Source organism: Megascapheus bottae, chromosome 31 (genome assembly GCF_031878675.1).
Source record: "Megascapheus bottae isolate mThoBot1 chromosome 31, mThoBot2.hap1, whole genome shotgun sequence".
NCBI classification, from domain to species: domain Eukaryota; kingdom Metazoa; phylum Chordata; class Mammalia; order Rodentia; family Geomyidae; genus Megascapheus; species Megascapheus bottae.
In genome coordinates, this window is record NC_143539.1 from 5,152,965 (window position 1) to 5,284,523 (window position 131,559).

Below are 131,559 nucleotides of genomic sequence, written 5' to 3' on the forward strand. Positions count from 1 at the left end.
GGAGTGAGAACCGTTGAAATTGTTTGCAGGAGGGAGGGTGACAGTGTGGGTACATTGCGTGCATGTCACAGTGAAACTTCCCTTGTACAACCAATGTATGCTGATTTAAAAGAAGAAACAGAAATGATAGAGCCGGCCACCTTTTTTCTCTAGTGTACAGAAGCACACCAACAGTCATGTTTCTGAGGATACAGGAAACGGGCTCTGAGGACAGAAGAGACTGCTGGGATCCTAGGGTTGATGGGATCTGAAGCCCTAGGCCCTTGGTGGGCATATATATATATATATATTTTTTCAGGTGTGTTGGAGATAGTGAGCACTGTCAGAATGGACATAACTGGGCCTCAGTTTACCTGGCTGCCACTGGGCCCATGAGAGGTTGAAGTCTATTTCCCCCTCGCTTTCTCACTCTTCCTGCACTTTGTAGGTGATAATTGGCACCAGGTAGGTCTGCAGGTTCCTAGAAATGGGCTAGGTTGGGGGGAGGGTCCCCAGCTCCTGGGAGGGAGAAGAGACTGGGATGCGCAGCCGGCCTCAGTGACTGGGAGAGGGCAGACTGCGCTGGGAGGAGGGGGCCGGGGGAGGCGCTGGCATGCCGGGCCAGACAGGTGTCCCTAGGCGCCGGCCTCCCTCCCCGTCCCTCCCCTCTTCCCTCCCCTCCTCTCCTCTAGGGGTTGGTTTAGGTCAGGGGAGGGAAGGGGGAGGGAGGGGATGCCAGGTGCGCCCGCCCTAGCCTGCGAGATGGGGACCCTGTCCAGATGGGAGGCGCTGCCCCCTCACCTGTCCCCCGGCGCTCACCTTTCCCAGGCCACGCCTCCCTCGGGGCGCACGCCCCTCCCCCGCCGGCATGGCCCTCCCGCGCCTCTCCCCGTGGCACGCGCGGCGTCTCGGCGAGGCCAGCCCACGCTCCCGCAGCCGCCACCACGCGCACCTCGGCGCCTCCGCGCGCAGCACCAGCATCCGCGTCCCCCGGCCGGCGCCCACTCCACCTGTTCCCCGGACGCGGCCGCCCGCGCCGCCCCGCCCCTCCGGACCCCGCCCACCGCCCAAGTCACGCCCCCCGCGGAAGGCCCCGCCCCCGGGCGGGCTGGGGCGGGGCCTGCGGCGGGGCGGGGCCTGCGGCGGGGCGGGGCTGGCGGCGCGGGCGGTGCAGGTGCCGGGCCGGGAGCGAGCGGCGGCGGCGGCGGCGGCGGCGGCGGCGGCGGCGGCACCATGGGCCGGGCCCGGCGCTTCCAGTGGCCGCTGCTGCTGCTGTGGGCGGCCGCGGCGGGGCCAGGTAGGGTCGGGGGCTGGGGGTCGGCCGGCTGCACTGGGTTGCAGGGTGGCGGCGGCGGCGGCGGCGGCGGCGTTGCGGGAGGGGGGCTCGCGCCGCGGTGACAGCCCCGCCGGTGCGGGGCCGCAGAGGCCGAACAATGCGCGCTGGGGGCCCCGGCTCCGGTCCCCTCCCCGGGACAAAGCGCAGCGCGCGGGCCGGGAGCCGCGAGCCGGGGGGAGGGGAGGAGAGGGGGCGCGGGCCCGGCCGCCGTGCCGCAGCCCCCCCACTCCGCACAGGCCCGGATCCCCGCGGGGACAAAGGGCCTGAGGACCCCCCCCCCCGCACCCACACCTCCCCGCCCGCCTTCTCCCCGCCGGACCCCGCTGTCCTTCCGTCCGGGTCTCCGGATCCCTCTCTCTCCTTGTCCCTCCACCCTTGTCCTCTGCCTCTCCGTCTCCTAGCCCTTCGGTCTGCTCCCCTTTCTCCTTGCCTCCCTGTTCCCCATCTCTCCAGCCTGGCTTTGTCCCCCCTGGTCTCTGTCCCTTTTCCCCGGGTCACTCTGTAACCTCTTCCCCCCACCAATTCAGCATTCACCCTGCTGTGTTCCCTCTGTATTTTCTGCCCTCCCTCCATGCCCCTGTTCTCCACCTCTGTCCCTGTGTCGCTGTCACCCCAGTTCTCTTCCCTTTCTGTGCCCCTCTAGTCTCTCTTCTTAACCTCTGTCATCTCTTTCCTTCTCTCTGCCCCAATGTCTGTCTGTCCCTTCTCCATCTGCTTCCTCTACCCACACAATGTCCATCTTGGGATCCCTCATCCTTTCTTCCAACATGCCTGCACCCCCCTGTGCCCCTAGAGAAGGATTTGAGTCCAGCCAAGCAGCTGATGGACCCCCTCCTGGGAGGGGGGGAGAAGGGCCATGTGGATGTGTGTAGAAGTGGCACACACGTGGACGGAACATATGCTCCCCACAGCCCTCCCCACCCAGCCGCACATCCTGGCCCTGACTGACAGAGCAGCCCCCCCTTAGGGCATCCAGGGAGCCATCTGTGCACCCTTGTCACTCACTGTGGGAAGTTGGGGACACCCAAGACAGGGTGACCCTGAGGCTGGAGACAAGGTCAGGAGATGTCACCCAAACACACTCATGTGGTGTGTGTGTGTGTGTGTGTCAGAACTACCATGGGTCTCTCCTTTCCTAGTGGGTCAAACCCCTTTTGGAAGAAGCTGGGCAGGTTATGAGGGGTGTGTTACAGCAATTTGGGGAGGGAATTGTGACCAGGTGGCACAGGGCTGGGTGGACCGGGGCTTGAAACAGCCAGTGACAGAATACCCCCATCTTCCTTGGCTTCAGTTTTCCCCTTCTGTAAAGTGAACGTGGAGCTCAGTGACTTACAAGCAAACATCAGCCAAGCACCATGGCTCACGCCTGTTATTCTAGTTACTCAGGGAAACAGACATCTAAGGATCACAGTTCAAAGCTAGCCTCGGGCAGGAAAGTCTGTGAGACTCTTTATCTCCAGTTAGCCACCAGAAAGCCAGAAGTGGAGCTGTGGCTCAAGTGGTAGAGCCTTAGCTTTGAGAACAAAAGCTAAGGGACGGTGCTCAATCCCTGAGTTCAAGCCCCAGGACCAGCTCATATACCTTCACAAAGAGATGAAAATGATTCCAGCAATGGAGCGGGGTCACACCTACCCCATTCCAAGGTTTGAGGCAGAGCTCCATCATCTCAGGACCCCAGAGACGCTCTGCCCTTCCTCCCTGTAACCTTCTGTTCCATCCTCTCTTTACAACACACAAGCCCAGTTTTCCCAATGGGAGCTTTGTTACCTTAGCTACATTTCCACTCGTTTTCTTTCTTTTTTTCTTCCTTTTTTTTTTTGGCTCTAAAGCCAGGTTCATTGCATGTTGGAACCAATGCACCCAGTAAACAAGCTCTGAGGGGCTTCGAACACTGCCAGCTTTGGGACTCTAGAATCTGGAAGTCCTTAGCACCTTGACACCCTTGATGTTCTAGAACTTCGCCAAGGGGGAGGGGAGGGTTGCGTGCTGGCATCTCGACATCTTGACATCTTTAAAATTCTGCCATCTAGAGTTGTTGGAATTCTTGGATCTTGGCCTTTCTGGCCTGTGGAGGAAACTCCAGCCAGTGATCGTAGAATGGTTTCTCAGAATGAGAATGTGGTCTCAGTAGACCCACCTACACAGTCAGGAGTCCTCCTCCCAGGCTTCTTTTTAGAGAGCTTGCAGCTAGGCTGTGCCCCTGGTTTGTTTGTACCACTCTTGCTTGGTACCCAATTCTTCTCCTGTAAATGTCCTTCTCAATTATAGGCATGGGGCTTTATAGGTGGAGAGCAAGCTTGGTATCACAGGGATAATTCTGGGCTAGAAGCTGAGGACCTAGATTTCAGCCTCACTTTGCCTCTGGTATTTTGTGTCAGCCTCTCTCCTCCAACCCTCGATGTTTCTCCTTTCTGCAGAGTAGGAATAGGGTGCTGTGACACTTGGCCTCTGAGGGTCCTGCCTGATTTCCTGGTCATTCATTGGCTATTTCAGAGTGGTCTTGGCCACCAAATTAGAGGAGAGGGGGCAGGATGGACGAGGAATCCCCCTAGTTCCCTCTTCCTCTCATTGAGCCAGCCAGCAGGAGTGGGGATGGAAGATGGAAGCAATATTTGTGTCTTTTCAAAACCATATTCTTCCCTTTCCTGGCCCACTCAGTCTCCGGGGCTCTCAGAAGGCATGATGGGATTGCTGTCACTATGAAGAAGTGTTCAGGGTGGGCAGGTTGGAGGATGACGTGAGAGACGTGGGTGAGAGCTGAGGTGGATTAGAGACCCTCAGATCCTAAAACAGCCTAGAAAGCAGATATACACATAGCAAGAAAGAAGAAAGAAGCTGTTCAGTTATTGGGGAGCCTGGCAGAGGGGGAGCTTGTTGATTCCAAATAATGTTTTCCTCCCATGGTGAGTCAACTTTTCCCCCTGCTGCAGTCCTAACCGGCCACTCTGAAGAGGCAGGGGGAGGGGGACCCTCCCCTCATTGTATGCCCTTCTAAGGAATAGATTGTTGGGGATTTCTATCATTGAAACCCCCACCCTGTCCACCCATGAACTGGATGCCTGAGTCTCCAGCACCCCGGGGGTGGGGGGTCAGGTTCCATCATGGATTCCAAGGCCTTAACCCCAGCAGGGCTGGGCCCCAGGGGGTGGGTTCATGTCGTGCGAGCCTGGCCTGTCCCCGGTCTTGGGGAACACAAAGACAGCTTTCTCTCTCCCCCAACACCCATGGTTTCTGCCTGGGCCGACCTAGTCCACAGAGCTCAGGCCCCCAGCTCTTCTGTGGAACTTTCACTGTAGTAGGGGGTGGGACACCGATGGGGTTCCTCTGGAAAGGGGGTGAATAAGGGGCACTGGGGGTGAAGGATCAGAGTGGAGGATTCTGTGCGGGCTGTATGCTTCCAGGAGCTGGAATTTATTTGTCCCACCAACTTGCACCCTCCCAAGTCCACCCCTCCGTCCCCTGACAGCCTAGGCCTGGAATGCTGGGAGTCCCTAATATTCCAGGAACGTGTGGGCCACAGGGAAGACTTTGTGTATGAGGCTGCTGACTCACCCAGACGCCCCCACCTGATGCCTGGGTCCCCAAAGAGACAATGGACAGAGAAAGGCAGGTCTGAGGCTCTGGGGAATGATGACAGTAGACTTAGAGCCCAAACTTTCCAGGACAGGAAGTTGGCCCAGCAGCCATAGTGTGAGAGAGAGGAGGACTGGGGCTTGGAGTCCTGGATCTGAGAAAGGAGGCCTGGGGACTGGACCCCTGAGTCTGAGGGGGTGGGGGGCTGGGGTCTTGACTACTGGATCTGGAGGCTGAATCCTGGACCCCCAGGCCTGAAGGAGGAGGCTGGGTCCTGGACCCTGGGTGAAGGATGAGGAGTCTGTCACACTTCCAGGTTCTGGGGGGGAGAAAAAGGGGGTCGTAGACTGGGCCCTAAGAGAGGATGAAGCTGGGGTTTCAAGTTGAGGGGGGGGCTGGGACCCTGATGCCTAGGTCCTGCAAATACAGGCGCCTTCACAAGGCTGAGCTGGTGAAGAATTGATGCTTTGTGTGAGGATGTTCGGACTCCGCCATTGATGGGGGTGGAGGGGGGGTTCTATCGGGACTCGGGGATGTACCACCTCCCTGGGAGAGGAAGGGGGAAGAAGGACTGATGCCAGGAACCCCTGGGGAGCGGATATAAAGGGGGGTGACTGTGACCTTCCTGAAATAGTGACCTTGAGACTCCCTTGGGCATTCGCTGACTCAGGACCCAGGAAGTGCTCCCCCCCCATCCTGCTTAGTCTCCGTGGAAACATCCGCCAGCTGTGTGCTCTGGACCCCTCTCTTTTGGGTCCTGAAGGAGGAGGGGCTGGGGCCCTGGACTTCTAGGTCTGAGGGGGGGCAGGAGGCTGCGTCTCAGTCTGCTGTTTTGAAGGAGGAAAGATGCAGATTAGACCCCTGGATCTGAGGGGGGAGGCTGGGGTCTGGACCCCTGGATCTGAGGGAGGAGGGCTGGGCTCTGAAATCTTGGGTCTGAGGAAGGAGGACTTGGTTTGAATCCTGGGTCTGAGGAAAGAGAGCTGGGGCCTGAACTTCTAGAAGGCTAAGTCCTGGACCCTTGAGTCTGATGGGTGAGGGTTGGGATCTTGATCCTGGGTCTGATAAATGCCTGTGGACTGGACTCCTGACGGAGGAGGCCAGGGTCTGAGGGAGGATGCTGGAGCCTGGACTCCTGGGTCTGAGGGAAGAGGATGGGGTCTGGATCCCTGGTCTGAGGGAGGAGGCCTGGGCCCTGGGGCCCCTGGGTCTGAGGGAGGAGGCTGAATTCCTGGCTCTCTGCATATCACCTGCTCACCTATACTCCTCCAAACTCTGCCATGCCCCTTTAATCCAGGCACAGCCCCCCCCATCCCTATGACTACTAAAAATCTGTCAACACAGTTTAAAGGGCCAGTGCCACAGTCCCCAAAAGCTCAGCCCCTCTCCAACCACAAAGTCCCGCCCCCACCACCCCTGAACCCTGAAACAAAAGCTCTTGGAATATTAGTATTCCAGGCACAAGCCCTGTTGGTTACTGACTCCTCAGGAGGGGGAGGAAAGAAAACAAAAGCCCCCCACCCTCACCCCATATGCACCCTTAAGAGAACAGTGGAGATCTTGAGGTCCAAATGGCTCCCACAAAATGCTATCTTTTGTCATTGACTTACCTTGGATCCTCCCCCTTCTCAAGCCTCATTCTCCACATCTGTAAAATGGGGGGCTTAGCTTATACTAGTGTCCAGATCCAGGGTCCTCAGTAAGGTTGTTTGTTTGTTTTTTAAGGGCTAGGACACCTGAGTCTATTTCCCAGGGCATAGGCTGGTCCCCACAGGCTGTAAATAACCCGTGGCTTTCACACTGGGCTCCCTGAGCTGCAGGCACTGTGGTCACTGCCATAAGGCTGGCGCTGGCAGCATTCTCGTTTTATGGGCAGGGCGAGCTCAGAAAGGTGAGCGCATTTGCTCAAGGTTGTGCTGGTGGCGGGTGGTACAGCTGCAACCCACCGGTGCTTCCGGTGACAATAACAGTTCTTACTGGTGTGGCAGTGATGAAACCCTGCCAGGCGCCCCAGTTTGTTGAGCAGCTCCCCCCTCTTTCCCCCTTCCTCCCCCCCCCCACATTCCTGTTTATCAAGTACTATACACACTTCCAGGCACCAGGGGGCAGCAGTTAGCCCAACCCACTTACCACTACCACTTAGACACACCTCCAGCACAAATAATCATAAAGATAGCATCCCAAGCTCACAACAGTCATGTCCCACAATCCCTCACCAGCGCTGACCACCCAGAATGCTGAGAGTGGACATAGGTCCTGAACAGGAGATCTGAAGGATCCAGAGGCAGCTTCCTTGCTCTGCCAGTTGTCAGGTTCCTTGTAAAATTGGAACTGGGATGTCAGATCAATCTGAGTTCAATCCCCAGTACCAGCCTATCAAGAAAGAGGAAAATGGGGGGATGGTTCAAGTGGTAGAGAGCTTGCCTACAGGAGGAGGCCCTGAATTCCCATCTCAGTACCATCGAGAAAGGGAGGGAGGAGGAAAAGGGAGAGGGGAAGGAAGGAAGGAAGGAGAAAGGAGGAAGGGAGGGAGAGACACAATAGTGGCTACCTCAAGCAGGTGCGGTGAAGATGAACTGCAAGAGAAATCAGCAAGGCCCTCGTCCCAAGGCTGAGCCTGGCAGCTACCTAATAAACCACTGTGGTGATTTGGAGATGCTAGTGATGATGATGGTGAGGCGTGCTTATTAGTCTTGGTTTCAGTTTTTTCCGTTTTTCTCTCGTGTCTCTTCTTCCTTTTCCTTCTCAATTCTTTCAATCCTTCCTCCTCTTCTTTTCCTCTTTTTTTTGGGGGGGGGTTAGGAGGGGTGCTAAGGATAAGCATAGGAACTCTTGCTTAAGCTTGCTAAGCTTCCTCCCAGCTAACATTTCCTTTTTTCTTTTTTCTTTGCCAGTCCTGGGGCCTGAGCTTTCTCAAGGCTAGCACTCTACCACTTGAGCCGCAGTGCCACTGCCAGCTTTTTCTGATTATATGGTTATTAAGGAATCAAACCCAGGGCTTCATGCATGCTAGGCAAGCACTCTACCACTAGGCCAAACTCCGGGCCCCTCCTTGCGCCGTTTTGTGTTCAAGGCTAGTGCTACTTAAGCCCCAGTATCACTTCCAACTTTTTTTTTTTTTTGCCAGTCCTGGGCTTGAGCTCAGAACTTGAGCACTGTCCTTTGACTTTCTCAAGGCCAGAGCTCTACCACTTAAGCCTCAGCACCACTTCAGGCTTTTTTCTATGTATGTGGTACCGAGGAATCGAACCCTGATCTTCATGCATGATAGGCAATCACTTTAACCACTAGGCCAAACTCTCGGCCCCACTTCCAACTTTTTTTTTTTGAGTAGTTTATTGGAGATAAGAGTGTCATAGAGATCAAACTTAGATCCTCAGATCTCAGCCTCTTTAGTAGCTAGAATGACAGGTGTGAGTCACCGGTTCCTGGCTAGCCCTGAAATCTTTATGGCTTAAAAAAAACAAATGTGATGCTTGCTCTTGTTGAAGTCCTAAATGGGTGGACCATAGAGAATAGTCCCTTGGGGATCAGAGCTCCTGCCAGTTTGTGTTCCTACACTTCTGGAGAGTCCTTCACACCCACCCAGCCTAAAGGGTTTCATGGGTTAAGGGGTACAAGGGAAGAGGTATTTGTCTTTCGTGTGTATATCCAGATGGTCAGATGTCAGTCACATGGTCCTGTCCAGCTGAAAAGGATGATGGGAAAGTATCCTAGTGTGTGAGGTATCCATTAACTTTACAGTGGAACAGATCATCAAAGCTTAGTGGCCAGGGATGGGCTTGGTGGCATATGCACATAATCCTAGCTACTTGGAAGGAAGGATTAAGAACAAGGCAAACAGCTGGGAATGTGGCTTAGTGGTAGCATGCAGGAAGCCTTGGGTTCCATTTCCCCAGTATCACATAAAACAAAAAAAAGTAATAATAAAGTTATAGTAAAACAAAGGAGACTGGGGCAAAGGCTCAAGACACTTTTGAAATAAGAAAGGGCTGGGAGCGTGGCTCTCTAGTGGCTCTGTCTCTCCAGCACAAGCTGAGTTCAAAACCCATGAGACAATCAGGCACCTATGATCCTAGCTACTCAGCAGGCCACGATCTGAAGATCACGGTCCGAAGCCAGCCAGGGCAGCAAAGACTGGGAGAGTCTTACCTCCAATTAACCAGCAGAAAACCAGAACATACACTCTATTTGCTCACAATTTGGCCTAGGTTAATTGGGCAGTCTTCTTTTGGTCTCATCCGGGATTATTTATGTGACCCCACTTACCTGGGGATGTAGTGGTGGCCTGGGAATCTAGGCTGGGCATCCATTCCATGGCAGACATTGGAGCCAGCTGTTGCCTGGGCTTCTCTCTCCATGGGGCTCAATGCTAGTTGAACATGGCCACTAACCATTTATAGGTGGCAGAGGGCTCTGTGACTCTAGCAAATGTCACTGGTGGGTGCTATTGCAAGGCCTGCCTTGCTTAGGGAAGTCAGAGCCCCTCCTTTCTTTCTTTCTTTCTTTTTTTGCCAATCCTGGTGCTTGAACTCAGGGTCTGGGCACTGCCCCTGAGCTTCTTTTACTCAAGGCTGGCACTCTACCACTTGAGCCACAACTCTACTTCTGTTTTTTTTTTTTTTCTGTGTATGTGGTACTGAGGAATTGAACCCAGGGCTTTATGCATGCTAGGCAAGCACTCTACCACTAAGCCACATTCCCAACCCTGAACCCCTCCTTTCTCGGAGGAACAGCCAACCTTTTTGCTAAGGTCAGGTGTGAGGCTTAGAGACAAGCTAAGGGGAGTGTCCAGGTGCAGTAGGTGTGATTTGGTGAATATACTTCAGCCACTCACACTGGTGCACTCCAGTCCAGTGTCCCAGTAGGCCTTTCTTTTAGAGCCTTCTGTGACCTTGGTGTGTCCTTGGTTGTCCCACACAGCATAGGCCACAGGACCTTGGTCTCGACTCCTCTAGAGATGGCTATCTCCTGGCTTCAAGCCCCTGGGTGTAAATGAGCTGGGTGTAAATGAGCTGGCTGAGAGGGCAGGAGACAGACCAGAGAGTAGGATGGACCAAGAAGTGAGACAGAAAATAAAGACTGAACTATAACCCTCAGTGAGTCTCCTATCATCTTTGCCACTCCAGGGGTGGGACAAGAAGTACAGACGGAGAACGTGACAGTGGCCGAGGGTGGAGTGGCTGAGATCACCTGCCGGCTGCATCAGTACGATGGCTCCATCGTTGTTATCCAGAACCCAGCCCGGCAGACCCTCTTCTTCAATGGCACTCGAGGTGAGTGTTGGGGCTTGAACTCAGCATCCCGCAAGAGGACACAGCTGTGTCTGGAGGGAGGGAGGGGCCTGGGGCTTGGCTTTTGCTCAGGCAGAAGGTCCTGAATCATTAGGGGTCCCAGAGGGTGGAAGCAGCTGGACAGCTCAGGCTATTCGTAAATCTGGCCAGAGAAAAGCAGAGTGCTGCATGATAGCTCTTGTGGTCAGCTTGTCCCCAAGTTCACACCACCACCCCCCCCCCAGCCCTGAAGGATGAGCGTTTCCAACTTGAAGAGTTCTCCCCGAGACGGGTACGGATCAGGCTGTCAGATGCCCGCCTAGAAGATGAGGGCGGTTACTTCTGCCAGCTCTACACAGAGGACACGCACCACCAGATTGCCACACTCACTGTGCTCGGTACTGTCCCCACCCCAACCTGTGCCCTCCTCATCCCTCCACCTCTGTCTTCTCCTGAGACCCTCTGGGCCTGGTTGTGGTTAAGTTCCTGGACATCTGGCTCCACTCCCCATGGCTGTCTTCCGGATGTTCAATCTGTGCGGTTGACCCCTGACTTCCAGAGCATCTTTGTTCCTGGTTGCTGTTTTCTTTCTAAGGGAGGAGGGGGAAGGGGGGGAGATACTTAGGCTTGAGCGCAGGCTCTAGGAACTGTCCCTTTGCTTCTTTATGCAAGGCTGGTGCTCTACCACTTGAGCCATGACTGCACGTTGGCCTTCTGGTGGTTACACGAATATGAGTCTCATGGGCTTTCCTGCCCAGGCTGGTCTTGATGTCGCAGCCCTCACATATCACAGTCTTCTGGGCAGTTTCAACCACAAGCGCGAGCCCCCAGGTCACGGCTTTGTCTGGTTGCTTTGAGTCCACCTCAGTTCCTTCCTGAAGACTCCCTGCGCCTTCCCTTCGCAGTGGCCCCGGAGAATCCTGTGGTGGAGGTCCGAGAGCAGGCTGTGGAGGGCGGCGAGGTGGAGCTCAGCTGCCTGGTTCCTCGGTCGCGTCCCGCAGCGGTCCTGCGCTGGTACCGCGACCGGAAGGAGCTGAAAGGTGCCGGGCGGGGGCGGGGCTCCGGGGGCGGGGCTCCGGGGGCGGGGCCCCGGAGGGGGCGGGGCTCGGGGCGGGGCTCGCGGTAGACGTTGGTCTCCTTTTGTGGGCGTGGTTTGTGGGCGGGGCTTGGCTGGCAGCCTGCGTTGGGATTGGTGGGGAGTTGGAGCTGACGTTGTCTGGGGCGCGGGACGGGCTAGGAGTGAGCAGCGGCCAGGAGAACGGCAAGGTCTGGAGCGTGGCCAGTACCGTGCGGTTCCGCGTGGACCGGAAGGACGACGGCGGCATCGTCATCTGCGAGGCACAGAACCAGGCGCTGCCCTCGGGACACAGCAAGCAGACGCAGTACGTGCTGGACGTGCAGTGTAAGTGCTTGGAGGGCAGAGTCCACGCCGGGGGTCCCACCCCAGCCGCATACCCCTTGGAGGATGGTCCTGGCCCCACCCTGATCTTCCTTCTTCCCTCTGCCCCCAGACTCCCCGACGGCCCGGATCCACGCCTCCCAAGCCGTGGTGAGGGAGGGGGACACGCTGGTGCTGACGTGCGCGGTCACGGGGAACCCCAGGTGGGCGCTGGGCCCTGGGGTGGGGGCTTGGACACCTGAGTCTCGGAGAGGCGGAGTCTCTGGGTGCTGAGGAAGGACTTCTCTGGAGCCCAGGACCCCAAAATTCTAAGAGGAAGGCCCTGGGTGGGGGGAGGGAGGGCGAGGAAGCCTGAGATCCTGGACAGGGGAGGCTGGACCCAGGCCTAGTGGCTTTCCAGTAAGGAAGGGCTAGGAAGGAGCTTGGGTCCCTAATTCTCACAGCACTTTGCCTCCCCCACCTCGTCCCCCCCTCCCATCAGGCCGAACCAGATCCGCTGGAACCGGGGGAATGAGTCTCTGCCTGAGAGGGCGGAGGCCCTGGGGGAGACACTCACGCTTCCTGGCCTGGTGTCTGCGGATAACGGCACCTACACCTGCGAGGCGTCGAACAAGCACGGTCACGCGAGGGCGCTCTACGTGCTGGTGGTCTATGGTGAGGGCAGCTGGGCCGGGCAGACCTGGGCCTGGCAGACCTGGGCAGGGCGCAGTGCAGACTGATCTTGGGCCTCTGCTTGGAGCAGAGAGGGTGAAGGGGACAGTAGGGAGGATGCCTGTCATGCTTCTATCCAGGCAGGAAGCAGGCAAGGTATAGAGATAAGAAACCAAGTATTCTTCCAGGAAATAGAGCATCTAGAAAGAGGAGCCCTAGAAGGGCCTGAGAGGGAGCAATAATTTGGGGAAGGGCATGGCACAGAAGGGGGCTAGGTTTAGATGTGGTCTGCAGAAAGGTGTGGCAGTGGTGGGCAGGACAGGGACCATCTCTGAGGATGTGGTCTTATGCCCTATCTGTTCCTCTGGCAGACCCTGGTGCAGTGGTAGAAGCCCAGACGTCGGTTCCTTACGCCATTGTGGGTGGCATCCTGGCACTACTGGTGTTTCTGATTATATGTGTGCTAGTGGGCATGGTGTGGTGCTCCGTGCGACAGAAGGGTGAGTGAGGGCGAGGGGAGGGCCTGAGGGCCCGCCCTGGGGGTGGTTGGTTGCAGGATTGGAAAGGGGTGGGGTCTAGAACCAGAACAAGGGGGAGGGGAACCTTAGGCTGAGATTCCATGGGGAGCAGAGCCCTTGGAATCCTAATTCTAGTTTTACCTCTTTCTCTGTTTGGTTCTTCCCTCCACCTGACTCCTATGTTCCATCGTGTCTGTCTGTCTGGCCTGGTCTGCCATCCTCTTTCCGTATCTCTGCCCGTCATGTGGATCCACATGTGTGTCCCACTGCCTGGGGGACCGGTCATCGTTTAGGATCCTATCTGACCCATGAGGCCAGTGGCTTGGATGAGCAGGGAGAAGCAAGAGAAGCCTTTCTCAATGGCAGCGATGGGCACAAAAGGAAAGAAGAATTCTTCATCTGACCCCACCCCCACCCCAGGCCTGGGCCTGGGCTGGGTCCCCCCCACTGCCAGCTGCAAGGAACCAGCAAAGACATTACCAGAGTCTGGGATGGTGGGCTTCCCCTCACCACTAACACCTCAGATGCTTGGGCAGGGATGGGGGATCCGATACCTGAATCTGTGCCAGGGGCCAGAAGTGAGGGCCCAGAGGTCTGGGTCCACCAGGGGCAGGGGCCAAAGGTCCACCCCCAAGTCCAGGGAGGGCAGTAGAGACTGGGTTGTGGGATGAAAACTGGGGGAAGGCCAGGACCCCTAGGCTACAGAACCAGGTCTTGTGGGGAGGGGTCAGATTCTGGGAAGGGAGGGGTGGGTAGGGAAGGGGAATACAGATTTCTTTGGGGTCCCAGACCCCATGCCAGCCATTGTAAGAGTTCCACAGAGCTCTGGGCACCTCTTTGCAAAGCCATGTTTGCACGGTGGGGGGACGGGTGGGAGGGGGCGGGCCTGGAAACAGGATTCTGTGTCTTTGTGTCAAAACTTTGATGGGGGCAGTGAGGGAGGCAGCCCCAACTCTATCCCCAGTCCCCAGTCTCCTTCCCTAGGCTCTTGGGCTTCCTTTCCCTCCACCTCCCGATGTCTATCCCACCCATATTTGTCCACCCACTCCTGGGGGGGCCTTCCCCATCTCTCCTCCAGGCCCCCCCGGGAGGATAAAGGAGTTTGGGGGGGAGGGTGTGTGGTCTCTATGGTTTTATATATAATATATTAAAAATTCAAAAATCTGTATGAAAATACCAGATTGCACCCCCTCCCCCTATTCCTGGCTTTTGCCCCTTTTTCTTGTTTAAAAACACACATTTTTGTACGGGGAGGGGAAAGGGAGGGGGTTTGGCAATCCCACTAACCACCATTAAACTGAGGAGAGAATCAGTGTGGGTGGCTGTGTGTCTGTCCCTAAGCCCAGGGCTGCATCACTGGGTGGGGACCAAGGGTGGGGGGAGGGAGCCATGGAGAGCCCAGGTTGCTGGTGCCTAGACTGGGGAAAGGGTCCTGACTTCACTCTGGATACCTCTCCCACCATCCCAAGAAACATAGCGAGTCTGCAGCCTAATAAGTCACTGGTAGCTAATGAGCCACCCAGTCCCCTCCCACAAATCTGCATCCTCTATCCAGACATTAATCATATTGCTTTTCTTGTGTTTTTTTTTTTTGGTGGTTGTGGGGCTTGAACTCAGGGTCTGGGCACTGTCCCTGAGCTCTTCAGCCCAAGGCTAACACTCTACCAGTTGGAGCCACAGCAACACTTCCAGTTTTCTGGTAGTTAACTGGAGATAAGAGTCTCACACAATTTCGTGCCCGGGCTGTCTTTGAACCATGATCCTCAGGTCTCAGCCTCTGGATTAAGTAGGATTCCAGGTGTGACCCAACAGTGCCTGGCTTTTCATGTTTATTTTCTGTTTTTGAGACAGGGTCTTGCTATGTAACTCAAGCTGGCCTTAAACTCTCTCCATCCTCCTGCCTCAGTCCCTGAATGCTGAGATTGAGCCACAGGACCACTAATCTTGGCTTCCAGGGAAACCACCAGTTAATTGCTTACACTTTACTATGTCCCTGTTTGGTTCAAAGTCGTTGTCTTCCTTCCCAGGTCCTAGAGACCAAGTGCTTTCATTGTAGCCTGGCAGACTCTTCATTCATTTACCTAGATCTCAGATGTATTGTTCTAATTTTAAGTTAGGAAAGAAACCTTTATAACCTGGGCTGCTGCATGCTTGTGGCTACTCAAAGGCTCTGGAAGGAGAACTGCATAAGCAGGAGTTTGGGGTCAGCCTGGGTAACATGGTGACCCCATCTCTCTTCTTTGTGTTGAGAAAGGACTTTGCTGTGTGGAGTAGGCTAGCCTGAAACACTAGATTCTTGTGCCTCTACCTCCCAAATGCTGGTTTGAGACCGCTAAAAAAACCAGTCCAGTCAAGGCAAAGCCAGGAGCATCAAAAGTTCAAGGTCAGGCTGAGCTATGAATAACAAGCCTCATGTTCAAAAACAAGCATTACAGTGTGCCAGGTACTGCTTAAAGTTCTTCAAACAGCCAAGAAAAAAAAATGCCAGGTGATATAATTGAACACCAAGGTGAAATTAGTTACTGTTATAGGTGGGGCACGTTCGTTGACCCTCAGGGAGCTTCTATGGGGAAAACAGACTGGGAGAGAAAACAAAGAAACCTTTTCTGATTGGACTGAGGACTGTTAGGGTCAATAAAGGGAGGGGGTTTGGAAGGACTGTGCAAAGTTTCAAGCGTATCAGAGTCCCCTTCAGCCTGTTTTCTACAACCATCTACTAATGCTGGTCCTTCTCTTGTATAACCCTATTCAGATTGGAGTCATGGTTATTGCCTCTCAGATTGGCATGGTGCCAAAACAGAAATAGTGAGTCCAGAGCAGCTCTACAGAAATCAGAGAGAAAATTGGCTCTGGTGAAGGACAGCAAGACCTAAGACCAGAGGGTACAGCTGTTAGGGTGTGTGAGGTCAGAAAGATGAGAGCGTTTTTAATTGCCGCACGACTGGCCCTTCTTGGGAAGCCTGACTCGTCGGAGGGTCGTCCCACTGCAGAGTCAAAAGCCACCCGGAGGAGCTTTTCCTCTCCTCAATCAAGCCACGCACTTCTTTGCTCCTGGGCGTTTGCCCTTGCTGGTCCTTCTGCCAGAATGATTTCCATTCTAGTTGGCTCCTGTTCATACCTGGCTTACAAATCCCTTCTTGGAAGCCTTTGTAGGACCCGGGCTGGGGCAGACGCTTTTTCTCCCCCGTAGTCCAGGTCTAACAGTTCTAGCCAACAATCTAGTCCATGTGCCTCTCTTTTCCTGGGGACCAAACCTGGACTGCGCACTCTAAATTCATCTCCCAGCGCCTGGTCGCGCTCTTGGCCCTTTGCGCACTGTCTCGGGATGCGAGTGCTCCCCGAGGACGACCAGGGTACCCCCACTTCGCCCTGGTCTGCAGTGGCTAGGCGCATGCGCTTTGCTCGGGCGACCCTCCCTCCCCCCCTCCCAGCCCTGGCTCATTATGCAAATCACTGCGCTCCGGAATCCAGCCTCTCCCAGGAATATGCAAATCGCCCCGCGGCAGGAGGCCTTTCAGGGCCCCGCGTGTAGGATTATGCAAATGAGCGCCCGCTCCGGGCCCGGGCCCGGCCCCGCCGTCGACCTCCGCTTCCAGCTCGTCCCGTTCATTTCTTTGACGAGGCGCGTTCCCGCCCGGCACACGCACGCGCACTGCCCCCGGAGCGTCTCGGTCGTGCGGACCGCGGACTGTACCAAGTGCGCGCCGGCCGGGAACTGAGGGGCAAAGGCAGCGCCGTCTCTGCGTGGGTGGCGTCGACCGCCCGACTCCCACAGCCCCCTCTTCCCACCGTGCAACGGGAATGGTCCGACTGGCCGCGCAGGCGCCCTAGACGCCTCCCGCCCCTGGCGAGCCCCCTCCCGCCCTGCTTTTTTTTTTTTTGTCTTTTCTTTCTTTTCTTTCCTTTCTTTTCTTTTTTTTTTTCCTCTCTTTTGCAACGCAGGCGCAGAGCCCGGCCGTGCAGCCGCCCTCCGCCGAGCCGGGGCCGCCGGCGCCGGTGAGTTGTCCGGGGTCGGGGCGCGCGGGGCATGCCGGGAAGCGGGCGCTACGGCCCCGCTGCATGCTGGGAGCCGCGGCCGGCGTCACCCCGGAGCCCGCCGAGGACTCTCGGCCGCGGTGACCCGTGGGGCCACGGTGGCCGCCGCCGCCGAGGACCGAGCCCGCCGCCGACGTGGGGCCCGAGGGGCGACCCCCGAGGCTTCCCGTCCTCCCACCCTCAGGCGGCCCTGGGGAGGGCACGCGGAGACGACCGGGCTCGCGGCGCGGGGCGCTCTGGACCCCGGTCCCTTTTGTCGCCCGCCGCGTCCCTCCTCCGGCCGTCGTCGTCGTCGTCGTCGTGGAAACGCGGAGGGCTTCCAGCATGGCGTCCGGGAGCGTGGCCGTGGAGGGCGCTGCGGCCCGGTCATTGTTCTGTGGAGGCCTTTGGGCTGTTGGGGCTGGGGCCGAGGTGGCTCCGGGGTCTGTGTCACAGACACCTCCTGTGTGCCCCCTCTGTGATCGTGGGAGCCAGCGCCCTCGCCATAGATGGGGGTGGGATTGGAGGACCAAGAGAAGCCGCCCCTTGCTTACTGGACCACGCTGGTATTGGGTGTGTTGGCTAGACTGCTGGACGTTGTCTCCTGGAAACCTCCGATGTCCCAGTTGTCCCCATGCGTGACTGCCCTCTAGGATAGCAAATACCTGAAGTGGGTGTGGCGTAATCCCAGCTCCTTGGGAGATAAGAGGCCAAAGGATCTGGAGTTTGAGGCCAGCCAAGGCAAACGATGTTTTTACAGTGTCCAAAAACACGATACAGCCAGGCACTGGTGGCTTACACACTTGTAATCTTAGCGACACAGGGGACTGAGATCTAAAGATGGAAATTCTAATCCAGCCTGGAGAAGAAAAGTCCACAAGACTCCAAATAACCAGAAAAAAAAAAAATGTCAAAGGGAGGTGTGGCCTTAAGAGGCAGAGCAAGAAAACTGAATGAAAAGGGGTTACCTTGAGTCCAAAGGCAAGGGCAGTGCTGGTGGCTTGCACCTATAATCCCAGTTGCTCAAGAGGCTGAGACCTGAGGATTGTGGTTCAACAGCAGTTCAGGCCAGAAAGTATGTGAGACTCATCTCCAGTTAACAAAAAAGCCAGAAGTGGAGCTGTGGTTCAAAGTGGTAGAGTGCTAGCTGTTAGTGAAAAGTTCCCGGACAGACACACAAAAAGCCCCCAAAACAAAGTTGTTGGAAGCATGGCTTATGTGTGGAATATTTGCCTACTATTGCTAGCCCTGGATTCCAACACTCAGAGTAAAAATGGGTATGTATAGGTGCATATAGTTAATATACATAGTTAGCTTTGAATTTCAGATAATCCTTTAGAAAAGTCAAGTAGTGCAAGAAGCATTTGATGGAAATCTGTTTTGGTAACTCCATTTGCTCCCTTTTCAGCCCAATCTTTTGAATGTATCTAAAGATGCAATATGAAGGATGACTCCTGCCTTATTCCCACGGGTCAAGCATAACACCCCGTGTGTGTGTTCATGTGCTTGTCTTCAGGCAGGCTATTCTGACCTGGACTCAGCCAAAAGGCACCTCACCCCAGGTGGCCCATTCCACTATGGACCTGGGTGACACCACCCTTGGTCCCCAAGAAACCACAGCCCATTTTTAATTTTCTGCTTCCTTGTTAAGACCCAGCCCCAAATTCAGTCCCTTTGCTGGCAACAAACATTCCTCACCTGTTGGCCATGGAGTCCAGTCTATTATTTTTCCGTTCTCCATTTTCTTAACAATATTAAGTAATCATTTACGTGAACTTAAACTTTAAATCTTCTGTTTTTACTTTATTTTGTCAGGCTTGGCACTTTCCCTGAGCATTTTTCCTCAAGGCTACTGCTTTGAGCCATAGCACCACTTTCAGTTTTCTGATGATTGGAGATAAGTCTTACCGCCTTTTCTGCCCAGGCTGACTTTGAACTGCAGTCCTCAGATCTCAGCCTCCTGAGTAGCTAGGGTTACAAGCATGAGCAACTGGCGCCTGGCTCACTGTCCTGTTTTTACTGACTCAGTCTGCTGGTTTTTTGTTGTTGTTTTTGGTTTTGTTTTGTTGCCAGTCCTAGGCTTGAATCCAGGGCCTGTGCCCTGTCCTTGGATTTTCTCAAGGCTAGAGCTCTACCAGTTGAGCCTCAGCACCACTTCTGGCTTTTTTTTTTTTTTTTATGTATGTGGTACCGAGGAATCGAACCTGGGTCTTCGTGCATGCTAGGCAAGAACTCGACCACTAGGCCAAACTCCTGACCCTGCAATCTGCTGGTTTTTGAATTCTTTAGGCTGACTGGGGAGAAAGAGAACATTCCAATGGCAAGGTTGGGGTTAATAAGACTCCAGTGGTAGAGTGTAGAGTTCCTGCTATACCAGCAAGTTATACCAGTAGGCATACTTAGTCTTGAAAGCATCTGGAGGCATGGCTGTAAATCCTAGTTCAGCCACCTAGAAGACAGTAAGATACTGGACTACCTGTCTTCCTTCCCTGTGGCTCAGCTTCCTCATCTGCTCTCCAGAGATTCTGTCTCTACTTGGCTATGAGGAGTACTTACCAGACAGGCTGGAGGATGTAGAGTGACAGCTGTAGCATTCAAACCCAGGCACTTGTCAGTAGATGCAGAAGAAGGTCAACATTTTCTTACTAGTGCAGCCCCATGGGTTGCTTAAACACTGACATGCTTCCAGATGTCATATTACTGCTGTACCAAGTACTGTGTGTCCTCAACACACTGGATCCTCTCCCAGTCCTGACCACCCCCCTTTCCCCAGTGCAGCAACTAGGGGGAATACCTGCCCCAGTCTCCACTCCACTCTTAGAGATAACCCCATGCATAAGAACCAAAAAAGTCTTGGTCAGATGGTGAAATGAGAGGCCACAGGGGTGGGGGTGGTAGGGGGCAAGATGGATGCTCAAGGCCCGGTGGACAGACTGAGACAGCTGGAGCCATTAGTACCCCACCCTTACCTGCTAAGAAACATGCAGCTGGGTGGGGGATAAGTGCTATGTAAAAATTTATTGAGTTAGCACAGGCCTTTCTTTCTTCATGTCCAGCATCCCTCTCTACTTGCCAACATCCTGTGTTAGAAGAACTTGTGACTGGAGAGCCGGCCGGGGAGGGACGCTGCCCAGCTGCTGCTCTGCTCCTGTCTCCTGTCTGCTCCCCTGGCCATGACTGAGACCCGGGAGCCAGCTGAGATTGGAGGCTATGCCAGCTTGGAGGAAGACAATGAAGACCTTTCCCCAGGTACGATGGTCTTAGAGGTGGTGGTGTCAGCTTGACTGTCATCCTGGCTTTGGACTTGGGTTCCACTGGATTCCACTGGATTGTTCTGACCAAGACTCTCCGTATTAGATGACGATCTCTTAGGGACAGTGTGGTAGCTGCTGCCTCCAGTTTGGTGGGGATTTCCTTCTTTGTCCAAGATTCCATGTTGGTTGCAACCTTCCTCTTCGCTAGGGAGCCTAGACTGGCTATGGGATCTCTTTTTGCTAGAGCTGATGGGTTGGGTGTGGTCTCTGTCTGTGTTAGACATTTTAGATCTGTAGTGACCTTTCTCCTTGCTGGAGGTTCTAGATTGACTGGGATTTGTGTCTTTGCTGGATGTTCTGATTTGGCTATGCTGTCTTATTTTGGGGGTTCTAGGTCGGCTGTGGGCTCTCTTCTTATTAGAGGTTCTCGATTGGCTGCGTTTTCTCTCCGAGTTGGACGTTTTAGGTCGGCTGCGACTTTTTTCCTTGCTGGAGATACTGGACTGACTGCATTCTGTCTCCTTGCTGGATGCTCTGGATTGGTTCTGTTCTTTTGTTTGGGGGGTTTTAGATGGGCTGCCAGCTCTCTTCTTAGTAGAGGGTTTAGATCGGCTGCAGTCTTTTTTAGTGTTCAGTGGTCTAGGTTGGCTGCGGCCTTTCTCCCTGCTGGATGTTCCGGCTTGGCTGTAGTCTGTCTCCTTGCTGGACGATCTGGAACGGCTGTGGCCCTTTTCCATGCTGAAGGTTGTGGAGGGGCTGTGGTCTTTCTTGGCGCTGGTCACCCTAGGTTGGCTGTAGCCTCTTTCCTTGCTGGAGATTCTACACTGGATGTAAACTCTCTCCTTGCTGACACTTCTTTCCCTTTTGGGGGTCCTAGATTGACTTGGGCTTTTCCCCTTTTGGGGGGGTCTAGGCTGGCTGTATCTTGTCATCCGGGTGGGAGTTGCTTTCCGGGTGCGACTTTGTGCTCGACTACTATTTCTCTTCCAACTGTAACTTCTCAGCCTGTCATGGGTCCTCTTCCGACTGTAACTCCTTGACTTTCGAGGGGTTCTGGACCCACTGGAACTGTAGCTCCTGCCATGGGCCATCTTCCGACTGCAGCTTCTTGATTTTCTCGGGGTTCTGGACCTGCTGTAGCTGTGGCCCCTGTGAGGACTTGTCTTCCGGCTGCAGCTTCTTGATTTTCTCTGGGCACTCGATATGCCGGGACTGCCGGTCCCACTGGGAGCTCTAGCATGGTTGCAAGTCTTCACCTTTCCCGGCAGATCCATGGGGCTGTGACTCCGCCCCCTTTTGGAGGGCAGCATGTGGCTGGAGCTTTTCACCCTCCTCAGTGACAGTACAGTCTGTCTGTAAATGTGCTCAAAGCTAGTTCCACTTGGGCTGTGGCTCTTGGCCCTGCCCATGAGGGCAGCCAGCTTGAAGCAGGCAGTCTTGGTGGATACCCCAGGTGGGCTATAACTCTTTTTCCTGCTCACCTTTCTCAGTTGGCTGTCATTCCTTTCCTGGGCATTGGTCCTAGGCCGGGAGTAACTCTTGCCCTGACTCTGTTTTCTTGGGCAAGTAGGAGTTCTCGCCTTCTTGGCCCCACCCGGTCTGGTACCTTGACCTCTCATTCTGCTGTTGGTGCTGGTCCGGCTTGGGGACCTCTTGGAGCCACGGCTTCCCCTTCTGCCGGAAGTTCGACCCCGGCTGTGTGTGCCCCTCTGTGGGTGGTGGCCCATGCCGCTGGCCTTGCTGACCTTGCTGGCCTTGGTGTCTGTGCTTGCCCGGCTGGGTATCCTCGCCTTGCTGTGGACTTGGGACCTGCTGCTGCGCTGGGTGGAACTTGTTTTAGTGGACTTGGAGCTGCTCGGGATCATAACCACGTTGAGGGCTGTTGCTGGTCTCGAGGGCAGTGCGGAGCTGTTGGGTGTTGTTGATTTGGTCTTCAAGGTGGCAGGAGACTTGGGGTCCGTGGTGGGCATGGGAGACTCAGTGGAGGAGGCCGGGGCCATGTTGGACTTTGAAGAACTCCTTGATGGAGAAGACATGGTGGGCACAGAAGGGCTTGGGGTTCTGTCAGTCATGGTGGACAGGCAAGACCTGGTTGTTGCCATGGACAGCAGCCTGATTGCCTATCACAGGCCCACTTCGTGAAGTCATAGTGGACATCATAGTGGGCACTTAGCCCTGCAGGTGAGGGGAGAGGAGGGTAGGAGAATAACCCAAGGCCGGGGGGTGTTCCCGCCATGTCACAGCCATTCTGCACATACAACTCGTGTTCATTGTGGCATGGGATGGACCCAGGGACCCAGGACCTGTCCTGAGGAGTCTCCAGACTGGAGCAGTCATGGCCCAGTGCCATTGGGGTATGATGAGTACAGGTATGATGGGAGGAGCTTTGAGGAGGGGCTCCTGACCTCCTGATGGGCCACAGGGTGATGTGGAGGGAGCTGCTCCTGCTGAGAGAGGAGGGAGATCAGGCTGCGGGTCCCATCACAGCTGCCATGGAGACTTAGAGGGCCCCGAAGGTCACAGCCTGTTAGACAGTGTTGGGGATGCTAGAGATGGGGAGCGGAGAGAGAGACCCTGGCTGGGGTTCTGAGACATCAGAGTGGTGTCCTCGTAGATGACAGCCTGTGCTGGATCCTGCAGGGTGAATGGGAGGCTGCCAGAGAAGGGGGCAGTGTTCCACACAGAGGGATAGCACACACGGAGGCCTTAGAAAAGCGGTAGAACACTTGCCTTACACACTCTAGGCCCTGTGCTCCAGCCCTACCACCTCCACAGAAACGCCCAAACTCAGGAAATGTCTGGGAAACTGCACGATGGGGCAGGGGACAGGTAAGATTCCAGGGAGACCCTTTAGCAGACATTTGTTTTTATTTTTTTGATCTCACGGACTGGGCCCTGTCCCTTAGCTCTTTTGCTCCAAGCTGGCACTCTACTACTTTAAGCCACGGTACACTCCCCAGTTTTCTGGTGGTTAACTGGAGATAAGAATCTCGCAGACTTCCCTGCCTGGGCTGGCTTTGAACTGTGATCCTCAGATGTCAGCCTCCTGAGTAGCTAGGATGACAGACTTGAGCCACCAGTACCCAGCTCAGCAGACATTTAGAACCTGCTCTGGGCCTGGGAAACCCAGCCCCATGATGCCACAACAGACCTGTCCCTCTTGCCTGGTCTGCTGGATCAACAGAACAGTCATGGCAGCACACAAGGGCCCGGGCCCCAGGAAGGGCAAGTCCAGCCCTCAGGTGTCCACTGCAAGAATCGGCAGGCGGGCCTGAAGAGAGCTGTAGATGGTGGGCCACCATGGTGAGCTACGTCCATGCTCGGAAGGGAGGGAGCACACCACCAGAAATGGGAACCTAGGAGGAAAGTAAGCAGAGGAAGCTTGGGAGGGGGAGCTAGGGAGCGAGGTGTCCCTGATAAAGTGACACCTGAGTCACGGCTATGGGGGAGGGGAGAGGACCAGCTCCATCTGTCTATAGTCAGGAAGGTGCAAAGGCCCTGAGGTTTAAAAAAAAAGGGCAAATAAAATGTATGTTCCCTTTGGTCCAGTTTTTCCATATAGTACTTGTGTCACGTATGTGAAATCACACACAAGAATAGACATAACAACATTTCTCTTTTACTTACTTACTTACTTATTTATTTATTGTGGTTTGTGGGGCATGAACTCGGCCTGGGTGCTGTCCCTGAGCTCTCCAGCTCACGGCTACTGTCCTACCCCTGGAGCTACAGTGCCACTTGTGGTTTTCTAGTAGTCAACTGGAGATGAATTTCACAGACTTTAGTGCCTGGGCTAGCTTTAAACTGTGATCCTCTGATCTCAGCTAGGATTACAGGCGTGAGCCACCAGGCCCCACAACATTTCTCTTAAAAGCAAAAAATGGTCTGAGAGCATGGCCTAGTGGTAGAGTGCTTGTCTAACATGCATGAATCCCTGGGTTCAACTCCTTGGTGCCACATACACAGAAAAAGCCAGAAGTGATGCTGTGGCTCAAGTGGTAGAGTGCTAGCCTTGAGGAAAGCCCAAGACAGTGCTCAAGCCCCAAGTCCAAACCCTAGGATTGGCAAAAATAAAAAAGGAAAGAAGGAAATTTGGTGGGGGGGAGCATAACTATTTTGAGAGACAAGGCACTGTTCCAGGGGATGGGTTATGGTAAGCTTCCATTTATGCAATGCCTGCATATACACACACATTTCTTTTTTTTTTTTTTTTTTTTGCCAGTCCTGGGCTTGAGCTCAGGGCCTGAGCACTGTCCTTGGACTTTCTCAAGGCTAGGGCTCTACCACTTGAGCCTCAGCACCACTTCCGGCTTTTTTTTCTATGTATGTGGTACCAAGGAATCGAACCCGGGTCTTCATGCATGCTAGGCAAGCACTTTAACCACTAGGCCAAACTCCCGGCCCATACACACACATTTCTGTGAGGAAGCTTACATCTGTTTTATGATGACGCACGGCCGCGTTGTTGGGGCTAATGGTTCAGGAGAGTGAGGTGGCTGAGAATTAACTGATATCCATGTTGATTTTGCACTCTTGAGATAGGACCTTGCCAGGCACTGGTGACTCATGCCTGTAATCCTAACTTCTAGGGAGGCTAAGGAAGGGAGGATCTTGATTTGAGCTCAGCCCAGGCAGAGAAGTTCCCACGCTCCCTTTTCAACCCATAGGTGGGCTGACAGTGGTGCATGTCTGTGATCCCTGCCGCCTGGGAGTCTGCGATGGGGCGGGTCAGGTGCCAGGCCAGCCCAGGCAGAAGTCCTTGAGACTGTCTGCGTGGAAGGACCTGGTGATGTGCACCTGGGCTTCCCAGCAAAGAGAAGATGGAGGCCTAAAAGGAGATATCCAGCTAAGGCACATGCCAGGGTGGAAGGCAGATCCTGTCCTAAAAATAGCCCATGAAAAGCAGGGCTGGAGGCTGCCTCAGCTGTATCCTGCCAGGCTGGCAAGTGCAAGGCCTCAGCACCACCAGATACTCAGTACCACCCAGTACTACCAAGGACACATACACAAGGCCTAATTAATTTTTAATTTTGTGTGTATATGGTACTAAGGATTGAGTTTATTGGCCCTGTGCTTGCTAGGCTGGCACTCTGCCACTTGGGCCACACACTCCACTGTTTTTTGTTTGTTTTTGTCAGTGATGGGACTTGAACTCTGGGCCTGGGCATTGTCCCTGAACTCTTCAGCCTACCCCTGGAGCCACAGTACCACATCTGGTTTTCTAGTGGTTCATTGGAGATAAGAGTCTCGGGGACTTTAGTGCCCAGACTGGCTTTGTACCTCGATCTTCAGATTTCAGCCTTCTGAGTAGCTAGGATTACAGGTATGAGCCACCACGCCTGACATATACTCTGCAGTTTTTGCCTATTTATTTCTCAGATAAAATCCCATCATTTGCCCAGGGCTGACCTCAGACAAAGATCCTCTTACCTGTGCCTCTTGAAGAGCTGGGATTACACATATATTCTACCATGTAAACTACAATGTATCCATCTATTGGTTGAAATAGGATCTTGATAACCTAATTTTTTTGTTGTTGGTGGTCATGGGACTTCAACTCAGGGTTTGGGCACTGTCCCTGAGGTTTTCCACTCAAGGCTAGCACACTACCTACCACTTTGAGCCACAGCTCCACTTCCCCAAAATTGTCATAAACAGATCTGCTCCAGGCAACTGGTCTGGGACAGAACCTTATACTCTCATTCCAGTGCTGCCCAATGTATTTACACATTGAAGTCACCTTATCCCGATTTGATAACTGCGTGTGTGTTTGCACACGTGTGTGCCTGCATGTGTGTACCAGTCTATACAAGGGCCTGGATTAAGGGCCTCATACTATCATTTTGTTCTTTTTAGCTCATAGTTGCTATTCTAGAGCCTCAGCTCCAGTCCCTGATTTGATACGTTGATGGCTGTCAGAGGGATTTGATTCCCCCTTCCCTCTCCTCCCCTTCCCTCCCCGCCCCTGCTCAGAACTGTTCTGGAGGTCCAAGCCTGCCTTTAATCACTGCCTCTGGTCAATTTTCTCATCTGTCTAGATCCCTTTGCATCTATGTACCTATCTATCTACCTATCTACCTACCTATCGTTTTCCTCAAGGCTAGCTTTCTACCACTTCTGAATTTTTATTTTTATATTTTTTGCCAGTCCTGGGCTTGAGCTCAGGGCCTGAGCACTGTCCTTGGACTTTCTCAAGGCTAGAGCTCTACCACCGAGCCTTAGCACCACTTCCGGCTTTTTTCTATGTATGTGGTACCAAGGACTTGAACCCGGGTCTTCGTGCATGCTAGGCAAGCACTCTACCACTGGCCCAAACTCCCGGCCCCCACTTCTGAATTTTTGATAGCTTATTGGAGATAAGAGTTTCATTGACTTTCCTGCCTGGGCTGGATTCCAGCTGTGACCCTCAGGTCTCAGCCTCCTGCGTGGGTAGGATGACAGGCATGAGCTGCCCAGCATGAGCCAGGCGGGACCCACCTCACATCCTAAGAACAGTTCTTGATTAAAGTGGCTTTTAAGATAGCGATGTTGTTGATGTTGTCTGGGTGTGGCAGTATCCATCTGTAATCTCAGCACTCGCTAGGCGAGGCAGGAGGAGCCTATGTTCTAGGGTAGCCTGCTGTCAAACAGCAAAATCTTATGTCAAATAAGTAAAATAAAAGAGGAAGAGAAGGGAGGGAGGGAGGTAAGAGGAAGGCAAAGAGGAAAGGGCGGGAGGTAGTGGACAGAGCTACAGTAACAGATGCAGTCCTTGCATGCTGCTGCACAGAAACAGGGCGCATGCCAGGGCCAGGCCTGCCCTCCACCCTGGCTAGCCTGAACAGGGCTGCAAGAGGGCCAGCTGGCAGGGCCTTGTGTCCTCTGAGACCGCTGTCTGTCCCATGTGTCCCCACAGGCCCTGAGCACTCCTCCGACTCTGAATATACTCTCTCAGAGCCAGACTCTGAGGAGGAGGAAGATGAGGAGGAGGAGGAAGAGGAGACCACGGATGACCCTGAATATGACCCTGGCTACAAGGTGAAGCAGCGCCTTGGAGGGGGCCGGGGAGGCCCATCCCGCCGGGCCCCCCGGGCAGCCCAGCCTTCTGGCCCCCCAGCCCAGCCCTGCCAGCTGTGTGGCCGCTCACCGCTTGGGGAGGTCCCCCCAGGGGCCCCACCTTGCCGGCTCTGCTGCCCAGCCACAGCGCCCCAGGAAGCCCCAGCTCCTGAAGGCCAGGCCCTGGGAGAGGAAGAGGAGGAGCTGTCTCGGGCAGGGGAGGGCCAAGCCACAGGGCCAGGGGAGGAGGAGGAGGACGAGGAGGAGGGGGGCACCTACCACTGCACGGAGTGCGAGGATTCCTTTGACAACCTCGGGGAGCTGCACGGCCACTTCATGCTGCACGCTCGTGGAGAGGTGTAGGCCGAAGCTCTGCCAAGGGGCGGGTGAGAGGAGGGGCAGGAGAGACCCCAGGGATGGTGGGGCTGGGTTCCCCCATCTGTGTTGTCTTAGCAGTAGAGCCATGAAGGCTGGAATAAAAACCAGACTCTGTGTTAGGGTCCAGCGTGTGCTGTAGGGGAGTTGTGGGGGCCTCCTGTGGACACCAGCCTGGATGTGGGGCCCACTCGCTTCCTCAGACTCCAGACACTGCAGTCTGTGCTTCTCAGTCAGGAGATGGGTTCAGGTGTGTGGCTGGGGGCCCCATCCCTTTACGATGGACATCACTCCCTCCCAGCCAGGCTGGGGAGCCTGTGAACAGCCACCCAGACAAGCCCCCAAAAGCAGAAAACGTTTTATGGGACATGGGCACTCTGACACCTGTTACAGGACTTTTGTGTCTTTCAAAAGCCATACTTCTCCACCAGGTGTGGTCGTATACACTTGTAATCCCTACACCTGAAAGCATAAGTAGAAAGATCATGAGTTCCAGGCCAGCCTGAGCTATATAGCCAGATCCTGTGTACCCCAAGCCCCTCATGTCTCTCACCACAGAACCTGATCCCCACTCTTTGAAATGGAACCTCCAAGGAAGTAACGCTGTGGCTCAAGGCTATCGCCTTGAGCTGAAGAGCTCAGAGACAGAGAGCCCAGGCCCCGAGTTCAAACCCCATGACCCACACATAAAAGAAATGGAGCCTTCATAACCACTACCCCTGAGCACCAGAGCCTCACAACTGTCAAAGATAAGATGACACTTGAGTCTTTTTTTTTTTGCCAGTCCTGGGCTCGAGTTCAGGGTCTGAGCACTGCTCTTGGACTTTCTCAAGGCTAGAACTCTACCACTTGAGCCTCAGCACCACTTCTGGCTTTTTTTTTTTTTCTATATATGTGGTACCAAGGAATCGAACCCCGGTCTTCCTGCATGCTAGGCAAGCACTTTAATCACTAGGTCAAACTCCCAGCCCTACACTTTAGTCTTTTTATCACAAATACCCAAGGCTGGGTATGTTATAAAGAATGGAGGTTTCACACAGCCTGGAAACTGGGAAGGTCCAAATTCAAGGTGCCATCAGATATGGTATCTGGGGAAGGTTAAACTCTTGCTTCCAAGATGGTGCATCTTGTATAACTCACGTGGCCAAAGAGACAAGTCCCATTTGTGAGGGCAGAATCCTGGCTACCTCCTGCTTGTTTAGACTTAATGCATCCATGACAGAGACCTAAGAGAACAAGGCTAAGGAAAGGAAGATTGTCCTGGTTCATGTGTTCCGAGGTTTCAGTCCATAGAGCTGACTTGCAGTGTCCTGGACCATGGTAAGGCAGAGCCTGGCAGAAGGACATGGTGAAAAGCCTCAGGGTGGCCAGGAAGCAGCCTAGGCTAAAGGGCAGGGGTGTGCTTTACCAATCTAGGTGCCTATAGTTCATGCAAGTTGGCAAGATTAACATCACACCGTCCAATCGCCCGTCTATACCATCGTATCAGGCATAGGTTCCCAGCAGATAGAGAGTGTGTGCAGTGTGCCCATGCCCAGCCTTCATCCACAGCAGGAACGCCTAGGTGTGCAGACAGCCATGGAGGAGATGCCAAAGCATAATGGTCAGACCACTTAGTTCATCAGCGTCCAGTTGGACAGAATGTGGGCAGCAAGCAGGGCATTCCAGAGAGAGGAGCCTGAGCCTCTCAGGTGCCAGAGGGCCAGAAGCCCCAATGTGGAGAGGTGAGGCTACTCAGGGATCGGTGTGTGAGATTTCTTGTTCCAACACTGGTACAGAAAGGGAAGCGAGGTTGCCAAGGGCTTGGAGGACAAGCCATTGATAGTTAATGCAGGGACCAAGACATGCTGCCATGTGGCTGGGGCTAAATGTCAAGGGGGCCCAGCTGGAGCTCCAGGAACTACTGGAGAAGTGAGCTACTCTAGCCTCCATGACTGCTGTAATCCCTGTTTCCTCAGCCCCTCCGCCCCTCCTCCAGAAGTGGGCAAGTCCCCTGCCAGCCCCTTCCTATCTGTCTACATCCTTCAGTTGTGGAACTTAATCTGGGAAATGTTTGGAGAAAGCACCAACATGATAGCCACGTGGCTGGCCAGGCCTCTGCAGCAGAGACATCTGGTGAGCAAGCATGGTGAGGTTTGTGTGCCTCCTCCACCCTGAGCATCTCTGTCACCCAGCAAACGCTTGAAGGCGGGCCTTGCCCCAGAGCCTGCACACACACACACATGTGCGCACACCTCTGCTGGAGGTAATATACCTTAGGCTGGGAATCCTTGCTTCTAAACTCGCCTGAGGGGCAGGTGAGGCCAGTCTTCCTACTTTATTAAGGGGTCAATAAACTCATTTGTGCAGGCCTTGGGCTTCAGTCACAACTATTCAGATCTGCTGGCCACTGGCAATAAATGAATGAGTCTTATGTGTTCCAATAAAACTTTATTTGTAAAGCCAAGCATCAGGCTGGATTTGGCTATAGTATAGACCCCCTGCTTTAAGCTGCAAGTTCTGCTGCAGTCACATAGACCTAAAACAATGGTAGCTTAGATTGAGGTTTCTCTCTTACATAGTAGCTTGCAAGTGCTCTGTGAAGCTGGCCAGAGGTCCGGGCACCCACTGTCTTGTTGCTCTGTCATCTCTCAGGTTCCTTTTGTACTTGTGGCTCAAAGTGAGTGAGTACCACATCCATATTCCAGTTAGGAAGGGAGAGAAAAAGGCCTGTTCCCCCCCACCTCCCAGGATTCTTGATTGTTCTACCCAGGGATTTCCCATCATGTGACTATACACTGCTGCAAGGAGATCTTGGATATGTAGTGTTTGTAACTAAAAATTCAGATAGAGCTATCAGTCTCTACCATACCTACCTCACTTTCAGGCTTCAAAACTATTCCTCAATCCCTTGAAGACTATTTGGGGCATGAGTCATGGTCTCCAAGGACAGACTAGGCAATACCAGAACAGAATGGGCCTGGATGAGACTCACCTCCAGTCTGAAGGCAGCTTCCACTGCTCAACTTCAACTTGTAGCTTCTGCCCTGCCTCTGCTGATCCTGTAAAACCCTGGCGTTGGGCCTCAAGAAAGCTGAAAATAGGACTTCAGTGGGACTTCTCCCAGAGCTGGCCAAGTAAATCACGAAACAGAAGGTATTTCTGTTTGATTCCAAACTAGTTTTTCCTAAAGGACTAGGCCAGCACTGCCTGAGTGCCTACCCCCATCCGTATGTGCTCTGGCAATTCCCACTCATAAGCCAGAGCTCCCAATTTAGAGATTTTAATAGAGATGCTTTGTTTTTAGCTACTGTTAGCTTATTCATGCCACCACCTCTTTGCATATAAGACACATTCTAGTACAACTAGAAAGGTACGCAAAATTATTATCTGGGGGACTAGTGCCATCCAGTAGTATGGTTCCTCATAAAGTGGGGAACGCTAGCAGGAAGGGGGCAGATGAACCTAAACCCCTTCCTGACTCTGGGTCGAGCTCTGATTCCTGAGGCTCCTTTCCCAACAACCTAGAGGTGCTCCAGGTCTAAGATTGTGCCGGTATTATGTGGCCTTACCTCCCTGCCTCCACCATGCCTACCCACGAAGGCACAGGTCCAGAGCAATTTGCTCCTGCAATTCATAGCATCCATCGGGGAAACATTAAAGTTAATTATATAATCTGCAGCTAGTTATTGAGCTGGAAATGAGGGAGATAGATGTCATTTTCCCTTCTCATTTTCTTTAAAAGATCTTATTTCTCTGCTTCCCTCAAGGCCCTGTGTGTACCAAAGACGGAAGCTCTGAACGAGAACCTTGTCATTGCCATCCTGTGCATGGACAGAATCCCTCCCAGGGCCCCCAGGTCTGTGTTCCACTAGTTCCTCTGTAGAGAGGGCTTGGGGTACATTCAGAGCTCCCCCCGAGCATGCTGGATATAGTGTTCATGCAGCCCAGCTTCCTGGGCAAAGTCTTGACCACACTCAGTGCAGGCCAAGGGGCCAGCAGGGGCATGGGCCTCATGTACCTGGCGGTGTCGCCTCAGAGAAGCGGCCTGCCCAAAGGTCTTGCCACAGTCAGGACACCGGAAGGTGGCCTGGGCAGCAGTGAGCACAACTGGCAGGGAGGGCCTGGCAGCTGGACCATGGCTACGCTGGTGGGCGATCAGAGCCTTGGAGGAGGGGAAGGAGCGGGCACAGGTGAAGCAGACGAAGAGCGCCCCCTGCAGCTTCTTGGCCACGAAGTCCGCCGGGTGCTCCCGCTTCATGTGACGCTCCTGGAACTTGGAATCGGCGAAGGTGATGAGGCAGTGGGTGCACTGTGGGGCCCCTAGGCGGCCTGGGGGATGGGGGAGAGGTCGGGGGAGGCCAGCAGGAGCTTCCAGGGCCTCTCCTGAGCCCCAGAATCATACCAACAGTTACCATTGATGTTCTCGGGGCCCGGCTCTAGGCTAAGGCTGGACAGTGGTGCAGGACATCTGTTTGTGGACCTACTTTATGGACGAGCAAACTGAGCTGGGCCAGATATGAAAAGGCAAAGCCAGGATTAGAACCCACAGAGTCTGCCCACCAAACAGAGGGTGAAGTGATTACAGCCTTCCCTAAGACTGAAGCTCAGCTCCACTAACCTAGGCAAGGACAGCACTTTCTTCATCTGGAAACGGGATAATCACAGTTGCTACGCCATAGGATTGTGGAAAGGAACGAGGTGATTTATATCAGTGCTCAAAACAGTGCTATGCAATCTTTGCAGTAAATGCCACTGAGACAGGAAAAAAGCCTCTCAATGTCCAACCGCTGACCTGCTACAGATAGGCCTTGGTGTTACAATATATGTAAACAATTTTACAGAACCTATTCAAGGCAGACAAGGCCATTGAATGAATCAAGATGAATGAATCGATGAGCCAAGACCAGATCACGCCACAATTAGGTCAGAACGTAAACAAACCAAGGATGTCATTAACAAGTAGCAACTGCTTTGTACCAATTAGCTTGAATCTCACCTGTTTCTTCTCTCCTTCGAGATAAGACTAAGCAAGTCCCGGATACTGCTAGGGAGCAGGGGAGGTATCCTGTGCAAAAGGGGTTTTTGAAGTATTCCTACAAATTGCACACAAGCCCCAGGCCTATCCTTTCCTCACCCTCTCAGCTGTCCCTGTGCTGAGTGTTGCGATGTACAATAACTTGTTCAAGATAAGTGCCTTCCTGGTGGTGTTGGATGGATGGGTTCTTGGTATAGTTCCACTGACATGGAGTCCATTATTAGGAGAACTGCAATATTAAACTTACTGAGAAGGAACACATCTAGTGTGCAGTCAGCCCTCAGTCATAAGTCAAAGTCTTCATTAACATCGGCTTTCGCCCACCTTGGGGTGGGGGGAATACTGGAATTTGATCTCTGGGCTTCATGATTACTAGGCAGGGGCTCTACTAGTTAAGCCATGCAGCTCCCTCCACCCCAGCCCTTTTGCTTTAGAAGTTCTTTGTCTTAAGGTACTCCTGTAACAGTTCGGTCAGGCAAGCTTTCTTGACAAATAGGGAAACTGAGGCTCGATTCTGCAAAAAGTCTATATAGTAGGGAGTCTTTTTTTTTTTCAGTTTGTGTGGCCTGAGCGGGATGAACATATATGAGCACCAGGGTGAAGAGAAGGCAGTTCTGGGCAGGCAGCTGGACCATCCCAGCCCCTCCCAACAAGGCAAGTCCAGCAAGCAGCAGGGGGTACCTAAAGAGAGGTCCCTTTAAAGGCTCTGCTCCTGCACCCACCCTCCTCTAGATGGCCGTACTCACAGAGGTTGCCTCCTGAGCTGCAGGGAGTCTTCTCCTTGGGCGAATCCTGCGGCCCTGTGGTGCCTTCGGGATGCTGATCCCCCGTGGCAACTGGGATTCCTCTGATCAAGAAGAGAGGCGTGTGTGGGCAAGGCTGGCGGATCACCCGCCACCGGCCTTACACCGGCTACATACCCGACACATCATCTCATATACACCCTGATGACGTCCTGTCGAAAAGTCTCACCCCTCTCCAGCCAGGTTGTCAGGAGGGCTATGTCCTCCTTCACCAAATAGGGTGGGTTCCTTGATATATATATATATTTTGGGGGGGGGTGGGAGGGACGGCGGCTATAGGGTCTCGGACCTAGGGTCTGGAACGTGCCACACCAGATCACGACCCTGTCCTGGCCTTGACCCTCCATCTCTGGCCCCAGAGACCGGAAGTGTAGCGGCACCCACCCTTTAGCCCCTCTCTTCCCGGGTGACATCCTGTGACGCCTGCTGCGGCTCCCGCCCGCTTCCAAGGCCGGTCCCCGGGATCGCCGCGCCCGTCCGAGGCGTGCGGGGAGGTGACGGGGGTGGGGTGGGGTGGGGTGGGAGAGTGGTGGGGGCGGGGCCCCATCACGCGGTCCGGAGGCTCAGCCTTTCCTCCTAAAAAGTCTCTCCGAAGCCCGAGTCACCGGCGGCCGTCGTCCGGCCGCGGCGGGGTCCCGCCGGCCACGGACGCGCGTGGGAGTCCTTCTCTACGCCGGGGCGCGCGTGGATGACGTCAGGCCGCGCACACCCCGCGCTTACTGCGCAGGCGCCCTGGCTCCGGGCATTGTCCCCCCGGCGGGCGCCGAGGACGCTGCAGGGAGCGGGGCGCGCCTGGACCTCTCCTGAGAGGCGGGGGAAGCGGGGGGCGCCGACACCGTCCCCGAAGCTCCTGGGCCACCCTCCCGGACGCACCCCCTCGCCCAGGGAGTGCCTGACGTCAGGTTAGGCCCGCCAGAAGGCGCCCCCGAGCCTGTCTCCCGGCTCTGTTCTGGGGCGGGCGGGCGGGGCGCCCCCTGCAGCCGGCCGGCCGGTTCCCGGGGAGTCTGGTCTGTACTCGGTCCGGAGCCGGGGAGAGGAGCGCGGTCCCGGTGTATGGGGGGCGGGAATGAGAGATTGACTGGCCAGATTTCTAAATATTTGAACAGAATGAGAAATCAGACAAGTCAATCTCTTATTTGCGTCATTCGCAGGAAATTAAAGAAAAAGAAAAGGGTTGACAGGTGCTTGGGTGTCTAGGAAATATGGCCCCTGGGCGTTCGATTTCTAAGTCCCCAAAGGATGTGACACCCGAGAGTGGAAGTCAGGGACGGAGGAGGACTGAAGTCTGGGGTCCAGAGCGGGGCGGTGGCTGGGAAGAAGAAAATTTAAACAGAAGACAAAGAAGGTTGGCCTTGATCCGTGTCTTTTTTTCTTTTTTTTCCCTACCCTTTGCTTTCCAGCTATGCCTCCTCCGCAGGGTGACGTGACTGCCCTATTCCTGGGGCCTCCAGGCTCGGGGAAGTCTGCACTGATCTCTGCGTTGTGTGACAAGAACGTGGAGACTGTAGAGATCCCCGAAGGACGGTCGGAATCTGGGGTCCCCAGCCTGAGAGCTGCGGGCCCCGGCCTCTTCCTGGGCGAGCTGAGCTGCCCGCCCGCGGCGCCAGGGCCCTGGGCGGCCGAGGCCAATGTGCTGGTATTGGTGCTCCCCGGACCTGAAGGGAACGGGGAGCCCTTGGCGCCAGCCCTGGGAGAGGCAGCGCGGGCTGCCCTGGCTCGAGGAACGCCGTTGTTGGCTGTGCGGAATCTGCGTCCTGGCGATTCACAGAACGATGTCCAGACCCGGGACCAGACAGCAGCCTTGCTGGACAGCGCGGGCTTAGGAGCAGCTTCTCTTTTCGTGTTGCCGGTGGACTGCGGTAGCCGAGACCACTGCGAGGAGCTAGAACGCCTGCGGGCGGCGCTGCGGAGCCAGGCCGAGGCCCTGCAGAGGTGAGAGGCAGCCGCAGGCCTTGGGTAGCAGGGAGGGAAGAGGCCTGGTCCCCTAAGTCTAGACCCCATCCGAGTGGAGTGAGTTTGGAGCAAGGCACAGGTTCTCATTCTTCATCCAGACCCCACCCAGCTCTGCAGATTTTGAGAGGAGAGAGGCTCCACCCTAAGTCAGCTGTGCAGGTTTGACCCTTTACTGTCATTTAGGCCCCGCCCCAGCCACAGATCAATTGGACACCCGGACTTGTCTAGGATGTGCAGCTTCTTGCCAGCCTCCATCCCTAGCAAGAATTCTAGAAGCCTGGACTTACCACTAAAATACAACCTGCAGGCAAAATGTTGAAGAATTCCATATTCTGCCTCTCCACAAAAGTTAGGGTCTCACAAAGACTTTCCCAGATGATCTCCCCTCTTGTCCTCCCTATCGGCAGCCTGGTTCTCAAGTGTCCTCATTCCCTAAAACCGAAGCCTTGATGAGCATTACTATTTCAGTGCCCACTTGCTGGCTGCCTCTTCAGTTTTCCCCGATTGCTTGTATGAATGTGAATGACAGTACTGGGGCTTGAATTCAGGGCATAAGCCCTATCCCTATCCCTTAGCTTTTTCTGCTCAAGCCTGGGCTCAACCCACCTAAATCACATCTCCACTTCCTTTTTTTTTTTTTTTTTTTTTTCTTGCCAGTCCTGGGGCTTGAATTCAGGGCCTGACCACTTCTGCCTTTTTCTTTGTATGTGGTAAGGAGGAATCGAACCCAGTGCTTCGTGTATGCTAGGTGAGCACTCTACCACTAGGCTACACTCCCGACTCCTCTTTTTCTTTTGTCAGTTATGGGGCTTGAACTCAGGGTCTGGGTGCTGTCTCTGAGCCTCTTTGTGCTCAAGGCTAGGACCCTAACACTTGAGCCACAGCACCACTTCCAGTCTTTGAGGGGTTAATTGGAAATAAGAGTTTCACAAGGACTCTTCTGCCCACGCTGGTTTTTCAAACTGTGATCCTTAGATCTCAGCCTTCTGAATAGGATTAAAGGGGTGAGCCACTGGCACCCAGCCTATTTTTGTTTATTTATTTATTTTTGCTGTGTTGGCAAAAGGCACAGACTAGCCTTGAAAATCCTATTTTCCTGCTTCAATTCTACCTGCTGCTGCTGCTGCCTCTGCCGCCACCGCCTCCTCCTCCTCCTCCTCCTCCTCCTCCTCCTCCTCTTCTCCTCCTCCTCCTTCTCCTCCTTCTCCTCCTCTTCTCCTCCTCCTCCTTCTCCTCCTTCTCCTCCTCCTCCTCCTCCTCGTCCTCCTCCTCCTCCTCCTTCTCTTCCTTCTCCTTCTTCATGGGGCTTGAACTCTGGGCCTGGGTGCTGTCCCTAAGCTCTAGGGACAAGGTTACCACTTGAAACACCTCCACTTCCTCCCCCTTCTCCTCCTCCTCCTCCTCCTCCTCCTCCTGCTCCTCCTCCTGCTCCTCCTCCTCCTCCTCCTCCTCCTCCTCCTCCTCCTCCTCCTCCTCCTTCTTCTTCTTCTTCTTCTTCTTCTTCTTCTTCTTCTTGTCAGTCATGGGGCTTGAACTCAGCCTGGGCACTGTCCCTGAACTCTTCAGCTCAAGACTAGTGCTCTACCACTTGAGCCACAGCACCACTTCCAATATTCTGGTGGTTAATTGGAGATAAGAGTCTCACGAATTTTAGTGCCCGAGCTGGCCTTGGACCTTGATCCTCAGATCGCAGCCTCCTGAGCAGCTAGGCATGAGCCACCAGTGCCAGGCTCTTTTTTTTGTGTGTATGTGTGCTGGTCCTGGGCTTGAATTCAGGACCTGGGCGCTGTCCCTGAGCTCTTTTTTGATCAAGTGCTCTACCAGTTGAGGCACGGCTCCACTTCTTTTTTTTGGAGATGTTTATTAGAGATAAGCATCTCACAGACTTTCTACCTGGGCTGGCTTCAAACTGAAATCCTCACTCAGTTCTCAACCTCCTGAGTAGCTAGGATTTCAGGCAGAAGCCACTGGCACCCTGCTGAGCACTGCTCCATTTTACTGGCTTCCAATGGAGGCTTGGAGAGGGTCTAATGTTCTATTTTTCCTGTCTCTTAGCCTTGGTAAAAGGATGAGACTTATGCAGACAGAGGACCTCTAAAGCCCTAGGCGAGGTCCCCTTGGGGATCTCAACATGGTTCTTGTCAAATAGTGCTTGGCATTCCTGTAGGCTGCAATATAATCCACCCCTCCCATATCCATCCTGCCTAGCCGACTCTTGGGTCATCTCTGCTTCCCAAGGACTGTAACTCAGGGCAGCCTTTGCAGGCTTCCCATCTTGGGTGCTGTTGGAAATCTGAACTTCAGTCCACCCCCTCGGTCATCCTGTCTCCATCATTGCCTTAAGTTCCCTCCCTTAGTCAGGCCCCTGTGTTTCCTGCATTTCCCTCAAGATTGTTCAGCAAGCTCCTCCCCATCCACTATAGCCACGATCCCCTCCCACACCTTGGTGCCCTTTTGTCCTTGACCCCGCCTCCCTCGCTGCCCTCCGCAGGCTCGTGCCACCGGCCCAGGATGGTTTCGAGGTGCTGGGCGCTGCAGAGTTGGAGGCTGTGCGTGAGGCCTTCGAGACCGGTGGCTTGGAGGCGGCCTTGTCCTGGGTGCGCGCCGGCCTGGAGCGCCTAGGCAGTGCCCGGCTGGACCTGGCGGTGGCTGGCACCTCCAACTTAGCCCTTGTGCTGAACGAACTGCTTGGATTAGATCCTGGGGACCCAGGAGCTGCACCTGCCTCTATGCCCACGGTGCCCACTGCCTTCCCAGCCCCGGAGCGTCCCAATGTGGTGTTGTGGGCCGTTCCCTTGGACCCCACGGGGACGACCCCCGCCCCCACCCCTCACCCGACCCACTTTGACGCCTTAATCCTCATCACCCCGGGGGCTCCCACTGACAAGGACTGGGCCCAGGCCCGCGGGTTGGTTTCTCCGGAGGCGCCGCTGGTGTGCGTGCGGACGGATGGCCAGGGTGAGGATCCCCCCGAGGCTCGGGTGGACGAGGAAACTTTGGAGAAGCGCAGTGGCGGGGACGGCGGACACTTGGGGAGCCGGGGCGAGAAGGGGGTGAAGGAGAACCCTGGAGCCGGGTTGCCAGGTTTGGAGGCCGGTGGCGGCGATCGTGCACGGGCCTCGGATCTCCGGCCCGCGGGCCGCGCGGAGCCCGGGAGCCCGGAGGACGAGACGTGGGAGGTGCTGGAGGCGGCGCCGCCGCCCGTCTTCCCGCTGCGGCCCGGGCTCCCGGCGCTGGGCGCCTGGCTGCGGCGCGCGCTGCCCGCGGCGCAGGCCGGGGCGCTGCTGCTGGCACTGCCCCCCGCGTCCCCGGGCGCGGCGCGGAGCAAGGCGGCGGCGCTGCGGGCCGGGGCCTGGAGACCCGCGCTGCTGGCCAGCCTGGCGGCGGCGGCGGCCCCCGTGCCAGGGCTGGGCTGGGCGTGCGACGTGGCGCTGCTCCGGGGTCAGCTGGCGGAGTGGCGGCGGGCGCTGGGTCTGGAGCCCGGGGCGCTGGCGCGGCGCGAGCGGGCGCTGGGCCTGGCTCCCGGGGCGCTGGCGGCGCGCGCGCGCTTCCCGGGCCCGGTGACCCGCGCCGAGGTGGAGGCCCGGCTGGGAGCCTGGGCCGGCGAGGGCACGGCCGGGGGCGCGGCGCTGGGCGCCCTCTCCTTCCTGTGGCCCGCGGGGGGCGCCGCCGCCACCGGGGGCCTCGGCTACCGCGCGGCGCACGGGGTTCTGCTGCAGGCCCTGGAGGAGATGCGGGCGGATGCCGAGGCCGTGCTGGCGCCGTCCGAGCCCGCCTCGTGAGGGGTCCAGAAAGGCGTGGGGGGGGCTGGGAAGTCGGGGTCTCGGGTGGGGTATCGGGGAGGGGTGCTGGACCTGGCGTGTCGTCCTTGTGTGTGGTTTCTGCCTGCCTAGATGCTCAGGTGTGGGAGAGGGCGTTCGGGGTCAGGACTCCCCATTCCAGGGCGTGGGGCCTCCAGACCCCTTGTGTGCTGAAGGCTTTCGGGGCTCCCCCCAATCCGGGGTTACATCCTGGTCTCCGACTGCGGTTTCTGGCTTTCCAGGGGAGACAGAGGACTCCTGATTAGCGTGAGCTGTGACTGGATCCCCCCAACTCCACTGTTGGGGTGAGGGGTTCCGGGACCTTTGGATTGCTGAGTCTTGAGTACCAGTAGTCTTTGTCGGTTTCCTGGGGGGAAAGGTCTGCACGCAGGACCCCAAGAGGCGCTGAACCTTAACCGGGGAGCTGGCCCTGGAGTCCCAGAAGGGCTGGGCACCTGGGCGCCTAGCTGCAGCCTCCCCGACCCGGGGAGACGCCAGGGGGCTGACGAGGGGGGGATGGTCCCGCAACATTGAAGTTGGGGGGACGGGAGATGGGCATGGTGAGGGTACCAGAGGCCAGGAAGGTCCTGGGCTTGGCGGGGACAGGAGCCCACACTTCAGACGCCTCGCACGGACTCCTAGTGGCCTGGGTCCCGGCTGCTGCCGTCTGCGTGGGTTTGACTGGCTCGGGTGTGGCTGACGACCCGGTTCACAGGTGATCGGGTGTCTCGGAGGTGTGTGCTCCTGCCTTTCCTATCTGGGGGGAGGGAAGGGGTCCCTTTCTGGCCTGATGTTTCCTCCACCTGCCTTTTCAGAGAAGCCAGTGAGCTGTCGCCACTGCCTCAGGCGCTCACCCGAGGCCAGGCTAGGCCCAGCTTTGCCCCGGGCGTCTGGGGCCCCGGAGGCCTCTGCCAGCTGGGGCACACGGTGCCCTGTGCAAGGCGGAGTCCCGTGCTACCAGAAGAGGAGGCCATGGTAGATGGGGAGAAGTGGGGAGAGGGCATGCCGCAGAACTGTGGGTCCCACCCGGCCCCTCCCCGGGGAGCTGCAGGCCTGGGGACTCTCCCAGAATGCTCTGCCTCCACCTTTGTCTTCTCCTGACTTCTCATCCATCAAGTTTCCTCTTTATTGCCCCTTCCCGAGGTCCTCCTCGACCACACTGGGGAAGTACACACACCCATGTTGGCCAAGTTGCTTTTCCTGGTAGCAAAAACAACTTTATTGATTTACTTGTTTCATTGCCTGCTTATGGCCTTTGACCCCTTGCTGTCTCATCCACTAGTGTACCCCAGCACCTTGAATGTTGCCTGGAACATAGTAAGTGCTAATTCATTGAATAGGGGCAGGATGAGCTGCCATTTATTTTTATTTATTTTTATTTATTTTTTCAAGACTGGCACTCTGTCATGTTGAGCCACAGTGTCACTTCTAGTTTTCTGGTGGTTCGTTGGAGGTAAGAGCTCATGGACTTTTCTGTCTGGCTTTGAACCATGATCCTCAGATCTCAGCCTCCTGTAATGACAAGCATGAGTCACCTGGGCCTGGTGAGAACCACCATTTAGAGCTGGCCTCTTGCCTCAGGACAGCCGGAGGACTGGACGCAGAGAGCATCATGTGCAAAGCCACTCAGCCTTAGCTGAGAGAGATCTGGGTGTATGTGTGCCACCCAGCACGCCACTGCCCCACACCTCCCCAGCCAAGCCTGAAACTTCAGCCAAGCACAGTAGCTGGGTGTAATGGCACATGTCTGTAACACCAGCCACAGGGGACGTGTCGGGAGAATTTTGATCTGAGGTGAGGCCCAGGCAAAAGCACAAGAGTTTGTCTGAAAAATAATTAGACAAAAACAAGAAGGCTGGAGGAAGGTGGCTCAAGTGGTAGAAGGTTTGCCTAGTAAGTGCAAGGCCCTGAGTTCTAAGCCCTGAGGTCACCAAAAAGAAAAAAGAAACAGATGAAACTCTATGTATGATTTAATGCCATATCCCCCCAAATATTTTAACATGTAATATTTTTCTTTTGAGACAGGCTAAAGCCTGGAGTAGCCTGGAACTCACCATTTTCCTGCCTTAGCCTCCCAAATGCTGGGATTACAGGCATGCATCAGTATGGCCAGCGACCAGTGGTCACAGGGTGTCTTCCTCTTTTTCTCCCATTTACACTGCCTTTGTTTGTGAGACAGGGACCCAGGCTGGCCTGGAACTCATGATCCTGCTCTCTTCCACTTCCTGAGCACTGAGATTACAGGAATGCAGTGCTGTATCTGATTCTGACACTGCGGCCCTGTACTCTCTTGCCCTGGTGGCAGTGTGTGTGTGCCAGTGGGTGACACTGTGGGTTTCACAATGCTTTGTTGAGGGATGGGGTAGTTGCCTTTTATTAAGATGGGGTCTTGCTGTGTTAACTAAGATGGTCTGAGTTCAAGTAATCCTCAAAGTGCTGGGATTGCAGGCAGGCACCACCCCACTGCACCTCCTTTGGATAGGATTGAATTTCAGGCTGTGGGTGAGGCTTCTGTTTCTGGAAGCAGCCAAGAAGAAAAGAATAAACCCGGAGACAGGTCGCTGGCTGCCACCCGCGTGTCTGTGACATCTCAGGCCACTGAGCAAAAAGTTGTAGGAAATGTACCAATAATTTTGTTACAGCTATTGCCAGGGTTTCCTGAGCCACAAATGCATGGTGTTGTGGATCAGAGGCCCTTGACCCTTCCCACAGTGGGGTTCCACCCGTGTCTCAAACAGTGGGCAACCAGGGAGGACAAAGTGTGGGATAATTGGCCTGTGTGGTGTTTTAGAGAAATAAAAAAAAAATGAATGAGATCTTACTGTGTGTTCTTTGGGGCTTGAAGGGGGGAATCCATGCAGGGCATCTGTGTGTGTGTGTGTGTGTGTGTGTGTGTGTGTGTGTGTGTGTGTTCATCCGACCTGGGGCTTGAACTCAGGGCCTGGGTGCTGTCCCAGAGTTTTTTGTGCTCAAGATTTGTGCTCTACCACTTAAACCATAGCTCCAGTTCTGGCTTTTTGCAGATTCTTTGGAGATAAAGAGTTTTAGCAGTGAATCAGCAAAAAGTCAGAAGTGGAGCTGTGGCTTAAGTGACGGAGTGCCTGCTTAGCCAGCTCAAGGCTTGAGTCCAATCCCCAGTATTGCCAGGAAAAAGTTGAGGGTAACAATGAGACTTAAAATGCACTGAATTTTTGAGATCCTGTGATCTGATGTGAGAGTCTCTATCAGGAACCCAATCTGGAATATTGTGGAAGTCCACAAAACATACACTGTGTCCCTGAACTAACTCCAAACCAGTCAATCTGCAGCTAGAGGTAGAAACCACCCAGGCCAACCCACAAACCCCTAGAAACAAGAATAGCTGGGCTGGGAATGGTTGTTACACAGCATTATTGTGGCATTAGATGATTCATACAGCTTTGTTGTTTTCAGCTGCCGAGATTAGGACTTGTTATTGTAGCATGATCTGGACTCTCCCAGGTGGTGCCAGGGTTTGGCATCAGCCAACTAATGGACCCTGGTAAGTGGCAGCTGTCAGGATGATTACTGTTTATGCAAATGGTCTGCAGGATCGCCACTCTCATAAAGGCATCCACTAAGTGATAGAAAGTACGCGCAGTGGAAACTGAGGCAAAAAGGGGCGAGAGGTGAGTGAGGACGCTGAAGCAAACAGTTGCAGAACTAAATGAGAAGGGTCAGAACCAAGCACGGTGGTGCACACATGTAGTCCCAGCACCTGGGAAGCAGTGGTAGGAGGATTCAAGGCTAGCTTAAGATATGTGGTGAGACCTCATCTGAACCAACCCTCTCCCCTCCTCAAAAAAAAAAAATTCAGAGTTGAGATGGCAAACTGAGGTAGAATATGGGAAATACTTAGCACAGGGGCATGGCAAAGGGTTCCCCTTAACTAAAAGCCAGCTCCCCCAAGAGACAATCAGAAAGAAGGTCGAGGTCCTCACCCTCTCCCTCCCTCCTTTCAGAGATGCACTGTATCAGGACTTGTTCTGTGAGTCTGTTTTAATTTATAGGTGCTGGAGTGCCGGGGACACAGAAAGACTGAAGGCCACACATTCACTGGGCCCTGCTGGAGGGGTGGGAGGCAGGCAGGCAGTCTGCCCGGCGGAGGAAGTAGAGGTAGGAGGGGGAGGGCACTTCCGCCCCCACCTTGGTGTGGCAGGCACTCTGTGTGGCACAGCCTCGAGTGGCAAATTTGGCGTTGATGATTCCTGCAAAGGGGAAGGGAGCACTGTAGTGGGCTCCTTTCCTTTGACCCAGGAATTGCCCTCCTCCCACCTTGCCGCCTTCCAGCCTGCTGCTGTAGGGCTCCCTCCTTCCCCAGGCCAGAGAAGTTCCACCCTCCACCTCCCTGCCACTTCCTCACCAGCCTGGACGCTGCCAGCAAAGTAGATGCAGTGAGTTTCCTTGCCAACACAGCTGGCAGCCTCTGTTTTGGGGCAGGTCTCCTGGAAGGGCACGATGCAAGATGGGCACGTCAGGCCATTCTTTGTTCGGTTGTTCTGTGGAGCTTCAGATGAGAGAAGTGTAAGGTGACACCCCTTACCCTCACTTTCCCCAGACCCCCTAGGGTTGCTAATGGACACAGCCTTTTCATTCTTTCTCTTGGCCTCAACTAATGATCCTGCCTTATGCCTCCCACCAAATGCTGGGATTACAGGTATGTGCTGCTGTGCCTGGCTTGGCCACTGAATCCTGCTGAAACTGGGGCTCAGAAACCAGCAACAAAGTACTAGCAAGATGCCACCTATCCTGCTGGGGGAGCAGGGTTGGGGGCAGTGCATGCTGGCACTCACGGGGCACAGATCCACGGTTGCAGCCATCGCTCTGGCAGCAATGTGCATTGGACACCATGTAGTCATCGGGGCTCATGGTGGTGGATACGAAGCCTGAGTAGCAGTCGCTGAACTTCATGCAAGTCTTTAAGGTGTTCACGGACTTCTGACCCTCTACAAGGTGGAGACAGAAACACAGGGTGGCTAGGTGGCAGAGACCAAGCTCTGCCCTCCCCTAATCAGCCTGGTAGCCTGTCCGGGGTGATTTCATTAAGTGGCGAGTGGCCCCTGGTACCTCCATGACACTGTCTCTTCCATCCAGTCCGTCCCCCCCTCCAGCCTTCGCCAGTCCAGCCTGCCTGCAATTCTTTCCTAAGCTGCTTCTGGCCTCCCCCAGGCTGTGTACAAATGGTCTCGTCCAGCCCAACCACTATGCTCCTCCCACCCCCCCAAAGTCTCTCCTAACAACCCCCAGGATGCTTTGTCTCCCAACTCCAGTGGTCTTAGGTGCATTTACAGTCACCCCTTGTGCTATCCCTAGATCCCCAAGGTGGTTCAAAGCCAGCCTGGGCAGGAAAATTTGTGAGACTTTTTTTTTTTTTTTTTTTTTTTTGGTCATGGGGCTTGAACTTGGCCTGGGCGCTGTCCCTGAGCTCTTCAGCTCAAAGCTACCACCCTACCCTTGAGCCAAGCCCCACTTCCCATTTTCTAGAAGTTAATTGGAGATAAGAGTCTCAGGTCCTTTTGTGCCTGGGCTGGCTTTGAACCACCATCCTCAGATCTCAGCCTCCTGAATAGTTAGGATTACAGGTGTGAGCCACTGTGCTGACCTGTGAGACTTTTCATCTCCAAGTAACTACCAGAAATCCAGAAATGGTAGAGTGGTAGCCTTGAGCAAAGAGCTCAGGGAGGGGTTGGGAGTGTGACCTATTGGTACAGTGTTTGCCTAGCATGCATGAAGCCCACCAGAAATGGTGCTGTGGCTCAAGTGGCTCTAGCCTTGAGCAAGCTCAAGGACAGTGCCCAGGCCCTGAGTTCAAGCCCAAGGACTGGCAAAGAAGGACAGCACCCAGGTGGCAGACAGACATACACACACACACAAACAGACACACACACTAGGCTGGGTGTGTCTTCCTGGATCACATTCCCTTCACCCATCCAGACTGGTCTTCGGTACGACCCTCCCATTCTACTTTTTCTCTTAGGTTTTTTAGGGGGAATGCCGATCCTGAGAACTATTCCTGAGCTTTTTTTTTTTTTTCTCAAGGCTGGCACTTTACCACTTGAGCCACAGCTCTCCTTCTGGCTTTTTGGTGGTTCATTGGAAATAAGGGTCTTACAGACTTTCCTGTCCGGCTGGCTTCAAATGGTGATCCTCAGATCTCAGCCTCCTGATTATCTAGGATAACAGGCGGGAGCCACCAGTGCCTAGTGGGGTTATTTATTTATTTATTTTTCTTTCCATGTCTCCATCCCCTTCTCCCTTCTTTCTCTCTTTTGGAGGGTCTCATTCTCTGCATCCCTGAAGGCAAACGCCATCATTCAACCTCTTCCTCCCATCTCAGACAGTCATTTCCTCCTCTCTGCCTAAATCTTTCTCCCCACGCTTCAACCATCCCGAGAACAGAGATGAGGCACCCCAGCCCAGTATCTTCTATCCTGGATCACCCCAACCCTCCCAAGACCGAAGCCACGCCCCCGGCATAAGCCACGCCCCCTACTTGTGCTGGACTCCCCCACGAGAATCACGCATGCGTCCTTGCCGGCCTCACAGGTCTTCATTTTACCGCTGCACGTGTTTCCCGGACCCTTGCACACCTCGCAGTTTAGAGGGCTTCCTGCAGTGTAGGAGAGTCTGTGGTCATGGGCAGGGTGGTCTTAGGTGATTTCGACTTTGTACTTCCGAGAAGGGAGGGGAGATGATGGTTTGGGGATGCAGAAATGAGGGGGACCCCGCGCCTCCGGCTGTTTCATCTTGGGTGGGGCGTTGATTACTGGGCCACGGAACCATCCAGAGTCTGACAAGGAAGCGGTGGTAATGCCAGAAAGCGGCTTCTAGAAGGGCGGGAAGCGACTCCCCTGTAGAGTCTGCTTACTTAATTACAAGGCTGGGGCCTTGAGGACGCCAGGGTCCTCTCAGCAAGCTCGGGGGCAGGGGGGGGGGCCTGGCAAAGATTTCCTCGGGCTTCTGTGAAACTTCAGGTCCAGCTGGTTCTTGGGCGTGGAACTCTTGTGTACAGTAGGGATTCAGGCTGGGGTATGTGAGGCTGGGGTCTAGGGAGGAAGGGAGAACTTGGAGTATGAACTCCTTGGTCTGGGAAGAGGAAAAAAGGGACCTCAGGTCCGAAGAAACTTATGGCTAGGACTGGATTACTGTATCTAGGTAGAGAAAGAAGCCATGGGTTCAGGCTTGCCTACTAGCATAAAGCCCTGGGTTCCATACCCCAGTACCACAGAACCAGAAAAAGCCGGAAATGGTGCTGTGGCTCAGTGGGTAGAATGCTAGCCTTGAGCAAAAGAAGCTCAGGGACAGTGCCCAGGCCCTGAATTCAAGCCCCATGACTGGTAAAAATAAATAAATAAATAAATAAATAAATAAGAAGAAAAAAAATCTCCTTTTAAAATTAAATGTTAAAGGATTCCCTTTCGAGTCATTTGCTAGAATCCAGATATTTCCTTTTGAGACCTTGCCTCAGAGGCAGAGGATTCAACAGCCCATTAAACCCTCAGGCTTTCTTTCCTTACCCTTTGCCAGGCTCCAGGAGACCTCCCCTTCCCCCCTCCCCTCTGCTCAGTCAATCCTCTCTTTCCTGAGATCCCAGGTCGAAATTCAGGTCCGTTGTCACTCACCGATGCCCAAGAGGGTGCAGAGCAGCGTGAAGGCCAGCAGAAAGGTCCTCTGTCTCGTGGATGGTCTCATGGTGTGTGTGTCTGCAGTCCTGGGTCCTCTGCCCTTATAGGAAGCTGGGGAAGGGCGGGTCTGGACCCACCTTCACCCTGGGGTAAGAAATGGCTGAGGTCAGAACCCAGGGCAGTCCTTCACAGCCTACAGGTTGGGGAGGTGAAACCATCCTCCAAAAGGAACCTAAACACCTCAGACCTAGCCCCTTCCTCCATGAAAACTCAAAAATCAGCTCCAGGCCCCTGAAAGTCCCTTCCTCATCTTTCCACCACTCATTTTTTTTTGTTGTTGTTTGTTTGTTTTCCTCCAAGCCCAAGGTCGGAGCCAGGTCATTTGATTTCCTGTGGGTGTACAGTGTCTGCAAAGAAGGACTGGGATCCCCACTCTGCCGTCTTCTCAGGAAGGCGCCCGGCGTGGGCGGGGTGGGACCTGGGAGCACCCAGCTTGTCCAGGCTCGTCCTGCGGGGGCCGATCGCCTTTGTCTCCCTTTCCTTCTCCTTCCTGTTGGCCGGCACACACTTGCTCTTCTGTGTTTGGGCTGGCTCCAGCTCGGACCTCGCCCAGGTCTGGCAGCCTTGGGTCTCTGAACAGAGGGGTGCTTGTCAGCGGCCGGAGGCGGGCGAGGGAGGAGACCGGCGGCTGCAGGTCACAGACTGGGAAACTGAGGCACCTGTGGAAGTTTTAGAACTTCTCTGTGTGTGCGAGTGTGCAGCTCGGGAACATGCTCTGCGTTGAACTGAGGCCCCCCTCTTCTCCCCTGACTCTCTCTTGGCCTCAGGCACGAAGCTGAGAGTCCTGAGTGTGAGTGTGTGTGAGTGTGTGTGTGTGTGTGTGTGTGTGTGTGAGTGTGTGTGGCCGCCCGAACAGGTGCAGGAGATCCGGTTGCAAACCAGTCCCGCCTCTCCGCGAGGACGGCTCCGAAGCCCTCCGGCTGCCGTGTGATTGGCGACGGCATCACCCAATCAGGACGGCGACTTTCTCCCAGGCACCAATCCCTGCGGCCGCTCCTGTTGCTATGCGCCCAGCAAGCGACTTGACGTCACCGGGAAACCGGATAGAGATTGGTGGGATTCCAAAGGGAGGCGGGGTGTGTGTGTGTGTGTGGGGGGCCAAGGAACCTTGTTGCTAGGTAACGTGACGCGTCTCCCTGGAGAGACGCGACGGGGCATGCGCCTCGGTGACGTCAGCGCCGGCGCGCCGCTGTTTGAAAGGACCGTGGCCTCGCGCGCTTGCGCACTGAAGTCCGCGCGAGACGCCACACCACCCCTCCCCCGCCTTCTCTGCGCCCCCCCCCCAAAAAAAAATAAAACAAAAAAAGAAGAAGAAAAGAGAGAAACCACACAAAACGCCGACCGTCCCGGAGAAGCCCACGGTTGTTCTGACATGCCGGAGATCCGTCTCCGCCACGTCGTGTCCTGCAGCAGCCAGGACTCGGTGAGGCACGGGCCGGGGGCGGGGGGGGGTGGGACACGGGGGGGGGGACTCATGAAGGGGGTTTTGTGAGGTGCAAAAGGGGGACCTGGAGAAGTGTGAGGAGGGTGGTGAGTGGGGCGAACTCTGAGAGGCCCGGGAGGGACGTGTTTGGGAACTTCTGGGGGTCGTCGGTGGAACTTGGAGAGAGAACAGAGGACCAGGAGAACTAACTCCTAAAAGGAACCTGACGGGGAAACGCCGGGCAGACGTGTGCTTGTGGGGGAGATTGCCGAGGACCCGGAAAGCTCAGGAATTAGCTGAGAGCTGGGAGCCCAGAGGTCTCCTCTCCGCTTTAACTCTCCTGTCCTCGTGTCTGCAGACTCACTGTGCAGAAAACCTGCTAAAAGCAGACACTTACCGGAAATGGCGGGCTGCCAAGGCTGGCGAGAAGACCATCTCTGTGGTTCTGCAGGTGAGCCGCGCCCTCCTCTCCCCCCACTTACTTCTGCTTCCTCCCCCGCTTCCTCCCCTTCCTCTGCCTTCCACACGTAGGGCTGTATAGTCTCTGGTGCAGATTCTGCTCAGCCACCCGGCTCCAGGTCCAGTCATTTATTTTCTTCCGGTCCCAGCTTCTGTACCCCTCAGAGAGGAGAAAAGAGATCCATGGACTATGCCCAAGATGACCCCAGAAATCTTATCTCTGGGACCCTGAGTGTACGCTGAGTGAGTTGCTTCCGCCTTCTGGACCTCAGTTTCCTCAACTAAGACAGAATGAATCATGACCATGTACCTCACCTACTAAAGTCGATAGGAGCCAGGCTAGGAGGTGTCCAGGAAAAACAAGCAAATTGAGTTATTTTCACAATACCTGGAACTGAACTCAGGGCCTAATTTGGGGTTTACCTCTGGAGCCACACCTCCTCTTCTTTTGTTTCTTTTTTATATGGGCCTCCAACTAAGGTAGCTGGACCTGACCTATACATCAGCTGCTTTCTCTGTGTGTGTGTGTACTTGTGTGTACCAATTCTAGGGACCTTGTATTCCTGTGCTACTCTACTGCTTGAACTATACCTCCTTTTTGCCGTTTAAAACATCCAATAGACTTTTCTGCTTCAAACTTTGATCCCTAGATCTGATTAGATCTGAGTCTCCTAAGTAGCTATAGGATTGAGCCACCCTCACCTGGCTTCAACTTTCTTTTCTTTTTTCTTTTTTTTTTTTTTTGAGGAGGGGCGCTCAGCCGTGGGTCTTGAACTCTGGTACTGGGTGCTGTCCCTGAGCTCTTCAGCTCAAGGCTATCACCTTACCCCTAGAGCCACAGCCCCACTTCATTTTCCAGTGGTTAATTGGAGATAAGAGTCTCTCGTTCTTTAGTGCCCATGCTGGCTTGGCTTTGAACCTCGATTCTCACACACGTCGCCTCCTGAGTAGCTAAGATTACAGATGTGAACCGCTGCACCCGGCTTCCACTTTCTTTTATTTATTTTTTGGTCACTCATGGTGCTTGAACTCAGGGCCTGGTTACAGCTGTCCCTGAGCCCTTTCACTCAAGGAAGTGGCTCTACCACTTTGAGCTACTTCTAGTTTTCTGATTAGTTGGAGATAAGAGTCTAAGGAACTTTTTCTGTCCTGGCTGGCTTTGAACTGTGATCCTCAGATCTCAGCCTCCTGACAAGCTGGGATGACAGGGGTGAGCCTGGCTTCTAACTTCCCTTTAAAATGGGGAAGCTGAAGTCTATCGAGGGGAAATGAGTGGCCAGACCAAGCCATCATTTCTAGAATACTGACTAGGTTCTGAATGCTTTTTTTGGCCCGTCCGGGGACTTGAACTCAGGACCTGAGCACTTCTAGCTTTTTCTGTGTATGTGGTACTGAGGAATCTAACCCAAGTCTTCCTGCATGCTAGGCAAGCACTCTACCACTAGACCAAACTCCCAGTCCTCTGAATACATATTCCTCACTAAATCCACACCACAGTGCTGTGAATTGGAGTGGGGGAGGCAAAGGAGTAAAATGATTCCACCTGAGATGGCTTGACACTTAAGGAGGCTTTGCTGACAGGTCCAAGGCGCTGATAGGAGAAAGAGGGCTGAATGCATTTTAAGTATCCCCTTGTAGCCCGTCTTGCATGCCACCTGGCACTAATAAACGACAGTGCTGTGGCTTGAGTTCATTTGTACTTTAAACTACCTTTTCTCATTCTTCTTTGACTTTATACACTGGCTTCAGCTACCCAGCCACACACAGCCAGCCCACAGGCTGTCCTTCTCTCTGTCAGCTACATTCCTTAGTCCTGAATGGAGGAGTGTTGATGGGAGGGGGGAAGGCTTATGTGATTGTGTCTTGTCTTGGGTGTGTTCTTAGGAACAGAGATGTGGCTCAAGTGTCAGCGTACCAGCCTTGAGTGAAAAAGCCAAGAGACAGCTAGAAGCCCTGTGTTCTAGTACTGGTCACAGCATGAAAAAACAAAAAACAAAAGCTGGCAGTCTCCATTGTCTATACTTCATATGAGTTGATTCATTGAATCCTCATAAAACCCCTTGACCCAGGCTTGCTATTTGTATTTTACAGATGAAGAAACTGAGGCTCAGGTGAGTTATGCAACTTGCCTGAGAGCCAGCCTTTTAAATATAAATTGAGATCCAGGTTGCTGATGATTTTGATTATGTTTGGGGACCTAGATTCAAAATCCACATCTCCATCTTATTCACTCGGTGACCTTAGGTACTTTTTCTTTCTTTTCTCAGTTTGTCCATTGAGAATAATGATATCCAAACCCAGAGTGGTTGTGGGAATTTGGTGACATGCTGTCTGGAGAAGGGATCTGTCAACACGTGGGTGTTTGTACAAAGGGAAGAACTTGTGATTTTACTGTGGAGCTGTCAGGCTCTCTGATCATGATGAACCCAGGAGATCCCATGTGGTTCTGTGAACTCAGCCACAATAGGAGCAGAGACGCTGGTGATAGAAGAGACAGGAGGTGTGTGGGGGTGGGGGGAGTGGGCAAAGCAGTATTCTTTGGCCTGGGAGAAAGTGGTGGTATTGTGGCCAACACCAAAGTGAGCAAATGGAAACAGTTTCAGAAAGAGGTATTGGGATGTCCCGTTTTGGTGTTGTTTTCTGTTTTGTTGTTGTTTTCCAGTTTGGGGGCTTGAACTCAGTGCCTAGGTAGAACTGTCCCTGAGCTTTTTTCCTCATGAATAGCACTCTACCACTCTGAGCCACATTTCCACCTCCGGTTTTCTGGTGGTTCATTGGAGATAGTCTTATACCGGTAGCACACGCCTGTAATCCTACTCAGGAGGCTCAGATCTGAAGATCAAGGTTCAGAGCCAGCCTGGGCACAAAAGGATCTGAGACTCTTATCTCCAGTTAACCTCTAGAAAGTGGGAACTGGGGTGGTAGCCTTGAGGTGAAGAGCTCAGGGACAGCGCCCGGGCTGAGATCAAGCCCCATGATCCACCAAAAAAAACCCCAAAAAACAAAAAATGAGTCTTACTCACTTTCCTTGCCCAGGCTATCTTTGAACCAGAATCATTAGATCTCAGCCTGAGTAGCCAGGATGTCAGGTGGCGGCCACCAGCACCTGGCCTGGAAAGTGTTGGGACTCACGCTTTTACTCTGGTCTGGGAGGCTGGACACTGAAGGCTTTGAGCAGAGGAGGGACAGAAACTGCTCTGATAGCTACAGGATCCCCACATAAATTCTTCCTTTGGAAAATGCCAGACGTCCCCTAGGCAGGGAGTTGGGGCTCTCAGGAGCTGACGTGTGTTCTCTGGAGGTGATGCTAGGGGAGAGATCTGGCCTGCCCCTTGGCTGCTCTGGGCTCCCCTGCTACGCCGTGGTTCTCCAAACTGGTTGTGTTACACAACCACCTGGGCCTTGCCTGGGGTGTGGCCCTCTGCCCTGCTCGTGACAGCTTCATACAACGTTTTTTTGTTTGCTGTGGCCACAAGAGGTCTTGTGATGAGCTGGTCACCTGCTCCCGGGCAGGGTGTTCAACGTGGGTACCAACCATGCCTGGCCTAGAGGGGATGGCTCTGCCACATGTGTCACCATGGCACACTTGGTCATGTGAGGAGCAGCGTCCAGCAGCCCCATGGTACACGGCTTGCTTTGAGGACTTGCTGACTTTACAATCACTTCATTTGCCATGGTGCAGTTTGCAGCTGGTGACACGCGTGTGGCTAAGCATGTGGATCAGGTGTGGGTTCAGTGACCCCAGACTGGAGCCAGATACCCCCCAGCACAGACCGTTACCAGGCCTGCCCGGGCTCAGCTCCGTCACTGCCTTCACAGCCCCTGTCCTGGTTCTTGTCAGCACAGATTTCCCTTGGTCTCCCTTGGATTTTCTGCCAGTAGAGTCACAGCGTTTTCTGTTTCACCCCTTCTTTTGCTTTGATTTGTTTTTGTGCCCATCCTGGGCTTGAACTTACAGCCAGAATGCTGTCCCTGAGCTTTCTTTGCTCAAAGCTAGTGCTTTACCACTTGAGCCACAGTTCTACTTCTGGCTTTTTTGTGTGTGTGCTTAGATGGAGATAAGAGTTTTGTGGGGAGGGTTTGGCCTGGTGGTAGAGTTCTTGCCTAGCATGCATAAAGCCCTGAGTTCGAGTCCACGTAAACATAAACAGAAAAAGCCAGAAGTGGTTCTGTGGCTCAAGTGGTAGAGTGCTAGCCTTGAGCACTGAGAGGCTCAGGAACAGAGCCCAGGCCCTGAGTTCAAGCCCCGAGGCCTATTTTTTTTTTTTTATTTTTATCTTTTATTTTTTTGCCAGTGGTACCAAGGAATCAAACCCAGGTCTTCGTGCATGCTGGGCAGGCACTCTTACCAGTAGGCCACATTCCCAGCCCCACCAAGGCCTATTTAAAAAATAAAGTCTCACAAACTTTCCTGCCTCGGCTGACCTCTGGAACCTCAAGCCTCTGATTTCAGCCTCCTGAGTAGCTAAGATGACAGACGCAAGCCCCCTTCGCCGAGCTTGGTGTTTGCCTTTTGGGTTTCACAGTGTTCCGTGGTGTGGAAGCTGGTGTGATAAAGCATGCCTGGAGTCCCCACACTAAGGGGACTGAGGCAGGAGGATCCAAAGTTGGAGGCCAGCTTGGGCGACATAGGGAGGCTTGTCTCAATTTGAAAACCTGTCTGCCTTGATGTCTGCCTGCTCCCCTGCTCCCTCCTCTCAGCCCTGCTACTCTGTGCCTTATTCCTAGGGAGCAGCAAGGCCTGCAACTAGGGGACCCTGTCCTAGAAATCAGTGAGCATAGCTCGGCCCACCCTGCCCCGTCCCTTCCGGGCACCTGCCTTCCGCCAGGTCCCAGGTTGAGTGCAGCCTCAGGTCCAATCCCCTCTCAGCAGAGACCCCTGTGTGGGGAGACGATGTGAGGAGTCTGGAGTGGCCAGGAGGCTGTGGGGTGGGGTGCCCACTCAGTGGCTCCCACTCCATGCCAGGCCCTGGGCTGTGTGCCAAGGAGCACAGTGACACAGCCCAGCCCCGGTCCCCAAGGACCCAAGGCTGACACTGCACAGGCCTGGCAGGCCAGTGGGGGCCGTCCCTCTTCCCAGCCAGGCTGCTGCGGAGAGGTGCTCACTGCAGCTCTGTCCCCCTGCAGCTGGAGAAGGAGGAGCAGATCCACAGCTTGGACATCGGCAACGATGGCTCCGCCTTCGTGGAGGTGCTGGTGGGCAGCTCGGCAGCTGGGGCCAGCGAGCAAGACTATGAGGTGAGCAGGGTCGGGGGACACAGGCCCTATCCCCAGGACCCATGGCCTCCCTCCCAGTGCCATGCCCCCAGGACTTTTGCTTTAGCTTTTTGGCTAAGAGCCTTGTTCTCTTGGCCTAAACTACTGCCCTCCTACCTCTGCCTGTTCCCCAGGGCTGGGACTGCAGGCGTGTGCCGCCACACCTGGCTCGTTTTTGAGTCAGGGCCCTGCTAGCTTATGCCCAGGCAGATGTCAAACTGTGCTCCTCCTGTCTGTGCCTTCCAAGGGCTAGGATTCCAGGTGTGCACGCCCAGTTGGAGACTTCATTGTCTGGGATGCCTTTGTGAGCCATTTTATTTGTGACAAATATTTACAAGAAGGAATGTCTGCTACTTGTTATTTTGAATTTTTCTCCAGTCCTCTGGGACTTGAACTCAGGGCCTGAGCACTGTCCTTGGGCTTTCTCAAGACCTAAAGCTCTACCACTTGATACATAGCACCACTTCCGGCATTTTTTTTCCCTATGCATGTGGTACTGGGGAATCGAACCCAGGTCTTCGTGCATGCTAGGCAAGCACACTACCACTAGGCCAAACTCCCAGCCTTTATATTGGCTATTTTAAAAGTAGCACATTCTGGTGGTACTGGGTTTAAACTCAGGTGCTAGGCAAGTCCTCTTAACATTGAATCACGTCTGCAGCCCAGCACAGTCCTTTTTTTTTTGCCAATCCTGGGGCTTGAGTTCAGGGCCTTGCCTCTGTCCTTGAGCCTCTCTGTGCTCAAGGCTAGTACTCTACCATTTGAGCCACAGCACAGCTTCCAGTTTTTGTTCTTGTTGTTATTTTCTGCGTATGTGGTACTAAGGAATTGAACCCAGGGCTTCATGCATGCTAGGCAAGCACTCTAACACTAAGCCACATTCCCAGCTCCCTAACTTATACTGTTGAGGTGGCTGTCACAGCCCCAGAGCCCCAGGACAGAGAGACAGAGAGAGACAGAGACAGAGAGAGGCATAGTGACAGAGACAGAGAGACATAGAGAGAGACAGACATGCACAAACCAGGCATGGTGGTATATACACGTGGACCCAGTTCTCTGGAGGCTGGGACTGTGAACTGTTTCAGCCCAGAGGTCAAGACTGGCTTGAATAATACACTCTACCACTTGAGCCACAGCTCTACTTCTGTCTTTTTTTGTTGGTTTATTGGAGGTAAGAGTCTCACTGACTTTCTTGCCAGGATTGACTCTGAGCTAGGATCCTCAGATCTTGACCTCCTCAGTAGCTGGGTTTACAATCATGTGTCATCAGTACCTAGCTCCTCCTCCTCCACCTCCTCCTCCTCCTCCTCCTCCTCCTCATCCTCCTCCTCTTCCTCCTCTTCTTCTTTCTCTTCTTTGTCTTGCTCATCTTCTCCTTCTCTTTCTCCTTCTTAAAACTGATTGGTAGCTAGCTGCTTCATTAATGAAATGTTGCGTGGGTCAAAATAAAACTACTGTGACAAAGAGTTTACAGGTAAAGTGAACAAACCTGTTTCCTACCAGATGTGTTTTCTTTTTGCAATGAAAACTAGTTTTTAATTGAGGTTTATTTTCAATTCAATAAAATACACAGTAAATGCCTGTAAAATCAAGTTCTGGGCCATGGCATCAGACCAGGACAGGCCTCCCCACATCAGAGCTGTCCTGGCAGACTGGCACACTGCCCTCCACCTCCCTGGGAGATGAAGACAACAGGTGGTTCTTTTTTTTTTTTTTTTTTTTTTTTTGGTCAGTTGTGGGGCTTGAACTCTGAGCCTAGGCTCCGTCCCTGAGCATTTCAGCTCAAGGCTAGCACTCTACCACTTGAGCCACAGCACCACTCACTTTTGGCTTTTTCTGTATATGTGGTACTGAGGAATTGAAGCCAGGGCTTCATGTATGCTAGACAAGCACTCTACCACTATGCCACATTCCCAGCCAGCGTGAGCCAGGGCAGAGAATTTCACACGAGGTGCTAAGGTAATGAGGTGCACTGCTAAGGTCTGTTGAAGGCGCAGTGTGGGAGCTCTTTCCCCTTGGGTAGAGGACCAAAGGGAGGCAGAAGTGGTAGAGATAGAGGGTACAAGTGTGGAGATGTCATCACTGGACACCAGCATTCAGACTTTGTGATGTCCCTGATGGCTCTGCAAGTATGTGCTGAAGCTGCAAGCTGGATTCACCCTGGGCCACCAGAAGGGGCAGCCTCCGGAGAAACCCACAGGGCTTACCCAGGAGTGGACCTCTTAGCGCTCCCCCCACCAAAAAAAAGCCAGCCACCTCTCACCAGCTCCCCCTGCTGGCAGCACTTGGCAAGCCCTCTTCTCACCAGCTCCCCCTACTGGCAGTGCTTGGCACATAGCTGGCCTGCAGGAAAGTGGGCTTTTTTTTTTTTCCAGGCAATGCTCACATCCCAGAGGTGACTGGGTCTGAGTGAAGAAGCAATTGCCTAATAGTTGATACTTTCCCCTGCCTCTCCTGCCTCTTTGAAGGATGCAGTCTCATTTATGGCCTCTTGTGATCCTCCTGGCCTTTCTGCTGGCTCCATGGTGTACTTTCAAAAGATGTTTAAATACCACACCACGGTCAGCGCCCAGGACCAGAGCCCCATGACCAACCTGAGTTCAAGCCCAGGATTGTTAGAAAGAAAGAAAAACCAGGCCAGGAGTTTGGCCTAGTGGTAGATTCCTTGCCTAGCATGCATGAAGACCTAAGTTCAATTCCTGAGTAGCACATACATAGAAAAGCTGGAAATGGTGCTGTGTCTCAAGTGGTAGAGTGATAGCCTTGAGAAAGCTCAAGGTCAGTGCTCAGGCCGAGTTCAAGGATGGGCAAGAAAAAAAGGAAAAAAGAAAAACCCAAACTGGCTGATGATAGGCTCCTGATAGCCTAGCTACTCAGGAGGCTGAGATCTGAGGATCATGGTTCAAAGCCAACCCAGGACAGGAATGTCCATGTAACTCTTACCTCCAATTAACCACCAGAAAACCAGAAGTGGTGCTGAGGCTCAACATGGTAGAGAAGTAGCTCAGGGACAGAGCTCAGGCCCTGAGTTCAAGCTCCATGACCAACAACAAAACAAAACAAAAAAAGAAGAATCAGTTATGTAGTAGAGGGTTTGATATTCCCCATACAAAGAAACAGCAACACCTGAGTCGAGTATTGAAATACCATACACCACGCTGTACGTGTCCACATATATTTAACGTCCATTGGAGGCCCAGAAATGCAGGCATGTGAGCTGGTGACCCCTGTCCTCTGCCTGGGCCTGTGCCCCCTTGCCCAGTCCCTGTGTGTCCTTCCACCCAGGTCCTTCTGGTCACCTCATCCTTCATGTCCCCTTCTGAGAGTCGCAGTGGCTCCAACCTCAACCGCGTCCGCATGTTTGGGTCTGACAAGTTGGTGCGGGCGGCCGCGGAGAAGCGCTGGGACCGTGTGAAGATTGTGTGCAGCCAGCCTTATAGCAAGGTGCCTGGGTTCTGAGGAGTGGGGTTGAGGCTGAGGCCCCCAGGGTTGGGAGCAGTGAGCAGCTGGGGTCTTTGGGGAATGTCCCAGGCTCCCCCTGCCTCCGGCGCCGAGTGATATGCCCGAGTAGGTTTGCGTTCTGGAAGTAGATCAGGCAAGAAGGCGGGCATAAGTGGGCTGGGTGGGGCAGCCAGCGAAGTTCAGTGTGCCGTTCCCCCCTCCTCAGCCCAATTGGGCTACCTGCCTAGTCCTCTGTCCCAGAGAGGACAGAGACAGAAACGGGCTTCTTTAACTGAAGGGTTCTTGGGGCTCAGCTCTGGCCTGGCCTGACACCCCGGCCCCCACCCCTGCTTCCCCAGGACTCCCCCTATGGCCTCAGCTTTATCCGACTTCACGGCCCCCCAGACAAAGAGGAGGCCCCTGCCCAGGTAAGCCGCCCCTGCCTCCCAGGGCCGCATCCCTAACTCCTCACCCCACCCACCCACCCACAGTCTTCCCACATCCCTGACCTTGTGGGAACTTAGAAGGCCACGGTGACCAAGCTTGGCCAGTTCCGGGTGAAGGAGGAGGAGGAGAATGCCAGCTCCCTGAGGCCCGGCTCTCTCTTCTTCAGCCGCATCAGCAAGGCGTCCCCAGGTGCGTGTGGAAACCAGAGCACCAGACCTCCGGTCACTGCCAGGTGCTGGGGGCCACGCATGTCCCCTAGGTAAGCAGTAGAGGTCCCTAGGACCCTGGCCTCTCATCCTGGCTCTGTTTCTCCCTCTGTAGCCACATCAAGTGAGCCTGCCGGGCCCAGCTACGCTGCCGCTACACTGCAAGCCTCCAGTGCTGCCTCAGCTTCCCCTGTGTCCAAGGCCATAGGCAGCTCCTCCAAGGTGAGATTGGAGACCCGAGGGACTGGGGAAGAGAGCTTCTGGAGTCCTCAGCCCGGTCCCTTCCACTCAGCCTCAGGAGACCCCCAAAGGGAAGAGGAAGTTGGATTTGAATGTAGAAGAAAGGAAGGCCACCAGCAAACCAGCAGCCCAGCTTTTGTCACCTGCGCTCAAGAAGTCCAAAGGTGAGCACCTTGTTTCCCTGGGAGCCGGGGCTCAGGTGTCCTCCTGGATCTGAGGGAGGAGGCTGGGCCCTGGGCCCCTGGATCTGAGGGAGGAGGAGCAGTATGCGGGTCCCTGTAGTGTGATTGAATCTCTGCTTTGGCTCTGCAGTGCAGTCTACCACCCGGTCCCCAACCACGGCCTCCGTGTCCACCCCAGCGCCGGCCCCCGTCCCAGACAAGCCCCGGGGAGAAGGACCTAAGCCCAAGAGCACCCGAGCAGGCGTCCAGGAGCTGGGGAAAGTCCTTCAGGGCGTGGTGGTGGTGCTGAGTGGCTTCCAGAACCCCTTCCGCTCCGAGCTGCGAGACAAGGCCCTGGAGTTGGGGGCCAAGTACCGGCCAGACTGGACCCCAGACAGCACCCACCTCATGTAGGCCCTCACCTCGGGGCCTGCGTTCCCTGTCATCTCTCCCTCCCCTCCTGCCTCCCCTTTACTTCTGTCCCTCTGTCTTTTGCAGTTTCTGCCTGCTTTTCTCTCTGGTCTTCTTTGGCTTCTCTTATTCTGTCTCTTCCTCCTTCACCCCTCCTTTTCCCCCGTGTCCCTCAGATCACAGCTCGCTGATGCCCCTCTCTTCTGCTCCCTCAGCTGTGCCTTTGCCAACACACCCAAGTACAGCCAGGTCCTGGGCCTGGGAGGCCGCATAGTGCGAAAGGAGTGGGTGCTGGACTGTCACCGCATGCGCCGGCGGCTCCCCTCCCGGAGGTGAGCCCCCGCTCCCCACGCCGCCCTCACCCCAGGACCAGCCCCCGCTAGTCCACTGCTCAGGGCCCAGCGTCTGCCGCTCCTACGACAGCAGAGGGCCTAGGGCTTGGATGGGTCACAGGACGTGGTGGCACATCCTTAGCACAGAAGGAAAAGGCGCTGCAGCCAGGGACAGCAGTGCAGAGGGGTAGGGTGGGGGCAGGCACGGGGGTGATTCAGTCATTCAGTCCCCGGGCTCCTCAGTCCTGGGACCCAGATGTGGAGGCCTCCTGAAAGGCCTCTCAATATGGATGAGGGGTTAGATTGGTTTAACCCAACACGGCGAGCCCAGGGTGAGCCTTTCAGAATGAGAAGACTGGGGAGCAGAGGCAGGGACGGGCAGCTGCCCCACCCTGCAGGCAGAGGAGCCACAGAAGACTTCTGAGAGGTGCTGGGCCAGCCTGTGGCTATGGAGCAGAAGTGGGGTCTGCCTGGCTTGTTAGTTCCCGCCTGCCATCCCAGCTCCTCAGAAGGCTGAGATCTGGAGATGGGGCTTCAAAGCCAGCCTGGGCAGGAAAGTCCATGAGATTTCCCTCTCCAATGAACCAGCAAAATGCTGGAGGTAGAGCTATGGTTCAAGTGGCAGAGCACCAGCCTTGAATGAAAAAGCCAAGTGAGCGTGCACGGCTGAGTTCAAGTCCTGATTCCAGCACACAGATAACACACACACATACCTGTTCTGTTCTGAGTCACCCTAGATGACACTGCGAGGTGTGAGGCTCACTGCACCACGCACGGTGCAGGTGCAATGTATTGTGAGATACACATATATATATATATATATGTATACGTATATGTATATGTGTATGTATATATGGGGGCGGTTGCTTAGACTCAGGGACTGGGCTAACGCCCTTGAGCTTTTCTGCTCAAGGCTGGCACTCTACCACTTTAAGCCACAACTCCATTTCTGGTTTCTGATGGTTCACTGGCCATAAGAGTCGCAGGACTTTCCAGCCCTCAGATGTGAGCCTCATGAGTAGCTCAGATGTGAACCTCCCTTCATCATCTCTCCTGATGAGTAGCTAACCTTGATTTCTCTTCCCCTCTTCCACAAAAGAAGGGAAGGAGAGAGGGTGCTCAGAGTTTATGGGGTCCCTTCTGGGGTGGACGGGAGGGATACGGGAGTGGTTAAGTCCTGTAGCTGCCACTGCCCAGCGCCCCTCCTCTCCCTCTTATGTCTTCTGATCTGCTTGTCCAACCCCCTCCCCCGCCCCGTTCCTCCCTAGGTACCTCATGGCAGGGCCTGGCTCCAGCAGTGAGGATGAGGGGGCCTCCGACAGTGGCAGCAGTGGGGACGAAGCTCCCAGGCGTCCCCGAAAGGTCTGGAGCCTTGGCTGGGGAGGGTCACCCCCCCCCCAGGCAGCCCTCTCTCATCCTCACCCACCCACCCTTCTCAGCATCCACAGACCAAAGCTAAGCTCCCCCAGACACAAGGATCCAGCTCACCCCCAAAACCCCGAACCCCTGAATTGACCAGAGCAGCCTCTCCAGGACCCCCGGAAGATACAGATAATGAGGAGGAGCCAGCTGGTGAGAACATGGGGGGAAGGGGGGGCTGGACTCCCAGGGCAGAGGGAGGTGGCTGGGGCTGGAACCCCTGGTCTGAGGGAGGAATGGATGTGTTGCAGATAAAAGGTAGGAGGAGGGGTTTCTGGGTGGAGACCACTGGGCCTGAAGTTGGGGTGATGGGGTGCCCAGTGCCATTGCAGAATTGAGGGGTGGCCGAGTTATCAAAAGACAGGGCACAGGCTCTGCCTGACTGAGCTTCTCCTGGCAGGACAGGACAACGGGGCGGACGAGTCTGGGGACACGGAGGACGAGCTGCGGAGGTGAGGCCAGCTGGCCTTGGGTGAGGGGTTGGGGAGAGGGCGCTCCCTGAAACTCCCTGCTCTACCAGGGTGGCAGAGCAGAGGGAGCAGCGGCAGCCCCAGGGGCCCGAGGAGAACGGCGAGGACCCCTACGCAGGCTCCACAGACGAGAACACGGACTGTGACGACCACCCTGAGACCCCCGACCTGCCTGTTCCAGAGCTCCCAGGTGGGCCAGCCCTGCGCCTCTCAGCCATGGACGCCCCCAGCAGCTACCGCCCTGCCCACTGCCTCCTGGGCTGGCCCCTTTCCTCAGCCTCCTCTGGGGTGCCATCCTGGTGGGGCCTCTGGGCCTCCCCCACCCAGTGCCAATGCTCTGCCCTCCTCACCCCACCCCTCCCCAGCCTGGGTCAGGGCACTGAGCTCCCTCTGGTGGCACCCTGAGCTTCTGTCGCCATTATCACCAGGGGCACGACTGCTGGGGGTGGGGTGCAGCAGGGCCTGCTGAGCCTGTTGGGGTGACAGTGGAGGAGGGGGAGGGCACTGACCCCACCGCACCCCAGGGGACAGGAGGGACCAGCTAACATGGAACAGTGCCAACTCTGGGGCTGCCAGCCTGCACCCCGCCACTGCATCCATGAAGCCCCCACCTGACTCGATGGACTAGCACAGCAGCAGGCAGGGGTGCAGACAAGCTTCCAGAAGGTTCTGAGTGCCACCCCATGTGACTCTGTCCTCCTCCTCCTCCACAGACTTCTTCCAGGGCAAGCACTTCTTCCTGTACGGCGAGTTCCCCGGGGACGAGCGCCGGAGGCTCATCCGCTATGTCACGGCCTTCAACGGGTCAGTCCGAGTGTGGGGAGTGTGGGGAGGGGCAGCCAGGCTGGGGGACACAGGCCAGCCCTCACACTGCTCCCCTCCCAGGCGGCCTCCACCATCTCTAGAATGTGGCCCGGCATTGAGGCCTCACCTCGGAGGCTGGGCAAGGCTGGCACCTGGGAGGCAGAGCTGTGCCTCGAGAGAGAACCACGAGGAGTCTGATGTTGGGAGAAGGGACTCCCAAGTCTCTCATGTGCCCTCTGCCCCTTTTCTCCTTCCCCATCAGGGAGCTCGAGGACTATATGAGTGAGCGAGTCCAGTTTGTAATCACGGCCCAGGACTGGGATCCCAGCTTCGAGGAGGTGAGCCTTAGAAGGGCACAGAAAGGGCACCCCTCACCCCAAACTCACCCTGGCAACTCCTTAGTGACCCATTCCCATGTGCCCCCCTCCCCCAGGCTCTGATGGACAACCCTTCCTTGGCGTTCGTCCGACCCCGATGGATCTACTCCTGCAACGAGAAGCAGAGGTTACTTCCTCACCAGCTGTACGGGGTGGTACCCCAGGCCTGAGGTGCCCTGCCTGATTGTGTTATATACATGTGAGTGTGTGCACAGGTGTTTAATAAAGGAGACTTGGTTTGGAGTAGCTGCCCCATCTCAGCGTCTCCCGAGGCCCCCACCCACCACAGGCCAAGAGGCAGTGGAAAGTCCTGGAGTGGGGCTGCCTCAGGGCTCTCAACTCCAGCCTCAGGATTTGGACTCCACTGAGGGAGTGGGGGAACAGACGGGGTTCTGGCATGGCCTGTCTGAGTTGGGGTGAGAACCGCTGGGGAACATTACAGCCTTGAGATTCTCCCATCTGAGGACCAATGCCAGCCAGGGATCTTGAACTTGGCTCTACCCCCACTCCCCAGTCCTGGGGCTTGAGCCCTGGGACTACGCGCTGTCTCAGCTTCGTTGCTCAAGGCTAGTGCTCAACCACTTGAGCTACAACTCTACTTCAGGTGGTTAATTGGAGAGAAGAATCACGGCCTTTCCTGCCTGGGCTGGCTTTGAGCCTTGCGATCCTCAGATCAGCCTCCTGAGTAGCAAGGGCTATAGGCGTGAGCCACCAGTAAGGGACGTGACTTGTGATTTCAGTTTTTTTTTTGGTGGGGGGACCAGTCCTGGGGCTTAACCTCAGGGCCTGGGCACTGTCATTAGACACTTCTTTCTCAAGGCTAGTCCTCTACCACTTGAGCCACAGCACCACTTCCAGCTTTTTCTGTGTATGTGATTCTGGGTATCGAACCCAGGTCTTCATGCATGCTAGGCAAGCACTCTACCTCTAGGCCACTCTCTCGGCCCATGACTTGAATTCTTTGTTTTAAAGCTTTGTGCAAGAGCCAGTCTGAGCTGCAGGTCTTTGAGACAGGAGTCCACCTCTAGCCGCTGGCTTCCTAATCAACATTCCCAAATTGATGTCTCAAAATGTGGCTTCACTGTTTTCTCCTGACTGAGTCCCTGTACAACGGTATCACCTTGCCTCCAGGAGAGTCATCTCCGCTTTCCTCCCCCTGCATTGATCATCCCAAGGAGCTCCAAATGCGGTTCCTTCCTGAGTCCCCAAAGCTGCCAAAGTTTCCTCCAAAACTACCAAGGTGTCCATTTCTAGCCTCAGTGTCCATCCTGAAATCCTCCCAGAAGGATGCATTTTGGAGGGATCCTGAATGGTCACTGTTAGTGCAGTAGGCTTTTTCCATAGCTTAGGCTACACTAGGCTGGTTTAATAAATGACAGCCTCCCTGCCTGGCACTCCTTTGGAGCAGTTACAACCATATTTGGCAGTGATACTCTTAGAGTAACCTTGATCCCCTTTTTCTGCCCCTTGGTCAGCAGCCATAAATCTTTAACCACCAGGATCAAGTCCCTGGCTCACATATCCACACCTAGAACCCCGCCTTCCACCCCACCTCAGACACCTTGTGAAAAGGGGTCTTACCTGTCCCTTGGCTGGCAATAATAAACAGATGTTTGCATGGTTTTCTGGCATAGTTGAGCAGTCAAAATCCTGAGCCTTCCATCTTTTGCCCCTCCCTCCCCTAAAGTGTGTTTCTCCTGGGCCTTCCTCCACCACCCCTACCCACAGGCCAGGTGCCTTCCCCTCCTCCTTGGGGCCCAGCACCCTGAGAGCCATGCCAGGACCTGTGCCCCTGGCCTGGGTCTTAGCTCCACTCCAACATCTTGCTGGCACAGGAACTTGGGGGCAGAGGGGTAGGTGATCACCAAGCTCATGGGGTGAGGCTGGGGGGCTCAGGTCGACCGTCAGGGACGTTTGGAAACAAGGTGCATCCACAAGGAGGCTGGGGTCCTGAGCTTTGTTTGTGAGGCAGGGCCACGGGAGGGCGTGGTTTGCAAATAGACTAAGACAGTCTCTTGGCAATTTATACCCAAGGCGGGGTGGGTGGGGCCTCTAGGCACAACTCACGTCCCATTCATCACCAAACTAGGATAAATGGAGCTTTACAGGATAGGCTGAAGTCCTTTGGCTTTGCCTCCAAGGCTCAGGGGCGGGGCTTCGGGCGTGGTGGGCGGGGATTTGTGTGTCTTAGGGGCGGGGTCTATGTGTGCAGTGGGCGGGGCCTCACTGGGCGCGGCCGTTTTCCTGGGCTTCTCGCCGCGTCCCCTCCATCCACGGGCGGGCGGGCGCCCCAACCGAGCCCTCCTTCCCCATAAATTTCATCCCTGGGAGGGCGCCGAGGCCGCGCAGGATAGGCGGGACACCTAGAGGAAGATGCAAAGGGAACGCGTTCCCTGATGGACATTTTTCTCTTTTCCTTCGTGGGTCCCAAGTATCTGGGGCTTTAATGCAGCCCTCGGAATAGAGGCATTCGGGCCCCCGGGCACCTCCCCGCCCCACGAGTCGAAGCATCCCGACACCAGTCCATCCCCATGGGGGGAGGGGATGGCACGCAGACCCCCAACCCAGGACCCCCGCTCGCCTCTGCACCCGCGGCTCAGCCCCTCCCCGGGGACGGGGCTCCGGGTCTCTCCTGCCTCCCGAACGCAGGCCCTGCCTCCCAGGGACTCCCAGATCCGCCCCTCCTCCGGGCATCACTCCCACCCGCGCCTCCCACTCCGGGCAGACCAGGCGTCGGCACGCACGCGCAGGGGCGGCCCGCGCGGCCGGCGGCCTGGGTGCACCAGCTTGAGCTTTGAGACCCCAGGACCGCGCCTGCTCTCTCTTTGGCCTCTCTCGAAATTCCACGAGGCGCCTGGGTTTCTTATCTGGGAACAGATTGGGAGTGCGGAGCGAAGATAAATTCTCACAGCCAGGCACCGGTGGCTCACGCTGGTCACCCTGCTCTGAAGCCAGCCTGGGGGATCAACGTCCGTGAACCTCATCTCTCGTTAACCAACAAAGTGGAGCTGTGGCTCCCGGGAGCTCACACGCCCAGGGACAGCGCCCGAGCTCTGCGTTCAAACCCCACGACCGACGGAAACGAAAGAGCCCCGCCCTGGCGGCCCCTCCCGACCCCCAGCGCGGCAACGCCCCCAGCGGGCGGGGGCGGGGCTCGGGCGAGCCGGCAGCCAATGAGAGCGCACGCAAACTCCACCGTCTCAGGCCCCGCCCCGCCCCCTCGCCCCGCCCCCTGAGTCTGGCCGGGCTGGCTCCGGGTGACCAGGAGGTCCATTCTCCGGTGCCAAGTCTCCAGCGTCAAGCCTTACTGGCACTGTGCCCAGGCAGGGACAGTACAAGGCCCTGCCCTGCACCAAAAGGACCATGGAGTGCCCGAAAGTGTCCTCTCTGCATGGGTGGACGCCCAGTCTCATGACCTGGGGTTATTTGGGTTTGGGAACTAAATGTCCTTCATAACTAACTGGCTGGATCCTGCCACTGTCTTGACGAGGGTGATCAATAAATTATGTGGATACTCTGTGAGTGTGAGTGTGAGTGTGGGAGAGAGAGAGAGCGAGGTGGGGCTGGAACTCAGGTCCTAGGTGCTGTCCTTTCCACAGCTTCACTTCTGGCTTTTTGCTGGCTAACTAGAGATAAAAAGTCTCACAGCTTTTCTTACCCAAGCCTGACTTCTAACGGGAATCCTGAGATCTTAGCCTCCAGAGTACTTAAGCTTACACATGCAACCAGACTCCAGTGGCTCACACTCAGGAAGCTGGGACTTGAGGTTGGAAGCCAATCTCAGGCAGAAAAGTCCATGAGACTCTTATCTCCGATAACCTACTCTGAAAAGGGCAGAAGTGCTGCGGTAGGTCAAGTGGTAGAATAATAGCCTCGAGTACAGGAGACTTGGGGACACCTAGGCTGTGAGTTCAAGCTCCAAGACTGGTGGGGGGGGGGAGATTACAGATGCTGTTAGGAAAGTGGAGGAGAGAGGAAAGAACAGGCCAGACTATATCTCAACAGGCTAGAACTGTTTATTGCCAGCAAGGGGGCACAGACCTTCCCGTGGGTATGGAGGTTTGTGTAAGGAGATGGGCTCAGGAATGGGGTTTTGTGGGGTCTAGCAGGGAGGCAGAGGATTAGTGCAAAGAGCCATTAGGCTAAAGGAGGTGGGGGCTTCTCTGTTGGATCTATAATGGAATGTTTACAGCTAGGCTTAGATTGCCCGGCTAGAGTTAGGCAGTCTGCACTTATGGCCTTCCTGGTATCTCTAGGCACCTAGGGAAACAGCAGGGGTGGTCAGTCTTTCAGATGAAGACCACTGATGTCCAGATCGTATATTCTTTTTGGTTAGGGGAGGTTAAGTAGACCTATTAGAGTCAAGGTATCCTAAGAAGAGCAAGTGACCAGGCTTCAAGATGGGAAGGATCATGCTGTGTTCACGGAATCTTCTGCACCATATCCTCTCAGAGTCTGGTCTTCTGGTCTTCCATTTTTTGGAAGTTCCAGTCCTCAAGCATGCCTCAGGGCCTTTGCACTGGTTGAGCCTTCTTTATCCTTCCTTTATTTCTTTGTTTATGGGACTCTCCTTCCCTTCTGATCTCAGCTGTAATGTTACCACAGCAGAAGGCTTCCCTGGTCACGCTTTCCTCCCTTACTCCACAGTGGACACATTCTAGATTGCCAGCTTCGCTATCTTGTTTTTTTCTCAGTCTTATCTGGGCAGGACTTATCAAATAATAGATATTCAGCAACTCTATGCTAAATGAGCACTCATGAGAATCAAAGGACAGAAAGGCAGAGTGGCAGGGCACAGAGTCTGAAGTCTAAAGAGGAATTAGAAACCACAGGAGACAAGAGGTTTATCTTTGTGATTGTTGTTCTTAATGTACTATGTTATTTCTTTTTTCTTTTTCCCCCAATGGTGAATCTCATGTGGTTACTGTATCTGACTTGGTTACCTGGTATATTGTATATACATTTATTTGTTTATTTGAAATAGGGAAGGGAAGGGGGGAAAACAAGATGATTGGGAGGGGGTGGGGGGAGGGAAACGGGGACAAAACATGAGAAGAGGTAATAAATAAAATAAAATAAAAAAGAAAACTAATTAGAACAAAAGGACTGGCAACATGGCTCACGTCGTAAAGTGCCATATAGCAAGCACAGAGTTCAAATTCCAGTATCATGAGCAAAAAAATTTTTATATATATCATATATCATGAGATCTTTTACAATGAATTTGACTTTAAAGCAGTAAAATTAAAAGGAAAGATGTACTACTAAATAAATATGGTATGGTTCCAATTTAAAAAATAAATAAAAGGTAAGGCATTATTTGACACCAAAGAAAGAAAGAAAGAAAGGAAGGAAGAAAGAAACCACAGGAGGGTTTTAAATATAGGAAGTGGCTCTGGGGCCTTAGCTCAGTGAGAGACAGGAAGTTCTGGGTTCCTTTCCCAGCACACACACACACACACACACACACACACACACACACACACACACAGAGGACTGGCTGGCTAGTGTCAACAATGGTTCACGACTTATATTTAGTCCCATCCACTCCTCCCCAATGAGTCTGTAGCTCAGTGCTAGGTACGTCTGCCAGCAATATTGCTTTATTGCCCTTAGTTTATTTGAATTGTGACTCAGGACGGTGGCGCTGGTACTTTTTAAGACTTCCTGTCTTTCTCTCTCTGCACTGGGGATTGAACCCAGTGCAGATCTGCTGACATTTTAAAAGGCCCACTCCAGGCTGGGCTCTGGCAGCTTATGCCTGTAATCATAGCTACTCAGTAGGCCCAGAACTGACAATTAAGGATCAAAGCCAGCCTGAGCAAGAAAGTCCATGAGACCCTTACCTTCAGTTAACCACCAAAGAGCCAGAAGTTGTGGTTCAAGGGGTAGAGCATCACATTGAGTGAAAAGCCAAGCAAGACCCTCTCTCCCCCAAGCCCTGAGTTATAGATCCAGTACCCACACACAAAAAAGTAAACACAGAATTTTGGGGTTGGAAGTATGTCTCAGTGGGTAGAGCACCAGCCAAAGAGCCAAAGCATCAAGTACCGAGCTTTAGTCCCAGTCTTGGACAAAAAGAAAAAGAGGCTGGGAATGTGGCCTAGTGGTAGAGTGCTTGCCTAGCATACATGAAGACCTGGGTTTGATTCCTCCGGACCACATACACAGAAAAAGCCAGAAGTGGTGCTGTGGTTCAAGTGGTAGAGCAATAGCCTTGAGAAAGTTTAAGGACAGTGCGCAGGTCTTGAGTTCAAGCCCCAGGACTGGGCTTGAAAAGAAAAACAAAGAAAGGAGGGATTGGAAGTCTGGCTCTGGTTGTAGAGAGCTAGCCAATGAGCAAAATCAACCCTCAGATACCAAGTTCCAGTCCTTAGAGGAGAGAGTTACTCTTTTTTGTGTTTTTTTTTTTTGCCAGTTGTGGGGCAAGACACTCAACCCTGGGGGCTGGGGGGAGAGAGAGAGACAGAGACAGAGAGAGAGATTGATTTTTTTTGCCAGTCCTGGGCTTGAGCTCAGGGCCTGAGCACTGTCCTTGGACTTTCTCAAGACTAGAGCTCTACCACTTGAGCCACAGCACCACTTCCAGCTTTTTTTTTTTTTCTATGTATGTGGTGCCGAGGAATTGAACCGGGGTCTTTGTGCATGCTAGGCAAGCACTCTACCACTAGGCCAAACTCCCGGCCCTGGATTAGGTTATTCTGTAACCCGACATCCACAACAGCCCACAGTCAACTAGTGACCTTAAATGAAGCATCCTTTCTCACCTGATTTTCCTAAAATATGGCCAGGGCCAGGGGCTGGTGGCTCATGCCTGTAATCCTAACTACTCAGAAGTCTGGGATCTGAACACTGGGTCTCGAGGTGGTAGAGCCTGAAGCAAAAAGTTCAGGTGACAGTGTCCAGGCCCCGAGTTCAAGCCCCACGACCAACAGAAAAATCAATCTCTGTCTCTTCTCTCTCTTTCTCTCCCCCCAGGGTGAGTGTCTTGCCGTCTGATGCTGGCTGTCTCTCTTTCTACACCAGTGGCTCCTTGTGTTGCTCAGGGCCCTGTGTTTTGTCTGTGTCTCCTGACTTGTGACAGCACTGCCTTGGCAAGTCGCTCTTTCTGCTGCCCGGGAGCGTGCGGCCCCTTTAAGCCAAGCCCCGCCCCTCCCTCGGGCCCCGCCCCTCCCTCGGGCCCCGCCCCTCCCTCGGGCCCCGCCCCGCCCCCGGGCCCCGCCCCGCTGGCGCAGGCCCCGCCCCTCAGGCGCAGGCCCCGCCCCGCCGGCGCGCGCTCGGCTCAGCTCCCGCCCGGGGCGCAGTCCGGTCGTGTGGGCGCGATGGCGAGCGCGGCCCTCAGGGCGGTCCGGAGGCAGCTGAGCCAGGGCTGCGGGGTCGGAGCCCCGGTCCTCCTGCGGCAGGTACGGGGTGACGGCGGGTGCCTGGCCGGAAAGCGGGGCGGCGGGAAGAGCGGAACCCCGGAGTCCTTGGTGGGGGGGGGAGGACGACCCTGGCGGGGGGTCCAACGCCCGGATGTTCCGGGTCGGGGGTTGGGGCTCGGGCCTGGATTTCGGGGTCCTTTAAAGGGGAAGCGATCTGGGGGACCCTGGGGAGCGGTGGAGACCAAACTCTGGATCTGTTAAAAAGAGGGGTGCGAGTCAGGCCCTGCCCCCCCTCCCCAACCCCAGATGTTTGAGCCCGAGAGCTGCACCTACACCTACCTGCTGGGGGACCGCGAGGCCCGCGAGGCGGTGCTCATCGACCCGGTGCTGGAGACGGCCGGCCGCGACGCGCAGCTGGTGAAGGACCTGGGGCTGCGGCTGCTGTATGCCGGTCAGCTGCCGGCCCGCCGGCCGGGGGTGGGGCCGTGGGAGCCGCGCCTGGGCCCCGGACTGGGGAGGAAGCCTGGGGTCTGCACCCCTGCGGCGGGTGGGGGGGTGGCCCAACCCCGGGGTCTGCGGGAGGAGGAGGGCTGCAGCCTGGACCCCTGGGTGGAGGGAGGAGGAGGGCTGCAGCCTGGACCCCTGGGTGGAGGGAGGAGGAGGGCTGCAGCCTGGACCCCTGGGTGGAGGGAGGAGGAGGGCTGCAGCCTGGACCCCTGGGTGGAGGGAGGAGGAGGGCTGCAGCCTGGACCCCAGGGTCTGAGGGAGGAGGAGGGCTGCAGCCTGGACCCCAGGGTCTGAGGGAGGAGGAGGGCTGCAGCCTGGATCCCAGGGTCTGCGGGAGGAGGAGGGCTGCAGCCTGGACCCCAGGGTCTGAGGGAGGAGGAGGGCTGCAGCCTGGACCCCAGGGTCTGAGGGAGGAGGAGGGCTGCAGCCTGGACCCCAGGGTCTGAGGGAGGAGGAGGGCTGCAGCCTGGACCCCAGGGTCTGAGGGAGGAGGAGGGCTGCAGCCTGGACCCCTGGGTGGAGGGAGGAGGAGGGCTGCAGCCTGGACCCCTGGGTGGAGGGAGGAGGAGGGCTGCAGCCTGGACCCCTGGGTGGAGGGAGGAGGAGGGCTGCAGCCTGGACCCCAGGGTCTGCGGGAGGAGGAGGGCTGCAGCCTGGACCCCAGGGTCTGAGGGAGGAGGAGGGCTGCAGCCTGGACCCCAGGGTCTGAGGGAGGAGGAGGGCTGCAGCCTGGACCCCAGGGTCTGAGGGAGGAGGAGGGCTGCAGCCTGGACCCCAGGGTCTGCGGGAGGAGGAGGGCTGCAGCCTGGACCCCTGGGTCTGAGGGAGGAGGAGGGCTGAAGCCTGGACCCCAGGGTCTGAGGGAGGAGGAGGGCTGCAGCCTGGACCCCTGGGTCTGCGGGAGGAGGAGGGCTGCAGCCTGGACCCCTGGGTAGAGGGAGGAGGAGGGCTGCAGCCTGGACCCCAGGGTCTGCAGGAGGAGGGCTGGGCAGACTCCACCCTCCATGCCTCTGAGCCTGCCCTCCCGCCTCACAGTGAATACCCATTGCCATGCTGACCACATCACCGGCTCCGGGGCTCTCAGGTCTCTGCTCCCTGGCTGCCAGTCGGTCATCTCCCGCCTCAGCGGAGCCAAGGCTGATTTGCACATTGATGATGGCGACTCCATCCGCTTTGGGCGCTTTGTGAGTGGAAGGCTGGGTGGGTGGTGGGTGGCCTGGACTCTTTGAACCTAAAAGGAGAGGGTACTGGGGCCTGAGCTGTGACCCCTGACCTCACATCTCTGGGAGAAGGGCATCGGGAACCCAGGTGGGGCACTGGAACAGGAGGCTCTTGGCAGGCGTGGCTCTGGCCTAACCCTTGAGTCAACAAGTCCTGACTTCCCTATAGCTTTGAGGGTAATCCCTCTGGCCTAGCATCTCCATAAAAGTGAATTGTGCATTCCTAGGCCAGGGCTTAGCGGGACACCCAGCCCTGTCAGCATCTTTGGCCTAGTCCCCAGATCTGGACCTGGGTGAGTCCTGGAAAACCTTTAAGGTGGCACCCATTCACAGTGTGGCAGTTATTCAGGGTCAGCACTCAAAAGCCTGTGCTTCCTTAAATGTTACCGGCCTCACCCTAGCTCAGCCCCAGTACCTCACCATTGAAAGGTCTGTCTTCTCTTTCCTTGTCACTGCCTTATTCAGCAGGTTTGTGGCTAGTATTTGGAACCAGGTGCAATATGAAGGGGGTTGAGATGTGTGTGCTGAGAGCCAGGGGAACAGGTGATTAGAATTGCCAAAGAAAGGACTGGGCATTGGGGCAGGGAGTTTGGCCTAGTGGTAGAATGCTTGCCTAGCATGCACGAAGATCTGGGTTCAATTCCTCGGTACCACATACATATAGAAAAAAAAAGAAAGGACTGGGCACTGCTCAGGTGGCACAGAATCTGCCTTAGCAATAGTGCCCCTCAAGCAAAGGTTACCACAGATGGAGAGTTTGGCTCATGTAGAGGACAGCATGTCATGTGACAGGGTGAGTGGCCTCTGGGCTGAGGGTTTTGCTAAATGAGAACAGTTTGTTTAGACCAAAGCATTTCTGGGACGTAAGGGCTGTGTTGGGCTGAGGGTTTAGCCATATCTAAAGGCTTTGCTTAGAAAAAGGCCAAAACACGCACTGTACATTTATGTATGACACACATAGAGATGCTAGTAAACATTTCCTGAATTGAGAATACCCTAAACAGGATTAGAAATGAATCGAGGTTGTCAGGTGATGGTAGCTCCTGCCTATAATACTAGCTAATTGGGAGGCTGAGAGCAGCAGGATGGGGGTTCAAGTCTAGCCAGGGCATATCTATAAGTGACCCTTTTGCAATCAGTAGAGCTAGGCAGAGTGGCTCAGACCTGTCATCCACTCTGGTGAGAGAATGAGATTGGGAGGATCGTACTTCCAGTCCAGCCCAAGAAAGAAAAGGTCACAAGTCTCCACCTCAACATAAAGAAACTGGGCCTGGTGGTATATACCTGTCATCCCAGCGACAGTGGGAAGCCTAAGATAGGCAGATCAAGGCCTAAGTACACCGAGACCCTGTCTCAAAAATAGTAAAATAAATAAATAAACAAATAAATAAATCAAGGGCTGGGGGGTGTAGCTCAGTGGCAGAGTGCCTGCCTAAAATGGCAAGAGAGAGAGAGAGAGAGGTGAGAGAGGGAGTGTGGCTTAGGATAGAGTGCTTGCCTAGCATTCATGAAGACCTGGGTTTGATTCCTTGGTACCACATACACAGAAAAAGCCAGAAATGATGCTGTGGCTCAAGTGGTAGAGCTCTGGCCTTGAGAAAGCCCAAGGACAGTGCTCAAGTCCTGAGTTCAAGCTCCAGGACTGGCAAAAACCAAAATCACCAGAAACTATGTTTAGTTTTAGTATTTATTTTTTCTTTACTAGCTTTATTCAGAATCCACATACCTTACAGAAGAATACATTCATTACAACATTCAATTAATATTAGAATGTTTTCATTTTTTGTTACTCCATAAAGAAACCTTCCCCCCCTATTCCTTAACTACCCCTCTCAGCCTTAGGCAACATTTATTTATTTGAGGGAGGACTTTCTAATGTAGCCCCTATCTAGCCTTGAATTTATCAACTTCTTTCCTTCCTCAGGCTTCAGAGTGCTGGAATTACAGATATGTGCCACCATGCCTGGCCTTTCATTAGGCAACATTTTGTTGTTGTCAGTCATGGGGCTTGAACTCTGGGCCTAGGCACTGTCCCTGAGCTCTTCAACTCAAGACTAGTGCTCTGCCATTTTGAGCTACAGCACCACTTCTGATTTTCTGGTGGTTAATTGGAAATGAGAATCTCATGAACTTTCATGCCCAGGCTGGTTTTGAATTGTGATCCTCATATCTCAGCCTCCTGAGTAGCTAGGATTATAGGTGGGAGCCACTGTGCTCAGAACTTTCAGTAACTTTTAATCTACTTTCAACTTGTATGGATTTTCCACAGAAACGGAAAAATACAAGTGTTCTTTTGCGGCTGACTTTTTCTGGGAAGTGTTTTCAGTCTCTTGTCTCTGTCTCTGTCTCTCTCTTTCTCTCTGTGCCAGTCTTGGGGCATGAAACTTGGGGCTTGAGCTTTTGTGCTTAATACTGGCGCTCTACCCATTGAAGATAAGAATCTCAGGGATTTTTCTGGCATGGACTGGCTTGAATCCTCAGATCTCATCCTCCTGAGTAGTTAGGGTTACACGAAGTATTTGTGACTAGAAACACTGCCACCAAACCAAATTGCTGCTGTGCACTTTTTAGCCACCAGGCGGCGGTGCAGTCTGAGAACTGGGAACTTCCAGGCCAGGCAGGAGGTTTGTACTGACTGGTCTCAGATCCCTTTTTTTTTTTTTTTTTTTTTTGGTGGGTCATGTGTCTTGAACTCTGGGCCTGGGTGCTGTCCCTGAGCCCTTCGGCTCAAGGCTACCACTTGAGCCACAGCACCACTTCTAGCTTTTCCATGTAGATGGTACCTAGGAATTGAGCCCCGGTCTTTGTGCTTGCTAGGCAAGGACTCTACCACTAGGCCAAACTCCTGGCCCCATGATTCCTTTTTTTTTGTTCAGTTGTTGAGCCTGCTGGGTATAGTTTCAGTTTCTCAGGAAGCAGCAGGGAAAAGAAAAGGACAGCTGTCACTGAAAGAAAGAGATGGGTGGAGATTGCAGGGAGAGAGTGGTAGAGCCCAGCTGGAATTTTCTGCAGCCCTGGCCATCCATCAGTTGACAGAGTTTCAGGAACAGTGGGTTAAGGGTGTCAGGTCAGGTGACCCCGCCTCTCTGCCCTGCCCTTCCCCTCCCAAGCCCTTTTCTCCCACAATGTCTTATTTGGAATATTTCCAAATCTATAGTCAACTGAAATAACAATGGAATACTGTCACCTCCAAATTGTTTCCTGGATTCCACTAGCTGCTGATGTTTTAACACAATTTCTCTTCTTTTCTAATTTGTTTTTCTCTTTTGGGGATTGCTGTCCACTGGTCTCTTTAAGTTTTTGCCTCAAGGCTGGCACTCTATCATTTGTGCCACAGCTCCACTTCTGTTTTTTTACTGGTTCACTGGAGATAAGAGATAAGAGTATCCTGGACTTTTCTGCTTAGGCTAGCTTTTTTCTTTTTTTTTTTCTTTTTTGTGGGTCATGGGGCTTGAACTCGGTCTAGGTACTGTCCCTGAGCTCTTTGGCTCAAGGCTACAACCCTATCCTTGAGCCCAGTCCCACTTCCCGTTTTCTAGAGGTTAATTAGAGATAAGAGTCTCAAGTCCTTTAGTGCTGGGCTGGCTTTGAACCTTGATCCTTAGATCTCAGCCTCCTGAGAAGCTACCATTACAGGTGTGAGGCACAGGCACCTAGCTTTGATTAGTTGTAGATCCGATAGTCCAGATTTCACAGATGTGAAGCCCAAGTGCCTTGCTTCTGAGTCCTGCTGCCTGCAACGAGTCAGTGACTGTCTCTGTGTGCTCCATTCCTGCCAGGCCCTGGAGGCCCGAGCCAGCCCTGGCCACACCGCAGGCTGCATCACCTTTGTCCTGAATGACCACAGCATGGCCTTCACTGGAGATGCCCTGCTGATCCGAGGGTGTGGGCGGACAGACTTCCAGCAAGGTGACTGGCTTCTTTCCTCACATGGTGATAGGTGTGGCTGGGGTTCCAGTGTCAGCTACGAGAATCAATGTGTGGATTTTAGATTCAACTTCAGCTGCTGGTGTTTGGAGACAGTTACATCCAGGAGTTTGGCTGCTGGCGGGTGGTCAGATTTGATTAAATATCTATCTATCTATCTACCTACCTATCATACACACACAAATACCTCCCCCACTGGGTCTTTGTGCATGCTAGGCAAGCACTCCACCACTAGGCCAAACTCTCAGCCCTCACATAGCTTTTTTTTTTTTGGTGGGTCATGTGGCTTGAACTTGGACTGGGCACTGTCCCTGAGCTCTTCAGCTCAAGGCTACCACCCTATTCCTGGAACCACAGCACTACTTCCCCACTTTCTAGTGGTTAATTGGAGAATAGAATCTCACCTGAGCTGGCTTTGAACCACAATCCTCAGATCTCAGCCTCCTGAGTAGCTAGGGTTACAGGCGTGAGCCACCGTACCCGGCAAATTCCTTTCTGACTCAGACTCCTGAGTGTTGGGATTGCAGGCATGCGGCCAAGGGTGACAGAACAAACCTTCGCTTCTCTGGGGTCTCATTCCACCTTGCTTCATCCTGAATTATACTGATGGATACTTCCCTGTTCCTCCATTCTTCACATATGCGGTTTCACCCCCTAGAATGCGCTTCCCTGTCCATCTCTGCCCAGACAAACAGCTATTATTGACAGGAGACAGGGAGAAAACATAGCTGTGACTCTGCCCTGCCATCCTTTTCCCAAGAGAAGTCCACTGACCACTGAACTTTCCTTCCCTAGGCTGCGCTAAAACTTTGTACCACTCCGTCCATGAAAAGATCTTCACACTTCCAGGAAACTGTCTCGTCTACCCGGCTCACGATTACCGTGGTAAGGGCTTGCTTCCTGGAGGAGGTGCATAGAGAGAAGTGCTAAGTGACTCCTGTAATTCTCATAGGGCACAAAAACTACAAATCCCAGAATTCCTTGAGCCCCAAAGATTGAGGGTTTGGAGAGGGGTTTGCATGAAGATAGGAATTCTACAGCTGACATTCTGCAGGGAATGGAGACTACAAGTCCAAGAATTCCATAGACCAAAAAGATTCAGGGTTTGAGTGTGGGCTGTGTATGGAGGTAGGAACTCCACAACTAGCATTCTGCAGGGCTTGGGGTCTCCCTGCACTTCCCTATGTAGAAAGCTCAGGGAATGTTGGGAAACTACATTTCCCATAATGCATAACACGAAGGGAAGGAGTCTCCTGGCTAGAGAGGCACCCCATGGCCTCCTGGGAAATGATATTCTGAGCTGCCTAAGGCACTGGAGCCAGCCACTTTCCTTTCCTTCCCTTGGCCACTAGGGCTCACAGTTTCCACTGTGGAAGAAGAGCGGACTCTGAACCCCAGGCTCACTCTCAGCTGTGAGGAGTTCGTCAAGGTCATGAACAACCTGAACCTGCCTAAGCCTAAGCAGATAGGTGAGCTCCCCAGGGAGCCAGGACCCTGGGTCTGAGGGTGGAGGCCTGGAGGATCTGAGGGAGGAAGGCTGGGGCCTAGACTCCTGATCTGAGGGAGAAGGACTCAGATCTGAACCCCTGATCTGAGAGGAGGGCTTGGGTCTGGAGCCTGGGTTAGAGGGAGGAGGTGGCTGGGATCCTTTAGAGTTGTTTGTGGTTTCTTCTAGATTTTGCTGTCCCAGCCAACCTGCGCTGTGGGGTCTAGACCCCGCTTTCCTGACTCTGTGTCGGGTGCTTCCACTTTGCTTAAAGATGCACTTGGTGGGGTGAAGAGAGGGGCTCTCATGGTACCTTCTCTTTTCTCCCACCCCTATGACGCTAGCCCCTCAAACTTCTTAAATAAAAAACAGATTATTTTATCATCAATGTGACTTCTGTTTCCTGGGGAGCACAAGTTGGTTTTGGGGAGGAGGCTGAAGGCTTGAGGTCACTTCAGGCCCTTTGGAGAGGCCTTGGGTGCCAGCAGGACAAGGTGGAGATCCTAACTCAACAAGGTCAGGTGCATTTGAACCACTCCCTTCTCTCAGAACTCCAGGGTAAGGGACTCTTCCTGCTCCAGTCCTCAGTTTCCCCATTTGTAAAGTGGAAGTGGTAATAACAGGGTGACTGCGGGATCTGATAAGCCCCATAACACCGGTGAGTGCCTGGCACCCTGCCCTCAGGGCAGACTCCCTACCAGGACTATTTTTGTTACTATCATCTAGAATGATCTCGAGGGCACTTCCTGGCTGGTGTGTGACTGTTTACTTACTGGTTCCACGTTCCTACATTGACTCACAGAGAACAAAGCTGGTATTTGTAGATCAGGATTTATTTCCTTCAGCTTCAGTTTCCCAAGGATAAAAATGAAGATGGGTGGCCTTCCCCAGGTAGGGCTCACCTATAATCCCAGCTATGCAGGAGGCTGAGATCTTTGATGCTCAGTTCAAAGCCAGCCCAGGCAGAAAAATCCATAAGACTTTTCTCCAGTAAACCAGCCAAAAGCCAGAAGTTGGAGCTATGGTTCAAGTGATGGAATGCCAGGCTTGATGTGAAAAGACAGGCCCCATTATGGTGTAAACAAAACAAAACAAATGACAGCTCTTCTTGGATTGGTTTATGAAACTAAATTAAGGTGTGCACAGCATTTTGCTACAGCTCTTGGCCCCTAGTAATCCCATTTCACGTGCTGCTTATTTTCCTGTTTTTCCCAGACAGGAAGGGGTCTGGTTGAGACCTTTAACCCCTGCCCTCCACCCTGTGGTAAAGTATGGAGGGCACATTTCCTTGTCCCTGGGCGGGTCATTGACACAGCTCAAGTCACCCCTACCCCCTGGCCCAGCTCCCTAAACCGGTTGGGGCCCTTCTCAAGGGCTCATTAAAGGGGAGAGGCCCCCCATCTCCATTCCTATCTTTGAGAAGTCCCAAGATCTGAGTATTAGAGAAACTGCAATATAGAAATGACCAAGACACCTAGCCCACCTGGGGGCAGGACGGGGGTGGGGGGCTCTGGAGTCCGAGTGGGAGGGCACCATGTTGGGTTCTCAGAGAGTGGGGTTTGTGGGGCTGGAATGGCTGGATGCCATGGCCGGCAGGCGGGGCAAGCCAGTGACTCTTCTCCCTGGAGAGCTGTTGGACCTGTTCCCCCCTCCACTTCCGGGCTGCGGGGAGGGGGACGGACGGCCTCTCTCCGCCCTCTCCCGCCCTCTCCCCGCCTCACCCCAGCCACCTGTCCTGAAGCAGAAGCGGGGGTGCCCGGGCGCAGAGCGGAGCGCGCCGAAGCCTGAGCCGGTGAGGAGGGCCGCGGTTGCCGGGCGGGAGCGCGGAGGGCAGGGCTGGAATTCGGGGATCTCTGTCCTGAGAGGGTCAATGTGTCTGGGCTTGTCCAAAAAGGTGGAGACTGGGAGCCGCGACTCCTGGATCTCGGGGTGCTGCTCTCCCCCAATCCCGTGGGATCCGGAGAAAGACTGCGAGCTCCGGGGAGACGGGGGCGGGGAGTCCCGGAGCCACAAAGGTCGTGTAGGGAATTGAGGGGGGCCGCTGGGGGGGCTCGAGGCACCTGGGTAGGAGGGAGGCCAATTAGGGGGAGCACTAGAACCCCCCCCGCCCGCATCTTGGACTCGAATTCCCGCCCCGCCCCTAGGGGCGTGTCTCCCCAGGAGCAATCAGACTTCGTCCCAGCCCCGGTCCCGCCCCCGAGGCGTCGGGACCCGCCCTCGGCATGCTCTGCGCCACCCTTTGAACTCGTCGGCCACGCCCACCCCACTCAGGCCCCGCCCCGAGCGCGCAGGCCCCGCCCCGCACACAGCATGGCCACGCCCGCCCCGCTGGAATCCAAAGCGGCCATGGGGACGCCCGGCAGCCCCGACGAGGGGACCCCGACTTCGCCACCCGTTCTGGAATGCAACGCCGAAGTCTTTCCCCAAGAAGCTGCTCAACCCCAGGGACTTTCCGAGGAGCCCCAAGTGCAAGAGGCTCCCGGGGTCCCAGCGGAGCTCCCGAGCGGCCCGGGAGCAAAGCAGCAGGCTGAGGAAGAGGAAGAAGTCGAGGAAGGCAGCAGCACTGAGAGCTGCCGGGAGGAGGTGAGGGGTGGGGACGCCGAGGTGGGCCGAGAGGCCGAGGTGTAGCAGGGGAGGCCCCGGGAGACAGAAAGAGCCGGACGGGAGGCAAACAGGGACGGACAGATAGGCAGACGGGCAGACAGACAGGTAGAAAGCAGAAATGTGGAGATAAGCGGAGATAGACCTGGAGCCAGGGACACAGACAGACAGACACCAGACAGATCCAGAGAAGGACAGACCAAGATCCCAACGAGACACCGAGGAGACACAGAAGTGGGGTTAGTAACCGAGGAAATTCCAGAAAGAAAGGACGCAGCAACTTCCAGAGAAGAGAGACTGAGCGATTCAGACAGGTAGACTGAGTCAGCGAGCGACTCCCGGGAGGAAAGAACCAGGGAAAGCCACCTGGACAAGGAAAGCCAGTACCTCTATAACCGTGCTTTGTACCCCTTGGGGTGGGAGCTGGGAGCCCCCTTGACCCCCAAAGGTGATCGGACGATCACCCTCGCCGGCCCCGCCCTCCATCCTTAGAGAGCCTGTGCTCTGGAGGAAACGGGACCCCCTGGCGGGGGGAGGCGGGGCGGGACTTGTGTGGAGACCGCTCGGGGGAGGGGCTTCGGGGAGGGGCGTGGCTTCCCTGGTGACCACGCCCCTCCGGCTCCAGCTCGAGGCCGCGGCTCCGGCCCCGGCCACGCCCCCCGTGCGCATCTCCTCCGCGGACGGGGTGCGGGGCGCGGCGCGGCGGCTGCGGGCGCAGCAGCTGGAGGCGCTGACCCGCGTGGCGCTGATGGAGCAGCGAGTCAAGGAGCTGCAGCGCCAGAGGAAGGAGCTGCGGATCGAGGTGAGGCCTGGGGGGCAGCTCGGGGGCGGGGGGGGGCGGGGAGCATCCTCCGGGCCTCTGCACCCCGCGGAAGCCCGGAGCCCAGGCCTCGCCCTCTCCGCGCAGATGGAGGTGGAGGTGGCCCTGCTTCGGGGTGAGCTGGCCGGGGAGCGCGTGGCGGTCCGGCGGGAGGAGGAGCAGCTGCGGGAGCTGCTAGACCGGCCGCTGGACTCGGCGAGGGGCCGCCAGGAGCTGCGCGATCAGGTTGGTTTCACCGTCGACTCCTCCACTGTTTTCTTCCTCTCTCCTCGGTCTCCTCTCTGCCTGAGTGTGATTTGGGGGATCCCGACTCACCGAAGGCCCCTTCCATGTCTTCTGGCTCTTTGCTCTTTAAATGTCATATTCAGAAACAGTTCAAAGCTTCAAAAGCTTGTTTTTTTAAAAAAACAAAGTTTTATTATTATTATTATAAAGGTGATGCACAGAGAAGTGGCAGTTACGTAAGTCAGGTCGAGAGTACATTTCTTTTTTTTTTTTTTTTCCAGTCCTGGGCTTGAACTCAGGGCCTGAGCACTGTCCTTGGACTTTCTCAAGGCTAGAGCTCTACCACTTGAGCCTCAGCACCACTTCCGGCTTTTTTCTATGTATGTGGTAGCGAGGAATCGAACCCGGGTCCTCATGCATGCTAGGCAAGCACCTTAACCACTAGGCCAAACTCCCGGCCCCAGAGTACATTTCTTTTTGCACAATGTCACCCCTTCTCTCCTCTCCCAGTTTCTCCCCATCATCCCCATCTACGAGTTGTGTAGTTCATTTTCTCTTTCTTTCCTCTCTTCTTTCTTTGTTTCTTTGTTTCTTTCCTTCCTTCCTTCCTTCCCTCCTTCCTTCCTTCCTTCCTTCTTTCTTTCTCCTTTCTTTCATTTTGCTAATCCTGCTGCATGAACTCAGGGCCTGAGCACTGTCTTTGGGCTTTCTCAAGACTAGAGCTCTACCACTTAGGAGCCCTAGCACCACCTCCAGCTTGCTTTTTTTCTATGTATGTGGTACCAAGGAATTGAACCCGGGTTTTCATGCATGCTAGGCAATCACTCTACCACTAGGCCAAACTCCCAGCCCCATGTGTAGTTTATTTTCAATATAGCATAAAAGTTTTTTAAACAGTCATATGGCCCCAGTGTCCCGTACTCTCCTACCTTTAAAATATTGGGGGGGGGGCAGGAGCATGGCTTAGTGGTAGAGTGCTTGCCTAGCATGTACGAAGCCCTGGTTTGATTCCTCGGCACCACATACACAGAAAAGGCTAGAATTGGTGCTGTGGCTAAAGGGTAGAGCACTAGTCTTGAGCAAAAGAAGCCCAGGAATTGTGCCCAAACCCTGAGTTCAAGCCCCCAGTTCAAGCCCTCAGTTTCTCTCTGTGTCTCTGTCTCTGTCTCTGTCTCTGTCTCTGTCTCTGTCTCTCTCTCTCTCTCACACACACACACACACACACACACACACACGCGCACGCACACACAGAGCAACTTGTTGGAACCAGCACTGGGAAGGCCCACTGTGTCATCTGGGGTTGAGCTCTTGAGCTCTTGCCATTTTTCCCCTCAGGGTTCCAGCTGCCCCCTGCTGTTCAGAAAAACAAGTCCTTTTGTTCCTAGGCAGGATGTGGTTGGTCCCATGCCACAGGCAGCCTGTGGCTGAAGGTGGTGTGACCTTCAGTAGTTAGTGCCCAGGGCTCTGCCACTCCCTCAAAGCAGACTACAAAGAAAGGCTCCATCGTTCAAATGCTGTTGGTGTTTTCTTGTTGTCCTTTTGCTGTTGTTGTCTCTTTGTCTTGTTTTTTATTTTGTTGGTCCTGGGACTTGAACTCAGGGCCTGGACACGATCCCTGAGCTCTTTTGCTCCAACCTAGCATTCTACCACTTTAAGCCATAGTTCCACTTCCGATTTTCTGGTGGGTCATTGGAGCTAAGAGTATGTTAAGGACTTTCCTGGCCTGGCTGCCTCTGAACCACGATCCTTAGCTCTCAGCCTCTGAGTAGCCAGGATGACAGAGTGTAAGCCCTCATACTCTGCTGCTGCCCTCTTTATTTATTTGTAAATTTTTCTGACATGGCCTTGCTCTGTCAGTTCCAGGCTGGCATCCAAGTTGAGATCCTTTTGTGGGATTACAATTGTATACCACCCAACCCTGCATGCTTTGTACTTTCTGAACAAATATTGGGGACCAATGGTGGTTTTAATCTAGGACTGCCAGAGCGGTGTAACACAGCTCTGGGGGAAACCTGGATGAAGGGGTAACTCCTGCTGCAGGAATCTGAGACCCCCTGATGTGAGAGGCTCGTAAGGAGCCTGAGAATCAGGGAATATTTCTTCCCGGGGAGATACATGGAGCTGGAAGGGCATTTGGGGCAGAGGGAACAGAATGAAACAAGTGCACAGAGGTTGAAAAGTACAAGAAGTTTGGGAGGAAAGCTGGGCTGGCCGGGAAGGGAGGAAGAGGAACTGGAATGGACAGGGTGGGTGTCGGGTTTGGTTTTGTGGGGCCATAAGCATCTGTGGGAGGACTTCCAGGCTTGGGGTGGACCTTTGGTTTGGGGGACACTAGCTCCTTCCGAGTCCTTCAGGCAATGACAGTGGTCTCGGAGGCAAGGCTGAGGAGGGAAGATGAGAAGAGGAATGCTGAGAGGCCAGGCAGGAGAGGCCCAGAGGCCAGGGAAGGGGATCAGTGGGCCATGGGAGGAGAGGACACAAACAGGGAGACAGGGCAGGGTCTGGACTCTGGTGTGGTAACTAGAGGGACAGCAAAAGGACATGTAGACAAGAGAGTGGCTGAGGACAAGTCTGGATATGGTGAATGAGAGAGAACCAGGCTGGGTCTGAGGGAGGAGGCTGGGCCTGGACCCCTGGGTCTGTGGGCAGAAGCTCTTCACCGGGTGCCTTCCCTAGGACAGTTGTGTGGCTCCTTAGCATCCCTGGGTCCTCTTGGTGCCATTCTGCAGGCGGGAGTGTGAGCTGGGGCCTGGTGGCCGGGTGACCAGATTTCCGCCCTGAGCACAGACTGAGGTGCACACACACACACACACACACACACACACACACACACACACACACAGCGTGATTCTTGCAGGAGCAGAGGCGCCTGCGCCAGGAGCGGGAGCGCGTGGAGCAGCTACGCCAGAGACTCCAGGCTGCTGAGAGGCAGCTCGATTCCCAGCCCGAGGACCAGCGCGAGCGCTTTCTGCAAGAGGTGCAAGAGGTGAGGGCCCTCTGGGACCTCCGGGAGACCCTGTGTCCCAGAAGTCCAGGCCCCAGCCTCCTCCCGCCTTGAGCAGCAGCCCTGGCCCAGCGCACTCCTCCCCTGGGCTCCAGTGTCCAGGCTCAGGCCTCTCTGTCCACCACAGATGCGTGAGCAGCTAGATGTGGCCCAGCGGGCCTATGAGGACCTGGAGTTCCAACAGCTGGAACAGGAGAGCAGGCAGGAGGAGGAGGACCGAGTCGGCCCTGGGGCCCCGGTGCCAGACCCCAGGGTCCAGGAGCTCCAGGCCAGCGTGGTGCAACACAGGGTGAGCCCTGGGCTCCGTCCCGCCCTGTCTTTGACTGTACCTGTAGCCCTTGGCCGGCAGTGAGCATTTACGCATGGAATCTCACCAGCAGCCCGCTAGGCAAGCCCTGGGTTTTTCTTTGGGTATGCATGTGCGTGTGATGTGCTGGTACTGAGGCTTGAACTCTGGGCCTCTTGCTTTTGCTTTTTTTTTGTTTTCCTCAAGGCTGGTACACTACCACTTGAACCACAGCTTCACTTCTGGCTTTTGACAGGTTCACTGGAAACTCTTGTCTCATGGACTTTTCTGCCTGGACTGATTTCAAACTATGATCCTCAGATCTCAGCCTCCTGAGTAGCTGGGATTATAGCATGAGCTAATGGCACTTGGCTTTTCTTTTTTGTTTACCTTTCTCTTTCCTTCCTTCCTCCCTTTCTTTTCTTTTCTTTTTTTTTTTTTTTGTCAGTCTTGGGCTTGAGTTCAGGGCCTGAGCACTGTCCTTGGGATTTCTCAAGGCTAAAGCTCTACCATTTGAGCCACAGCACTACTTCTGGCTTTTTTCTATGTATGAGGAATTGAACCCGGGTCTTTGTGCATGCTAGACAGGCACTCTACCACTAGGCTAAACTCCTGGCTTGCTTCCTCTCATTCTTGACAGGGTCCATCTATATAGCCCAGACTGGCCTCAAACTCTCCATCCTCCTGACTCAGCCTTCCCAGTGCAGGGATTCTAGGCATGCCCCAAAATGCTGCTGTCTGTTTTCATCTTGTCTTCCCTGCCTTTTCTCTGCAGCTCTGTCTTTGAACATCTGTCCTGGTCACTGTTCTGTGGTTTTGTCCTGGCATTAGTTTGCTCTCTTTCCTCTCTGTCTTCTCTCTTTCTTCTCCATGAGTCTCTGCCTTCCTGGATCTCTGCCTCTGTAGTATCCCTTCCATTCCCTAGCCTGTTTCAGATCTCTTTGGACACAAAAGAAAAAAGGTGACACGCAGTACCCCGCCCCTCCCCATCCAGTTCTGTTTCTGGGGTGGAGTGAGGCCATGGGAGGGTGGGCGGGGGGAGCTGTGGGTAACCGGGACTGGGGTCCTGTAGCGCCGCATTCAGGTCTTAGAGGAGCAGCTCCGATCGCTGGGGGAGCAGATGGCCACTGAGAGCCGCGGGCTGAGCAGGAAGAAGGAGGAGGCCCTCCAGGCTCTGACCCAGGTGCGTTTCCCGACACCTGCGCTCACTCCTCCCGCTCTGTGGGTTTCCCCCAGACCCCCCTCCCCTCTCCCAGATGTTTCCTGGCTTCAGGAAAAGCCACAGGGGAGTGGGGGGGGGCTTGCTCACTGACGCGTGGTGGGCCACGGGGCTTCTAGGAGCGGAGTCGACTGTTCGAGCTCAGCAGCCTGCAGGAGACGCCTGGAAGCGACTTCTCAGAGTCCAGCCGAGCCCTCACCAAGGTACTCTGTTTTGCCAGCCTTCTCCCTCAGACCCAGAAACCCAGACCCCACCTCCTCCCTCAGACCCGGGAGTCTGGCATCTTTCGCTCACACCTGCTTCTTGCGTCGAGGCTGGACCGTAGGATCCACTTGGCAGCTTCCTTGCAACCAAGCTTGGTTTTTTTTATCTTAGATCTGGGGTGCCAATGGAAGCAGGGGGACCCCAGCATCCAGACACTGCTGGTGCCCCCCTGATGCCCTGTCTCCCCTTTACCTCTCTCTAGCTCCTGTTCACCCAGAAGACCGATCGCCAGCTGCTGGTGCTGCAGGACCCTGCTGCTGCCCCCACCCCTGCCTCTTCCTGCCTCTTCTCCGTCCATAGCTCCCTACAGGTGCCCAGCTGCTGCTAGCTTTTCCCATGAGCCTCTCTGGTCAGTGGGGTGGTGGGTTGTTGAGAGCACAGCCCCAGGGCCCGGGACTCTGCTGGATTTCTCCTGTTGATTTATTGGAGAAAGGTCTCGGGACTTTCCTTCCTGGGCCGACTTCCAATCTCGATCCTCAGATCTCAGTCTCCTGAGTCACTGGGATTACAGGCGGGAGCCACCGGCATGCAGCCCGCACTGGCTAGTTTTGAGATAGAGTTTTGCTTCTTGCCCGGGCATGTACCTGAACTGCAATCCTCCTGTTTTAGATCTCTTGTCATAGCTGAAATGTCATCAACACATTCCCATCCCAACCCTTTCCTTAAGATGGATTCTTTTCTTTTCTTTTCCTTCTTTTTTTTTTTGCCTGACCTGGGGCTTGAACTCAGGACTCGGGTACTGTGTTTGAGCACTTTTGCACTAGGCTGGCCCTCTGCCACATGGGCCACAGCATTACATTCGGCTTTTGCTGTGTACATGGTACTGAGGAAATGAACTCAGGGCTTTGTGTATGTTAGACAAGCACTCTACCACTAGGCCATATTCCTGGCTCCTCACTAAGATGGACTCTAGAGCCAGGAGTTTAGCCTAGTAGTAGAGTGCTTGCCTAGCATGCATGAAGACCCAGGTTCGATTCCTCAGTAGAAAAAGCTGGAAGTGGTGCTGTGGCTCAAGTGGTAGAGCTCTAGCCTTGAGAAAGCCAAAGGACAGGCCCTGAATTCAAGCCCCAGGACTGGCAAAAAACAACAACAACAACAAAAAACCAAGACGGATTCTAATGGATGGTTTTGCCAAGGCTTGGTCCTGAATCTCCATCGTCTCAATGTTAGCTTCCCAAGTATTTAGTGTTACAGATGTTGACACCAGTACTGACTTTCCTTATATGTCCACCTTTCCAAACTTTCCTTTTTAAAATTGGGAGTCTCATGGCAGCTGGGGTTGGGGCTAAGGTTCTCATTATTATTATTATTTTTTGCATGTGCTGGTATTGGGGCTTGAACTCAGAACCTTGATGCTGCTATCCCTTTCTCACTCAAGGCTGGCACTTTACTTGAAGTTCTATGCACTCAGATCTCAACTTCCTGAGTAGCTGGGAATACAGGCGTGAGCCACCAGCACCTGGCTGAACGAGTTTGGTATTGGTTTCTTTCTTTCTTTTTTTTTGCCTGTCCTAAGGCTTGAACTCAGGGCTTGGGTGCTGTCCTTGAGCTCTCTTGCTCAAGGCTAATGCTCTCCCACTTTGAGTCATATCGACACTTCTGGCTTTTTGTGATTAATTGGAGATAAGAATATCCTGGACTTTCCTCCCTAAACTGGCTTTGAACTCTGATTCTCAGATCTCAGCCTCCTGTGTAGCTAGGATGACAGGCGTGAGCCACTGGGCCCAGCTAAGGCATCAGTTTTTAGGGGACATTTCTGATGAAAGTCTCAGCAGGCCTTCTGTGTTTCCAGGGCTCCATTGGCCTCCAGAGGACTGGAAGCCTGCCCCGGAAAAGAGGAGAGCGGATGACACAGAAGGGGTCTTCCCGACCGCTGTCTGTCCACTGCACAGGTGAGGACCCTCCCCTCGCCCCTCCTGCTTCCAGGTGCTTCTACTGAGGCAGAAGGAGGAGGTACAGGCAGGGGGTCTGCAGAGAGTTCAGGAGCTAGGGCAGGGGTGGGGGTGTGTAGAGAGAAGTTCAGGGGCTGGGGCAAGGGGCTCCCAGCCTTCTAATGCCACCCCCACTTCCTTAGGGCCCCTCGAGGCCTCAGCCCTTGGCCCAGCAGTGGGAGCCTCGGGAAGAAACCCACTCTATCAGCTGCTGAACTGTGGCCCCGGGAACAGGTGAGATCCCAGGGAGAGGATTGGGCGGAGGAGGAGGAGGAGGAGGAGGAGGAGGCGGTGGGGGCATGGTGACCATCCCCCTCTGCCCCTGTCTGCCCCCTCCATCCAGCTATGGAGCCCTGCACCCAGACATTGCCCACATGGAACGGTTACTGCAACAGGCTATGGCAGAGAGAGAGCGGCTGCTCAAGGCCAGGGTGAGACCCCAGGCCCCTCCTGCACACAGGAGACTCCCCTTTTACACCCAGAGATCTGAGGCCCAGCCTCCTCCCTCAGACCCTCCTCCCTCATCCCACCCATTCCGTCCATTTGTCTCTGGTTGGCATGCTCACTGTCCCTGCACCCCAACCCACAGGAAGGGACAAGAAGAGGCGCCGAGGGATCCTCAGGCCCCACAGTTCCTGCCATCATGGTCAGTCTCCTCTGCCCTCTCCTTGCCCAGTGTGTCCATGGCCTTTGCTCCCCCTGTCTTGTGAGCCCTGGAAGTGCATCTGGATACATTTGTTTTGTTTGTGTGTGCTGTGGGTCCCTTGCACAGCCTCCTGTGTTCTCTGCACAAGCATTGTGCCGAGCTACAGCCCAGCTGCCACTTCTTGGTGCCTCTGTTTCCCCTCCTCTGTACAAATATATTCTGGGGCTCTTAAAAACGGAGCCTTAAGCCGGGTGCTGGTGGCTCGCGCCCGTGGTCCTAGCTACTCAGGAGGCTGAGATCAGAGGATCTTGCCTCAAGCCAGACTGCAGCCTGGGCAGGAAAGTGATATGAAATAAACACAGTGTGTCTGGGTGGGCGCTGATGAGGGGCGGGGAAGCAGGGCCCCAGAGGGCATCCTTATTAAAAATAAAAGTGCTCTTTGAGGCATTCTGCCATGCTGTGACATCATCTATTCAGAAGCTCTCTGCTGTGGGCATTGTCTCCGGTCATTTCTCCCCTGCTGGCTTTGTGCTCTGCCTGAGACTCTGCATTATTTACAGCTCTCCAGGGAGCCAGGCACTGAGGGGCTTCCACCTGCAATCCTAGCCATTCAGGAAGCTGAGAGCTAAGGATCTCGGTTCAAAGCCAACCTGGACAGGAAAGTCCAGGAGACTCTTATCTCCAATTAACAGGCAAAAAGTCAGAACTGGAGCTGTGGCTCAAGTGGTCAAGTAGCAGTCTTGAGCAAAAAGGCTCTGGAACAGCACCCAGGTTGTGTGAGTTCAAGCCCGCCCACCCCCATCTACCCCACCCAGCCTCTACAGGGAAGCCAGACACACCCCTCCGGTTCTCAGGAGGCTGAAAACTGGAAGGATCACAGTTTAAGGCCAACTGGCCAAGAAGTTCCCCAAAGGCAATCTCAACTGGTAAAAATGTAGGCATCGTGGCCTGTCGACCACGGCTCCGAGCTTTAGGAGCCCCACTTCCTGGCTGCCCAATCTACCCCTTCTCTGCTCTCTCCAGGCCCCACCCACGCCCCCACCGCGCCCACCTGGGCCTCGTGTCCTGGACCTCCGGCAGCACCTGGAACGCTGGGGTCACAACCCTGAAAGCTGCCCCCACGTGAGGGTATCCGGGGGCTGCTGCCGGGGGCCTCTGGTGAAGATGGGGGGTCGCATCAAGACCTGGAGGAAGCGATGGTTCTGCTTCGACCGCCAGGCTCGCCGCCTGGCCTACTACGCAGGTAAGCCCGTGTGGGCCTCGGGGTCCAGGCACCCGCAGGGACCTGGGCTTCAGTCCTCGAGGCTCCGGACGCCAGGGCCACACTCACCCCCATCCCAGTCCAAACTCCAGAAGGCGCCTGCCACCTTCCTGCCCTTCCTCCAGGAGCCCCCCACTGCTCCCCCCAAGACCACCCCTGTCTGTTCAGTTTCCGCACCTGCACCCACCTCCTCTGATTCACCCTCCAGACATGGGACTTCAGACCCTCTCCCCCATTGCAGTGGGACAGCTACCCCCTAACTCCCTCCACCCATTCTCACCGCTACCACTTCTGTTTCTCCTGCATCAGACAAGGAGGAGACGAAGCTCAAAGGCGTCATCTACTTCCAGGCCATTGAAGAAGTCTACTACGACCATTTACGCTGTGCCTTCAAGGTAGAGTATTCCCAGGTCCATCTCTGGCTCCTCCAGTCTCCAGAGCAGCTGGGATTACAGGCTTGTACCACCCAGCCAGGCCTTCGGGTCCCTCCCCTCTGGAAAGTGCAGTGGTAGAACTTTCAGTGTTGGAATCTGATGGAATCCTTGGGTTGCTCTGAGCAGAACAACCGCAAAGCCTTTCTAAAACTTCACTTGGAATCCAGCTATGTGATTTGTCAGCCTTAGTTTTCTTATCTGTGAAATGGACATACTTTGACACATTCTGGGCTAAAACTTAAAGACACAGAAGTAACCTACAAGGTGGGGTTGGCCAGTAGGTGGCTCAGTTAATTTATTTTTACTTTTTATTTTTTATTTTTGTCAGTTCTAGGGCTTGAACTCAGGACCTGGGTGATGTCCTTGAGGTTTGGGTTTGGGTTTTTTGTTGTTGTTGTTGTTGTTTGTTTTTGTTTTGTTCTTCCTGTGGTTTTCTGGTGGTTAATTGGAGATGAGTCTCATGGCCTTTCCTGCCTGGGCTGGCTTTGAACTGTGATCCTCAGATCTAAGCCTCCTGAGTAGCTAGGATCATAGGTGTGAGCCACCTGTGATCAGATCAAGAAGCAGAATTTAGGGCTGGGGGCATAGCCTAGTGGTAGAGTGCACGTCCTGCATGCACAAAGCCCTGGGTTTGATTCCTCACTACCACATATACAGAAAAAGGCAGAAGTGGCATGGGGTGTGGCTCAGGTGACAGAGCCCTAGCCTTGGGCAAAAAGTGTCCAAGGTCAGTGCTCAGTTGCTGAATTCAAGCTCCAGGACTGGTTAAAAAAGAAAAAAGTGGAATTTAAATGTCTGTAGTGTAAGAAAATAAGGTTAGGCAAAGAAAGGACTTATGATTGGTCCTTCTTAAATTCCTCTGGTTCCTGGTGTAACAATGGCATTCTGCGTAAATGTTTTCTCCTGTCAATTTATGTAATCCTCTTAATTGATGAGGTAGGTAGTATACTCTTTTTTTTTTTTTTTTTTTTTTTGCCAGTCCTGGGCTTGAGCTCAGGGCCTGAGCACTGTCCTTGGACTTTCTCAAGGCTAGAGCTCTACCACCTGGGCCTCAGCACCACTCTGGCTTTTTTCTGTGTAAGTAGTACCAAGGAATCGAATCCAGACCTTCGTACATACTAGGCAAGCACTCTACCACTAGGCCAAACTCCAGGCCCCAACTATTTTTAAAATTTTTAATTAATTAATTTATTTATTTATTTTTGCCAGTCCTGGGCTTGAGCTCAGGGCCTGAGCACTGTCCTTGGCTTTCTCAAGGCTACAGCTCTACCACTTGAGCCTCAGAACCACTCCCAGGTTTTTTCTATGCATGTGGTACCGAGGAATTGAACCTGGGTCTTTGTGCATGCTAGGCAAGCACTCTACCACTAGGCCAAACTCCCAGCCCTGGGTAGGTAGCACTCTTTATTATTTATTTAGTGCCATTATGGGGCTTCCTGGGCACTGTCTGGCAGCTTTTAAAAAATATTTTTAATTGTTTTATTTATTTTTTTATCTATTAAGGCTACAGCTCCATTTCCAGCTTTTTGCTGGGTTAACTGGCGTTAAAGAGTCTGACAGACTTTGCTGCCCAGGCTGGCCTCGAGCCTTGCTCTTTAGAGCTTGGGCTCCTGAATAGCTAAGGATTACAGGGGTGAGTCTGGAGCTTTGGTGTGAGGACCCCCTAGCAAGGCAAATGGAAAACAACTCGGACCAGGAATCACAAGTAACATGCCCAAGCTACCCAACCAGCAAGTAGCATGGGAGGGGTTCGAAACCAGGCCAGGGAAGCGGGGTGGAAGTGGAGGAGCAGTGCCTGACACCCCAAACCCCTGTCTACTTCTTGCAGAGCCCCAGTCCCCGCCTGACCTTCTGCGTCAAAACCTACGAACGCCTTTTCTGCATGGTGGCCCCGAGCCCAGAAGCCATGCGCATCTGGATGGACGTCATCGTGACAGCTGCAGATGAGAACCACGCCCCCTGAGCGCTGGCCACGCCCCAAGGGCGGTCCACAATCAGGCCCCGCCCCACACGCGGCTATGGCCACGCCCACATCCTGGGAAAAGTCCCACCCCTTCGGAACTCTGGCGCGGACTCGGCCCTGGCTGCAGCTCAGCTGGCCTGAGCCTTGGTGGTCTGGGCAGCGGGCAGCTTCCTGCGTGGGGTCCCCGGGTCTTCTTCCGCTGGGCCTTGCCCGGGGCAGGGGAAGCTTGCGGGAAGCAAATGCGACTATTTATTGGTGCTCCTGTGATACCAAATTAAACGTGAGGAGAAAAACCAAACGTTGCTCTTGAGGTTCCCGCGTGCAGGGGGGGGGGTTCCCCCAGTCCTTATCCATGCCGACCTTTAACCCCTAGGGTCATGGTTGGAGGAGGGCGGAGGGGAGATACTTGGCCCCGGACTGGCGATGTTCTCACACTCCGTGTCTCTCCCTCTCCCCAGGGCTGTCAAGACAGCTTTGGAGGTTTCTTGTCCCTTGGCACCCTGGCTTATGGGGATGGGTCCCTGTCCTTTGGAGCTGGGGGACAGGGCCGCACTGTTCTCATGACCTCTGCATTCTGGGGCCAGGCCCATTCCATTGAAGTGAGAGGGAACGGGGTCCCTCCCACCTGCCTGCCTGTGTTGACACCGTTTGTTTAGGTGCTTCACACTCCACCCATCCACTTTACTGCTTGTGCCCTGCCCAGTGTCACCCTTCCATCACCTCCTGTCACCCTAAACCCCCTCCCAGCTTGCCCTGAGCCTCCGTTCTTTGGTTTCCCCTTCTACCTCTGCCTTTCGTCTCACAGCCTTCACTGCTCTGAACACTTACAACACACATCCACTAATGACTTCCAGGAGGCTGGGACTCAGGACTTTGTGTTCTACCATTTAAGCCATGTCTCTATCCCTTTTTGCTTTTATTTTTCATTACAAGGTCTTGCTTTGTGCCCTGGGCCAGCCTGGACAGTGATCCTCCTATGTATACTTCTCAAGCAGCTGGGATGACAGGTCCAGGCCAGCATGGCCAGCCTTTTACCTTGCTAACTTGTTTCTCAGGACTAGCCTGCAACCACAGTCCCCTCCAACTGAGCCTCGGAAGTAGCTGGGATCATTGGCCTGTACCACTGTGCCTGGCTACCCATCCGAATTTTTTTTCACTTTTCTGATCCTGGGGCTTGAACTCAGGCCCTGAGCCCTGTCCCTGACCTGTTTTGTTCAAGGCTAGCATCCTACCACTTTGAGCCACAGCTCCTCTTCTGGTTTTTGAGTGGTTAAATGCAGATAAGAGTCTCATAGGGACTTTTCTGCCCAGGCTGGCTTTTAACCCTGATCCTCAGATCTCAGCCTCCTGAATAGGATGGGTGTGAGCACGGGTGCCTGGCTTCTTTGTCGTGTTTTGTCTTTGAATGTGTGTTTTGTTAGTGCAGGATGGGGTGATGGGGATTAGAACCCCAGATCAAGAGTGGTCTCACCTCTCCACTCCGGGACAGCTCCTTTCCCCCTTGGCTTCCTGTCCTGGCTCTGTGGACAGCCACTGTCACTTCTGTTTTGGCAAGTCTTTTCCAGAGTCTCTGCAGAGAAGCTGGACGAGCTGGGGCTGGGGTAGAGAGGTGTGAACACTGGGTCCCAGCTTCACCTGGCAAAAATTAATGCTTAATAAATACAAACTCGCTGTGTTCTCTGGTCCGGGGCCAGAAGCAGGTCAGCGCCCAGCATCTATGCAGGCCCAAGCACGAGCTCTCCACCCTGGGCCCCTCCCTCCCAGAACACTGGGCTAGTTCTTCCTGTCTGGCGAGTCAGGGTTCCTCCCTGAAACTCTCACGCTGCTGGGGCCTCCTGTTCCCCAGACAAGACCAGGGTATCACTCTGTCTGCCACACTGGCTCCTCAATATGCCCCTCAGAAAGAAGGGCACAGAGGGGTTCAGGGCCATTTGAGCAAAGGGGTGTCTGCGACTCAGAGAGGGCAATGCACCTGGCTGGGATCACACAGCAAGAAGGAGGCTGAGGCAGGAGGATTGGGAGGTGGAGGCCAACTTAGACTACCAAGACTCCATCTCAAAACAAAATGATGACGAGGAACATAGGAATAGTGATAATAGGGTAGACTTTGAAGCATCACAGAGGTGAAGACACTTCTGAGGGGGTCACACAACAAACTAGACTTTGGCAGGGAGACAGGGTGACTTTATAAGAAGTCATTCACTTTCGCTGTCCCAGCCTTCACTGCAGGACAAGGGATCCCACGTAGGTGACTGCAGTGTTTGTCATAGTTGGGAACCCCGATGTCTGACAAGAGTCTGGGGTGTAGATTCCTTTATGAATGCAGCTGCTGTTTTCCTGCTTTCAGACACCGAATCAGCCAGGGCAAGCTGACTGCCACTTCCCTTGCTGTTGGCACAACTTGAATTAAGAATGTCTTCCTTCTCTGGGTCTTAGTTTTCCTCACCTGAGAAATGGGTATTTTCTCTCCTCCTGGAATGGGAATTCAAGAGCAGATGGCTTGTCCAAGGGCCAATACCATGTCTGGCACAAAGCAGAAGCTCAAGAAATGGAACAATCAGTAACTAATACTCATCATCATAGTAGTCTCTTTAAACCAACATTCTGCTTTTATAGCACCTACAAGTATCTAGAGCAATTTACAAGGGCTTCACTTTCGCCTTCATAGCAGCTTTACTAGGTAGACACTGTTAAGAATCCCTCTTTTAGCTGGGCACGGGTGGCTACTCGGAGGCAGAGATCTAAGGATCACCATTCTAAATCAGCTGGACAGGAAAGATCTTGAGACTCTTATCTCTTAATTAACCACCAAAAATCCAGACGTGGAGCTGTGGCTTATGTGGTAGAGTGCCAGCCTTGGGTGAGAAAGCTAAGGGACAGCTCCCACCCAGTCTTGAGTTCAAGCTCCTGTACAGGCACAAAAACAAACCAACTAACCCACAAAGTGAGTCTGTTCGTGCTCTCAATTGACCTGGACCGAGTTGGAGGGCCCCCACCTGTGTCAGAGTTGGTCCCGGGTCTCTTCTCAGGGTTTGTCTCTGTCTAACTCTTCTGTCCAGGTTCCCCTTTCTCCTCTGGGGACCCCTTGAGCTCCAGCCACGCTGTTCCCCTCTCTGGATGGTCACCACACTGTCCTGCACCCACCTTGCACTAGTTCTGGAAGAAACCTGAGGTCCTACCTAGGGTCCCCTCCCCTAGTGCCACTGCGGCCATCCTTGGGGCCCCCAGCTCATCCAGCCCCCCACCTCCATTTCCCTGGAGACTGCACTAGCTTGGTTATTGGGTTCGGTGCTGTCCCTTAGTCCAGCACCCCCGTCCCCCACCCCCAGGGCCTGGTGCCCTCTGTACTTGAATGCGGCTGATCCATGGGGAACCCCTGCCTCTCTCTTTGGGGGTTCCCACACACAGACTTTCTCCGGGAAGACTTCCCAGAGACTTTCAAGAGAGTTGCCTGCGGCGCTTTCTCCCCTTGGCACCCGCGCAGGGGCCGCGCGCCCCGGGGTGACGCACGCAGGGCGGGCGCAGGCCCGCACCCACTGCGGACGCTGACTTTGTCTGGTTGGGCAAGGCTAAGGTTGCCCCGGGGGTAGGTTACTCATCCCGGGTTCAGGTAAGAGGGCCCCGGTTGGAAGGTGGCACACCCAGAGGGGACGCTGAGGAGGAAGGACGCAGCCATGCTCGCCGCCAGGAGGGCACCGGGCCGGGCCGAGACCGGAGCCGCAGCCTGCTGGCTGCCGCTGCTGCTGCTGCTGCTACCGAACCAAGGTGAGTCTGCGGCCAGGGGAGACGTGGGGGGCTCCTAGGGCTGAGGTGTCCCCACTGCCTACTCAGAAATACGGGGGGCGCAGTGATCCGGCTGTGGGGAAGGGGGGCCGAGCCCTCACATCTGGAGCCCAGGACGACGGGACAGAGCCCGGTCTGGCTCAAGGGGGCCATGAGTGCCCCCCCTCTCCCTTCCCCATCCTGCGCAGACAGCTGTGCGAAGGGGTGGGTCCTCTCCGTCCTGAGATGAGGAGCTCGGTGGCAGGGCCCCCGTCCCCCCCCCGGGCCGGCACACGGGGGTCCCCTGCAGCCCTGCCGCGGGGCCTGGGAGGGCGCGGGCAGGTCTGCCTCCCCTGGGTGGGGGTGGCTCTGCCGACCTCGGGATCCGGACTCAGGACGGCCTGGCCCGGGACCCCCAGGCGCGCAGGCCCTGGAGTGCTACAGCTGCGTGCAGAGGGCGGACGACGGCTGCGCCCCGCACAGGATGAAGACGGTGCAGTGCTCGCCAGGCGTGGAAGTGTGCACCGAGGCCGTGGGGGCGGTGGAGACCAGTGAGTGTGAACCCTGGGGCTCCCCCAGCGCGGCCTTGCCTCCTCAGAGGCTTCTATGATCCCGGTTACAACCGTCCAAAAGATCAAAGTGGGGGGACAGCATCGCTCCCAGCCCGACCCCGGCGCTCCAGCTCCCCGATCCTCCTCTGACACCCCCAGATTCCGCTAGCCAGGGGGCTGAGGCTCAGGCCTCTGTAGAGCCCCCCCTTGTATCCAAGGACACCCCCACCTCTGACCCTGCACCCGCTTTTGTTTTTTGTGGTGGTACTGGGGCTTGAACTCGGGGGTCGATAAAGGCCCGCGGGACTTGTCTGCCTGGGTGGGTTTTGAACTGGCTTGCTGAGTAGCTAAGATTAATTAGCACCCGGTGTCCAGCACCTTCTCTTGGCCAGTTTCTTGGTAGTTGTCTCTGGGTTGCTCCCAGTCTCACTTTTAGCTTTGATTCTGTCCTCGTTTGTCTGTCTGTCCCCCCTTCCCCCCCCCCGCGCTCCTGTCTTTGCTCCTCGTTGCTCTCTGATCTTCTGAGACGCCCCCCCCCCCCCAAGTCCCTAACAGGGTCCCGGGATTCTGTTCCGAGGCCCCGCCCCCGGAGGCCCCGCCCCCGGAGGCCCCGCCCCTCCGGCTAGCCCTCCCTAACCCCGCCCCTCCCGCTTGGCAGTCCACGGGCAGTTCTCGGTGGCAGTGAGGGGCTGCGGCTCGGGACTCCCCGGCAAGAATGACCGCGGACTGGACCTTCACGGGCTCCTGGCCTTCATCCAGCTGCAGCAGTGCGCCCAGGACCGATGCAACGACAAGCTCAACCTCACCTCCCGCGGGCTGAACCCCGCAGGTCCGCCTCGGGTAGCTGTGGGGGCGGGGCTGGCGGTAGGGGGCGGAGCCACAGGGCAGTTCGATTGTACAGGGGCGTGGCCACGAGCTAGAGGGCGGGGAAACCCAGTAGACCACGCCCCGTGGGTAGCAGGGGGCGGGGCCCATGTGCGGGGGCCCTGAGCACTGTTCCCGAGCTTTTCTGCTCAAGGCTGGAGCTCCACCCGGGCCACTCGTGTCCCGCGCCTGGAATTTTGCTGCTCACTGGAGATAGAGGTCTCCAGTCGAGTCTGGGCTGGCTTCCCACCCGTGATCCTCGGATCTCAGCTTCCCGAGTAGCTGGGATTACCCGCATGTGCTACCGGAGCCCCGTTGACCTTTTCCTGGCGCCGTCCTCCTGGCAGGCAACGAGAGCGCCTCCGAGCCCAACGGGGCCGAGTGCTACAGCTGTGTGGGGCTCAGCCGGGAGCAGTGCCGGGGCTCGGCGCCGCCCGTCGTGAGCTGCTTCAACGCCAGCGACCGCGCCTACACCGGCTGCTTCGACGGCAACGTCACCTTGACTGCAGGTGAGCAGACCCGAGCTGCCATCCTTCCCTGCACGTGGCCGGGGTGGGGGTGGGGGATTCCCAGGCGCCGCCCCACCTCCGACGCAGTTGAGGACTGCGCTGGAGTCCAGGTGCCTGTCATGTCCTGGAGCATCATGGGAAATGTAGCCTCTTAGCATCTATCCCAGGAAGCCGGTGACATCCTGTGCCCGCGTCCTGAGCCCCTGGGGAGGTGGGACCTGTAGTCCCTCCCCTCCCCCGCCCCGCCCCTCCCCCGCCCCTCCCCTTTCTATCTGTACCAGTCCTGGGGCTTGGGCTCAGGCCCTGACTGTCCCTGAGTTTTTTTCACTCAAGGCTGGCGCTCTACCACTTGAGCCACAGCTCCACTCCTGGCTTTTTGTTGGGGACAGAAAGTCCCACAAACTTTCTTACCCAGGTTGGCTTTGATCCTCGGCTGTGGTTCTGATTTTAAATGTGGAGGAGGCTGGTCGGTCCTGGGGCTCGGGGTGGGGGGCGGGGTCCCCGTCCCAGTCGAGCCCCTGTAGTGCAGGCTGCTCTCGCTGCACCGTGTGGGAAGCGGGGTCCCCCCCCCCGAGGAAGAGTGCGATGGCACTGCAGCGTGCCCCCGAGGTGATCAACGCTGGGGTCTTAACGGATGCCGAGTCCGGTCCAGCCCGGGGGCCCCCGCTTGCCCCGCTTCCCCCGGGCTGCCCCAGCCGACCCGGCGCGTGTCCTCCCGCAGCGAACGTGACGGTGTCGCTGCCGGTGCGGGGCTGCGTCCAGGACGAGGGCTGCACGCGGGACGGGGTGACGGGCCCCGGCTTCACCCTCAGCGGCTCCTGCTGCCAGGGCCCCCGCTGCAACGCCGACCTCCGCAACAAGACCTACTTCTCCTCCCGCTTCCCGCCCCTGGTCCGGCTGCCCGCCTCCGCCCCGGCCGCCCCCGCCGCCCCCACGCGGGGCGCGGCCGCCTCCGCGCGCCCCACCCCCGCCCCCGCCGCCCCCTCCACCGCCCCCGCCACCAAACCCGCCCCCACCCCCGCCCCCGCCGCGGCCAGCCGGCCTCCTCCCCTAGCCGCAGAGCCCGACGTGGCCCCGGAGAAGGACCGGAGCCTGGCGGGCGGGGCCGCGGGCCACCAGGACCGCAGCAACGCGGAGCAGCGCCCCGGGGCCCCGACCCCGCCGAGCAAAGGCTCCGGAGCCGCCCAGGCCGGCTTGGCGACCCTCCTGGTGGCCGTGGCGGCTGGCGTCCTCCTGTGACTTTCCTCCGGGGGAGCCCCTCTCGCGTGCTGATCCCCGCGGCCTCGGGGAGCGCTGCGCCCCCGCCCCCCACCGGACGGGGCTGGCCCCGCCCCCCCGCTCCCTCCCCGCCCCCCAGGCTCCCAGCTTGGGCTGCGCTGGTTTGCAGCCTTGGGCAGTAAAACTCCTGACAGTTGTACATAGGCTAACGGCGGGGAGGGGTCTTAGCTCTTGGGGTTCGCCCGGGACAGAGTCGAGGAAGAGCGGGGTCCCTCCCTGGGGAGCCTGGGGAAGAGCTGGGGGAGGGGCGTGGCCTGGGGTGGGCGTGGCTAGCGCGGGCCCCGCCCCTCCACCTGGGTGGGCTCCTGAGCTCCGCCCTCCTCCCCGGGCTGCGACCCTGCCCGGCTCAGGCGCAGAAAGACTTCAATAAAGTTTCTTTACTTTGTATAGTGCCTTGAAGTGTGCGGGTTGTTGTGCCCTGAGATGTCCTGTTTTCACTCAAGGCTGGCGCTCTACCACCTGAGCCACAGCTCCACTCCCAGTTTTGTGTGTGGTTCATTGGAGATAAAAGTCCCAGGGACTTTTCTGTCCCTGCTGGCTTTGAACCTTCGTCAGAGGATTGTGGCCAGGATTATAGGAATGAGCCAGTGGCACCCTGTTACTCCTCTCCTCTCTCCTCTCCTTTCCTCTTCCTTCCTTTTGCAGTTCCTAGGGCTTGAACTCAGAGCCTAGGTACTGTCCTTGAACCTCTTTGTACTCAAGGCTCTTGGTGCTCTACCACTTAAGTCACAGCATCACTTGTGCCTTCCCTTTCCTTTCCTTTTTCCCCTTCTTTCATGATCAGGTTTGAATTCAGGCACTTAAAAGCCTTTTACTAGGTTGGCACTCTACGGCTTGAGCCACACCTCAGCCTTTTTGCTTTGGTTATTTTTCATACAGTCTTGAGTTTTTACAAGTGGTTGACCTTAGACTTGGAACCTTGACCCTCCTACCTATGGCCTCCTGTGAAGGTGGAATGAAAAACGTGCCGACGTGCCCAACTTTTTGATTGAGAGGAGATTTGATAAGTGTGTGTGTGTGTGTGTGTGTGTGTGTGTGTGTGTGATGTGGCTTGAACTCGGCCTGGGCACTGTCCCTGAGCTCTTCAGCTCAAAGCTACCACCCTCTCCTTGAGCCAAGTCCCACTTCACGTTTTCTAGAGGTTAATTGGAGATAAGAGTCTCAGGTCCTTTTGCGCCCAAGCTGGCGCAGATCTCAGCTTCTAGAATAGCTAGGATTGCAGGCCTGAGCCACCATGCCCGGCTGAGATTAGATAACATTTTACCTACATGGGCCTTAAACCGTGACCTTCCTGGGTTCCACTTCAGGAGTCTCTGGGATTACAAGTGTAAGCCATTATGCTTGTTTTCCTTTCATATTTTTCTTTTTTGTTTTTACCAGTCCTGGGACTTGAACTAAGGGCCTAAGCACTGCTCTTGTGCTTTCTCGGGGCTAGAGCTCTACCACTTGAGCCACTGTACCACTTCCTGCTTTTTCTGTGTATGTGGTACTGAGGAATCGAATCCGTGTTTTCATGCATGCTAGGCAAGCATTCTACCACTAGTCCAAACTCCAGGCCCCTGTTTTTTTTGTTTGTTTGTTTTGTTTTTGTAATTTGCCAGTTGTCGTGGAGATTGAACTCAGGGCCTGGGCACTGTCCTTGGACACTTTTTGCTTAAAGCTAGAATTCTATCATTTGAGCCACAGCACCACTTTCAGCTTTTTCTATGTATGTGGTATCAAAGAATTGAACCCAGAGCTTTGTGCATGTGAGGCAAGCATTCTACCACACGGCTACGCTCCCAGCTGTGGTTTTGGTTTTTAATGCTGGTCCTGGGGCTTGAATTTAGGGCCTGGGTGCTGTCCCTGAGCTTTATTGTTCAAGGCTACTTCTCTACCATTTAAGCCACAGAATGAAATCTGACTTTTTGCTGGTTCATTGTAGAGTCCCATCAACTTTCCTGTTTGGGTTGGCTTTGAACTGAGATCGCCAGATCTGAGCCTCCTGAGCAGCTAGGATGATGGTGTGAGCCACCGACACCCAGCTATTTCTTTACTCTTACTCCTGCAACTTACTTTGCTGTGTCATATTAACAACTTATAAAACCGTATTTCACATTATTAGTAGTAGTGGTGAGACTGGGGATTGAACTCAGGGCCCCAATTTGCTAGGCGTATGCTCTACCACGTGTCCTATACCACCGCCTTTTTTGTCTTTAGTTGCTTTTTTCAGATAGGCTCTTCCGTTAATATTTCCAGTGAGAGCTTCAGACCACGATCCTCCCATCTCCGCCTCCTGAGGAGCTGGGGTTACAGGTACTCATCACCAGCTGCATTATGAATAATAGCTTCTGCTATAAAAAATGCTTGCACTAGCCTGGTGTAGTGGTTCATGCCTATGACCCTAGCTACTCAGGAGGCTGAGATCTGAGGTTCAAAGCCAGCCCAGGCACTAAAGGACCTGAGACTCGCATCTCTAATTAACCTCTAGAAAACAGGAAGTGGGGCTTGGCTTAAGGGTATCGTGGTAGCCTTGAGCTGAAGAGCTCAGGGACAGCGCCCAGGCCAAGTTCAAGCCCCATGACCCACCAAAAAAAAAAAAAGTGCTTACACTATAGAGTTGAAGTGGTAATAAGAAAAGACAATCTGCATGTGTTCAGTACAGGTGCATTTTTCCCCCCAAAGATTTTCCATCTGTGGTTGATTGAGTCCTCAGATGTGGAACTTGTGGTTCTAGCGGATGGGCTGTATTTACTCCTGTAAAGGTGACCAGTCTTGCTCATGCCTGTCATCCTAGCTATGCAGGAGGCTGAGATCTGAGGATTGCATTTCAAAGCCAGCTCTGGCAGAAAACTCTATGAGGCTCTCATCTCCAGTGAACCACCAGGAAACCCTAAGTGACTATGGTTGAAATGGTAGAGCAGCAGCCTTGAGTGAAAAAGCTAAGAGTCAAAGCAGCCAGGTCCTGAGTTCCAGCCCCAGGACCAGCACACACACACACACACACACACACACACACACACACACACACACAGGATCTTCTCAGTTGGATGGTGAATTGCTGCAGCATCATAGAAGGAAAAATGACAAATCTCTCCCTAGACTTGTTTTTCTGTCCCAGGTTTGGGCTTTGAGATGCATACGAGGAAAAACAGATTTCACCATCAGGCAGGCCTGGTTGGGGACAAGATGGGGTGGACCTGCTGAAACTGGTCTTGCAGGTTCCTCTTCTTCCTAGGTGTGGTGTGTGTGTGTGTGTGTGTGTGTGTGTGTGTGTGTGTGTGTGGTAATGAAAGGCTTAATTTTAATTACCTGAACAATGCAGGAATAACTTTCCACTGCACAATAATTTTAAAAAGAAAGAAATGGAGATCCCATTTTTCTAGCCATGGCTGTCACACAATCTCACTGCTCTCCCCTCTCTCTTTCTCTTTCTCTCTCTCTCTCTCTGATCGTGGGACTTGAACTCTGGCCCCGGATGCTGTCCCTGAGCTCTTCAGCTCAAGGCTACCACCCTACCCCTTGAGCCACAGCACCACTTCCGGTTTTCTAGTGGTTCATTGGAGATAAGAGTCTCACAGGCTTTCGTGCCGGGCTGGCTTTGAACTACAGTCTTCACATCTCAGCCTCCTGAGGAGTTAGGAATACAGGCATGAGCCACCTTGCCCTGCATTAATCTTTTTGATTAATTTTGCTGCCCCCGTAGCTTTTTCACTCAATGCTGGTGCTCTACCAGTCTAGCCATAGCTTCACTTCTGGATTTTTGCTGGTCAATTGGAATTAAGAGTGTCACATCTTTTCCTGCTCAAGCTGGTTTTGAACCTTGATCTTCACAATGACTGGCGACAGACAGGAGTCTCCGGTGCCCTGGCGTGTTTTCATCGCCCTCTGGTGGCCTGAAGGAACATTGCCGGCTGAGTATTTGCGCTCAGTTCTCAGACTGTCTCACTATTAGCGCTGTGTGGCTGCTTCGCCAAATTCAGCCAAGTCGGAACTCAGTTAAATCCTAACTGAGCCAAATCCTGCTGCACACGTGCCAGAGCCTGCAAGGGGGGTGTGGTGCGTCCCTGGGTGGAGAATGGGTCAGGGCCCATCTGGGAGAGAACTTTGGCACTGGTACTTTTGTAACCCAGTGTGGAGTTTGCTGGAGGGTCAGATCTTCAGGTCATTCACTTTGTAAAATTTGGTCAGCAGGGACTTAATAACAATCAGCCATTTCTATTTGCTCTACAAGCTTCTCCTCTCTCTCTCTCTCTCTCTCTCTCTCTCTCTCTCTCTCTCTCTCTCACACACACACACACACACACACACACACACACACACAGTGTTCGGATGTAAGGGGTCAGGCTTATACAATAGAAACACTCAATTGTAGGCAAATGTCAGCAGAATGCTGGTGCATGTATCAAAACAAAAACTTTTTTTCCTTGGCCAGTCCTGGGGCTTGAACTCAGGGCGTAAGTACTGTCTTGGGCTTATCTCAAGTGCTGTACCACTTAAGCCACAGCACCACGTCTGACTTTTTCTATGTATGGACTACTGAGGAATTGAACCCAGGTCTTCGTGCATGCCAGACAAGCACTCTACCACTAGGCCATACTCCAGGCCCCTCAGAACACAAACTTTTGATACCTCTGCAGAATGGCCTGGCTCCATGCTTTCACCGACAATGAGTCAGAGATGAAGTCATAGTTTGACTGGGCAGGTCAGGCTCAGCACAAAGCCATGTCCTCCACTGTTTGCAGAATGGTTTGTTTTTCCTAAGTCCACCCCCCCCACTCTTGTTATATAGCTCTAATGAGATTCATATTCCTGCCTTTGCCTCTAGAATGTTGGGGTCAAGGTATGTGCTACAAATAAATTCAGTCTACCTGCATAGCTGTCTATTGGTCTGTCTGTCTACTATCTATGTACATACCGACCTGTATCTATGATGTAACTATATTTGTTAATATATCATTTACCTATATATCATCTGTCAACTGTTACTGATAATTACCTATTTTCTATGTACTTATTTATTTACCTACTGCTTATTATCTTAGAAATTACACACCTATTTATGTTTTTCTGGATTTTTGCCTTTATTTTTTCGCCCATTCTGGGCTTGAACTTAGGGCCTGGGTACTGTCCTGGGCTTTTTCAAGGCTACTACTCTACCACTTGAGCCAAAGCACCACTTCCGACTTTTTCTTTTTTTCTATGTTTGTGTTTTTGTAAGTCATGTGGCTTGAATTTGGCCTGGGTGTTGTCCCTGAGCTTTTCAGCTCAAGGCTACCACCCTTCCCTTGAGCCAAGCCCCACTTCCCATTTTCTAGAGGTTAATTGGAGGTAAGAGTCTCACATCCTTTTGCGCCCAGGGCTGGCTTTGAACCTTGATCCTCAGATCTCAGCCTCCTGAGTAGCTAGGATTACAGGCGTGAGCCACCTCACTCAGCTAACTTCCCACTTTTTCTGTGTATGTGATACAGGGCTTTGTGTATGCTAGGCAAGCACTCTACCAGTAGGTCACACTCCCTGCCCGACTTATTTATTTTTTGTCAGTTGTTGGGCTTGAATTCAAGGCCTGAGTGCTGTCCCTGACATCTTTCATTCAAGGCTAGTGCTCTGCTACTTTGAGCCATAGTGCCACTTTTCTGGTGGTTAACTGGAGAGAAAAGTCTCACAGACTTTCTGCCCAAGCTAGCTTTGAACCACATTCCCCATATCTCTGTCTCCTGAGTAGTTAGAATGACAGGTGTCAATCACCAGTGCCTAACTTGAATGTTTGCTTGTAGTACAGTGTTGATTTGTAAATTAAGATGTTAGCTGGGTTCCTGTCATCCTGGCTACTCAGGAGGCTGAGATTTGAGGACTGCAGTTCAAAGCTAGCACAAAAGTCTGTACCAGTGGTAGAATGCTCGCCTAGTACGTACAAAGCCCTAGGTTTGATTCCTCAGTACCACATACACACAAAATGCCAGAAGTGGTGCTGTGGTTCAAGTGTCAGGACACCAAAAAGTGTCCAGGAATAGTGCCCAGGCCCTGAGTTCAAGCCCCAGGACTGGCCAAAAAAAAAGTCTGTGAGTGGGCCGGGAGTTTGGCCTAGTGGTAGAGTGCTTCTCTAGCATACATGAAAGGTCGGGTTCAATTTTTCAGGACCACATGCATAAAAAAGGCCAGAAATGGTGCTGTGGCTCAAGTGGCAGGATACTAGCTTTGAGAAAGCACAAGAACAGTACTCAGGCCACAAGTTTAAGCCCCAGGACTGGCAAAAAAAAAGTCTGTGAGACTCGTATTTTCAATTAACCATCAGAAAACCAGTAGAGCACTAGCCTTGAGCTGAAGAGCTCAAGGACAATGTGCAGGACCAGAGTTCAAGCCCCATGAATGAAAAAAAGAAAGAGAAAGAAAGAAAGAGAGAGAGAGAGAGAGAAAAGAAAAGAGAGAGAGAGAAAAGAAAAAAAGAGAGAGAGAGAGAGAGAGAGAGAGAGAGAGAGAGAGAGAGAGAGAGGAAAAGAGATGTTGCTGAGAGCTGTGCTGACTTTCCCGAAGGGTTTGTGTGGTCTGCAGAGCTGCAGGCTGGGACCTCACCCCCGTGCAGGCCGGGCAGGGAGCAGCCACCATGCATGGGGGAGCAGTGTTGGAGAGCCAGAGCTATAATTATTTCCATTTTATGAGCAAGGGAAATTCAGAGGTTTGCACAAGCCAGTTTTCCAGGAAAGCTGGCAGCTTGTAAAAATAACCAGACCAGATGGTTCTAGAACCTCCCAGAGCAGAAGCTGCTGGCTGAGTTGTCTGGCGGCAGCAGGTGAGGCAGCCCGGGTGCACCACAGAAGGCTATGCAGAGGGGCTGGTGTCCGGGAGGTGGGAGAGACTCAGGTTTTGTTTCGTTGTTTTACAGGGTCTGTGGCACTGTCCTTGAGCTCTTTTTGCTTAAAGCTAGGGCTCTACCACTTTGAGCCACAGCTCCACTTCTGGGACTTTCCTGCCCAGGCTGGCATTGAACCTCATAGCTCAGACTCTTGAGTAGCTAGGATGACAGGCGTGAGCCACCATGCCCACTCCACTTCTGGTCTTGAGGCATGCACACAAATCATAGGCAACTTTTATTGGACATGTTAGATCCATACAGCGGGGCTTTCTCCTGTCCAGTGTGCCCGTCCCCGGGCTGGGCAGCGGTCAGAGGCACTCAGTGGGGACAGACATGTCCAGCCCCAGTGCTTGGGACACCTCCTCAGAGAAGGTGAGCCAGCGGCCCCAGAAATGGTGTGAGCAGCTGTAACCCCTGCACCGGAAGGCACAGACACGAGGCCCTACTTTCAGCCCTTCTTTGCAGGAAAGTGGGATGCGGGCATACTTCTGACACGGCCATGGGTCCTATCATAGTGAACCCGCTCATCAGCTCGCAGTGAGTCATGCTTGAACAGCCTCTGACCTCCACAGGCGAGTCAATGCCTTCTGTGGAACGAGAAAGGGATGGGAGACACAGGTGTCAGGGAGTTACAGGGGAATCCTGAGGGGCGGGGCCATCCGACACGCTTGTCACTTTACCTCCAGTGAACCTGATTCTCCCGGAGTAGCATCCATTTATACCGCGGGGACAAGGCAGAGAAGAAACGTTGAGACAGGATCCCAGAGCCACACAAGTGGGACAGTGGATGCTTGAGGACAAATTGGAGACTGGAGGGAACGAGAGCAAGAGAGCCAAGTCCTGTCTCACTGCTTTCTCTCCCCCATGTCTGTCTCACTCCACACAGCGCCCCATCCACCCCTGGCTCCCGGTCTCCTGCCAGACGCGCTCCTCCATAGCGCGTCCTGCCTCAATGTGAGATGGAGGGCTGACAAGGTACCTTCTAGCACCAGCGTCTCCCAGGAAAAAGACACGTGAGCGGCCTGTGTGCAAAGTCCAACCGCAAAGGAATGAAGAAACACCTTGAGAGAATGTGCTAAATATTTTGAAAGACATGAAATCTGGGTGGCACAGGCGGGTGGAGGCAGGTGGATGATGTAAAAATGGGGTGGAGTGGGAGGAAGCGAGCACTTGGCAAGGACAAAGGCTGGAGAATGTGAGCCTGTCTAGGATCCCAAGAGCAATTAAGCTGCAGGGTGGAAAGCTGGAGGTATGGCCCAAGGGGAAGAGCACCTGCTCGGCAAGCATGAGGCTCCGAGTCTAAACCTCGGTACCACAAAGTAAGAAAAGTAAAACAAGCGGGGAGCAGTGGCTTAGGCCTGTAATCCTCGCTGTTAGGCCAAATCCCCGGTCCCCCTGTAGTGCTAGGCACAGGTGGCTGGGGCTGTCATCCTCACTCCACAGGAGGCTGACATCTGAAGATTGTGGTTCAAAAGCCAGCCTGGGCAGGAAAGTCTGTGAGACACTTATGTCCAGTTAACCACTAGAGAGCTAGAAGTGGTGCTGTGACCCACATGATAAGAGTGTTAACCTTGAGCAAAAAAAAGGTTGGGGTGTGTGTGTGTGTGTGTGTGTGTGTGTGTGTGTGTGTGTGTAAGTTTAGCCTAGTGGCAGAGTGCTTGCCTAGCATGCACAAAGACCGGGGTTCGATTCCTTGGTACCACATACATAGAAGAAAGCCAGAAGTGGTGCTGAGGCTCAAGTGGTAGAGCTTGTAGCCTTCAGAACGCCCAAGGACAGTGCCCAGGCCCTGAGTTCAAGCCCCAGGACTGGCAAAAAAAAAAAAAAAAAAGCTAATGGACATAGGCCCTAAGTTCAAGCCCCATGACTGACAAAAATTTTTTAAAAACTAAATGTAGTATGTTATATATCTCATACTATCTCCATTGTTAAAGTTTCTCAATATTAGTCCAATAAATGAGGGAAAAAAACAGGGCCAGAACTGGAGGTGTGTCTGAAATGGTAAACTCTTGGCCATGTTCAAAACCTGGTATTGGCACTATGAAAATAGCTTAAAAACAAGCAAACGAACAAAAACCAAGTAAATAAAAAGAAGCTCTGACAACTCTTTGCTCTGAGCAGTCCTTTTTAAGACTCCAAAGGAAATAATTTAGAACAGGACAGGTCATCAGCTGCAGGTGGTTTTGGGTGTATGTGTGTGGAGGGGGTCCCAAGCAAGAACACAAAGAAGAAATTTCAGTGTCCTTGGCATTTCCCTTAGCACTTATCTCCCACCTTCTAGGATGCCTGGAATCTCCTCTTGTGGTTTCCAAATCTGGGACAAATCCTTTATGTCATTGCACATGGAAATATTGCAGTAGTTGCTATAGGAGACTACAATCAGGCCAGAGAATTCAGAGTTCTGGATATAAGTCACAGCTTTGGATCCTTCAGAGATACAGCCCTTAGTAGCCAAAATAGCTATTCTGGAGCCTGTGAGGAGAGAGGAAGGAGGGAGGGAGGGAGGGAGGGAGGGGGATCTGCTTGGCCTGGGAAGGGGAAACTACATGATACCCTCCAACCCCTCAACTGCCCAGCCTCATTTACCTGATTTGATCATCACTACTGTTTCTTGGCAAAGCAATTGCTTGTCACTACAAGTCTCAATCCTGTCTGCAAACCAGGTCACTGGAAAGTTTTCCACAGTCCTCAGCTTACCCACATGACAATTCAGATCATTGGCCACTAGGGGAAAAAGTAAAGATAAGCACTTGACCTTTTGGTGTGTGGCAAAAGGCACACTTTTTTTAAAAAGTGCCAGCCCTGGGGCTTGAACTCAGGGCCTGGGCACTGTCCTGGAGCTTTCTCAAGTCTAGCACTGTACCACTTGAGCCAGAGCATCACTTCCACCTTTTGTGTATGTGGCTCTGAGGAACTGAACCCAGGGCTTCATGCGTGCTAGGTGAGTACTCTACAATTAGGCCACACTCCAGGCCCTTGGACTGGCTTTTAACTGTGATTCTCAGATCTCAGCCTCCTGAGTAGCTAGGATTACAAAGTGTGTGCCACCAGGGCCTGCCTTCTTCCTCCCCCCACCTTTTTTTTTTTTACTATTTGTCCAAGACCAGGATTCAAACTTGCTCTCTGATGCTTGTGTTTGTTCTTTGGCTGGCACTCTACCACCTGAGAGATGTCTCCAACTTTCTTATTTCTTTCCTTCCTCCCTTCCTTCCTTTTTTTTTTTTTTTGTGGGTCCTGGGGTTGGGCTCAGGCCTGAGCACTGTCCTTGGACTTTCTCAAGGCTAGAGCTCTACCACTTGAGCCTCAGCACCACTTCCGGCTTTTTTCTATATATGTGGTACTGAGGAATCGAATCTGGGTCTTCGTGCATGCTAGGCAAGCACTCTACCACTAGGCCAAACTCCCAGCCCTGTTTCTTTCTTTCTTTTTTTTTTTTTTTTTTTTTTTAAGTTTTATTTTATTTATTTATTTTTTTTGCCAGTCCTGTGCTTGAGCTCAGGGCCTGAGCACTGTCCTTGGACTTTCTCAAGGCTAGAGCTCTACCACTTGAGCCTCAGCACCACTTCCGGCTTTTTTCTATGTATGTGGTACCGAGGAATCGAACCCTGGTCTTCATGCATGCTAGGCAAGCACTTTAACCACTAGGCCAAACTCCCGGCCCTGTTTCTTTCTTTTTTAAAAATCATAATCCGTCCTCTGTGGCCCAGCTGCTTCCTCCACATCCTATGCACACACCTGTCAAGGAGGATCTTAGCAGGAAGAGAAACAGTAGATAGTGGATATGGGAGCTTTCCATGGCTTCTTGCAGAGAGATTAGAAAGAGCTGAGCAGGATCTGTGATTCGATGAAGCAAAGGTAACGATTTAGCCCAGATTTAGTACTGAAAATCTAGGCTTCCAGTGAATGCTGGCTTTAGGGTAGATTGTACTGTACATTAGCCCAAGGTTCCTAAGTGAAGTCTGACTCTAAATAACTCCTACAACACGGTGACAAGCTTCGGTGTTCTCCAACTCAACAACCTATTCCATAAGGCCAAGAAATCCAGCAACTTAATACTCTTCCCACTTCTGCATACATGAGGTGAGGCTGAAAGACCCCTTTCTCTCAGACCCAGCAGTCAGTTTTCAATTGCTTCTCAAGGTCCCAGCATCTCACTCAGAGTCTCAGCTTCTTAGCCCATCCCTGCATGACACCCGAGATTCTGAGAGCCCAGACCTGTCCTTCTAGGGACCTGGTTTCTTTTCCCAAAGTACTCATGATGGGGTGGGGGGAGTGGGGGATGGAAAGTTAAGAGGCCGGGCTCCTCTCAGACCCAGGAATCAAGGCAGCTGGCTCTTTCTTCCGCACACCTAGGATTTCAGGTCCTTTCAGACCCAGGGATCCAAGTCCAGACTCCTTCCTTAGGACCAGGGGTCCAGACCCCAGACTCCTCCCTCAGACCCAGGAGTCCAGGCCCAGCCTCCTCCCTCAGACCCAGGGGTCCAGGCCCGGCCTCCTCCCTCAGACCCAGGGTCCAGACCCAGCCTCCTCCCTCAGACCCAGGAGTCCAGGCCCAGCCTCCTCCCTCATAACCAGGGTCCAGGCCCAGCCTCCTCCCTCAGACCCAGGGGTCCAGACCCAGCCTCCTCCCTCAGACCCAGGAGTCCAGGCCCAGCCTCCTCCCTCATAACCAGGGTCCAGGCCCAGCCTCCTCCCTCACACCCAGGAGTCCAGGCCCAGCCTCCTCCTTCAGACCCAGGGTCCAGACCCAACCTCCTCCCTCAGACCCAGGGGTCCAGGCCTGGCCTCCTCCCTCAGACCCAGGGGTCCAGGCCCGGCCTCCTCCCTCAGACCCAGGGTCCAGGCCCGGCCTCCTCCCTCAGACCCAGGGTCCAGACCCGGCCTCCTCCCTCAGACCCAGGGGTCCAGGCCCGGCCTCCTCCCTCAGACCCAGGAGTCCAGACCCAGCCTCCTCCCTCAGACCCAGGAGTCCAGGCCCAGCCTCCTCCCTCATAACCAGGGTCCAGGCCCAGCCTCCTCCCTCAGACCCAGGGTCCAGGCCCGGCCTCCTCCCTCAGACCCAGGAGTCCAGGCCCGGCCTCCTCCCTCAGACCCAGGGTCCAGGCCCGGCCTCCTCCCTCAGACCCAGGGTCCAGACCCAGCCTCCTCCCTCAGACCCAGGAGTCCAGGCCCAGCCTCCTCCCTCAGACCCAGGGGTCCAAGGCCCAGACTCCCCTCTCAGACCCAGAGATTCGCTTCTCCCGCGCGCCCCTTTACGCAGCGGCGTTCTCGCAGGCTGCCAAATGACCTCACCGAACCCCACAGTTCCGCAGGCCTCACGCAGAATGTTCTGGAGCCTTTTCCCGCCCTGCGGCTGGAGGAGGCACGGAGGGCGGGGCCATCCGCCGCCAGAGGCGACACTCGAAGTCCTATTGGCTCTCGCCAAAGATGTTTCAGCCAATGAGCTTGGAGAGGCGCTGCGTCTGATTGGCTCCCGCGAAGCCAATGGCTGGCTAGCAGCGCATGCGCAGCAGAGTCAAACGGGCGCCGGTGGCTCTGCCAGTCATCCCAGCCGCGCAGGAGGCCGAGATCTGAGGACCGCGGTTCAAAGCCAGCCCAGGCAGGGAAGCCCGAGAGACTCCTGTCCAGGGAAGAAACAGAACAGCAGTGAACGCTTCACCAGGAGCGGGTGCTGCAGGGAGTCCAGGGCGGAGCAGGGCCTGCGGCGGGCCTGGGGGAAGGGCCTGCCTGCCCGATCCCCCCCTGCCTGCCCGATCCCCCCCCTGCCTGCCCGATCCCCCCCTGCCTGCCCGTTCCCCCCCCTGCCTGCCCGTTCCCCCCCTGCCTGCCCGATCCCCCCCTGCCTGCCTGATCCCCCCACTGCCTGCCCGATCCCCCCACTGCCTGCCCGATCACCCCCCTGCCTGCCCGATCCCCCCCTGCCTGCCCGATCCCCCCCTGCCTGCCCGATCCCCCCCCTGCCTGCCCGATCCCCCCCTGCCTGCCCGATCCCCCCACTGCCTGCCCGATCCCCCCACTGCCTGCCCGATCACCCCCCTGCCTGCCCGATCCCCCCCTGCCTGCCCGTTCCCCCCCCTGCCTGCCCGTTCCCCCCCTGCCTGCCCGATCCCCCCCTGCCTGCCCGATCCCCCCACTGCCTGCCCGATCCCCCCACTGCCTGCCCGATCACCCCCCTGCCTGCCCGATCCCCCCCTGCCTGCCCGATCCCCCCACTGCCTGCCCGATCACCACCCTGCCTGCCCGATCCCCCCCTGCCTGCCCGATCCCCCCACTGCCTGCCCGATCACCACCCTGCCTGCCCGATCACCCCCCTGCCTGCCCGATCCCCCCCTGCCTGCCCGATCCCCCCCTGCCTGCTCCATCCCCCCACTGCCTGCTCGATTCCCCCCCCTGCCTGCTCCATCCCCCCCCTGCCTGCTCGATCACCCCCCTGCCTGCCTGATCACCCCCCTGCCTGCCCGATCCCCCCCTGCCTGCCCGATCCCTCCCTTGCCTGCCCGATCCCCCCCCCTGCCTGCTCCATCCCCCCACTGCCTGCTCGATTCCCCCCCTGCCTGCTCCATCCCCCCCTGCCTGCTCGATCCCCCCCCTGCCTGCTCGATTCCCCCCCCTGCCTGCTCGATCCCCGCCTGCCTGCTCGATCACCCCCTGCCTGCTCGATCCCCCTATCCCCCCATCCCCCGGATCCCAGGTCCCCCTCGCTCCTCCCCCGGCTCCTCACCCCCTGTGCTGGCCGGGCCTCAGCCTCGCAGCTCCTTCACTCCAGACTGGTGCTTCACCACTTGAGCCACACCTCCACGTGAGCTTTTGTTGTTTTTTTGGCAGGTTCATTGGAGATAAGGGTCTCTTGGATTTGTCACCCCAGGGCTGGCTTCTAGCTTGGATCATCAGTGGCTTTGCACCTAGAACCTGAGCCACTGTGTTATCTCCACCCCCATCTCCTGCGCATAACAGTTTATGAACCACTGGTGGTTTCAGGCAGTTGGGAGAATGACTCCAGGGTCCTTTATCTCACATTAAAACAATGACTAATAGTTCAGGGAACTTGTGGCCTTGTGTACCGAGGCCCCGGGACTTCCATTTTGACAAGGGGAAAGGGCAGATGCTGAGGGAGAAGGGGGTGGACTGTGAAGCCTTCCCTCCCTGGACTCAGTCTTCTTCCTTTCTTTCCCCTTCTCTGTGCTGTGAGTGATTTCTAGGGGAATTGCATCAATGGGATCTCCTGCCCTGTGGCTTTCAGCTGGATATAGCCAATAGGGAGCCCCAACAGGAGAGTGAGATTGGAATATGAATTCCCTCCATAATCTCCTACAGTCATGAGGCTGCGGGCACTTTTCAGCCTGAAGTCAGGGTTCCTGTAAGGCAAACTGTCCCCATGTCTCTTCCACCACGGCTCCTGTTCCAACCCCTTTCTGGCCCTAGGAAATGGCTAACCCCTTTTTGTCCACTCCCTAACCTATGTCAACAATTCCATTACCTCCCCTCATTTGGACCCCAGTGATAAGGAAGGAAGCAGGTACTCTCTGCACCTTCACCTCCTAAGTCCTGGTGAAACCCAAATGCAAGGTGGAACGAAGACATGGGCCAGATCCGTGGAAGATGGCTGTTGGTCCTCTCAGGACACATCCTTCCCTGGCGAAGAGGAATCCCAGCATTGGGAGAAAAAAATAGGAGTGTGTCCTAGTGGTAGAGTCCTTGCTTAGCATGCATGAAGCCCTGGGTTCCATTCCTCAGTATCACAAACACAGAAAAAGCTGGAAGTGGTTGTGTGGCTCAAGTGGTAGGGCACTAGCCTTGAAGGTAAAAAGCTTGAAACCCACGAAGGGGGTGAGAGAGAGAGACAGACAGAGACAGAGACAGAGGCAGACAGAGGAAAGACAGAGACAGAGAGAGCGAGAGATGATGATGATGATGAAAGGAGACAGAGACCTCAATAGATCAGATTAGACTTTAATCATTGCTATAGGGGAATGCCAAAGATAACCAAGCAGGTTAGAAATAAAAGGGGGGGCAGGAAATGGGGACAAAAACATGAGAAGGGGTATCAATATGTGAGAAGTAATGCACCTACTACCTGACAAATGTAACTGTAACCCCTCTATACATGATCCTGACAATAAAAAAAAGAAATAAAAGGGGGATCCACGGGAGGGCAGGGGTTCCAGGGTTTAAATATTTAATGAGGAAATTATTAGTTGTGAAATCAGGCAGCTAGTGCAGACAGTCTCCCAGGGTGTGTATGTGGGGTCTCGGACATGAAGGCAGCGTGGGTTAGGAGAGCAATGCTGAGTCCTGTCAGCCAGATCACAGGGCAATAAGATGAGCAGGAAAGGAAAGGCTCATCGCACCCAAAGACAGCCCCAGTCCCAAGACTGGAGCCAGGCGAGCACCCAGGGCTGCACCGCTCGTGGACTCAATGCTTTCTGTCATGGAGAAGATCCCGATGGTCTGGATGTGTTTCAGCAACGTTGTGGAGTTTGAGTCCATGCAGCCTTGAATGCTCAGCAAGGAGACGAGCCCACCTGCAGGGTGAAATTCCAGCAAGGGAGGGGCGCCCTTCAGCAGTGGACCCTCAGACCCAGGACTCAAGGACTCAAGGCCCCCAGTTCAGATCCCCAGACCTCCTCCCTCAGTCCCAAGGGGCCAGACCCCCTATTATTATTATTATTATTATCTCCTCCTCCTCCTCCTCCTCCTTCTTCTTCTTCTTCCTCTTCTTCTAATTCTTCTTCTTCGATGGGGTGAAGGTACTGGGGCTTAAACTCAGGGCATAGGTATCTTTCAGGTTTTGTTTTGTTTTTTTCTCAAGGCTAGAGTTCTACCACTTGAAAAACAACTCCATTTTCTGGTTATTGCGTTTTTTTTCTTTGTGGGGCGATGAGTCATTGGAGATAAGTCTCGTGGACTTTCCAGCACCGGCTGATTTTGGACTACAATCTTGAGATCTTGGCCTCCCGAGTAGTTACAGGAGAGTAGGATTACAGGCGAGAGCCACTGACACCTGAGCCCAGTACTATTCTTTTTATTACTATTATTATTTTTTATTTTCATTTATTTATTTTGCCAGTCCTGGGGCTTGAACTTAGGGCCTGGGCACAGTCCTTAGACACTTTTTGCTCAAGGCTAACACTCTGCCTCTTGAGCTACAGCACCACTTCTGGCTTTTTCTGTGTATGTGGTACCAAGGAATCAATCCTGGGTCTTTGTGCATGCTAGGTGAGCCTTCTACAACTAGGCCCCCCAATACTATTCTTACTCCCAGCAGTACAGACCCACCCCTACTTCCACAGACCCTGGAGTCTAGACGCTGCTTTCTCTTCTCTTAGACCAGGGGTCCAGACCTCCTTGATCCTACTCCAGACTTTGTGGTATGGCCCCCATTATCCTGGGCACTCACCTCCCCTCAGATGGAGTCTCCCACTGTAGCAGTTGGTAGCACCCATGGGGCAGGTAACAAGTGGGGATCTGGGGGGGCAGGAGCCATCTAACTTCAGGCACATAGGACACTGCAAGTTTCCTGGAACAGGAGGATCTGGGGAGCACAAACAAGGTTCAGTGTACACAGCTGTGCCTCCCAGCTGCACGGGGGTCCCCACTGACCCTGCACCCCATACCTGACTGAAGGGAGAAAAGCAGGACATCGGTGCTTTTGATGCGGTTGCACAAGTTTGAGGAGCAGAAGTGGCTGTAGGAAGCCACCAGTATCCCCGGGGACTGGGAGTAGATGGAGATGGGCGACTCCTGTCTCCTGGCCTCCCCGCAGCCTTTGCTCCCCGCCAGGAATGTTTCGGGTCCTGGGGGAGGAAGAAAGTGTGAGCTGGACTGGGGGAGGGGTGCAGGGCCCCTCCGCCTCCTCGTGGCACCCCCACCATCCCAGATCAGAATGGAGCCGGTCAGCCTGCCCTTCTGACACCTGAGGCTGAGATCTGCAGATCAAGGTTCCAAGCCAGCCATGGCAGAAAGTCCGTGAGACTCCTATCTGCCACTACCCAGCAAAAAGCCACAGATGGAGCTGTGGTTCTGACGGTGGAGCACCAGTCTTGAGATTGACAGTACTAAAGTACTGATGGGTACAGACAGACACAGACACACAGATTTAATGTCTTGTAAAGACAGATAAATGAGGTCTTTTAGGTTCCTGGGGGGGCGGGGGGCATGTGCCTGTGCCTGTGCATGTGCGCTGGTCTTGGGACTTGAACTCAAGGCTTGGGTTTTTGTTTTTGTTTTTTGTCAGTCTTGGGTCTTGAACTCTGGGCCTGGGCGCTGTTCAAGGCTAGTGCTCTACCACGTGAACCACTGTGCCACTTCTGGTTTTCAGGTGATTCACTGGAGCTAAGAGTCTCTCAGCTTTTCTTGCCCCGGCTGGCTTTGCATAGCCATTCTCAGATCTCAGCCTCGTGAGTAGCTAGGCTGACACATGTGAGCCACCAGTACTTGGCAGGGTTCCTTTCTGACAATGCTGTTCTCAAAGCTTTGCATGAAGGATTGCATATACCCAGCAGGGGAGGGAGTTATTTTTGGAAGGGGGAAGGGTGCGGGGGCGAGCACTCTACCCCTGAGCTGCAATGCCAGCCTGCTCGTTCATCTTTATTAAATATTATATATTGATTTCTGCGGTAGAGTTTTGCTTCATTCTCAGATTGGTCTCCCAATACGAACCCCTCCGCCCAGGTGAAGTGATGCTTTTCCTTCAGGTTCAGAGAAAGGTTGCAATGGATGGAGATGTCCAGACATGTGGAGGGGGCAGGAGGACAGAATGTGGGCTTTGCTGCCCATCCACCTACCTGAGTTGACAAGCAGCAGTGTCTCCTGACACACCTCTGTAACACTGCACTCCTGAATTCCGTTCACCATCCATTTCGTAGGGGTTTGGCTAAAGCTCTTGTCAGACTTCTGCATGGAGCCCTGGTAGCACATCACGCCATCTGGCGGGGGTCAAGGGATATGAACAACCCACCGGCCTGGCACACGTGCGCTGGGTGGGTGAGAAGCAGGGACGCCGTGGTCATCCCCAGGCTTTGGGGCTCACCTGATCGCGGGGTTCTGCAGCTCTCACTGACGTCCATGGCCCCGATTGTCTGCGTCCCATTGAGTAGATTGCAGCCTGGCCTCGGCAGGCAGCCCTGAACCCACACTCTGCTGAAGATCCCCCCTAGGAGAGGAGGACGGACAGAGAAGAGACATGGAGAGGCTGACACAAAGCCCACCTCTCCTCAGGGGAAAGTCAGCCCCCTGCCTCCCCCTCCGGGTCCCATGCCCTGCCTCAGTTTACCCTTACTCCCCAGACATTTGGATCTGAAGGCTCAGGCCTCCCCCACTGGGTCCCCTGGGGGCCCCTGATGTCCAGGTACCTCCCGTGAGCCTGAGGACGCCATCGTAGCAGTGAGTGTGCCCCGCGGGGCAGGTCTGTTTTGGGGTGTCTTTAGGACATGACTGGCCTCTGGAGAAGCAGATTGGGCAGCTCAGGGTCCCTTGGGCTGGGGAGGGGACAGGCACAGTGAGGCACTGGGGGCGTCTTGGGCTTGGATGGGGTGCTTCACCTTTCTTCCATCCTCACTGTGCTGGCCCCAAGAATCCACTTGTCAGACCCACCATATCCCGGCTGGCTCCTGTCAGGCAGCCTGCATCACGTGAGGAGTGGGGACATAGGGCCTGGGAGAGCTGCCAGGACCCAAGTGGGGCAAGAGGGGTACTGGGGTTCCCAGTGTGGCTGGGCAGAGCTATCAACTTGAGCAAGCAAGGAAGGGTTGGCCTGGAAAGCCACAAGTTCCAATAAGCAGTCAAGGAAGACAGGGGCTGGAGGCATGGCTCAGGTGGTGAAGCACCCAATGTGGGGTTCAAGTCTCAGCCTCCCACTCCAAAAGAGACTAAGGATGGCCATGTTGGCCTAGCCCCGGGATATCCAAGAGTTGAGAAAGGCGAAGCATGGCCCTAAGTCCTGCTCAGGCTGGAAACACAGGTCAAGATGAGCAAGTCAGGACGAGAACCAGAATCAGAGGCTGGTGGGTGGACGGGAAGAAGAGGCTTCCTGTTCACAGGGACAGCACTTTTGGAAGGGGTGGATGTGGGGAGTCCTGGGGTGCTGAGGACAGTGAGGAGAGGGGGGACCAGAGAGGACAGCTGAGCAGTCTGGGGTGAGCCAGGAGGAGGGGCTAGTACAGCTGCCCTCCAGCAAGGGAGTGTCTGCAAGTTACCAACCCCCGTGTGCTCACTTCCACCGCAGAGCCCTGTGGTCCTTTCCTCCCTGCAGCACTTTCCTTCCCCATTTTCTGAGTTTCCTGGCACCTGTGGCAGGGGGCGGAGCCCAGAGCGGCACTGTGTTTGACAGGGCATTGCAGAAGTCTCCATGTCTGCACACCAGGCTGTAGGAGATGGTAGAGAGCCCCGGGCCCAGCCTGTGCTCCGTCACACTGGCAGCTTGGTCCTGGGCGGTGGTGCAGCCTTTGGAGAGGGCCAAGTACACCTGAGGTCCTGCAGGGGAGGAAGAGGTCAGGAAGGGCAGGGTGGATGCTGGGCTCCAGATGGGTCACCCTCCTGAGAGGCTGTGTGGCTCGAGGACGGTAGAATTGGTGGATTTCAACCAGCAGGAGAGAGGACAGGGACCTGGGGTCCCCTGGCACTGGATGCTGGTGGGCAGAGGGGAAGTGGGGGGGGCAGGCCCCCATCTCACCATTCTCCACAATCATCAGGGTGTCTTGGCAGCCCTCGCCCACCTCGCAGGTCCTGTGGCCCGCTGTCCACTGGAGGGGCAGCTCAGATATGTTCCTCACGGTCTCCAGGGTTCCCAGCTGGCATTCCAGAGCCTGGGCAGCTGAAATGGGGGGGGTGGCCAATCCATCTTGGTGGCTCCTCCTACCCCTCAAACAACTCCTGAGGGTGGGAGGGGCCCTCCTCTTCTTGTCTCCCATCTCTGGTGGCAGAGGGGTACTGGCTGGAGCCAGCTCTCTCCTTAAAACTCCAAGACTCCGTGGTGACACAGACAGATGAGGAAACTGAGGCAGGGCCAGGGAGAGCACAGATTCCTGCTGGACCTGCTGTCCCTCTTGGGGTTTCCCATTATCTCCTATCTTCTGGCCCTTTTGTTTGTTCTGTTTTCCTGTGGGACTTGAGCTCGGGCCTGGATGCTATCACTGAGGGTTTCTTTTGTTTTGTTTTGTGTTGTTGTTCCCCCCACCTCCACTCAAGCCTAGCACTCCACCCCTTGAACCACACACCCACTTTCAGAGGTGGTTCACTGGAAACAAGTCTCACACTTTCCTGTCCAGGCTGGCCTTGAACTGCCATCCTCAGGTCTCAGCCTCCTATGCAGATGGGATGAGAGGTGCGAGTCACTTAACCTGCCTTAACCTTTTCTTTTTTTTTTGCCAGTCCTGGGGTTTTTTCTCAAGGCTAGAGCTCTACCACTTGAGCCTCAGCACCACTTCTGGCTTTTTTCTATGTATGTGGTACCGAGGAATCGAACCCGGGTCTTCATGCCTGCTAGGCAAGCACTTTAACCACTAGGCCAAACTCCCGGCCCTGCCTTAACCTTTTCTATTGAGAAATTCCACTGTACCCCTTCATCGACACAAGTCAGGGTGTGCTCCACGCCCCCCACTTAATGCTTGCCCTTCCTGTCTCACCTAATTCAATCTGATTTTCCTTCTTGGGCCCCAAAACCCCAGATGAGGGCAACAGAAAGAAAAAGGTGTGGATTCTGGGGCAATCCAGAGTCAGGAGTGCCCGTGTACCGCGCTTCCACCCCGACAATCACAGCTCTGGAACGGCGGCGGCAGAGCCACGCCCTGTCCTGCACCCTGCTCCTGCCCGCACAGGACCACCTGACTTTACTGGGCCACCTTCTTCCCAGCTCCCACCAATGGGTGGGCCCTTGGGATCTTTTGGATCTTTGGGTCTTTTGGACCAAACTCCCCCTCTCTCTTCTTCAGTTGGATTCTTCTTGCTGGTACTTCATCCTCCAGCCCACTGGGGTCCCCTCCCGGCCTGGCACACGTGCGCTGGGTGGGTGAGAAGCAGGGACGCCGTGGTCATCCCCAGGCTTCGGGGCTCACCTGATCGCGAGGCACCACAGCTCTCACTGACGTCCATGACCCCGATTGTCTGCGTCCCATTGAGTAGATTGCAGCCTGGCCTTGGCAGGCAGCCCTGAACCCACACTCTGCTGAAGATCCCCCCTAGGAGAGGAGGACGGACAGAGGAGAGACATGGAGAGGCTGACACAAAGCCCACCTCTCCTCAGGGGAAAGTCAGTCCCCTGCCTCAGTTTACCCTTACTCTCCAGACATTTGGATCTGAAGGCCCAGGCTTCCCCCACTGGGTCCCCTGGGGGCCCCTGATGTCCAGTTACCTCCCGTGAGCCTGAGGACGCCATCGTAGCAGTGAGTGTGCCCCGCGGGGCAGGTCTGTTTTGGGGTGTCTTTAGGACATGACTGGCCTCTGGAGAAGCAGATTGGGCAGCGCAGGGTCCCTTGGGCTGGGGAGGGTGGCAGGCATTTAGATCAGCTTCCTTCCCTTTCCTGTCTCCTCCCCGCCGGCTGAGGCACCCATGTTGTCCCCCAAAAATCTGGTTTCCCAGTCCCCTGTTCCTCCATTTCCAGACAAGCCATTCTGGGCTCTGGTCAGGCAGACAGTGCAGCTTCTGGCATGTGTCATGTGATGAGGCCACAGGGCCTGGGAACTGAGATCTGCATGAACCCTTGGGCAGGAGGGGTCCTGGAGTTCAGGTGTGGGTGGGAGGGGGTGGGGACAAAGTTTTGGCTAAGGAAGGGAGAGTGGCCCGAGGGTCTAAACGGTCAAGGAAGACAGTGTGTTCTTTTCACAAAACGTTCTGAGTTCAGAAACACAGAGCACATCCCAAAGTGTATGACAGTAAGCCCGGAGAAGGGATTGCCACAGGGCCAGTGTCCCTTAAGAATCAGACTCATGGTCGAGTGCAGTGTCTCAGGCCTGTAATCCTAGCACTCAGGAGGCTGAGATGTGAGAACTGTGGTTCAAAGCCAGCCCAAGCATTAAAGTCCGTAAGACTCTTATCTCCAGTGAACCACTAAAAGCTGGAAGTAGAGCTATGGGGTTCAAGCCCCAGGACTGGTGAGCGTATACACACACACACACACACACACACACACACGGAACAGGGGAGCCACCAAGGGAGAGGTGGGACATCCTTACATAAGCAGTCTCTGCCCTTCTCTAGGGGCCCCTCCTTCCTCTGGCACCTGTGCTGGTGGACAGAGCCCCGAGGGCCTCGGTGGTGGACAGGGTGTTACAGAAGTCGGCCTGGCGGCACACGTGGTGATAAGAAAGGATGGAGAGGCCAGGCCCCGCCCTGTGCCTGGTGATTCGGGCCTCCTGGTCCTCGGCCACAGTGCAGCCCTTGGTAAGCACCAAGTTCACTTTAGGTCCTGCATGGAGAAGTGGGGACAAGAGGCGTGGGGATGAGGACTCTCCCATCCGGGAGGGGAGGCTGTGTGTCCTGCAGAGGTGAGGCAGAAGGGGTGGGGAGGGGAGAAATCCCCCTGCTCCACTTCTCACCATTCTCTATGATTATCAGGGTGTCTTGACACCCCTCGCCCGGCTCACAGGTTTTCTGGCCAGCTGCCCAGCTGAGGGGCAGCGCCAAGGCATCCTTCACCAGCTCCACCGAGCTTTCCTGGCACTGCAAAGCCTGTGAAGCTGAGATGGGGAGACAGGGAGCCCCCATTAGGAACTTCTGAAGTTTGAACTCCTGAGACACCCCCTTTCTGGTGGGGATCCTCACTCACCAGGCAGCAAGGCGGTGACTGCCAGGACAGCTAGCCGTGCCACAGGGCTCATGTCCACGCTGTGGCTGGATGCTCCCCTGTGGCCTCTTAATCAGGAAATGTAACCCTTTTATACCTGACATGGGCCATGGGCGGGGCATGAGTAGCCAGGAAAGAAGGAAGAGGAAGAAGGAGCCCTGACCCCACCCCCAGCTTTACACAGAGCCTGAAAATCCTGGGGTGGTCTCTTCTTCCTCCACCAAGGAGTCCAGCCCCCCAAAAGCTTTTCTGCGTGGAAGTCAGCAGCTGGGGAGACAACCACTCCTTGCTCAGATCCAGGAGGTCAAGACCCCAGCAACCTTTCTGCTCAGATCCCACAGTCCAGGGCTCCCCACTGCCTCCCCCCGCAAAACCAGATATGGAGTCGCCCTGATACTCAGGATCCTGCTGCTCCAGACCTTCCAGACCTCCTTCCCTCCGAGCCCTGCCACGGGGTCCTCATCCCCACACCCGGCCTCTCTCTTTCTCTCTGTGGGTTCTTGGTTTTTGTTTTGGGCACTGGGGATGGGACCTGGGACATTGCATGGCTAGGCAGGCACCTTGTCACTAAGCCACATTCCAGCTGCCCTCTCTGTGTTTTGTAAATCTGAGACCAGGACTTGGTATCTGATGCTTCTGCTCTACTACCTACGCCATGCCTCCATCCCCAACTCTACCCCCTTTTCTTTCCCTTTCCTTCCTTTATTCTTCCTTTATTTTGTTCCCCTCTTCTTTTTTTGGGGGGGGGGTGGGTCAGTCCTGGGCTTGAGCTCAGGGCCTGAGCACTGTCCTTGGACTTTCTCAAGGCTAGAGCTCTACCACTTGAACCTCAGTTTTTTCTATGTACATGGTACCGAGGAATCGAACCCAGGTCTTTGTGCATGCTAGGCAAGCACTCTACCACTAGGCCAAACTCCCAGCCTTATTCCCCTTTTCTTGACTGGAGAAAAAGATCTGATCTGTTAAGCCACAGGAATTTGATTTGATGATATAGCTGTTGCAGCTGGTAATATAGTTATTTTTAATTTAAAGTATATTTAAGTAATACAAAGGAGGTGTCATTTAACAAAGCAGTTTATGAATATGATGCATCTTGATCAATGTCATTCCTTTTGTAAGTATTTTGTTGTTCTTGTTGGTCATGGGGCTTGAACTCAAGGCTTAGGCCCTGTCCCTGAGTCCTTTTGTTCAAGGCTAGTGCTCTACCACTTGAGCCATAGCTCCATTTTCGGTTTTCAGGTCGTTCATTGGAGATAAGAGTCTCATGGACTTTTCTGCCAGGGCTGGCTTTGAACTGTGATCCTCTAATCTCAGCCTCCTTAGTAGCTAGGGTGACAAGAATGAGTCATCAACTCCTTCTTGAGACAGGTGTTCAAGAAGCAGAGCCTGAGGCCAGGATTCAATAATGCTTTGTTGTTGTTTTTTTTTTAATTGAGGGAGAGTTTGGAGGAAGAGAAGGGGAATGAAGGAAGGAGATTCTATTTAGATGCTAGACTGGTTGCCATGAAATGAGACTGCCATTTTCAATCCCCATTCGAGGAGACCATTTGACTGAGGCTTTTCTCTGAGTTGAGGGAGTGAAAGGGGTAGAGGGATCCCACACTCCCGTGTTCTTTTCTCCACTTCTGACTTTCTGCTGACTTTTTTCATTGTACATAAGAGTCTCATAGACTTTTCTGAGTAGGCTGGCTTCGAACTTTGATCTTCAGATCTCAGCCCCCTGAGTTGCTGAGATTATAGGCATGAGCCAAAGTAGTCCAACTTGATATCTCTCTCTCCCTCCCTCCCTCCTTCCCTCCTTCCCTCCTTCCCTCCTTCCCTCCTTCCCTTTCCTTCTCCCTCTCCCTCTCTTACCCGCCTTTGCTGTTACTGTTTGTTTGTTTGTTGGTTTGCTAGTGGAGTGCAGAAACTGCATGGAATGAGGCCTGCCCCAGGCTTCCGGATTGTGGGAACTCTCAGCCTCTTTCTCTTCCTTGAGAAGCAGAGGGGTACAGCTGTCAGGGGAAGTCCCAGATTGTATATGTACTGAAAAGAGAATTAAGCCAAAACTCTTAAGCACCAGAATGGGGCTTTATCTGTGGTGTCAAATAGCCATTTATTCCACGGGACATCAATAATTTCTCTGTGGAGATAAATCTTCCAGAAATCTTCTCATGCACACCTCACGCAGACTCCCTGACTATGAGAAATAAAAGTTGTCTCTCGTGGCAGACTTCCTAGAATACAATCCTGAGCTCCAGCCTTAACACTGAGAAAATAATTATCAAACAAGTGAAGAAAGAAGGAAAGGGGGGCTGGGAGTTTGGCCTGATGGTAGAGTGCTTGCCTAGCATGCACGAAGACCCGGGTTCAACTCCTTGGTACCACATATATAGAAAAAGCTGGAAGTGGTGCCGTAGCTCAAGTGGTAAAGCGCTAGTCTTGAGAAAGCGCCCCCCCTCCCCCCCAAAAAAAATAAGAAGAAGGAAAGGAAGGGAGAAAGAAAAGGAAGGCAGAAAGGGCAGAAGGGAGGATGATCTTACCATCATCACACTCAAAGGTCTCATTCATACACGATTTTCTTTCCTTTTCTTTTTTGCCAGTCCTGGGACTTGAAGTCAGGACCTGGTAATTGTCCCTGGGCTTTCTTCAAGGATAGACCTCTGCCAATTGAGCCACAGCACCACTTCCAGCTTTTTCTGTGTATGTGGTACTAAAGACTCAAACCCAGGGCTTCATGCATGCTAAGCAAGCACTCTACCATTAGGCCACGCTCCTGGTTCATCCACAATTTTCTAACATCATTTTCCTTTGTGTCCCACTATCACCGGCCACAGTGCTTTTGCTCTGCCCTGGGGAGGGCATTCCAGGACTCAGCACTGGCTTTACCAGCTCGTTTTGCCACTGGAGTGTTCTTTAACCCCCAGTGTTCCCCAAAATGTCATTGAAAGCAACATCCCACTCATGTTTCCCACCTGAGGTGTCTGGTAATTTTTGTAGGAGCCCTGGTCCAGCTCAGAGCTGCCCACTGGGCAAGTCCCGTCCACAGGGGCAGCCCATTCCTCAGAGCCCGTTCCTGTGAGAGGCAGAGCCTTAAACAGGAGAAGTGGGGGTGGGGTTTGAGTCCTCCATGTCACATGCATATAAAAAAACCCAAAAGTGGCACTGTGGCTCAAGCGTGAGAGTGCTAGCCTTGAGAAACTCAAGGACAGTGCTCGGGTTCTGATTTCTCACCCCAGAATTGACAAAAAAAAAAAAAAAGGGACTGGGAGTTTGGCCTAGTGGTAGAGTGCTTGCCTAGCATGCACGAAGACCCGGGTTCAATTCCTCAGTACCACATACACAGAAAAAGCCAAAAGTAGCACTGTGGCTCAAGTGGTAGAGCACTAGTCTTGAGCAAAAGCATCTCAGGACAGTGCCAAGGCCCTGAGTTCAAGTCCCAGGACTTGTAAATTAAAATAAAATAAATAAACCCTGCCCTACTAGGGGTTGAGGTTGCCCTTTGATCTGAATCTCTGAAGTCCAGGCCAGGGTAGTCGCTGGCCAGCCAGTAAACTCTTTTGTCACCTTTAACTGTGTCTCTGTAAGCTGCTCCACTCTGAAGTGATTTCAGTGTGAACCAGCAATGCCTGGTGGCAAAAAATAAAAAAATAAAAAAATAATCTGTTAGCCAATTCAGAGCAGAGCTTAATATGCTCCAGATCATTCAATTCTGCTTCTCTCCCTCTTTCTCTCCCTCCCTCCTCAACCTCTTTTTGGCTACAGGTTTCTCTCAGGGGATGAGAATGTTTGGAGCTAAACAGAGGTGGTGATTGCACCACACGGGGACATACCAAATGACTCAGTGTGCTGCAAGGAGCCCGTGCCCTCTGACCTCTGCATCTGCTGGCACGCCCTCCGCTGCCACTGTTGTGCCCCTGTCAGGTTTGGCACCTCAGACAGCCCAGGTAGGCCATGTCCACCTCAAGTCAGTGCCCTCGGCGTCTTGTAGCAAGCAGAAACTGCCTCCCAAGTGGAGGCTTCGTGTGTGCAAAAGGGAGTAGACATTTTCTCTGAAGTGAAACTTGGAAGGGCTACATTAAAAAAAAAAAAAAAGTGAGAGGGCTGGGAGTGTAGCCTAGTGGTAGAGTGCTTGCCTAGCATGTACGAAGACCCGGGTTCGATTCCTTGGTACCACATACATAGAAAAAAGCCAGAAATGGTGCTGAGGCTCAAGTGGTAGAGCTCTAGCCTTGAGAAAGTCCAAGGACAGTGCTCAGGCCCTGAGCTCAAGCCCAGGACTGGCGGAACAAAAGAAAAAAGAAGCTCAAGGACAGTGCTCAGGCCCTGAGTTCAAGCTCCAGGACTGGCAAACAAATGAGGGGTTGGAGGCATGGCTCAGACAGTGGAACACCAGCCAATGCATGGAAACGTCAGGTGCCATGTTCAAGTTCTGGTCCCAGATCTTAAAAAAAAATAAAAGTGGGATACTTTTTAAACATGGATGATCTTCTATTCATTGGTTTTACTGCTTAGTTTGGTTTGGTTTTGCTGAAGCAGCGTCTCACTGTGTAGCCCGGGCTGGCCTTGAACTTGAAATCTTCTACCTCAGGATAGCACATTCAGACATGCCTGGCTTTGGGTAATTTCTAAATGTACTCAGGATATCTTTTATTTTTCTTTCTTTTTCTTTTGGTAAGTTGTGGAGCTTGCACTCAGGGCCTGGGCGCTGTCCTTAGGCTTTCTCAAGGCTAGAGCTCTACCACTTGAGCCACAGCACCACTTCCGGCTTTTTTGTGTGGAATCAAATTCAGAGCTTTGTGCATCCTAGGCCGGCAGTCTACCGTAGACCACGCTCCCAGCCCCTCTTCTGCCATTTTTACATGGCTTTTGTGTTTCTTTTCTTTATTCAGACTAGGAGTTCCAGTATTCTGTTGAATAGAAGTGGTCACATAAGCCATCTTGTCTTATTCCTGGTCTTGGAGTAAAAAGTTCCGTGTTTCACCACTGAGAATTAGGTTATCTGTAAACTTGTCACTTGTGACCTTTCCCATCATTATGCCCTAGAGTGTCAGTCTTTTGTGGAAACTGTGACTACTTCCAGGAAGTAGGAAGAGATTTAGGTAGAGAAGTCCTTCAGGCTGGAACCTTTCCAGCTACAAGGTCACACTTCTAGTGTGAGAATGGGCTGCTTTGTTTCCTAATAAGTAGGTTAACAGTATTCTCTGCCCTGAATATAGATGGGACTGCCATGCCAGCTTTCCTCCATACACACAGGAGTCTTGCCAGGAAGATTGTGTGATGTTGGGGGCTGGGAATGTGGCTTTGTAATAGAGTGCTTGCCTAGCCTACAGGAAGCCATATCAACAGAAAAAGCCGAGATTGGAGCTGTGGCTCAAGTGGTGGAATGCTAGCTTTGGACAAAAGGAGCTCAGGGACAGTGCCCAAGGCCTGAGTTCAAGCCCCAGGACTGGCAAAAAAAAAAAAAAAAAAAAAAGAGGGTTTGATGTTTTATAAAGTCACATAGACTTTAGAAAAGTGTCACCTAGAAGTGTGTAGGAGAGGAATCCTATCATGGTGCTACCCTGGCAGAGAAGTGGATCCTTGTGCGGATATAATAGAGACAGATCTAAGAAATTCAGTGAGGGCTGCTCTTGTGTGATCTGGAGTCAGAGGAAGGTGCAGGCCTTTTCTTAGAGTTATTGTCTAAATCAAAAAAAGAAGAAGATATTGGGCTTACGCCTGTCATCCCAGCTACTCAAGAAACTGAGATCAAAGCCAGTCTGGGCAGGAGAGTGTGTGAGAGTTTCATCTCCAATGAACCACCAGAAAACTGGAAGTAGCTCTGAGGTTCAAGTAGTGGAGGGTTCACCTTGAGTGAAAGAGCTCAAGGGCGGCACCCAGGCCCAGAGTTCAAACACCAAGACTGACAGAAAAAAGAAATCATGTATGAAATAAAAAGACTGGCGTGGACTCTGTGGAGAGTCCTCGGGTGAACTCACTCACACCGCTCACTGTGGGCACGAGAACCCACGGTCCCCACCCACCTGTCAAGGGACACTAGAATCTCTGCCTGTTGGCTCTCCAGGGACTGGAGTCTGGTTGCTGCTGAGCCACACAGGAAGACATGGGCAGTCTCGGCACAGCGCTGGTTAGAAAGGAGGACACCAGGTCATCAGTGACGTCACCAGCCCTGCTGGCCCAGCCCTAGCTGGCTGTGAAACATGATCTTCCAGGCCCCTCCTGATAATTATGACACCTTTCATGGGATTTTCTTTTTTTCTTGTGTGGAATTTTCTTTTCCTGTGAGATGTCAGGGTCACTACTTAGCTATAGAAGGCCTGGGTCTCCCTGGTGCTGGACCCCCAACTCTGTCATCCACTCCACGAGGTAACTGCAGAAGCTTGGCCTAACTGTACCCATAATTTCTGTCCACATAGAGCCAGAGGATCCTGGGAAGCTGGCTTTGGCATATCCACCGGGACAAACCTGGACACCATACAACCTCCGGGTCCTTAGACCTACCGTTCTCTTTTCCTCCTGTCACCTGTTCCAGGGCTCTGCCCCTGCCCTGTCCACCACCTCCCTCCAGGGCACAGCCTTGAGGCTCCACACTCATGGCATGGCCATCCTGGTAGCCCGGCCTGGTGTCTGGTGCGGTGGTGACAATGGCCAGGTCCCCGTTGGATCCTTGCCAACGTCAGCTCGTGATATGTCCATCACAGAATCCATCGCGCTCTGCCTATCCAACAGGTGGAATGTGTTCATGAGCGCCTTTGGGCTCCACTGCCTGGCCTCGGACCCCACATCACCCACCCGACGCCCCTTCTCCCAGATCCAGTGTCCCCCCCTCCCCCCCGAGCCCCAGCTGTGTCCCTGGGAACCCTAGCTGAGCTGAGCCCCAGGCCAAACCTCCCTCCCGCCCCTCCACCTTTATCCTTCACATCTCATCCCACCCAGGGAGCAGCTCTGCTTCTGCACACTCAGCTCTGCCCATCCGGGAACTTGGGCCCAGCCTCTCCTTCACACCTCCCAGTCCCCTGTGCCCAGACCTCTGGGCACACAGAGGCATCCCCTCCCCACCCAAATGGCCTTGGACAGGGAGGAGCCCCTCCTGAGGGCCCCTCCTCCCTCCTGAGGAGTCACTGGGCCCCACAGACTCCCTCACACCTCTCCCCATCCTTATCCACAACTTCAGATCCATGTGAGCCATCTTCAGGGGGTAAGCAGGTTCTAGAACATTCCACTTTCAAGAATCACTCCCGAGGCTTCTCCTCCTCAACCACCAATGCCCTGAACACTTCATTTTCTTTTTAACTTTTACATTCTTTTTGTTGTTGTTGTTATCTTTAAGGAGTTGTACAAGAGCTGTCATTTAACCTAGTGCTTTCTCAAGACAACGGGTCTTGACCAGTCTCACCCTTTCAACATTCTCACCCATCTTTTTGTCTTGTTCTTTCTGTACTAAGTCTAAGAAATCTTTGGTCTCTGGGCACCAATGGGTCACACCTGTAATCCTAACTACTCAAGGGGCTGAGATCTGAGGACTGCAGTTCAAAGCCAGCCAGGCCAGGAAAGTCAGTGAGACAACTAGAAGTGGAGCAGTGGTCCAGGTGGGAGAATACTAGCCTTGAGAAAGAACATAAACGAGCAAAATTTAAAAAGAAACTTAGGTACAAAATCCAGGCCCAGAGTTCAAGCCCCAGGACCCAGAAAATAAGTAAATAAACAGAAAGCAGAAATCTATGTCTACTCCAGAATTACAGATGTAATCCCCTGTTTTTAGAATTCTTAGATTTTTTTTTGTTGGTTGTGGGACTTGAACTCTGGACCTGGTCATTGTCCCTGAGCTCTTCTGCTGAAGGCTACTGTCCTACTGCTTGAGTCACAGCACCACTTCCTGTTTTCACTAGAATTACTCACTAAACTAATTAAAGATAGGAGTTTCTCAAACTTTAGTTCCTCGATCCTCATATTTCAGCCTACCGAGTAGCTAGGATTACAGGTGTGAGCCACTGGGCCAGAATTCTTCTGGCTTTTCCTATGTTGTGGTGCTGAGGAATAGAACCCGGGCCTTCGTGCATGCTAGGCAAGCACTGTAACACTAGGCCAAACTCTCAGCCCCATTTATTAAGTCTTTCTTTTTTGATACTGGGTATTGAACCTAGGAAACTGTACTTGCTACACAAGTGCTTTGCCACTGAGTTACATCCCAGACACAATTTTTTTTAAAGAAGAGAAATTAAGCTGGGGCTGGGAGTTTGGCCTGGTGGTAGAGTGCTTGCCTAGCATGCATGAAGCCCTGGGTTCAATTCCTCAGTACCACATATATAGAAAAGCCAGAATTGGTGCTGTGGCTCAAGTGGTAGAGCTGTAGTCTTGTGGAAAAAGTCCAAGGAGAGTGCTCAGGCCCTGAGTTTAAGCCCTGGGACTGGCCAAAAAAAAAAAAAAAAAAAAGAAATTAAGCTGGGCACTGGGTAGAGCGCTAGCCTTGAGCTGAGGAGCTCAGGGTCAGTGCCCAGGGTCCAGAGTTCAAAACCCACAACCAACAACAAAAAAGTAAAGAAAAGAAAACAAGTGAATGTGAGCATTCAAAGAGCCATGGTAGAAAACCATGGATCAGTATCACCTGTGCAGGAAAACAGCTTGAGCTCATAACTCTGATAGTTCACATAGACCTGCCCCATGAAAAGGGAATTTATGTTTGGTGTGTTTGATGATGGCATTTGAATTCAGGAACCGGGCACTGCCCCTGAAAGCTAGCCCTCTACCACTTTGACCCACAGTGCCACTTCTTGTTTTCTGGTGGTTCATTGGAGGTAAGAGTCTTATTGGCCACTCCTGCCCCAACTGGCTTTGAACCATAATCCCCAGATCTCAGCCTCCTGAGAGGTTAACATTACAGGCAACCCGCTTAAAGTACTGCTTTTTGCTTTGTTTTGTTTTGTTTGTTATTTTAGGTGCAAGACTGGGACTCAAACCCAGTACCTAACATTCTGCCTCCTTGGCTATCACTCTGAGCCACGCCTCCAGGCCCGGTGTGGTTGACTGATGCAAGCCACACTCTCCAACCTTTCCAGTCACCCCGCTCTACAAGAATGACATAACCAGTGAGTGTAAAGAGTCACGCCATCCTGGGATGAGAACCCTGAGGCCGCAGTGACCTTCTTATCCTGACAAGCCCCCCTCACACAAGCAATCACAAGCTCAGGAGAAATCACGAGGAACTTCCATCCGGATTCCTTACCAGCTCATCCCCTGGCTATGGACCAATTCTTCCTCTAGGAAAACCCACACCTCACATCTGCCTTCTGTACGTAAGAATGCACTGGAATCTTGCAATAGCCTCTGCTCTGTTCCTGCACGTAGTGAGTGTGGTAATATATCTCCTTTCTTTCCACTTCTCTATTCCATTGTTTTTAATGTGCTGGTGTTAGGACTTGAACTCAAGTACTCACACTCTAACTTGGCTTTTTCTCTCAACACTGGCACTGTATAGCCTGAGGTATACCTCCAGATCTACCTTTTTCTTTTCTTTTCTTTGGCTGGTTAAAAAGAGGTAAAAGTCTCTCTGATTTGTGTGCCTCAGACCTCAGGCTCCTGAGTGGTTCGGGTACAGACATGAGCCACCAGCACCAGGCCCCAGACTCCTCTCTCTAATGGTATCTTGGAGGAAGCGGCTGGACCTGAGATCTTGGAACCCTCGCAGTGAGCGCGTGGCACAGGACTCCATCAGGATTTGTACTGACTCGATTCAAGTTCAGAACCTTACACTGACCTTGGCCCACAGTTGACCAGGAAATCAGGGTGTTCCCTGCATCTGCTGTTCACCCTGCTGGGCTCTGGAAGAGCCGATGGCATCTGGCGATGGGAGGTCTCAGGAGACATGGCAGCCAGACTGTGCTCACTGGACAGTGGGGACAAACAGCTGGGGTAGGGCTGAAGCCCTGAGACAGGAGAGGAGGCCACACCTGGGCCCTCAGAACCAGAACTGAGGAGCCTCAGCCAGCAGCACTCTCAAGAGTGGTGTTCTAAGAAGGGCAGGGGCTGGTGACTCACCCCTGTAATCCCAGCCACTTAGGAGACTGAGATCTGAGGATCACAGTTTGAAGCCAGCCTGGAAAGTAAAAGAACAAGAGACTCTTATCTCTAATTAATAGCAAAAAGTCAGCAGTAGAGCTGTGGCTCAAATGGTAGAAAACCAGCCTTAAGCAAAAGAGCAAGCAAGAGTGCCAGAATTTGAGTTTACATCTCAGCACTGGAGCAAGAAATACGCGAAGGAATAAATTAATGGCCACATGCTGTTGGCTCAGGCCTGTAATCCCAGCTACTCAGGAGCTAAGGACCCCAGTTTGAAGTTAGCCCTGACAGTCAAATCCATGAAAGTCTTAACTCCTAATAACCAGCAAAAAGCCAGAAGTGCAACTCTGATTCAAAAGCTTAGGAACAGCACCCAGGCCCTGAGTTCAAGTTCTAGGATACAGGGAGGGAGGGAGGGAGGGAGGGAGGGAGGGAGGGAGAGAGAGAGAGAGAGAGAGAGAGAGAGAGAGAGAGAGAGAGAGAGAGAGAGAGAGAGAGAGAGGAGAGAGAGAGAGAGAAAGAGGCAGAAGCAGAGTAAATAGAATGAAAAAATAAAACAATGAGCTCATGCCTGTAATCTCAGGAGGCTGAGATCTGAGGATTGGGGTTCAAAGTCAGCCTGGGCATCAAAGTCAGTAAGACTCTTATCTCCAGTTAAC

The 131,559-nt window shown here is 54.3% G+C and overlaps 12 protein-coding genes across 14 annotated transcripts; 7 read left to right on the plus strand and 5 right to left on the minus strand.

Moving 5' to 3' along the window:
* The first annotated feature begins 1,186 nt into the window (after window positions 1-1,186).
* On the plus strand, window positions 1,187-14,031 carry Cadm4 (cell adhesion molecule 4). The gene is made up of 9 exons (XM_090322891.1): window positions 1,187-1,276; window positions 10,018-10,164; window positions 10,407-10,559; window positions 11,067-11,201; window positions 11,399-11,563; window positions 11,673-11,763; window positions 12,042-12,214; window positions 12,583-12,711; window positions 13,023-14,031. Exons 1-9 carry the CDS (start codon window positions 1,213-1,215, stop codon window positions 13,130-13,132), a joined length of 1,167 nt encoding a protein of 388 aa, XP_090179017.1. The 5' UTR covers window positions 1,187-1,212; the 3' UTR covers window positions 13,133-14,031.
* A 5,711-nt stretch (window positions 14,032-19,742) lies between these two features.
* Window positions 19,743-22,099, minus strand: Srrm5 (serine/arginine repetitive matrix 5). The gene has a single exon (XM_090322837.1). The coding sequence runs from the start codon at window positions 22,097-22,099 to the stop codon at window positions 19,952-19,954; it is 2,148 nt and encodes a 715-aa protein (XP_090178963.1). The 3' UTR covers window positions 19,743-19,951.
* Znf428 (zinc finger protein 428) lies at window positions 19,917-27,524 on the plus strand. Of its 2 annotated transcripts, none has more exons than XM_090322881.1 (2): window positions 19,917-19,992; window positions 26,893-27,524. In XM_090322881.1, exons 1-2 carry the CDS (start codon window positions 19,917-19,919, stop codon window positions 27,393-27,395), a joined length of 579 nt encoding a protein of 192 aa, XP_090179007.1. In that variant the 3' UTR covers window positions 27,396-27,524. The 2 variants fall into 2 exon arrangements, with proteins under 2 accessions (XP_090179007.1, XP_090179008.1); XM_090322882.1 differs by lacking the exon at window positions 19,917-19,992 and adding an exon at window positions 22,130-22,366.
* A 2,280-nt stretch (window positions 27,525-29,804) lies between these two features.
* Window positions 29,805-33,896, minus strand: Znf576 (zinc finger protein 576). The gene is made up of 3 exons (XM_090322885.1): window positions 33,612-33,896; window positions 33,171-33,271; window positions 29,805-31,718 (listed from the first exon to the last, which is right to left on the minus strand). The coding sequence occupies exons 1-3, from the start codon at window positions 33,638-33,640 to the stop codon at window positions 31,291-31,293; spliced, it is 558 nt and encodes a 185-aa protein (XP_090179011.1). The 5' UTR covers window positions 33,641-33,896; the 3' UTR covers window positions 29,805-31,290.
* Window positions 33,897-33,993: 97 nt separating this feature from the next.
* Window positions 33,994-38,969, plus strand: Irgq (immunity related GTPase Q). The gene is made up of 3 exons (XM_090322847.1): window positions 33,994-34,129; window positions 34,628-35,159; window positions 37,672-38,969. The coding sequence occupies exons 2-3, from the start codon at window positions 34,630-34,632 to the stop codon at window positions 38,960-38,962; spliced, it is 1,821 nt and encodes a 606-aa protein (XP_090178973.1). The 5' UTR covers window positions 33,994-34,129; window positions 34,628-34,629; the 3' UTR covers window positions 38,963-38,969.
* Window positions 38,970-42,963: 3,994 nt separating this feature from the next.
* Window positions 42,964-48,588, minus strand: Pinlyp (phospholipase A2 inhibitor and LY6/PLAUR domain containing). Of its 2 annotated transcripts, XM_090322879.1 has the most exons (6): window positions 48,504-48,588; window positions 46,621-46,767; window positions 45,492-45,608; window positions 43,792-43,944; window positions 43,362-43,505; window positions 42,965-43,206 (listed from the first exon to the last, which is right to left on the minus strand). In XM_090322879.1, exons 2-6 carry the CDS (start codon window positions 46,688-46,690, stop codon window positions 43,052-43,054), a joined length of 639 nt encoding a protein of 212 aa, XP_090179005.1. In that variant the 5' UTR covers window positions 46,691-46,767; window positions 48,504-48,588; the 3' UTR covers window positions 42,965-43,051. The 2 variants fall into 2 exon arrangements, with proteins under 2 accessions (XP_090179006.1, XP_090179005.1); XM_090322880.1 differs by lacking the exon at window positions 45,492-45,608 and having other exon boundaries at window positions 42,964-43,206.
* Window positions 47,840-62,367, plus strand: Xrcc1 (X-ray repair cross complementing 1). Its single transcript, XM_090322888.1, has 17 exons — window positions 47,840-48,106; window positions 48,465-48,557; window positions 53,693-53,803; window positions 57,107-57,265; window positions 57,622-57,690; window positions 57,787-57,898; window positions 58,031-58,137; window positions 58,208-58,319; window positions 58,468-58,726; window positions 58,943-59,059; window positions 60,328-60,421; window positions 60,499-60,631; window positions 60,879-60,930; window positions 60,999-61,138; window positions 61,662-61,752; window positions 62,015-62,090; window positions 62,186-62,367. Exons 1-17 carry the CDS (start codon window positions 47,840-47,842, stop codon window positions 62,297-62,299), a joined length of 2,106 nt encoding a protein of 701 aa, XP_090179014.1. The 3' UTR covers window positions 62,300-62,367.
* Window positions 62,368-69,413: 7,046 nt separating this feature from the next.
* Window positions 69,414-77,017, plus strand: Ethe1 (ETHE1 persulfide dioxygenase). Its single transcript, XM_090322876.1, has 7 exons — window positions 69,414-69,532; window positions 69,800-69,944; window positions 71,036-71,184; window positions 75,000-75,129; window positions 75,943-76,032; window positions 76,500-76,616; window positions 76,823-77,017. Exons 1-7 carry the CDS (start codon window positions 69,452-69,454, stop codon window positions 76,858-76,860), a joined length of 750 nt encoding a protein of 249 aa, XP_090179002.1. The 5' UTR covers window positions 69,414-69,451; the 3' UTR covers window positions 76,861-77,017.
* A 1,345-nt stretch (window positions 77,018-78,362) lies between these two features.
* Phldb3 (pleckstrin homology like domain family B member 3) lies at window positions 78,363-91,379 on the plus strand. Its single transcript, XM_090322889.1, has 17 exons — window positions 78,363-78,425; window positions 78,528-78,648; window positions 78,778-79,216; window positions 79,860-80,036; window positions 80,142-80,279; window positions 83,137-83,265; window positions 83,411-83,572; window positions 84,642-84,752; window positions 84,908-84,991; window positions 85,255-85,362; window positions 86,845-86,944; window positions 87,127-87,217; window positions 87,327-87,414; window positions 87,573-87,629; window positions 88,653-88,872; window positions 89,200-89,285; window positions 91,153-91,379. The coding sequence occupies exons 3-17, from the start codon at window positions 78,944-78,946 to the stop codon at window positions 91,285-91,287; spliced, it is 1,959 nt and encodes a 652-aa protein (XP_090179015.1). The 5' UTR covers window positions 78,363-78,425; window positions 78,528-78,648; window positions 78,778-78,943; the 3' UTR covers window positions 91,288-91,379.
* Window positions 91,380-94,882: 3,503 nt separating this feature from the next.
* Lypd3 (LY6/PLAUR domain containing 3) lies at window positions 94,883-98,212 on the plus strand. Its single transcript, XM_090322866.1, has 5 exons — window positions 94,883-95,052; window positions 95,469-95,600; window positions 96,259-96,429; window positions 96,812-96,973; window positions 97,695-98,212. Exons 1-5 carry the CDS (start codon window positions 94,962-94,964, stop codon window positions 98,210-98,212), a joined length of 1,074 nt encoding a protein of 357 aa, XP_090178992.1. The 5' UTR covers window positions 94,883-94,961.
* A 7,104-nt stretch (window positions 98,213-105,316) lies between these two features.
* Tex101 (testis expressed 101) lies at window positions 105,317-110,502 on the minus strand. Its single transcript, XM_090322893.1, has 6 exons — window positions 110,340-110,502; window positions 108,819-108,917; window positions 107,670-107,807; window positions 107,370-107,555; window positions 105,764-105,892; window positions 105,317-105,670 (listed from the first exon to the last, which is right to left on the minus strand). Exons 2-6 carry the CDS (start codon window positions 108,877-108,879, stop codon window positions 105,447-105,449), a joined length of 738 nt encoding a protein of 245 aa, XP_090179019.1. The 5' UTR covers window positions 108,880-108,917; window positions 110,340-110,502; the 3' UTR covers window positions 105,317-105,446.
* Window positions 110,503-113,208: 2,706 nt separating this feature from the next.
* Window positions 113,209-120,932, minus strand: Cd177 (CD177 molecule). The gene is made up of 13 exons (XM_090322862.1): window positions 120,845-120,932; window positions 120,615-120,755; window positions 120,299-120,484; window positions 119,431-119,556; window positions 119,135-119,257; window positions 117,754-117,894; window positions 117,369-117,554; window positions 116,435-116,560; window positions 116,113-116,235; window positions 115,868-116,008; window positions 114,698-114,877; window positions 114,481-114,615; window positions 113,209-113,605 (listed from the first exon to the last, which is right to left on the minus strand). The coding sequence occupies exons 1-13, from the start codon at window positions 120,894-120,896 to the stop codon at window positions 113,388-113,390; spliced, it is 1,878 nt and encodes a 625-aa protein (XP_090178988.1). The 5' UTR covers window positions 120,897-120,932; the 3' UTR covers window positions 113,209-113,387.
* Between the last annotated feature and the right edge of the window lie 10,627 nt (window positions 120,933-131,559).

Bases quoted from the DNA above. Each gene is read 5' to 3' on its own strand.
- Cadm4 (XM_090322891.1), top strand. From the start codon at position 1,213: ATGGGCCGGGCCCGGCGCTTCCAGTGGCCGCTGCTGCTGCTGTGGGCG. The intron at 11,202-11,398 runs GTGCCGGGCGGG...GGGACGGGCTAG, and splicing joins CGACCGGAAGGAGCTGAAAG to GAGTGAGCAGCGGCCAGGAG. The intron at 11,764-12,041 runs GTGGGCGCTGGG...CCCTCCCATCAG, and splicing joins GCGGTCACGGGGAACCCCAG to GCCGAACCAGATCCGCTGGA.
- Znf428 (XM_090322881.1), top strand. From the start codon at position 19,917: ATGACTGAGACCCGGGAGCCAGCTGAGATTGGAGGCTATGCCAGCTTG. The intron at 19,993-26,892 runs GTACGATGGTCT...GTGTCCCCACAG, and splicing joins CAATGAAGACCTTTCCCCAG to GCCCTGAGCACTCCTCCGAC.
- Srrm5 (XM_090322837.1), bottom strand. From the start codon at position 22,099: ATGGCAACAACCAGGTCTTGCCTGTCCACCATGACTGACAGAACCCCA.
- Znf576 (XM_090322885.1), bottom strand. From the start codon at position 33,640: ATGTCACCCGGGAAGAGAGGGGCTAAAGG. The intron at 33,272-33,611 runs GTGGGTGCCGCT...CTTCTTGATCAG, and splicing joins GGGAAGAGAGGGGCTAAAGG to AGGAATCCCAGTTGCCACGG. The intron at 31,719-33,170 runs GTGAGTACGGCC...CCCATCCCCCAG, and splicing joins CAGCTCAGGAGGCAACCTCT to GCCGCCTAGGGGCCCCACAG.
- Irgq (XM_090322847.1), top strand. From the start codon at position 34,630: ATGCCTCCTCCGCAGGGTGACGTGACTGCCCTATTCCTGGGGCCTCCA. The intron at 35,160-37,671 runs GTGAGAGGCAGC...TGCCCTCCGCAG, and splicing joins CAGGCCGAGGCCCTGCAGAG to GCTCGTGCCACCGGCCCAGG.
- Pinlyp (XM_090322879.1), bottom strand. From the start codon at position 46,690: ATGAGACCATCCACGAGACAGAGGACCTTTCTGCTGGCCTTCACGCTG. The intron at 45,609-46,620 runs GTGAGTGACAAC...CCTACACTGCAG, and splicing joins CTGCACCCTCTTGGGCATCG to GAAGCCCTCTAAACTGCGAG. The intron at 43,207-43,361 runs GTGAGGAAGTGG...TCCCCTTTGCAG, and splicing joins TGCTGGCAGCGTCCAGGCTG to GAATCATCAACGCCAAATTT.
- Xrcc1 (XM_090322888.1), top strand. From the start codon at position 47,840: ATGCGCCTCGGTGACGTCAGCGCCGGCGCGCCGCTGTTTGAAAGGACC. The intron at 53,804-57,106 runs GTGAGCAGGGTC...CCTTCCACCCAG, and splicing joins CCAGCGAGCAAGACTATGAG to GTCCTTCTGGTCACCTCATC. The intron at 59,060-60,327 runs GTGAGCCCCCGC...GTTCCTCCCTAG, and splicing joins CGGCGGCTCCCCTCCCGGAG to GTACCTCATGGCAGGGCCTG.
- Ethe1 (XM_090322876.1), top strand. From the start codon at position 69,452: ATGGCGAGCGCGGCCCTCAGGGCGGTCCGGAGGCAGCTGAGCCAGGGC. The intron at 76,033-76,499 runs GTAAGGGCTTGC...CTTGGCCACTAG, and splicing joins CCCGGCTCACGATTACCGTG to GGCTCACAGTTTCCACTGTG. The intron at 76,617-76,822 runs GTGAGCTCCCCA...GGTTTCTTCTAG, and splicing joins GCCTAAGCCTAAGCAGATAG to ATTTTGCTGTCCCAGCCAAC.
- Phldb3 (XM_090322889.1), top strand. From the start codon at position 78,944: ATGGCCACGCCCGCCCCGCTGGAATCCAAAGCGGCCATGGGGACGCCC. The intron at 79,217-79,859 runs GTGAGGGGTGGG...CTCCGGCTCCAG, and splicing joins CTGAGAGCTGCCGGGAGGAG to CTCGAGGCCGCGGCTCCGGC. The intron at 87,218-87,326 runs GTGAGATCCCAG...CCCTCCATCCAG, and splicing joins AACTGTGGCCCCGGGAACAG to CTATGGAGCCCTGCACCCAG.
- Lypd3 (XM_090322866.1), top strand. From the start codon at position 94,962: ATGCTCGCCGCCAGGAGGGCACCGGGCCGGGCCGAGACCGGAGCCGCA. The intron at 95,053-95,468 runs GTGAGTCTGCGG...CGGGACCCCCAG, and splicing joins GCTGCTGCTACCGAACCAAG to GCGCGCAGGCCCTGGAGTGC. The intron at 95,601-96,258 runs GTGAGTGTGAAC...CCCGCTTGGCAG, and splicing joins CGTGGGGGCGGTGGAGACCA to TCCACGGGCAGTTCTCGGTG.
- Tex101 (XM_090322893.1), bottom strand. From the start codon at position 108,879: ATGGAAAGCTCCCATATCCACTATCTACTGTTTCTCTTCCTGCTAAGA. The intron at 107,808-108,818 runs GTGTGTGCATAG...TTTTTCCCCTAG, and splicing joins GCTAAGATCCTCCTTGACAG to TGGCCAATGATCTGAATTGT. The intron at 105,893-107,369 runs GCATCCTAGAAG...CGTTCCCTCCAG, and splicing joins ACCACAAGAGGAGATTCCAG to TCTCCAATTTGTCCTCAAGC.
- Cd177 (XM_090322862.1), bottom strand. From the start codon at position 120,896: ATGAGCCCTGTGGCACGGCTAGCTGTCCTGGCAGTCACCGCCTTGCTG. The intron at 120,756-120,844 runs GTGAGTGAGGAT...TCCCCATCTCAG, and splicing joins AGTCACCGCCTTGCTGCCTG to CTTCACAGGCTTTGCAGTGC. The intron at 119,258-119,430 runs GTAACTGGACAT...CTCCTCTCCTAG, and splicing joins CGTCCTCAGGCTCACGGGAG to GGGGGATCTTCAGCAGAGTG.